The 144,179-nt window shown below is 31.4% G+C and overlaps 1 protein-coding gene across 1 annotated transcript; it reads left to right on the top strand.

Annotated features, from left to right (window-relative positions):
* The first annotated feature begins 26,957 nt into the window (after nucleotides 1-26,957).
* On the top strand, nucleotides 26,958-135,635 carry LOC148284542 (protein CFDP2-like). The gene is made up of 2 exons (XM_088238746.1): nucleotides 26,958-27,655; nucleotides 135,473-135,635. The coding sequence occupies exons 1-2, from the start codon at nucleotides 26,958-26,960 to the stop codon at nucleotides 135,633-135,635; spliced, it is 861 nt and encodes a 286-aa protein (XP_088094872.1).
* The last annotated feature ends 8,544 nt before the right edge of the window (nucleotides 135,636-144,179 follow it).

Raw genomic sequence — 144,179 nt, 5'->3', positions numbered from 1 at the left:
AATCTTAATTCTATGCTTGAAAGTTTTCACTTTCGCTTTAATTCACAACTTAACACAGGGCTTTTGCCAACATGGAGTTAGGCAAACGTTACTATTTTATTTAATATATGTACGTACTGTTGTAATGAATATATAGAAAAATTTAATAAATTATCTTATCCAAATTCTCAAATATGGGTATTTTTTCATTTATTTTTTTATTTATCAATCATATGATGCAAAGCATATTATTTATAAATTACATTTCTATGAGTTACAACTTAATTATATTCAGAAAAAACAAAGAAACAAACCATCACGACGTTTCCCTGTAAGAGTAGGCAGAGAGGATAGAATGCCACATCACTCTATCTTTAAAAACAGATCTCGCTTCCTCTACATTCATACATCTTCTCATGCACGCGCGCTGATTATTCCGACTTTTGACATTTCCATCTTCAAGTATTTGTTGGATTTGGTCATGCCGTGTCTCTCTCGGCCTTCCTTTATTTCTGCATCCATCAACATTCGTATTGTAAACATTTTTAGCCATTCTTTTGCTGTCCATTCGCTCTTCATGTCCAAACCAGCGCAGAGCTCTTGTCTTGATTTTGTCGATAATGCTTATCTATGCCTTACATTATGTACGGATCTCTACATTTGTGCATCTATCGTACATAGTTTTGTCAGACATTTGTCTAAGATATCGCATTTCGACAGCATTCAGCCTACTTTCATCCCGGTTTTTCCAAGTCCATACTTCGCTCCCATACATCAGAGCCGGGACCACGACTCCATTGTGAACTGCTTTTTTTGCCTCTTGCGACAAACATTTATTTGCCAAGGATATACTTAAAACCCTGTTGAATTAAGTAATTGGTAAAATAAGAAGAACGCAAATTAGGAATTGGTTTTCAGGCGTTGCCTAGAGGGTGAATTGGTTCAGCCGGTTGAACCTCAACCACAATATAAAGGTTTCAGAGCCTTGATTACAATGGGAAGTTATAAGAGTTATCTTTGACTGTCTATAAAGAAAAATGGATATATGCGTACTAAAATGAGTATATTTGCATAAACATTTTATTTATAAATTTTTATTGATTTATTTTATTTATTTAAACGCCTTTTAGGCTTTTGCATGTTTTACATTCAAACAAACAAATAAAGACAGACATGTATTTTACACAGAAGTAGCAAAAAAATATATAAATGATTTTTAGAAGAAAAATAAAAATATTAAATATATTATCTTTACATATTAGTATAAAAGTGAAAAGAAAAAAAGTGCATTATAAATATGATAACAGAAATGTATTTTACACAAAAAAGGAACAAAAAATAAAAATGAATTAAGAAGAGAAAGAAAAATAAAAATCATTACGTAATAGTTGAAAATATATGCGGATATATAATAATACATACATATATTGCGGTAAGTACAGTACAGTTTTTTTTACATATATATATATATATTTTTTTTTTCTTACAATAAACATAATATTAAAACAGAGTATTAAAAAAATAAAGCATAATTACATTTCAACGAAATACATATTAATAGAAAAATAGTAAAGAAAAAAATTCCACAAAGGCATAGCCTGTTCGTGGGTATACAAGAAAATGTTAATGAATTTTTGCTCCTATAATAAACAATGGACAGTTATAATATTTTTGTAAAACATCAGAAAGAAAAAATAAAATATTCTGTAGAAGATAATATGTTTTTTTTATAGTAATTAAAAAAGGAAATAAAAAATACTTTTAAAAAACACAAAAATATTCCTTATTATTAAAGGGCAACAAAATAAATTATAGAAAAAAAGAGTTCATATCTTTAGTTTGAATCCAGGATAGTGCATGTTTTTTAAACGAAGGAAAATTTTGTTAATATCTTCACCAACCTATAATTGAACGTGTTCAGAAGAAAAAAATGTAGTGATACATATTCTGCTTTTATTACAGAAAACGTCATTTTACTTTGTAGATAATATTGATGATAAAAGTAAACTTTCCATTGTTATCAAGACCCAGATCCCATACTACACAAAAGTTAGCACATGGAAGAGTTGAAGAAATGAGAATGTTTAAACATAGGTAGAATAGTAAATGCTACACAGTGTGTAAAGTGTCCACTTAAACCAGCCAATGACATGTCATAACTCCTGTATATGCCTACACTTCCATATTCCCTTCTCAAAAAGATTTTCGCTCTCCGTTGCAACAAATGTAGAACTTTAACTTATTAACTCTAAAGGAATAACCAAAATATAAATATGAAGGATCTTAGAACTCACAAGAACAGTCACGAGCCATAAGATGTAACCGAGTACACCGAGTACGAACGAACTCCGCCACATTTCGGCCGAAGGCTTCGGCTGAGCCGAAGTTTCTGCCAGTTTTTGCCCGAAACCGAAACTTCGGTCGGTCACTAACAAAGATATTTTCAACACATCCACTTCCGGTCCTTTTTCGCTCCGGCGATTTGGTTGAATCGGAATAATGTGACGTGGAACGAAAGCTGAGTGTTGTCAAAAGTTTATTTATTGGCTGGCGATAGGTACTGTAGATTGGAGAGGTTTGCCGAAGGCGGAGATTAAGTAGATGTTCCTCGTGTGAATCTTGATAATGAAACGCTGTATTTCGCTCTTGTTGGACTTAATCGGACCATCAACAATAAGCCGAGTAAAGCCTTCAGTGAGTAGGATGTCAAAACTCAAATAACGCCGTCAATTAAAATCTTACAAAAACATTTACATATTTTCCTTATCATCATCATTTTGCCAAGACGCTGTATTGATACACCAGTTAAGTGAGATTTATTTTTATTTTATTTATTATGTTTTTTTTTTCATTTATTCCATGTATTCAATTTATTTCACCAGTTCATAATTTTTATTTGTATTTTTTATACTCGATTTATTTTTTGTTCATTTAATTTTGTTAATATTTTCTCTATTCAAAAAAACAACAGCAATACAAAAGAATATACACAATATTATAAAAAAACATAAAATAAAGCCGAATCAGTTTTCCACATAAATACAATTATAAAAATCCAGTTCAGTTAGATATTAATTCATAGAAGTGCATGTGTGCGAGTTTTTTTGTGTGAGGATGCGTGTGTAAAAAAGTGGAGTGTGGTTTTGGTAGGTATGTGAAAATGTATGTGAGTGTATATGGGTGTGAGGGTGGGTTTATGGACAGGATGAGTGTGTGTTTATGGACAGGGTGAGTGAATAGAAACAACTTAAATTTATAATAAAAAAATATATTTTTTTTATAAAGAAACATAATTTTTTATATATAATAGTTTTTTAATTTTTGTTTTAAAAGTGAGTTTACTGCAGTTAAATATTTCTATGTTATTGAAAAATACATTATATACAAGCATACACAAGCAAATCAGAGGAGAGTTCTGTGCATAGTTGGTGCGAACTGTAGGTACATGGAAAAGAGATAGATTCGTGTGACGGGTGCGGTAGCCAGGTACATTAAGGGCCAACTCAGAAACCAGAACAGGACTATCAAGACGTCCATTATGAATATTATGTAAAATCCCCATATCTAATACCAAACGACGATTCTCAAGACTAAGTATTTTATGTTTATGACAAGAAGTTTTATAGTTAGGGTCCGTTAATCTAGATCTCCAATTATTTTTATTTGCATAACTTATTTTTAACTTAATTAATTTATTATTTTTGTTTTATTCACTTAATTTTTTTCGGGATTGGGTATTATAAGATGCTAGTTAAAAAAAAATCCACAACCATGGTGCATAGTACACAATTTATACATCAAATACCACGTATGTTGATAATCTGTCACATAAAGATGAGGTGATCAAACTTACGCTTCGGTTGCCAGTCTAGAGACAGGAAAATAGCATTGTAAGGAATAATGTTTGCTTTTACGTAAAAATGGAAATCAAAGTACCTTTTTAAAAGATGTAAATAATGAATACAAATATTTATGTATGTATATCTTTAAATATACAAATATTTAAAACTGAGTCCACAACACTATCGCAGGGTTACTACCCAGTTAAAAATAAATAATTTATTTTTAATGTATGTAATACCTGTATTACTATGGGTTAAACCGTTAAAATAAGCGATTATGCACCACTTATCATTATATTTGACTTTCTGTTTTATAGTAAATATGTTAATAAATTTAATAGGTAAAATAATTGTTATTTTCACCACCGTTTACATTTTCTTACAAAAAAATAACTATGAAGTACGCCTAGCCCGCACAATAAGTTTTTCTGGGTTATTATGCCGTGTGTCGTTCGTACTCTCTACCGACGTTTCGGATCGCGTTACAGTGTCCATCATCAACCCTGATGATGGACGCTGTAACGCGATGAAAAACTTATTGTGCATCTTAACGGCCGTGAAAATCTAAGAAGTTTAATTACGCCTAGCCCGTTCTTAGTGAACGATGAAACTAGCAAATTACGTAAGCTTATTTTTTCATACAAAAAGTTCAATATATTTGACATCTTTAACCCATGGCAGCTTTTTTAGTACTAAAACAAGCTTGCAGATTACACATATTGTTTGAAGATTCTCTATTTGCAAACTATTATTTCGAACATTATTTCCTAAGGACTATTTTTCTTTGATGTGATCCCTTTGACATATTATGTGTCACATGGGATATGTGGCGTTTGCAGTGATTATTTTTGTCATTATTCATTTTTCAAATAATCGGCCAGTGCTCTATATTGACAGTTACTGCTGAATGTCATTGTGATATTTGTTATTAAACTTTTGTACATGTTTTGTATTAAAACACTGAAGAATAAAGCTACGTATTTCGCGTGATTAGAATTAATTATTGTTCAAGTAGATTTTCTCAGAACCACAGAAAAAATTGACATTTATAATTATATTACTAACATATTTTCTACTTATATGTAGGTAGAAATTAAAGACCTTTTTTTTGTAGATTACCTATAAAATAAATCACGGCTCGCCACTGCTAACGCGATGGTATTACGGTCTTCTAGAATATTCTGGTTTCTAAAACCGCGTGTCGGATTGCTAATACGTTTGACTGATTCACCATTATCATATCTATAACTATGAATTTAGGAATAATTATTAAATACTTTTCTTTTTAGACGTCCTAATTGACAGTTTTTAGATTCATCTGGATAGGATAGTAAAGAACTTTATAAAAAAAGATCCACAAAAATATAAATTCATTAAACTAACATTATTTGAACTTTTGTAATAAACCCGTAACACTTTGGGAAAAGGTCCTTTAGACAAAAGTGATTGCATTTAATAATGGTAATACAATTTGAAATTTTCTATTCTTACGGTTTTCGTTTAAGATTTGTGTTTATACCAGTGGTAAAAAATGTTGCAAAAGCGATGACAACAGTAATTGGTTATTTTAAAATCTGTTGATTTAAGTATAACTCGTCTTTTATTTTAATGATTACTTCAATTACATTAATTACGCCTTTGCGAGTTGATACGTACTTTGTGTTTCTTCGTTTTAGTACCCTTTCTAATAAAAACATTAAAATTGTTAGTAAAAGTGTGCAAAAATGCCACGAAAAGATCCAAATCGTTATTCCGATGTTTTAAGTGATTTTGCGTCGCAATACGTTATTTTTAGGTTTTTCTTGTAATATTTTTTCGCGTTTGAATTATTCTTTGTTAAGCTTTTGAGAAACAAGTTTGAACGTGATTTATATAAAAATTCTAAGTAAGATTTTTAGAGAAAACCACCTAAAGAAAATCGTGTTCTCGACAATCGATTGAAAAATTTCGATGGAGACTTCTCGGATCTTGTCATTTTGTTCTTCCGCTCCACTTTCTCAACTTTGGCTGTGTCTCACGAAGATATTTTTTCCTTTGCATCACGACTGTCGCTTCATTCCATCCTATAACTGGATCAATAACATTCTAAGATAATCGGAGTATTGCTGATCGTAAAATAACAACTGTCAACCAAAGAAAATGAAAGTGACACTTAAATAGTTATAGCGCTGGTTCTACTTAATACAAAAATACGCTTTTTATAGTTTAATAAGAATTTATGGTTTCTTATTTGAACTAATGTTTAAAAAAAACTTTTCTTCCAAACATAGTCTTCCTCACAGTCTCATTCCTGGAGATTGGCTTGAAGCAAAGTCCTGCATCTTGCCCTCCACTGCGCTATATTCTTTGCAGCCATCTTCGATCTATTGAGCTTGCCTTACTGTGATTATTAATAATAAAAAAAACAAGATTGAGCATAAAAATAAATATTTTTTAATCATATTTTCAACTGAACAAAAAATAGCTGCTGAAAATGTTTCAAATTAAAAAATAAAAAAACCTCATTTTTTTACATATGTTATGTCAAATATTGCGTTAATTCTGAAATTTGTAATATGTTTTACAATAACAACAAAAGAAACTTTGATGTCTTCATCCTTAAAGAGGATAATGTGTTTTTTATTAACAAAAATCAAAAATTCTGTAGAAATGGTTAAATTAAATAATTATGACTCTTTTGTACCATAGATTTATGTTAGGTAATTAGAATATTAATTTTTATTTTAAAATAATAAAGTTACGTAAATACTAAGATTTTGTAAATTTGAAAAAATTACGTTAAGCGTACCATTATAAATTGAGTGAATTTTGACGTGTAGATACATACCGTTATTTTTTTTATTAACTTTTTGATTACAATCACAATCTGTGAAATCCAATAAAATTTTATAGTGTAACCAATTAATTTATAGTCAATTTCTTAGTTAAAATAATATTTAATTGACTTTTTATAGTAAACAATAAACAAAAGCACTATTTCTTTATACATTTGTATAAACCACATTTACTTTTAAATTGTGTGTCAAATTATAAAGTTTGCATAATACTTAAGTAAATTATTTGCATTTTGAGTCCATAAAAGAAAATGTTAATGTTTTGAGATTTAAAGTTTCATTAAAAATCTGGATGTGTGATTGTTTGACTTTGTAAAGAACGTAAAAATAAGTCAATGAGCCCAACAATCTTTGCTGACTACTGTCTTCAAGCAGAGGTGATTCGTTTGCCCCGACCGAACACTTCAGTAGCCTTAGGTTTCGAAGTTCTTAAAGGCCACTGTGGACAGTTAGTTTCCAATTAATGCTCAAATAATATAACGTGTACGTGAGTTAAAAGGATCCAAAGAAGTAAGTAGCCGATACAGTTGTGTGTGCTTGTGGAAGTTACAATATGTATGTTCCAACAGGACAGCGGACTTTGAAGAAAAAAGAGTTATTAAAAAAAAGAAAAAAGTTTTGGACAAGGAAGACTTTTTGACAAGAAGATGTAATGTAACGGAAAATGGCAGCTTTCAAAAGAGCTGGAAGTATGACTAGGATTATTACAAACGCCATATATAACGGTTGGAATGTTGCCTGGAAATCAGATGTTTGCTAAATAAAAAAATAAATGCAGCCTAGACAACACCAGCATAGCACTTATTTTCTTCTGTCAATGCAAATCTTGAACTCATTAAGGCCTAAAATTGCAAACTATTCGGTTTGGGGAAAAGGTATTTCAGATTAAGATAAAACATAAATCCTTAGAAAAATTATATAAAATGATTAAACAAATACTTACTTCCACAAAAAAACCGTCTATAAAGAAACGATCGTAATAATGAATAAAAATTCTTTGTTTACATAACTTAATTACCAAAAAGTTTGTCAACTTGTTTCAGATCAATAGAGCCATTTTAACGTTTAACATACTGGGTGAAAAAACTCTCTTGAGTCACTGTGTGGTAACCTGAGGATAGGAAATAATTGCCTTTTAATTACTATTCATACTTTTAAAAATATATGCATCTTGCTTAGTGATCCAATTAGATGACATCTCTTTCTCTCAAATTAATGTTTTATATATTTGTCTCAGGATACTCGATATTTTGTCATTTCCCGAGATTCTAGTGATAAAAATATTTAAATTAATATTATCTAATAATCTAAATATGTGATATATATTTTTTATTATCTTTATGGGTTTATGTGAATACTATGAAAAAACCGTAGTAATATTCATTGAGTTGCCGAGATACGAATTAATTAAGTCCAATTTGATACACCGCGCCTGTTACATTACAGGAACTGGCAGGTTAAGAAAGTTCATGCAATAGTAAAGTATTTTAGAAATGGATAATAACGTTATACCACAGTGATTGTTAACAGTCCTTAATATTATACATATACAAAATGAATTTGTCGTAATTTAATACTCAGAAGTTAAGTAACAATAAACTCGTAATCTTTCGTAGTTGTATCCCAGAGCTTATCTTGAATGATTGTATTTATCAAACAATTACATCGCATCTTTTGATAATCCCTTCCATTGAACCGTTCAGTCAATTATTAATATTATTTATTACGACAGTTGACATGTTGTTATGGTCCATGTTCCTGAGTGCTTAATTGATTCTGTGACTTGTTTAACCCTTTAAATCCTATGAGGTCCATCATCAACCTCCACCGGTGTGTGCAAAAAATCCAACAAAGCCAACGAAGCCAATTGTCAGCTTTAAAGATTTTAGAAAAACAAGCGGATTTATTTTCATAAAGAAATATAATAATTCTTTATTTTTTGTCATTGATAACCACCAGAGATAAGAGATAACCGAGAACCTAGATAATGAAGGTAAAGTCTCCTTGGCGGTGTCCAATACAAGGAACATTTGCACGTTGCTGAACGAGAAAAGCTGCCTAAAAGAGCTCTCTGTAATCTGGTAGCCCTACGGCATGAGACCACAGGATGTTTTCAAAATATGGATAAGGATATCCGCAGCAGAGCAAAGGGGAATCAGCAACATCAAAAAAATAAATTTATTATGACTTGATAAAAACTAGGTAGTCCAATGATTAGGGATAATCCAAAAATACTTATACCCGTATGCCGAGACAAAAGTTAAGGTGAGGAAAGTACATTCTAATTTCAAATGCAGAGAATAACCCGAAGGTGAAGACAATAGAATGTACTTTCCTCACCTAAAGGTTTGTCTCTGCATACGGGTATTAAAGTGCTGACCGATTGAGAGAAAAAAAAATGTTTGTGAAACGTCTTCCCAAAGGGGAAGATTTCAATCATAAATTTTTACCTTCATACATTGAAGTATATAATAAGACTAAACACGAGCGTTCAAAATATGTTTCCTCAACCTGCGGCCAATTGGCATATGTTTGATAAAACGGACTAGTAGCCTGTAAACGCTTTCAACGGATGAGTCTGTTGCGAGCATTCACAGGCTACTTTTCTCCTCGCAATTACTAAAATACCCATATGTACGCAAAGATACTGCACGAATCTATCTGGAAAAGCGATGGTATAACCGTTCGCCGGTAAGTAATGTGGTTGTCTTAATCAATGCTTGTTTAAAATAGCTATTTTAATGTTAAAAAATGTTTCATTAATATGTTATCAGCTACCTGTTGTCTCTGTCCTGCTAAGTTAGACGGGCGTATAGTGAAACAATAAACAAAGGTGACGCGTATGTGGAAAGGAGCCACATACTGAATAGAACTTACAGTAGATCGATGTAAACAGTCAGTGTTTTTTACTGTACTACTTGTTTTGCTAGTTAAAGTCGACATGCTATGACGTGACTATACGTACTCCCTCCGCTATTCATTCCATTCTTTTGACGACGACTTTTTAGCTCGGATTTGTATGAAGTGTTATCTCTATGTATTATATCTCAATGCCTTTGTATAACTTTTTCAATATCAAATATAAAATAAAGTCAATGTTGCATTTTTTGCACATCTGTTATTGTTCTAGGACTCCGACGACTTGTTCTAAATAATCCCATCGGTGGAGCCCAACTGTGATTTGTCCCCTCAGCCATTCCCTTTATTACTTCACGCAAGAGACCCGCATGGCGCGTAATGGGGCCGATCCATTGGGCTCGCGGATTGAGAGGTAAAAAGAAAGATTTGTGAAAGGCATCCCTGAAGGAAAAGATTTTCACTAAATTTTTTTTGCTGGAAAACTTTTTTAAATTTATGCACATATAAATAAAAAGGTTGGGAATAAAAGGGTTAAAATTGATAGGTAATATTTTCTGTATCTTAGTAGGTTGTAACAAAACAGGAGCATCGATAAAACAATTATATTTTAAGTTATTTAGTTTTTTTAATATTTTTGTATACGCCTCCACTTGTATTGAGCGGACACTCAAAAGAGGGGGTAGTGCAATATAAGCTTCTGACGTAGATAATATTTTAAAAATAAGTTAAATATAATTATGTTGTTCATTCGACTACTTTTTTGAAACGTAGTTACTTGGGTTTGATTTTGGTGAAGATCAATATGAAATATTTATTAAAAAGTGCATTTACAGTTAATAAACAATTTTATTTTTTTTAAATAAGGAATGGACTGTTTATTTTAGGTTTCGAAACATAATTTAGCTGGCGGCAGTTTAATACAAAAATCAGATTTACAATTTCGTGTCATAATTTCACTTTATTTATTCCATATGTTTATGTATATAACAAAAAATATATTTCAAGGTATACCAACCAGATTAAAATACGTTTGAATATAAAAAAAAGTTAAATAAAAAAGGGACAATAATTACATTAAAAGGAAGCTATCCTCTGTTTACCTTTTTTCAGTAACATAAGATTTCGATTTCTGAAGATATACGGTTGAGAAGATATTGCTATTCCCCGTGGCATTACCATTGGTAGGCCGGTTCTGCGAGCAGTAAGATAAAACAGCGTAAGCTTCCGATGTCTAAGGTAATTATTATTGGGAACATAAAAACACTCTCCATTACACTTTAGTTGATCGTAATAACTTAAAGATTAACATATTACAACAGACATAAAGAACATGTTACAGAAGGTAATATACCTGTCATCGGCTGGTTTAAGTGGCCACTTTACACACTGTGTAACATTCACCATTCTGCCTCTATTTTAACATCTATATTCCTTCGACTCTTCCATCTTTTGACGTTTTTGAAGTTAAAGAGCATAGAATCGACTTTACTGCATCCGATAACATCAATATCTCATTGTGGACTTTCTGCATAACTACGTTCAATTCTCCATTGAGTTAGTGAAATATAATAATTAGAAATCTCACAATTTAAAAAAAAAAGTTTTTCGCAAATATCTCAGTAACTCTTTCAATGGAGATTTCTTAGTTCGCTTCTAATACTCTCAATTGTCGATCATCTTGTATAAACAATTTTTTCTCAGGATAATTTCAAGTCCTGATGGTGTGGAAGTGACCTCTAAACCGTCTACTAAAACAAAAACAAAAACTAACAAACTTAAATTGAAACTGGTTGAAACAAATAGTGTAAAATGATTATAAATTTAAATAATGTTACAAAATAGTTAATGATGTTTTATTATTCAGGCGGTGTAGTTGGATTCCAGACGTGCGAGTAGTGCGGCCCCGCCCAGAGCGCACGCGCCGCCGCGCCGCCCGGTGGCAGGTCACGACTGCGACTGCCGCAACTCAAAATATGTTTTATGGACAGATCTCCGAACGGTGAAATACAGCGGCGGCCGCGCACAGATGGGCCGGTTGGGTAACGGCTGTGCGCCGCAGATTATTTATTGCCTATTACCAATAATCTAGGCCTATTCTAGATTAAATTTTAATTCCAGATCACCGCCAGAGGTGGGAGATAGACCTCCGAGATAATGGAGGAACTATTTCTGAACAAATAGAATAACTTCAGCAGAAAACAGTATGTTTGCCCCTTGATGATCCTTCATTTTTATTGCAGATCATTGCCAGACGCGGAAGACGCGGAAGACATCTAAGACACAAAATGGAGGTATTATTTCTGAATAAATACAGGGTGTCGCAGTAGGAGGTGTACGATTTGAATTGATCGACATTTTTGTTCTGTCAAATTTAGAAACATCATATTTGACAAACGACATCAAGAGACATTTATTTATATATACGCCCAGTGGGCATTTTTATGGATACATTTACACATAGAAAATTATTATTAAAAAAACTAGAAATATCTCCTTTCTCTTCCTTAATCTCTCCTCCTTTCCTTTTTCCTCTTTCCTCTTTCCTCTTTTTTCCTTTTTCCCATTGAGTAATAGTTTCGATTTAAGGTAATTTATAAACAAATACGTTTATTTCTATTTTTATATATCTTTAAATTTTTAATCTTTTTTTTCTATTGAATATGTTCTGTAACTTGAATTATAAAAATAAAACTTTTATTTTATTGGTTGGTTGGAAGAAATTGCCATTTGGCAATAAGCCCGCCAATGTACAAATAATCATTATGTACAAAAAGTTAAATAAATAAATATTAATTAAAGTACAAAAAAGAGAAGGAAAATAAACATAAGTAGAAGTTAACAAATTACAACAGGGATGGAGAATACCTTGAATAGGGGAATATGGAAGTCTAGGCATTTACTGGGCTTATGACCTGTCATTGGCAGGTTTAAGTGGCCACTTTACACACTGTGTAACATTCACCATTTTGCCTATGTTTGAAAATCCATATTTTTTCAATTCTTCCATTTGTTGAAGAAGAAGTTTGAAAATTGAAAAATTGTTTTCAGGCGTTGCCTAGTATGTGAAATAATTCAGTCAGATGAATCTCTTCACAACAATAAAGGTTTCAGCTCTTTAACTTCACTAAAATTTAATTGTTATCTTGAAAAACAATTAAAATAAAACAAAACACCTGAACACAGTATAAAAAATATAGATACATTAAATAAAATCAGCAGAAAATAAGGAAATAATAAAGAAAAGTTAAATAAGAAATTATAACTTAGGTATGCAGCAAATTAACAATAAATAAAGGGTTTAAATATATAAAGATATTAAATATATAAAGAAAGAATGGTTTATAGTAGATTATTATTTATATCACTACAGAGATGGGTAGAATTTTTGTTTCAAGATTATGATTATCTCAATATCAAATACATAGATGGCGCTCCAAACGCGCTAGCGAAAGCTTTCCCTGTTTCATGACATATATACTAAAACCAAAAATGTCACCGATATGGATATTCGCTAATAAGCGGAATGGGGAATGTTGTAGAATTCTACATAAAAGTGGCCACTTGAACCCAACCTATGACAGGTCATAAGCCCTGTAAACGCTCGAATATCCATAATCTTGAAACAAAAATTCTACCCATCTCTGTAGTGATATAAATAATAATATACCTATTCCCCTTTGGGATAAAAAAACCCAGAATTGTGTGTGTATAAATATGTAAATATATATACATACCAAAATAATATTGTTTATGGTAGACTTTGTGGGAGTGGAAGCGGGAGAGAGGTGTTTATAATTGAATTCGATTCAGTGATTGTTTGAAAGAAGACAACTTGTTATCAAAGAAATCAAGACTGGTATGTTTGTTGACAGACCTTTTAGACAAAATTCTTTGCATAGGAAAATGAAAACCATAGTTAGTTCTATGGTTATCGGTATGAAAGAGTAAGTTTTGTCTGAGGTTTCTAGTTGGGATATTTAATTTTATTGAGGTCAGTAGTTCAGGCGCATCAAAGAGTGAGTTGAGAATTTTAAATAGGACTATAAGGTCGGATTTATTTCGACGGTTTTAAAGAAACGATTTATTTAGGGTAGTTTCTAACTCATTATACGTATATAGGTCTCTGGATAAGCCCGACCTTCAGCCTATCTTTCTCAAAAATCAATGTTGAACTGATTCAATATTCTTGATGTGAACATCATAATATGGAGACCAGATAACAGAGAAATACTCTAGGTGCGGGCGAACTAGGGAACAGAATAGAGTTTAAGGGTATTGATATTTTTGAAGTCAGCTGTGCTTCTGTTAATAAATCCAAGCAGTTTTAAGGATTTATTGATAACATGTTCAATATGAATTGTAAAAGAAAGTTTAGTGTCAAATATAATACTTAAATCTCGTATACTAAACACAGATGATAATATTTTATCGTTCAGTGAGTAGTTGTTTATGATTAGATTTTTCAGACGAAAACATCTCATAACCTTGCACTTAATTAAGTTGAGATGTAGATTATTGGATGAGCACCAGGTGCTAACTGACTGTAATTTAACATGAAAAATTGATAATACAGCGCCATATATTCACCCATTGGATGCAGGAATATGTGAAAGATCAGCAATGGGCATACTTTTACCTGGATGGATACGTTGATAAGCAGAACTGCCGCATTTTGGCAGCAACCTGGAAGAGATTGTCGATTAACCTATGTATCCACCAAATGTTTGGTGCGGTTTTTGGGCTGGCGGAGATGGTGAATAGTGAACGTTATCATGACATGTTCAAAAACTTTTTAGAACCCAAATTACATTTTATAGATGCTAACAATATGTGGTTTAAAAAAAACGGTGTCATCTGTAACACGGCAATTGAAACAATGACTCCATTGAGGTTTTAGTTCAGTAGTAGGATTATCTCTTTAATTGGAAACATTGAAATAGGGATTTTTGAAATCATGACTGTTTTAATAAGCCAGCAATAATTAAGATCAAAAGAAAGAAATTTTCCGGCATATTAGCGAGATAGAACCCCGATTATGTCAAAATGTCATAGATAAAAAAATAACAAAAGAATGATGTCATGCCAGAGAAGCCGAGGAGGGAATTTTAGCGATATTGAGTTCCATTCGTAATTTCCGTATCTGCACTTTATATTAATAAATTTGGGAATTGTAACTAAAATTTTATTGAAAAAACAAGTCCTACAACTCTAATTGTTGTAGCTTTTGGGATATCTTCTGCAAAAAAACATATTTTATTGCTTAGTCGTCCGTTGATTTGTTTCCTGGGAGATTATGTCTGAAATGATGAAGGCAGATACTATTTTCATACAAATATATTGACATCTGCAGACAAAAGTACGTTTATCCCTTGATGATTTTTGTTTTCAATGCACATCATTGTTAGAGGTGTGAGACAGTTGATACGAAATGGAGGATCTGTTTCCAGATGCAATGGCTTCTGCAGACAATCGTGTTTTTTTTGCTTAGTTATCCGTGAATTGTATTCCTCTAGATTGCCGCTAGAGCAGGAAGAAAGCCAACATCCGAGGTGATGTAGGTACTATTTCTAAACAAATAAAATGACGTCTGCCAAAAACAGTATGTTTGTCCCACGATTTGTTCTTATTTTCATTACAGGTCAATGCCAGAATAAAAATAGCCGAGATCCAAAATTGATAATAAAGGTATTTCGGGTGAATAAGTACACAATGACTTCTATAGAAAATAGTATGTATGTTATTAAATTATCATTTTATTTATTCTCACCCGATAGATGGCACACATCTGAGATCCGAGGTGATATCACACCCTTCATAGTCATTACGCTCCCATACACCTCTTGATATATTCCAACGCTCGTCAGTATGAACTGACGTAACTGGTGTACCCCATTGTTCTTATTCTCAAAGCGCCGTCTTAACTCTCACCCACAATTTTTTCTCCTTCTTGTTCAACTCACATAGTGTCCGTGCGGCTCGACTGTGGAATCATCTCCCACCCACTATTAAAGATGTTTATACAGTTGGTCTGTTAAAATCACACTTGAAGAAATGTCCCTTTTCTGATCTTTAATCTCCTTTTTTCCTCTTTCTTTATTTTCTTTTCCCATTTAAGACAAGTAAGAATCAATAATAATGAATATTTATGTATATTGCTAATTTTGTTTAAGTCTATACTTTTTCACATGTTCGTTTAAAAACTAAAATTAAATAAATAATTTAATTTAGTTTAGTATATTTGTTACATAGAATTCATTTAATCACTTATAAACGTCGAAAAAATATTACTTTATAATACAATTCAACAATTACTTAATTAAACCTTATAAACGAATAAATTTAAACCGACAACACAATTTAAATCAACAAATTTAAATCAATAACCACGAATCTAATGGCAATCTAATGTCTTGCAAATATTCTTCGACTCCATAATAGCTTTTTCCAAACAGCCTGTGCTTGACAAAATCTTTAATTTTTTTTGTTGGCAAAGCCTGAATTTCAAGCCCTTATTTATTTATTTATTTATTTATTCACACTCTTTATCAAAATAAAATTCCATGTTTACTTTGCCCAGCTAAAAAGGGTACATACTCCGTTCCAAGCTAGGCAATTACATTTTAATATATTATAATAGAGCACAGACAAACAAAATATAAACTTATTCGGATACACATTTTGATTCATACACATACAGACATACACATATATACACACATATGTATAAACATACACATATATACACATGTACATACATACACACGTACATACACCCATGCGCATACACATACATACATTCATAAAAACATAGACAATTTATTTATGCGAAACTTCATGGTTGTCATCTATAAATATATATTTTTTAAATTATTCCTTATTTTTTTATTTTATTTTTGACATCCAGTAAGGTTCTCCAATCCGTGGCATGCATCAACTTTTCTGACTCACTACGACCAATGTCATGAAAGAGCGAGGTCAACACCTTCCGTAACTTGACAACACTCCCGTCTTTCCACGATACTGGCAAAAGGTTATGGACCTTTTTGCCTACGTAATAGTGTTGTCTCGATGCCAGAACAGTGTTGACCCCTTCACTTAGTATCAGATCCCTATTAGAATATCTTGTATTATGGTTGTGGTTGACTTATGATCTACGACTTTCTCTTGGGCTTAATAGTTTTGAATTTTTTATAGATGTTTGAATCAGAGTGACTTTAAAATGGCAAGATGCCGTAAAAAATTAGCTCTGCATAAACTGTTTTATAAACGAACTTAAATGGGCCGTAAGGTTTACAAAAATTCACCATAGGGAAAGTTTGGGTAGCTCTAAATGGTAGGGCGCGGCGTGTTGACGTTTGAATTTATAACAAACCAAGAATGTTTCACAGATAAAAATGAGCCGGATGTGTCAGTTGCAACTTAAGCGTCGAGTAATTTAGACGAATTAATAGACTACAAAGATTTTTCATACAATATTTCAATAATGAAATGTTTAAAAAACTAGTTATATTTATTATAGTTTCTACTTACCGAAAGCCTTGTGGTTATATTGTTTTATTCAAGATTGCTAAAGCAGGATAATAAACAGTCCCACTTATAGAATACAAATTGGATGAATACACGCGAGCAAAATATTTTGTATTGTTTATTAGCCTCTTCCGTATACAATCGAACATTAATTCATACATTCATATACCATCGATGTTTTGCCGGCAATCGAAAATTTACAAGTAGACCAGAAATATTGAGTGATACATGCCTTAATTTACCAAAGTTATTTTTGCAATAGTTATTAACAAAATAGCTGACAATATTTAACGAACGGATCACAAGTAAACAATTTATAGAACAGGGCTGAACAATAAAATATTTCATTTTAATAAATACGCATAATTTTATTTTCGTAAATAATTTAGTTTATAAGAATATACACTTTGTGTCGCAAACATGTTTTCTATATTTTTTCTAATGTTTGACTATCACAATCTTAGCCATAGGGCAGCTTAGGGAAATAAAATGCAGAACACTAAGTGGAAAAGATAGACCCAAAAAGCAAATGTCTATCAAAAATTAGTCATTATGTAACAATCTGCATTTTAATAGGATGTGATCTGCAGTCTCACTTTTTTCTTGACGTTGACATAAAACAGAAGTCACAACTTGAAATCTTTAAAGGTTTGATTCCAAGACTGGATCGCTAATTCTCAATCTACATATAAGATGCACACTTATATACTTTGAGGTTACTGAACCAGGATATTTTTGGGACTACTGGTTGGATAGATTTGTAGCATGAGCCGATCAGCGACTCTTTCATCTCATTTGTCACCCATATCAATTTTAAATACATTAACGTAATCGGATATAGGCAGAGAGAATAAACAAGGAATAACACCACAGTTACGGGCCTCATTGGTAATTGAGTCCACCAACTCGTCACAATTGATTCCTATATAGGATGGGATCCAAGCAATCGAAACTCCATTTTTTTAATGTTAGCCATATTTAACATATTTTTAATATCATACAGATTTTTTTTTTAAATAAGGGCAGAGTGGTTATGATTTGATATAAAGCTATTTGCAACATTGAAAAAATCAGTAAAAATAATCGCCGGTGATAAACGCAGTTGGATAATCACTCTCGGGGCCTCTCTTAGAGTACTACACATTCTGCTGTCAATATCGATGTTTCTGTAGGTAATTGAAATTGTACGTCTATCTTAAAAGAAGGGATACAACAGAAAGGCGCGCCACACGCTTCAACACCTTTAGAGCCATCGGTAAATACGGCAATGTTTTTGGGCCAACGTTCTTCAAATATTTGGGAAAATAAACGGGTAATATCAGAGCTATTCAGAGAAAAAAAATATTTATCTATTCCAATAGATAGCAAAACGTCGGGTTTGTGAATAACGGTTTCGAATCGAATATTGAATATGGGTAAAATTAACTCCAGAGGGTATGAAAGAAATTTAATAATGAAATTCCCCGATCTACAGAGAATCCGGAGTGTATTTTTGAGTGTAATTTTGGAGTGTACTTTTGTTTGAATATTGAAAAAAAAGGTATGAAGTAGGTGAAGTCTAAAAAAATGGGTGATTCCATTCATTGATCTTATTAAGGATGAATTTGTGAGACCACAGTTTTTACATCAAGTAATAGGGCATATCAACACACTCTGCCTACGGAGAGACCACAGGTGAGGATTTCATAGCCCCTAAAATTAGTTTAAGACTATTAGATAGTATTCTATCTAATTTTAATTGCAGGTATTTAAAAAGTGGTTCGGTAACGAAGCATGCATAGTCTTTATGGCTTCAGATAAGACCACATTTAAAGCATCCACCTCATACCCGAATCACTTATACAAAAATTGTTTTCAGGCGTTGCCTAGTTGGTGAATTTGTACATCTGAATGAATTTTACCCACGTGATAAAGGTTTTAACTATTTTACTTTACAAAAGTCAACCGATGAAAGAGTTGAGGGAATATGGATTTTTAGACATAGGCAGAATGGTAAATGTTACACAGTGTCTAAAGTGGCCACATAAATCAACCCATGCCAGATCATAAGCCAATCTAGGCTTCCATATTACCTTTTCAAAAATGTTTACCTCGCTATTGCAATAAACTCAGATATAATTAAATTACCATTAATTCACCGAGGCCGCCAATACTTTAAAAAACTACAAAAAAAAATGGCTGAGCCAAAATACACAACGGGTTATTTGGGAATACTTAGTTACCATTGAGGTATTCTATATTTCTCTAGAACTCCCTCAATGTGGAAACTATACTATATTTACGCCGGTGGTAGCCTATTTGATCGAAACAAAATATAAAAGGCCCACGCGGATCAGAAAATATGACTACCTCATTGCGATCGCATTATATTGACGATTAATTGAAATATTCTTATCGCATTTAAGTCCTTGAGATATATCGTCCAATCAAATATTATGCCAGGTCTCCGTAGTGAATATAAAATACAGGGTGGTAGGTAACTGAAAGTACCAGTGATTAAAAACTTTAAAAAAAAAAATAATATTTATGTAGATCACTAGTAGAAAAAAAACAGTAGCCTTAAAAAATAAAATATTCAAGTGGACACATTTCCATTATTTTTGCACCATAACAGGCCAGAATTAAGGTAAATCATGGTGCATAGGGCATTGCATTACTATACCAGATGCAATGTATTTCGATCATTATAAGAAGGTAAGATGATCATTCTTATGCTTTGGGTGCTAGTCCAGAAACAAAGAATATAGAAATATAATTGCAGTTTTAATTTATGTTCTAATTGGAATACAACTGAACTAACATTTTGAAACGTAAAAATTATAATCCTTATTTCTTGTTTTTTTTGCACCTCAACTGGCCAGGAGGCCCAATTACAGTAGCAAATTACAGTATGGGCCTTATTTATAAGATTATCTTATACCAGGTTTATATTAAGAAATAACTACACCCGGTTTAATTATATGTAACCGATGTAAAAAAACTTTACTTATAAAAATATTTATTACCTAGAATAATAATTCACAGGTTATTTTATGCTTAATTTCAACACTGAAATATGCGCGTGCGCAGTAACTTTTATAACAACACTAACAAACGTCAAAGTCAAATCAAGACTTCTGTTAGTGTAATCGAGAACATGGAGAAAACCGTTTGAAAAAGAAATCAAAATAGGAAGAAGAGAAGTTAAAAACGAATTCTATCGTTTATTCGCGTTTCGTTTTTATCATAATTACTTAGAGCACATATAAACATATAACATTTCAGATATTAATTAAATAATTAAAAACCACTTGAATCGCATTGAAAAGGTCGCAGGACTTATGAAAAATGTGACCTTTGACAGATCTTAGCAGCGTGCTTATTCCAGCGTTATACCACATAATGTGGAGGTATATTTTTCTATGGTCACTATCCCAGATTTAAACCGAGTTTTACTCTATGCGAGGTTTATAAGTAATTCTTTTTGCTATACCATCTTTATTCTACGACTATTCTTAAGCTTATCTTTATACCCGATTTATAAGCAAGGCACTATATATTTTTTTGTTCAGCCATCTAGTCAAAAACACCCGTAGAAGTAAAATAAAAGTAAAGTAAATATAAGTATCCATATTTTTTTGTACATATTGTTACAGCTACACTACAATTTAAATTAAATTTGTTTTTGAGAAAACGAAAAAAAAGGTTTTAATTATTATGTGACAGGCAATACATATTGGTAGCATTTTACAAATTGGTAGAAGATAATGATCGTTTATTAGTGTCATATAATTTTTGACCGGGACAAAACAACATTACTTTTTGCTAGTATTTTATTTATTAATAGATTGTACCTATTTAGCGCGTCAGAACCTCCGTATTTCCCTATTTTTTGTAACGACATCGTATTACTGATTTAAAATTATCCAAGGCAATTTGCGGTTGATTTGAGCGCCTATCTAAGATGTGATCAGTACTGACAAAACAAATTATGAATTGTTTTAACACCTTCCTACCTCACCCGTTGCATAGGATAAAAAAAAAATATAAAAAAAATATAGTAAAAAAAAATAAAAAATCTGCGTACGCATTTTTTTTGTTTGTTTGTTATTTTTGTGCCTTGATGTGATCAGTACTGACAAAACAAATTATGAATTGTTTTAACACCTTCCTACCTCACACGTTGCATAGGATAAAAAAATATATATATATCGTAAAAAAAAATAAAAAATCTGCGTACTTATTTTTTTTGTTTGTTTGTTATTTTTGTGCCTTGTTTCGATTTTTCATTTATTTTAACAAAACCGTATTTTATTTTATCCATTTGTCGTCATAATACATACAGAGGGTATAATTTTGCAAATCCGGCAAAATCCAAAATCTTAAAATAGTGAGATACGAATTGAAACTTATTCAGAATACAATTGTTTTATGTTTGTTTTTATTTTTAGATAGTTGTACCAAAAAAATTTAAAACCTAGTTTTACCTTAATGAATCAACAAATATTTATATACATATATTTTTTTTAAATTTGGACGCTTCCCAATGACACTCTATTCACCTTTATGAATGTTTTAAACATAAACCATCGCCATCCCACGAAACGATGCGATGGACCCTACATCCCCAATCTATTTTGGTAAGGCATTTAAATTTATTTTTTCTTGCACCTCAACAGGTCAGGAGGCCCAACTACAGTGGTGAATTACACTACAGAACACCTTCCCGGTGAGAACACAAAAAAAAAACACATTTTATTTTTGTGTTCTCACCGGGAATCGAACCCGGAACCTTCCGCCTGTGAGTCAGTGTCTTGACCACTACACCATGGAGGCCACCGAAGTCTTTTATGATACAGATTGTTCTAAGTTGCCTGGATTCTTTTTTAGGCGAGTCTGAAACCATTACCTCCCCTTTATTATTACATTTGTCGGATTTATTTGTGAAAAGCTGAGTTTCAAATTATTGGTTTGTTGCAAAAACGGCAACCTCCACTTGAGTATTGCAAAGTTGGCCATCTCCAAAATTATATTAATTATATCACTATTGTTTAGGACATAATCATGATTATTTAATCACTAGTTACATATAAAATGTGAACTGTTTATAATGATAAATCAGTTTTTTGTAAATTGCTCAAAATAAATAAAAATTGATTTTCCGGGCTTGTAAATAGAACCTCATTATGCACGAGTACCCACCGTATTGACGAATATGTTTACTGTTTTTATCTGAAATCATGTTTTGATGGCTCGTAGGAATTAAATGTATATAAATTATTACATTAATATATAAAGTTAGAAATAATATTTCATAAAAATAAATTCTTACACTTATTAACAATAAATACACAATTCTAGAAATAAAATCCGAATTAAGGCGATTTTTCCACAAATATATTTTTCTTTTGTGGCCTCCAAAACAAAAGTTATTTTCAAAAGAAATGTTTGGAATTTGATACGGGATATTACGTAATTAGTACGGCAAAGTATTTCAAAAATGCGTGAAAAAAATAATAAAAAACGAACTTTTTTGAACTACGTCACAAGTTTTTTTCGAATCAACCAATGATAAAGTGTTGTTCCAGATTTCTGGTTTTCAGGAAGCCAACTTGAATTCGAATCGGGTTGTGGTCCTGTGGCTAGTGTCTCGAATTCATGGACCAATGGTCCGTGGTTCGAATTTTTTCGAAGTTCGGTTTTTTTCGAATTTTCTAATAGTGAGTTATTTACAACTCGTTGAAAATAACCCTCAACATTTAATATTTGGGTACCTCATAAGAACGCAAATATTTCTTTAAAAAAAAAAAAAAACTTGTGACATCACTAGCAGTGTAATTTCAAAATAACGTAACTTTATTAAATCATAGCGCTGATAAAACAATACGTAATTTTTTTGTTTTTTAAACTTTAGTTCAGTTTGAGTCTATTAATAAATAAATAATTACTAACTCATTGGATTTAATCATGAGAAACAGGCTATTGCAGAGGACTGCAGCGAGACATTGCATTTTTTTATTGTTAACTATTTTATGGTAAAAACAAAGTGCTTCGCGTTGATCAGATAGTCTCATGGAGTTCGGGATACGTTAGTATTTAATGTAATATATTTAATATTTTGGGAAAAATAACAGTTCATCCAATGTGTTTGGACCAACTTTCAACGATATCTATATCTACACACTCGTCCTTTCCGTTTCCTATCCCAATCCACGTGACAACAATTTTACATATGAGTGCCGGAAAAAAACTTATTTATATTCAGTACAATTTTTTTTGTCGTTCGAAATTTATTAATAAACACTTAAGAATTACATTCACTTAACAGAATTATTTTTTTGATGGTGATAATATTTTTAATATCTTTTGTAAAGGTTGTCCCAGTCGATGGTTGGGTTTTATTTTGCTATCTTTGTAGTGTGTTTATCTCATCTTGGTTTCCTTTTCCCCATAGTAGTTGCATAAAACGTATTTTATTTTTAACATGGGCTTCATCATTATTTTTTTTTTGTTTTTGGAACGAAATTTTTAATTAAAAAAAATACTTTAATGTCATCACTTTGCTTATTAAATTGGTGACATGAATTACTCATGACAATTGTCTGTCTATTGTTAGTCCTAAGTGTTCAACATGTTCAATTTCAGATAGCCGTTCATCATTTCTGTTAGCAACTTTTTTTGTCATTTTTTTAAAGATTAAAAATGGATAAAATTGCAGATTTTCATTTTCAAATGGATAATATTGCAACCTAGTTGTTTGCGTCTACTCAGATCGCCATTTCCATACAAGCTGTGCCAGCGTCGCGAGATCGCCAGCTTCTCAACTGGTTCCAGCATCACGTCACGTCTCATCATCAGCAGGTTAGTGGAGTTGCGTTACCTTTCTTTTCCAACAATACAGTCCACTATCTAAATAATTCTCCTAGGGACGAGGTATTTCTTCACATCTCGTCCACTCCTCAACGTAATACATTTTGCTCCCAACATTTGTTGGTGTAAGTTGTGTCCGTTTTTTTTTCAAAAGGAACAGGATACAACAAAAAAAATACAACGTATTAGTCAATAAGGTATTTTACTACATTAGTTTATAATAAATTGGTAAATAATTTAAAGCATTTTCATGGAACACTGCGCAAATATCGCTAGCTGCTTTGGCAGATTTATTCCTCGATTAAATCCAAATTGAATGGGGTTTCAAAAATGCTCACTTATATCTACTTGACATTCAATTTGAGAGGGTTTTAATAAAATAAAATGATAAAAAGCAAATGCAAGATTTTTTAAGTTAAAAATTATTCTTTCAAAAGACGTAAAATTTGTATCATGTTTTTAAACTTTTGGTGCTCATTTTTTTATTTGAAAAAAAAAACTGAGAAAACTAATGTTGACACCCAATACACAACATGTGGTTGCATACTTGCTGATTTTATACGAAAATATTGCATAACGGATGTAATATTTTCGATCTTTGGTAATATTTTGTACCTTTGTTCCACAAACACGTGGGCGGACATTAATAATTAAAACAAGTTGTAATTCAAACCATTTCAGTGCTTCGCGGAAGCGTGACTGTGTGTGGTTCTCAGCAGGGTCCCGGGTTCGAAGCTTTTCGGTACCATAAATTTGTACCTACAAACTATTCTAACGCCGTGGTTTTAAAACAAACGGAAAAATATTAGAAAACTGTAGATTCGCTTATCCGCGCCCCATGGTGCATAAGGCATTAGATATTAGATATAAGATAGTAAAATATTATTAATTAATAAACATACGTTTTACAAAAAAAGGAAAAAATATGTCTACAATGATTTCAATATCAATTCCTATTCACGCCCAATAGATTAGTTTTCCAATAGAGTATTTTTATGAGTCGGAAATAATGTTAACATAATTCCGTTTTAATTGAATGCAAAATAGAAGTAATGTGACTTTGTCACAACATAACTATTATTCCTACCACATCTCGTTTCATAACGTTCAACAATTTTTTCCGAATTTTTTCATTATTAGGAATGGCCAAAAAAGCTTTATTTGGTGTCTTCACTGTAATGTTTGTGCACTTCAAAACTAAACAGTACTTGTATCTTATAACTAAAGACATTTTATGCCCGTCAATCAGTTAAAACAGTGTAAAACAATCGATTACAACAATAACAACAAACCGGCTATTCGAATTCGGTTGAAATAGTAACGCGTGATGTCAGAAGCCCATTGGGCATCCAAATGGTCGTTTTGGCGCCGTTTCAAAATATACGTTTTTAAATCGCTTTGAAAAATTAACGCGTGGACATAATAAAAATCATTATACGGTCACCATCGTTATTTTTTCTCTATCTTTTTGCACTTTAAAAATAGTGATACCCTATTGTTTAAATAAAATTATAAGAACATATATTAGAGACTGTCTATCCTCGTAAGGTATGGTAAATACTTTTTTGAGGTAGGCAGCATTTAGTTATTTTTAAATAATACAGCATATTTAGTCTTAGTTATGTGAAGGGATGATTTAAATAGAGAAACCTTACATAAAATGAAAAAATATAAAAAGTATGAAAATCTTACAAAAAATATGGAACTAAAAAAATCCAACTGTCAAAGTGTATGAAACTGAAAAAAATATAAAGAAAAATGACAAAATATAGGTATCTATCATGTACCATAACAGAAAAATCGGTTTTTTAAAGTGTAATTACGTATCATTGTTAATTACTGCCCGCATATAGCACGAAAAAATAAAAACGTGTATTTAGATACCGACAAACCATATAATATTACTGAAAAAAACCTAATTGGTTCAAGGATAAGCTGTTTTATTAAAATAATTTTTGTGTGAACTGAAAACAATTCTCATTTAAATAATATACTATCTTATCAAACAGTTTTTCAGCACCACTTTCGGAATATAATACCTCGAGGACGCTTTACAAAGTGCTTAAATTTAATTGAAGCTTTTAAATTTGTAATTAAATTAAAACAATTTATTTTGTTATCACATGCTACGGATTTATTCAAATGATCTAGAAAACAAGTGAGTTTTTAAGTTCTTCCCGGAACATCGCTTCGCTCTCGCAGCCTCGCACCTCTGCTGGGAGAGCATTTCATGTCATAGGGTCTGCGACCGTAAATGCGCGTTCACTGAATTTAGTGCGCTGTTTGCATAGAGGTATAATAACTTTTTTCCCGTCTTAGACGTAGCTGATCTAACCACAAGACGCCTGTCAGCTAGTTCATCTGGAATGCATATATACCCTCGATATTCCGGAGCAGCGTTGTGCAGGGATTTATACATAAGCCATCAGAGTTTGTATTCCACCCTAGGAGATAAAACGTTGCCAGTGTAATTTGAATGAGTTTATATTTATATTTTTGAGGCAATAATGTGTGGATTAGCAATAAACAATAAACAATAAGTGGAAAGGGGGCTACTTAGTTGGGGTATTGTTTGACACCTGCAAAAGTGCGATTCCCAAACCGCGGACCGAGGCGAGGTAAGGCGCGGGAAGTTTTAGCTTCCTTGAAAGCCTATGCAGACGGGTGCTGTACTGAGCGACAATCAACAGCTGGAACATCTGGGACTCACGTGGCACCGGCGCGCGGCGACTCGAGCTTCCAGCAGAAATGTACACGCTCGGTACACAATAGAGACACCATTAGTTTTAAATGACTGCTATTGTTGTGTAAATGACGTTATTTTGTGGATTTTAGTGTTAGATACTTCTGTGAATACTTATACTGTAAGTCTTAGAAATAATCTATTTTGGTCATTGTTTTCATTTATTATAGTTGAGCATTTAGGTAGCATAGTATGAGGGGGTATAATAATTAATATTAAATAGTACAATATAATGTCGATAATTAATTAAGTGTATATTTTTAGTATTATGTGGGAAGAATGTTAAGTTATAAGTTAGTTTTAATGTCATGGTAGAATGGGAGAATGCCGCTAGCTGACCGCGATGAGGCTCGCAACCCATCAGGTCGCTTCTCTCGGGGGGGCGCAAAGAGGAGGAATTCTCAGGAATGTAGAATTGCCACTTGGAATGTAAGAGGACGTATGACTGATAAGATGAATGAACTGTGTGATATAATGAAGAATAAATGTATAGATTTATTGTGTGTCTCTGAGACTTGGAAGAAAGGGAGTGGTTCGATGGAGCACGGTGATACTCTGGTTCTCTGGTCCGGTCTCCCTGAGACGGACAGAGCTTGCCGGGGTGTTGCTGCGTTTCTATCGCCAAGAATGATAGAGGGCATGAATGAATATGAATTTGTAAGTGAGAGACTCATGTTTGTCAGATTTAAGGTCGGACTGACAAGATTGCTTGTTATCATAGGATACGCTCCTGTCAACTCCGACTGTGAATCTGAGAAGGACGAGTTTTGGACGAGTCTAATGAATGTGATGAATGGGAAAAAAGATAGCGAAAGGATAGTTTTGGCTGGAGATCTTAATGGTTGGGTGGGAACAAGGAGAGATGGGCTGGAGTCAGCTCTAGGTATGTTTGGGGATGCAAGAGTGAATGACAATGGGAAAAGACTGCTAGAGGTATGCCTGGAATGGAACCTTTTTGTATCAAATACATTTTTCGAACATAAAGGAATCCACCAATACACATGGGAGAGAGGAAATGAAAGGTCGATTATCGATTATGTCATCATTGACTCTAGATTGAAGCCTGTAACTGTCGACACACGTGTGTACAGAGGGGCCGAGATGGAATCAGACCATTTTTTAGTGGTCTCAAGGGTGATTCTGTTTAAGGGATGGCGGTCCCAAACAAACAAAGTTCAGGCTCCTTCTAGAGTCAAAGTTGAAAAACTGCAAAATGCTGACATAAAAAATAATTTTGAAAGATCTGTGAGTCACAGACTGAACGAAAAAGATGTAGAATGTATGGGTATAAACGATATGTGGGAGTGTTTGAAAATAAGTATGTGCGAGGCGGCGAAAGAAGTGTGCGGTGTGACAACGCTAGGGAGAAAGAAAGGTGATGCGTGGTGGGACGACGAAGTCAAAAAACTCGTTAAAGAAAAGAAGGATGCGTGGATAAATTTGCTTGCTGTAAAAAAGAATACAATTGAATATGAATCGGCTAAACGCGTGTATGGTGAAAGTAAGAAAAAGGTTAAGCAGGGTGTATGTGAACGGAAGAAAAAATTGAAGGATGAAGAAGGAATGAAAATGACACACAATTTCCATGAAAACATTAAAGTTTTCTGGAAAGCTGTGAAAAACTCCAGGAGTAGCAGTGAAAGCGGAGGCATGACAGTTGTTAAAAATAAGGATGGAAAAATGGTGACTAGTGAGAGTGGAATAAAAGAGAGATGGAAGGAATACTTTGAGGAAGTTTATGAATCGCACACTGGTAACTCGGGCGGTGCCGATGTATCGACATTATCCGAGGTGTGTCTGAACGCAAATGATGAGGTAAGTCAGATTAGTATGAAAGAAATTATCAGCGTTGTCAAATGTATGCGGAATGGTAAAGCGCAAGGGTATGACTGTATTGCAGCAGAGTTTATTAAGTCGGGTGGCAAATTAATTCTCACATGGCTACATAAACTTTTTAACTTGTGTCTCAAGGAGGAAAGGACTCCACCTGATTGGAGGAGGGCAGTTGTTATGCCGTTATACAAGGGAAAGGGTTCTAAGGTGGAGTGTGGGAATTACAGAGCTATCAGTCTTCTGAGCGCTGTCGGCAAAATGTATGGAAGAATACTGATAGAAAGAGTAAGAAACGTGACCAAGGAGAAAGTATGGGATGTACAGAGTGGATTTATGAATGGTAGAGGATGTATGGATCAAATATTTGCATTACGCAATATGACAGAAAAGTTTTTGGCGAAAAACCAGAAGCTTTTTTGCGCTTTTGTTGATTTGCAAAAAGCATTTGATCGAGTTGATAGGAAAAAATTATGGATGGTTCTATCGGAGTATGGAGTGAGTGACAACCTTGTCCGCGCTATTGCTTCCTTGTACAAAGATAGTGTAGCGTGTGTAAGGGTAAATGGGTCATTAACTTCCTGGTTTGACATCCCTAAAGGAGTCAAACAGGGATGTGTAATGTCACCGTGGTTATTCAACATATACATGGATAAATGTATGAGAGAATTGAAAAGTATGGATGTGGGAGCGAAAATGAGTAATCTTACTGTCAGTTGCCTTCTGTACGCCGATGACGCAGTCCTCCTAGCTGACAGCGAAGAGGAACTGCAATCCTTGGTTACAAAGGTTTACGAAGTGTGCAAGGAGAGTGATTTGCTAATGAATGTGCAAAAGTCGAACGTCATGGTCTTTGAAAGAAATGTAACTATGACTGAATGTAAGATTGTAGTAAATGGAGATAGTTTGAAACAGGTCGAAGAATTTGTATATCTGGGTAGTATGTTTACTAGAGATGGAAATATGGACAAGGATATTGAAAGGAGGGTTAGTGCCGGTAACAGAGTTAATGGTGCCTTAAAGTCTGTCGTAGCAAATAAGTGTCTATCGCAAGAGGCTAAATTAGCAGTTCATAATGGAGTTCTGGTACCAACCCTAATGTATGGAAGCGAAGCATGGAGTTGGAAAAAAAGGGACGAAAGTAGACTGAATGCTGTTGAAATGCGATCCCTCAGGCGAATGTGCGGAAAAAACAATGTATGATAGGTGCCCTAATGTCGAAATTAGAGCAGAATGCAAGGCTGAGTTAAGCATTATCGACAAAATTAAGAAAGGTCTTTTGCGATGGTTCGGTCATGTGGAGCGAATGAATGATGAAAGAACGGCTAAAAAGATTTATGATGCGAATGTGTCTGGTTGTAGAAGTCGAGGAAGGCCGAGAAAGACATGGCATGATCAAGTACAACAAATTCTTGAAAGTGGTCATGTGAAAAGTCGGAATAATCGACGTGCGTGCATGAGAAGATGTATGAATGTGAAGGAAGCAAAGGAAGTGTGCCAGGACAGAGTGGTGTGGCGTTCTATCCTCTCTGCCTACCCCTCTGGGGAAATGGCGTGATGGTTAGTTAGTTAGTTAGTTAGTATCAAACAGTTTTTTGAAGTACTATAATTATTATATAAGATAAATAATACACTGTGATAATAATGCTGAAACTATAATACATTAATGTAAAACAAATGCGAGTCAATAAAAAAAAGCGCTAACTAGCCCCTTATCAGGAAAAAATATAAAACAATCATTAGGGGATAACCCCTTCTCTTAATCTTTTTCTCCCTACACGGGTTTTTTTTTGTTTTAGCTAAATTTTCTCAGCATTACATTTTTTTTATTGGCATGTTTGATATGATTATTTTTCCGATAATTGTTATATCGGTCAAACGCTTTGATTGGGTAAAAAGAAAACAACACCGTTACAAAATATTTAAAACATTAGCTTTAAATAAAACGGATAAATTAAGTGTTCCATAAATATATAAATATTCCACTTCAGTATATTTTTTTATTTATTGAATTTTATTTTAAAAACGAAACATACAAATTAAACATAATAAAATAATAAGAAATAAAATCCCATATAGACATAGTATTTGAAACCCAAAACTTGAAGGTGGGGGGTCGGTAGTGTATCTTCGTAATCGCTAGAGATAATTTATTTTCAACTTTACCGTCAAGGTGAAGGTATGACGTCTCTATCTTCCCATCATAATCGAGGCCCAGTCTTACGTTATAGTACACACACAATAAAAATTACACAGTATACGATTAGTACATATTTTTGTATAAATAACAAAAAATAAAAAAAATGAAAAACTTAACAAATCCCGGCTCTAAGAAGTTTTTGTAATTAAATAAAAATATTTAAGATAGAGACGGTGATCGATAAATTCTGAGTTTGGTCATGGTTTTCGGCATTCTTTTAACATTCGCATCTTCCTTTTTTTCCGTATAAGTGACTTATTAAAAACACTTAGTACACTTTCACTTATTTGTTCGATCAATTACTCCTTTACCCTCTAATGAACATTCTCAGACCGGTAAATATTATACAGTTAAAGGATAATTGAGGATTTTAGAAGCGAACCTAGAAATCTCCATCGAAGGAGCTACTGAGATATTTGCGAAAAACTTTGGAAAAAGAATTGTGAGATTTCTAATTATGCTTCACCAATTCAATGGAGAATGCTGAAAGTTTGAGGTGTTAAGTATAATTGAAATCTTTTTTTGCAAAATTTAAAGACGGTTTTAAATTACGCTATTATTTAGGTTGGCGTGTTTTTATGTATAGTTTATTTTGGCATCAACAACAATTTTTTTGTAGTTGGTGGAGATTTTTTAGTTCGCTTCTAATACCCTCAATTTATATAAAAATAAATATAATTAATTGTTGAAAATTACAAAAAATTAAGTTAAAAGAGATACAATATTGGCTTATTGGTTAAACAAATAAAAGAAAGTGTACTAAGTATTTTTAATTATTAACTTATATGTAAATATAAGTTATTACATCATTACAATAAAATTCAATCAATAATTGCCAATAAATAATTTTAATTACATTACGTTTTTTCGTCGTTTTGCTTTTTATTTAAAGATCTCACCATTTGTGCACCTAAAACTACGTTAGTTTAAATGCACGTTTGCTTATGATTGCATTTCGACAAAATTTATCCTACTTTTATCCTAGTGTTTTCGTTTCTAATCCTACTATATTTTTTCGAATAAAGTTAATTAAACCGATAGATTCAGATCTAAATCAATTAATATTAGCCTTGTTTATTGTTTAATTAAAATACACAATGTCTAATCAATGCGGCCGCGTTTTGTTTAGCGTTGCATCACCTTTATTGGGTCCAGCACAATGAATTGCCTTTTGTGATTGCGAAGTATCGCTTCCATTTTGTTTTGTGGCAAAATCAAAATGGAGGATGGCGTATCAATCAATAAAGTTATTATTGTCGTGATTAAACGTCATGAATGATCACGATAGCGGTCTTACTTCATTTTTGACAATATCTTCTGGGACCTTATGCTGTACTCATTTGTCATTAAAACAGTGCGCGACTTTCGTAAATTGTCGTGTTACAGCTTTCTTGAATCCTGCATGCGACTGAAGTCGATTTAAAAACTGTCAAATTTATTTCAAGGGCTTCAAATTGATAAAGAATCTCATGATATATGTATGTGCCTCAAATTGTCGAACATTTTGAAGGTTAAACCGGAAAAAGAAATGAGTGTGTTTTTATTTCATTAGAAAAAGGTTTATAGACTGAATTTGTTGCAACAGAGAGGGAAATTATTTTTGAGAATGGTATATAGAAGTCCAGGCATTAACAGGGCTAATGACCTGTCATTGGCTGGTTTAAGTGTTGAATGTAACAATGTGTAAAGTGGTAATTTAAACCAACCAATGACAGGTCATAAACCTTCTAAATGACTAGACTTCCACGTTCCCTTCTAATTTAGATACAAATAACTCCCTAAGGAGGGAATTCAGCCTGTCTAGAAGCATTTAGATACTATCGAAACATTGTAAAGTTTTTTGTGTTTAATATTATGATAGTAGGAAATAATGTACAAGGATGAAAGTAGACTGAATGCTGTTGATATGCAAAGTGTAGGGTAGGAAAATGTATGTTAAAACTACGTATAATAAGCGGCACAAATACCGAAATCCGTGCATGAATCTATGGGTTCGATAAGCATAATCGACAAAATCATGAAACGGGGTGCTGCGTTGGTTGGGCATGTAGAGCAAGTGGACAGTGAAATAACAAATGTTGATTGATACAGAAAACGCGGAAAACAGATAAAGACATGTCATGACCAAATTCAACAAATGCTTGAATATGGACGTGTCAAAAGTCCGAATATATTAACGAATGTAGAGAAAGCGAGATCTGTTTGACAGAATAAAGTGGCGTTTTATCTTCTCTGTCTACTCTCACGGTGAAATGGCATGATGATCTGTTTGTTTGCGTTGGTAGAAATATGATTTTTCATTTGTTTTATAGATCATTGATGCAAAATATGGATACTAGAAATCAGCTATATAAAAAACATTGTATATATTAACATATTACAAAAGAAATAAAGAAATTTTAATTTAACGGAGTATGGAAATCTAAGTAATTTACAGGATATATGACCTGATGTTGGCTGATTTAAGTGGCCACTTTATACACGGTGTAAAATTCACCATTTTGCCTCTGTTTGAAAATCCATATTTCTTCAATGTTTCCATCTGTTGATTTTAGTGAAGCAAAAGAACTGAAACATTTATTTTTGTAAAGAGATTCGTTTGATCGAACTATTTCACATACTAGGCAACGCCAAAAAGTAATTTTCAATTCCTGGACCGGTTGGTTTTATAATAATATTTTGAGTTTTTACAAATGTTTGTGGAAGAAATGAAGAAACATAGATATTCAAACATAGGCAAAATAGTAAATGCTTAGACTTCCATATTCCCTTCTCTAAAATGTTCTTCATCTCTGTTGTAATTTGTTAACCTTAATGACTTCCTAGGGGGCGAAATCCAAATTTTTGTCTACAAACATTGGACAAACTCAAAATATTGCATTGTATTAATACTCGAACTTTTTAGTAAAGCCAAATAATACTTGGTACCCAATCATCAACAATAATTTTTAAAAACGTTGTCGTACTCAGTTAAACAGTATATTTTGTTGCAAAAGTATAACTTATACCAAAACTACAGAAACAACTAAGTTTGCCAAAAAGCAAGAGATGGTAGAATGAAACATATTTATTCATTTATTTTACAGAAACAAACAGTCGATAATGACATAATTACATGAAAAAGATACGGTCAAAAGACAGACCAGCGAAGTTTCTTAATAAAAATCATACATATTAACTTGTGGTACAACGAAAAGGTGTGTTTATGTGTATTTAAATGAGAGTAAGTGTAGAGGTGTCTTTGTGTGTATTTGTGTAGAAGTATGTTTTCAAGTGTGTGTAAGTGTGAGCATCATTGCATCATTGCATCAAACAAGTGCGATCGTATGTGACAAAAGAGCCGTAAATAAAAGTTTATGATTTTTATATATAATTGCTTCTAAAAGTTTTTTTATGCATGCCATTTTGTACATTTTAACGAAAATGGATAATTTTTTAACCTTTATTTTTTTACCCCAATTTTAGGTGTACCCGACCTTTAGTGTTACTACTTTTCCATTCATCTCATTATAATTAAATTATTGAAGGGTTTTTATCGAAGCGATCGACATGACAATGTCGAATGGGTGACAAAATCCAACATCTTTTCTGCATAAGTCCCCGGGCTGTTTTGTTGTGTCGTGAGCTGATGTCGTCTATCCGGACATAGTTTTCGTGGCTTTGAAAAATAAAAGTGCAAGTAGACAAGTGAATAGCTCTTCGAAACATGCAAACATCTACCAGTTTCAATTTCATTTATCAATAAAGATTATTGAAATTCAAATGACTTTTTTGTAAGTCTAACTTTCTAATTGAAAAGAAAAATTTGAAATTCCAAGTAATAACAATACACGCGTATCGCGATGGTAAGTGCAAAAAATGCCTTCACAAACCTGCGATCCTCCCTTCACAAAACCAGCCGCCACCGGCTAGGTCAGAACGTTAGAGCATGAGGAGGGTAGGAAGGCTCGAAGTTTAACATACAGAACACAGAAATATATTGGAGACAATATATCTGAAATAAAAAACTTGCTTTGCAGTATGTGAATTTAATACATAATCACAAAGTTTATATGTTTAATATTAGTACCATATTCTTAAATTTCTTTAAATATCTTGAATAAACTACTCTTTTTCACAAATTTCTAAGATTTTCAATGTGAACTCTCTAAACTGGGAAATAAACTATTACTCGTGATAAAAATTCTAAGTTCTAAAATTACTTCATCTAAAATAAATAAACTTCAAATTAATTTTAATATAATAAAAAAATAATTACGTAAACCTTGACAAAGAAGCTTGTTTGCTTTGAAACCGGTCAGTGAAAAATAAAAATTAGTGGTTAAAAAAAAAGTTGTTTTATTTATTTTATTATAATGAATAACCACAAAGTTAGTACTTCAAATAAAAATAACTTTATGCAATTTTAATATGTTTAAAATATTATAATTTGCGGATTTAACGAAAACAGGTGACAATTAAAACAACAGACGACGCGTCGAAGGTGAAATTTTGAAAAATGTTATCTGGGCCCGTTTCTTCAACGATTTTGAGTTTCCCCATTGAAGTCCTCGATCATCTGGTTGGAGTCTGTATGAGGTCCATCAATGGACGCATCAGCACCAAGCCATAGCCTCAACGTCAGCAGCTTCTCGGATGACATCAGAAGATTTGGACGGTTCCATGTGATTTAAGTTTTGGAAAAAGATTTCCAGTCATGATCTCTTTAAAATGAATCCATCGGACTATCACACCAACGTGGTTCGTGTAACGATTTTACATTAACATGACAGTCTAAATATATATTCGAGTGTGAAAATATGTATTTGTGAAAAAGTTTATAAAATAAAATAATAAAAATACAATAAAACGGGCTCTGTAAATTTCAACCAAAGGTTAATGGAAAATTAGAGACAGTGGATCTTGCTACATAAAAGAAATAAAAGTCACTTACGTCAAAAGGCAGTCCATGCTTTAAAAATTACACCAGCAAGCAGGCCGTTTTGTCTACATCCTGTCAATGACAGAAAAGCTTAGATTTGCTGACTCGTAGATAGGTATTCGGCATAGAAAACAAAATCCGAAGATTGTTCGCCTGATTACATATTGTCTGTGGCGGTAATAATGTGATCGTTTCAACATGTCTGGATATTAACTGGTGGGGTGTTAAATTATCTCGATATTTAAAATAAACGATGTTTTTAGTTTGTCCAAATCTTTATAGACAAGGACTGGATTCAACCTAGTTACAACAGATATGAAAGACATTTTAGAGAAGGGAATGTACAAGAATGTAGTGTATGCCAAAACTTCGTCTCTGATGCAATATGTTAATTAAATAATTGATAAATATAATGGTAAAATATTTCATGTTTAATTTTTGTGAAGCAAAACGCTGAAACCATTATTGACGTAAGTGAGATTTATTTTATTTTACCTACCAAGCAAAGCCTAAAAATTGAAACTTATTTTTTTTATAATTTGTTTTGGACCAATTGATGCATCAATAATATTTTTAGTGCGTACAAAAAAAAATACAAGCACTGGATTTTAATTCTAGTGAGTTGATTATTATTTGATGAATATAGTTTACAAACTTTCGAGTGATTAAATTCAGTGCATACACCGTACCAGTGGCCAGCCGTGATTTATTTTATCGGTAATCTAGAAAAAATGTTTATCAATTCGTTCCTTCATATAAGTTAATAATGTGTTGGTAATGAAATTCTAAATGACTATTTTTTTGTGGTTCTGGGTAAATCAACACAAACGAGAACTCTTATTAACCAAGCGATGTACGTAGCTTTATTTTACAGTATTTTATTACAATAATTGTACAAAAGTTTATTAACAAATGTTACAATGGCTTTCAGCAGTAACTGTCAACACTGAGCACTGGTTGACTCCTTTTAAAATTAATAATGCCAAAAACCACCACTGCGAACGCCATATGTCCTATGTGATACATAGTATGTCAAATTCTAACAAAGAAAAATTGTCCTTCTGAAATAATGTTCGAAATACTAGTTTCCAAATAGAGAAGTAATATTTGTAATATGCAAGCTTGTTTTACTATTAAAAAAGCTGACTTGAGTTAAAGATAAAAAATATAGTAACCTTTTTTTGTATGGAAGTGTAAGCTGAGATAATCGGCTAGTTTCATCGTTCACTAAGAACGGGCTGGGCGTTGGGCGCACTTCATAATTTTTTTTATAAGAAGATATTAAAGGTGGTGGTGATTTAAAATAAATAACGGTTATTTATTTACTTTCGCATAAACATGTTTACTATAAAATAATTTTATACATTAACAGAGGTAATGGTAAGCTGTGCATAATCGCTTGTTCTGACGATTCGCCTTTCAATTTGGACATACAATATTGTTAATTGAAAACTTAGGAAATACTTTTACCTCGCGGATTTTACATGTAAATAAAACCTTTCCCTACGGCCGCGAGAGCGTTTGAAATACCACCCTAGTATGTGTAAGTGTGTGCATCATTAAAAAGCGAGTGGCAGTGTATCGCAGCCTAATAGAATGAGTAGTAGTTTATTTTAAAATTAATTAAAGGGCATGTTAAATATATATAAATAGATAAACAAACAAACCATCACGCCGTTTCTTCGTAAGGGAAGATAGAACGCCACAACACTCGATCTTTGCATACATATCTTGCTTCTTCTACATTCATACATCTTCTCATGCACGCGCGCCGATTATTCCGACTTTTGACATGTCCATCTTCAAGTATTTGTTGGATTTGGTCATGCCATGTCTTTCTCGGTCTTCCTCTATTTCTGCATCCATCGACATTTGCATTGTAAATATTACTAGCCATTCTTCCGCTGTCTATTTGTTCTACATGTCCAAACCAGCGCAGAGCTCCTTTCTTGATTTTGTCGATAATGCTTGTCTCAGCCTTACATAATGTACGGATCTCAACATTTGTGCATCTATCGTACATGGTTTTACCACACATTTGCTTGAGAGATCGCATTTCGACAGGATTCAGCCTATTTTCATCCCTGTTTTTCCAAATCCATACTTCGCTCCCATACATCAGGGACGGGACCAGGACTCCGTTGTGAACTGCCAATTTCGGAGGCGAACAAGAGGTTGCAACAAACATTTATTTGCCAAGGTTGATTTAAGTGCACCGTTCACTCTGTTCCCGGCACTCACCCTCCTTTCAACATCTTTCTCAGTCATTCTATCCCTAGTAAACATACTTCCCAGATACACAAATTCCTTTACTTGAAAACAAATAATTACGATTTGAAAAAGAACGATAAAGGAAATAGTGTTGCGTATAATCCTACAGACTGGCAGATAGAATAAATATTAACCCTGTCGGAAATCGAACCCTAGACTATTTTCATGGTGGGCAAATGCGTCATCCTCGTGGTGTAATGGTCAGCGCGTAATGCATCAATATAAAACTGAACACTAAAAACTTAATAAAATATATGCCGCTTTTATCGAAAATGTACCTTTTATTTTACAAAAAAATATTTGAATTCAACTGACCTGATTTACATTCGGATGTCCAAATGCAAGAACATACACCGAGAGAAATGCAATATCATTAATTTTAGCAATGATATTCCTTGCGAAAAAAGAAGTTGAAAATGTCGTCATCATTAAGAAATGTTCGGAAGGCTCTTGTAAAACAACCTGAACAAATAAATGGATCGATCGAAAGCGCAAGATTAATCGTTTTATAAAAGAGATATGACAATATACACAACACCTCGAGAATAAATAAATCACTGATATAAGTAGGGGAGAGGTGGCAGAAAAGACCGCTTTTTAATACGTTCACATTATATTTTTTGTTTTAAAATGTTGTACATAACGCATAGTACCGCATTTTATAAACACAGTCAACAGATTAATCAATTACAAGAAATGAAGTGTTTTTTTTCATGTAACAAGATTTCATGATTTGGATCTAAAAGAGCCAATGTCGGAAATTACAATACTATAGTAATTTTTTGGTCATTTTCTGGCATTATAAAGAACTGATTCGTAGCATTAAACATTATCCCGACATTAAACATTATATGATACACTTATCCGAAGCTTACTAGAATACTGTTCCGTTATTTAAGGCCATTCTCAATCAAACCACATCCTTGAAATAGAGAAGGTTGAAAAGCGATTTTTGCGATATTTATACCTTAGAGAAAATAATAATTTTCCATTCTTGTATCAATCATTATTTCTAGCAGGGATGTCGGATTACAACACTCTCGAATCTTGTCATCAAATTTATCTTGGGAAACATTTCTACAAGCTGATTTCTGGAAGTATATATAATCCAAATATGCTGAAAGAAATCGGTTTGTATGTTTCCGATCATTATTCAGGCTTCTGCATTTATCATTAATTATATCATTAATACATTAATACACTAAATTTATTCATCAATTTTAAAAATGTGTAAATGGGGGCTAAATTTCTAACTGTCTATGCGCTCTGTAGCTACAAGACGTCCTGTAATCTAGCTCCTATCTGTTATAATTTTTAATTGATCTTAATTGAAAACGAGGAACTAGAATCCCAACCGTCCATGCGCTCTGTAGCTGCAAGACGTACTGGGATATTTATTCATTGTCCAGCGCCCTTGAGGTGATTTTCACAAAAATGGCGCTATATAAATTATCCAACTATATATATATGTATATATATATATATATACAAAAACCAAAAATGTTACCTGGTGTGGATATTCGCTAAAAATAAGCGTAATGGGGAATGTTGTAGTACCTACATAAAGTGGCCACTTAACCCAGCCAATGACAGGTCATAAGCCCTGTAAACGCTCGAATATCCATAATCCTGAATCTTGAATTGGAAAAAAATTCTACCTCATCTCTGTAGGGATGTAAATAAAAAAAAATATAAAGAACTGTTTCATTTGTTTAAAACGAATATTTATAAAAAAACATTACAACATATGCAAGTATACGAGTATATAAAATGACATCGACTCTCTACAAAATGTTGTCAAGAAAAACAAAATACATTAGCCCTTTTAGATCCTCAACACCCGTAGTGTGCCAATAACATCATCGCGTTCCAGTGCTGTGTAGTTGTTACACATGCGAAATTAAGAGATTGTATATACAAAAAATGAAATAATCATAAGCCATTGCTTTAATTATTTAAAGGTGAAGTCCAGGGTGAAAATATTTTTAATCTAATACCTAAAATATGAAAAACAAAAACCTTAGCGCAAGCGAAAGGACCACTTTAAACGAAGCTCGGAGAACTAATGGCGCCTGGCAGTGTAGTGTCCTGGCTCTTCATTATTGGCCTCCATGATGCGCACAATCACTTCTCTCGCTCGTGAACATACATGTTGCGTAGAGAATGAGACATAAAGAATGGGTGAGAAAATCGTAATCGTAGTTGCGATACTTTATTTGTAAAGTTGATTTATCTCTGATTTCTGATATCAAATGCCTTTTCTGTGCCCAATAAATTTGTATTGTTTAACAATCAATTGTTTTAACGTACACGTAAATGTTTAACGGAGGAATGCCGAAAATTTGGATCCAGAATTTTTTTTATATTTTAAGAGATATTTAGCTACTCATCACAAGAAAGAGAGGGTTAGTGAGAAGAAAATGTATATCGCCGACACCACCTCGTTTGTTTGGAGTTTTCGTTTCTTTAAAAACCCGGCTCCTCTATACAATATCTCTGCAACGTTGGACATGTAAATCGAAGGGTGTTTAAATCAGTACAACAATATACTTAAATAACAAATACTTTCCGGTGAAGCCTGAATGCAAGTCGATTTAACATCCAAAACATGTTTCTTCGATGTGCTTAAATTTTATTTTTTCACTATAAATAAAATATCAGAACATTGCTACATATAAGGTCTTATTTAATATAAACATTTGAGTGAAACTTTTGAATCCAAAAAATAACAGGATAAATAAGATGCAACCAAATGCAATAAGGAAGAAAATATTCAAATGGTCAAAATGCTTTGATCAAAAATGTTTTTTTCTTTTGAATTGTCCTTAAGTTTAACAAAAATAATTATTCGTATTTGTAATTTTAGTTTTTAACAATTTATACCTGTTTGTACCCAGGATAATGTTAAGAATGATAAAGTTCTATGTGTGAAATAGAACCAGAATCCTAGACTTGTGTTTCCGGATCGATAGTTACTCTCAGATAAAAATCTCGTTAAGGAAAGCCTATTAGTGATTTGTAAGATCGCCTCGTTAATTGGTTAACGTATTCGCTTACCATGCCATGGGTCTCGGGAAGGATTCATGGAAAAGCCGAAATGAAGCATCGGTTTTAAATATGTTTTTTGTATACCCAGTGGTTTAATGATCAATGCGTTTGCCTACTATGCAAAATATCTCGGATTTATTTCGCATCACAGTTAACGAGAAATGTATGTATTCAAAGTTTTTTTATACAGCAATGTTTTATACATTTTGAACTGGCTGAACGTGCGACGTAAAATGACAACCGTTTTCGATTAGAGAAGTCACGTATACCTTGCTCCCAAAATTATCAATATCATACCCTCTCCCTCTACATATACACCCTCTCCCTCATTCATTCACACATACGAAGATGCACACTTTACCTCATTCATTCACACACACACACATTCACATACACACAGATGAATACAAACGTCACACACAGACAATTACGTAAACTCTTTCTCTTATACTCGTATATTAAGTATTAGTATTAGTTTTACAATGGTTTTTTTATTGGCTCAAATATTGTTAATATAATTCTACTTGTTGTCTTATGTAATAGCTGTAAAAATCCCAAATGAAATAAAATAAATAAATAAATACCACCTTTGAAAAATCAAATGAATATAAAACATCTATTCAATGAATATCCTAAACGCTTAAACGTAAAATGTGCAGGAGAGCACTTTTTTTTTTAATATCACAAACGGATCGTTTTAGAGTATTGTTTACGTCATGGTACTGTAAAATTGTTAAAAGCGAGAAAATTCTGCAAATAATTCAAAATATAACCAGCCAATGACAGGTCATAAGCCTTGTAAATGCCTTGACATCCATATTCCCTTATTTAAGGTATTCTCCATCCCTGTTGTAATTTGTTAATCTTAATGACTTTCGAGGGGGTGAAATCCAGTCTTTTGTCTACGAACATTTGGACAAACTCAAATATTGTAATGAAACCAACTGGTCCAAGAAGAAGTGTAAAAATTGAAAATTTGTTTTCAGGCGTTGCCTAGTATGTGAAATAATTCAGTCAGATGAATCTCTTCACAACAATAAAGGTTTCAGCTCTTTAACTTCACTAAAATCAACAAATGGAACAATTGAAGAAATATGGATGTTCAAACATAGACAAAATGGCGAATGTGTAAAGTGGCCACTTAAACCAGCCATTGACAGGTCATAAGCCCTGTAAATGCCTTGACATCCATATTCCCTTATTTAAGGTATTTTCCATCCCTGTTGTAATTTGTTAAATAAAAAAAATAATTAGTAAAATATAAATTTATTCTTGAATAGGACTTTGTTTTCGTAAAAGAATAAAATAATAACAAAGTTCTATTTTTAAAATGAAGTAAAACAAAGTGAATTCAATTAATGATAAATTATTTGTTATTTAAGATAAACGAAAATTATTGAATAACATAAACAATATTACACATAATGGCTTTTAAAAATAGAACAGAAAGGATGTAAATTTCACAGAGAATCATTTTATGTAAAAAAAAAATATGCCGGAATTTGGCGTTTGTTCAAAATTGAATATACGAAACGACAATTCAAATTATTGGCGAAAAAATTGCTGCATGATTGCTTCCCGAGAACTGCCTTAAGATAGTCACCCCAACAAAGCAGTTGTCTTGTGAATATGGAAGTATTGTTGAGAGACATTGATTTTTAAATTTGTTTTGTTTGAATTTTTGTATTGCATTTTGGTTGCTGTATTTTTTTGGGAACGCGACAATTACAGTAGTGAATTACAGCACAGAACGCAGAAGCTTCAGAAAAATAACATTGTGATTTTTTTGTGTTCTCACCGGGAATCGAATCCGGAATCTTACGTGCTCGAGTCAAGTGTTTTAGTCATAACACTACAGAGGTTGTCTTGGTATTATTTTTTTCTCTTCAATTTTTATTTGTTATTGTTTCTCCTTTTCAAAAAAAGGAATAAACAGTAAATCGCGCTAGTGACAAATCGCAACTCGATTCCCTTTTACCTTTACCTAAAAACACTTATCCGAGGTTCTGTTCTATTTCACACAAATAATTGATAGTGTATTACAAGCGTTGGTATAATTACTACTGAAACACATCCCAGATGACCCCAGCTCCGCTGGAGAGACGGTATTGTGAACCATGGGGGAACAGCGTGGATGCAAAAACCCCAAGACCGTTTGGCATGGAGAATGATGGAGGACCAAGTTTAAGAGTCGACGGCTTTAGGCGGAAGAAAAATAAGAAACGTAAATTTTCAATCTTACACAAATCAGGAAGCATTATGCTTACCAATAAAATTCCGCGATTTTCCCATTAAAAACATGAACGATTTTTAAACCAATAACATGACGGGAGAATTTTTATTTCTTGGATAAATAATTCATAAGACAGCAGTTAAAAACATTTTATGGTAAACGTTATATCGAAAGGCCGGTCGTTTTCTTAGACAACTATTTCAGACCGCAGAATAAAAAATTCTAATATTTTTCGCATTGTCGTTACGGCTAACCGCAATGTTTGTCAAAGTAATGCGAGTTACGGTATTTACCTGCGTTTGTGGCAGTCCACGGGGAAAAAGTCGCAACATATCAATAAATTAAAATAATTTAACATTGTTGAATTACTACCTGGTAAAAGAAGAAGTGTAAAAATTGGAAAATTGTTTTCATGCGTTGCCTAGTAGATGATTTGGTTCAGCCGGATGAATCTCACCCACGTGATAAAGGTTTCAGCTCTTTTACTTCGCAAAAGTCAACAGATGGAAGAGTTGAGGAAATGTGGAGGTTTGAACATAAGCAGAATGGTGTATGTGAACATACACCATTCTGCTTATTTTCAATTTCAGTTCAACTTAAATCAGCCGACGACAGGTCATAAGCCCTGTAAATGCCTATACGTTTATATTCCCTTTTCAATAATGTTTTCTCTCTCTGTAGAAATAAATTCAAAACCTTTTTTTATGGTTTAAGTTTTTGTTAGAAGAATTATAAAGTAAAGTTTATGACATTTAGTTAGTCAATTTATATTAAAGCTAATATAACCAAATGTCTTGCAGCTACAAAGCGCACGGACGAATTAAATACCAGCGACTAAAAATGTTTTTTTTTTATTTTTCAAAAAAATTAAATGATGGTTAAATGGCTATTTATCATTATCTCAATTTTTGTCATTTATCAAATTATCAAATTAGCCAATGACAGATCATAAGCCCTGTAAACGCCTAGACTTCTGTATTCACATAAATGTTTGCCCTCTCTGTTGAAATAAATTAAAAATAGTTCAATCTACACAATTATTTTTTTGCAGACAAACTTCGTTCCCTTTACAAATTATATTATTCTTTATCTTCTCTTACACGCACGCCCGTCTTACATGTAAATCTTTAAGTATTAACTTGAAGATGGACATGTAAAAGAAGTTCTGCAAATGCTTTCTTGCTCGTTTTCTATATCTATCAACATTCGCATCGTTAATCTTTCTTCCGCTGTTGATTCGCTCTACATGTCGACATAAACCAACGTTGCACGTCTCGAAAATGCTTGTCACAGCTTTGCATACTGCGTGAACAGGTGCACAGATCTTTACATAAGTCCATGTAACATGCACATTTACCACTCATTGGGTGAAATATCGCATTTGGATGGCAATAAGCCTACTTTTGTAATTGTTTTTTTTAATACGACACTTCTCCTACATGCATTAGCGTTCGCTACTACTAGTTTCACTTCTTCGCCGACTATTAATTTACAAAGTGAATTTCAGTGCACAAAGTCATGAAATTTTTTAAACTTGTACCGATTACCTTACTTCCGGCACTAAATCTTCTTAAAATATATACTCTGAAAACAAAAAAGTACAGAACTAAAAAAAAAAAAGAAATATTATCGTTCTTATAATTTACTAAAATATTAAAATTTGGTGGCCATTTTAAACGAGTTGTTAATATTTATTAAACATCTGTTGACTTTTGTGAAGTAAAAGAGCTGAAACCTTTATCACGTGGGTGAGATTCATCCGGCTGAACTAAATCACCTACTAGGCAACGCCCGAAAACAATTTTTCAATTTTTATACTTCTTCTTTTACCAGTTAGTAATTTAACAATGTTTGTGTATGTTCAAATGCTTGCAGACTGGCCGGATTTCTCCCTAGGGAGTTGTTCATATTTAAATTTATTTCAATAGACAGGGAAAACTTTTTTTGAAGGGAATATGGAAGTCTAGGCATTTGGACATACTCAAACATTGTTGATTTGTAAATTACTTACTATTAAAAAATTAGAATGAAGTTGAGGTAGAGTGGGGTTCGAACCTCGGACCTTTGATCTGTGAGTCCGCAACACTAGTCATGGGACAACAATTCGTTTAAAAAAATTGAATCGAAAAAGGTAAAATGAAAACGGCGCAAATAACCCTCATTAGAGAGTCAATGCAACTTTGTATACATGGTTAATGTTGTGTATTTAATATGATAATAAAAAAATTAATAATTAAACCAGCTAATGACAGGTTGTAAGCCCTGTAAATGCCTAGACTTCTATATTCCCTTGTCAAAATGTTTTCTCTCTCTCTCAAGTCCACAAGTTCTCAATACAGAAGAAGACAAAGTATGGTAAGTAAGTACTTAAAACATTGTTGATAAATAAATGTTTAAACAAATCTTTTCTAGTGCAGATCCACATGCATTATGTTTTCTTCACCTTCGTTACAGATATGTAAAAACAAGAGTCGTTTAGTACCACTCAGATGTGGTCAAGCTATTCGTAACGTTTTAATTGACAACGTTCACCTGACGTACTTGGTGACTGACGTCATTTGTGATGTTTGTAAATGCAGTTGATATCTATGTAATACTATAATACTCTCCATCAAACCCGCGTCTTGACCCATGAGAAATACAAATAATTTCAAGACGCGTTCAAATTGATTGATTTTTTTATTTAAATCTTCAGGTACCTACAAAGAATTAGTAATTCGGTGGACTTATTGCTAAAAAAAATATGTTCCAACCAGCCAAAAAACAGACTGGTCAATAAAACAGTTGGTTGAAAACTTGTACTTAAAAACCAAAATATATATCAAAAGATACAAACACGAGATCCAGAACTGAAAAACATTATGTCTAAGCACTTACCTGTTATTGACTGGTTTACGTGGTGTAACATTTACAATTGAACAAAGTTAAGCAGAAAGCAGCCAGTCTAAAATTTCGAGTAAAATCAATATTGGTGTAATCAGGTGCAATAAGGTAGATTCTTTGTTCTGTTAAAAACAGCCAGACCGCTTTTACATAAAAAAACTGTAATAATCACCTTCTGCAAAAAGTGTCGATCACAAAAACGGCATTTGTCGATTTGCTGAAAACATCCACAGAATTAGAAATATCTTACGGTACTTCAAAAAATATTTAAACTGGCCCAATACATAATTAGATTCTTGTTTATAATATTTAAAAAAATATATTTATTATTTATTATTTGTCAAAGTCAAAAACATTCCAACTGTTGTGTAGATTTGGTTATTCGCTCTTTTCACAAAGGTGCTATTACCTCAGTTTTCCTTTCTATGGTTGGCTGTTTTCTGCATAACTACGTTCAATTCTGCCTATGTATGAACATCTTTATTCCTTCAGTTCATCCATCTGTTGATCAGTGTTTTGTTAAAGAGCTGAAACTTTTATTAATGCGGGTGACATTTGAACCGAATTATTTCACCCATATCATTTGCAACGCCTGAAAATATAATTTTATTTTTATATTTTTTCATACTGACTATAAAGTAAAACCGATTTTTGAAAACCAAAAACCTAATTATCTGTATAATCTCCTTCGTCAGTATCTTGTAATTTAACATGTTTTAAATTAAAAAACTTTAAAATGTACATATTTTCGAACATTATTTATTTATTTATTTACTTAAGTGATAACTGAAAATAACACAATGTTTCACCCTATTTCTGATTAGCAAGGAGTCTCCTGTCTTAATTCATTTTTTTTATTCATTGTAAATACGCCTTCTTGTTGTGTTTATGTCAAATTTGATATCTGATGGAAATGTTGTGGTGGTCCCATTGCTAGTGTTGCAGACTCACGGATCAGAGAACCGAGGTTCGAACCCCACTCTAACCCAACTTGATTCCCATTTTCTAATAGAGGGTTATTTGCAACTCGTTGAAAATGGCTGCAAAATTTAAATATTAGCATAATTCATAAGAAGGGAAAACTTTCTTTAAAATAATGGATTTTTAAAATGGATATTTTGACAAAAACGAATAATTACCTTATTAATTATTAAATTTTAACTGACATTTTTCAGTGCAACAAACCCTTATTCACCAGGTTTTTAAGCTTTTAGACATATTCACGTCAGGGTCCAATATTAAATATTTTTGTTAAAAGTTAGTATTTTTTTTTATATTAAGTCATTTTCAAGAACGCAAACATATAATTTTAATATGTTTCTACAATATTTTATTTTACTTGAAGATGAGCATAGGATTAAAAAAAAAGTGTTTTTTCTTTATCATTTATAATCAGCACCAAGAGGTGCATAGAAAAATTAAATGGTGCTCCAATTGCAGTGTCTTACTGTTCAGGTGTCAGTTTAAAAGTAAGGAAATATTGCAACATAGAACCACCTTTAAAACCAATATTTTACTTTCAGCCTCTCAGGACTAGAACCTAGGAACTTATGCATGGAATAAATGTATTCTTCATCCACCTGGACACAAGATGTTTTTTATCACTGTAAATTTGATATAAGTGTAAAAGATAAAAATAAACAAATTCATATTATTATATTTTTGCATGTAGGTACACACCTACCGGGAAACAGCATTAATGAAAGATCGATTTCCCGAATAATTATTCAGACTTTCATAACGGTCTGCAACGCCTATAGATTTACGGCACACGACTTCAAATGTCAGCGGACATTCGTTATTACACCTAACTATCCACCTAACCTAACATAAATTTATATAGTGCGAATGTAGTCCGCATGGGAGATTTATTATTGGTCACCCGAGTACCAGGAGAACATGCTACATACCAGAAACGAAGATTTTTCTATTTGATTAAGACCTATTTCTTATTGTTCAGTATAAAGATTTAATCAAGAAATTGAAAAATTATTGTGACCATAATTAATTGTATAGCGTGTAAACATCAATTAATCAATTCAGTATAATCTAATGTGGGTTAAGCAGTCTTTAATTATACAACATACATACCTATGCCAGCTAAAAATATGCCATCAATATAAAGAGCAAGTTTTTTTTTCATCAAGGGAAGACAGAGAAGATAGAACGCCAAACAAACTTAATTTGCATATAGTTTTCACTTCCATATATTATTTTATGCACGCACATTGATTATTCAGACATTCGACTTGTCCATATCTAAGTTTTTTTTTAATTTGATCATTTATTTTATTTGATTTAAAAAAAAAACATTGAGAATATTACAGAGGATCCAATTTATTCTCAATACATTACAAAATATACATTTTAGATTTGTAAAATAGGAATGAGAAAAAAAACATACGTGTACATATTACAATTTGGAAATTGCTTTCCTAAGAGAAATCCCAATGTCATGAAATACGTATATCGACATCCAAGGCGATACAATTGAATATCATCTCCATCTACCGGCATAACCATTGGTAGCTTGGTTATGCATCGTGGAAGGTAGAATAACCTGTGCTACCTTTGTCTAAGATAATTATCAGAGATAAATAGACCGAATTCATTCAGAATATCGGCATTGTGTATCCGACCACAAATGAATTTAAAAAATGGGAACACCCAGATGAATATCCCCTTTTCCCAACAATGATTGGTAGCCCAGCGCTCCTGGTAAGAAATCAGTCAGGAAAATCCATGGGTAATATCCACACTCCCCAAGATACAGATTATGTAGAGCTTTTTTCTGCACCCTCTCCATCATTAAGGAAGATGTGGTTTCATTTCGCGACCAAATGATGGAGCTAAATTATAAACGACTTCTTACCAAGAAATTATACAATGTTTTCAGAACCTGAATATTGGAACAAATCTTGTCATTTCTAAGAACAAATCTAAGCATTTTAAGGGAGCTATTACACAATGATATTATATGTAGATTAAATGATAAGTTAGCGTCAAATAACACCCCGAGATCCCTGGACGTCGACGCTCGTTCAAGCTGTACACCATTCATGATAAAACGGAAACTAATAGTTTTTTGAAGCTCTTGTGAACGATATGACAAAACATTTAGAGACATTGAAAAACAATTTGTTTCGTTTACTTCATAGTATAATAATTTAAATGTCGTACTGAAGTTTCAAACAGTCCAAAGTAGAAGTAGAAGAAGAAAATTTTCAAGTTGTCAGCAAATAAAAAAAAAAGAATTTTCTGTTTCATTGCCAATGTAATTTATGATTATTCTGAACAATATTGGTCCTAAATTAGATCCCTGGGGCACTCCCAAGGAGGTTTGAAAAACTGCAGATTGATAGAGTCTATATGACACATACTGCTTTCGATCTATTAGATTTCAGAAGATGTCACTGAAGCCAATCTTATGAAGTTTCTGAGGCAAAAGTTGGTGATCTACTTTATCAAACGCTTTTGAAAAGTCGTTGTATGAGCAGTCTACCTGGACACCTTTGTCAAGTGACTTTGTGACAAAATTCGGAAATACTATCAAATGTGTGATGGTTGGGCGCCCTGACCGGAATTTCATACTGTTCATTTGTTATGAATGGCTTTATTTTGGGATTGATAAAATGGTGTATTAACCACTTCAATACCTTTGCAGATAAAATAAGATAGGTCTATAATGCATGTTTTATTGTCTTTTTAAATACGGGAGAAATTTTGAAAGTCTTTCATATCTCATGCCATGTTTAGATCTAAATTTGTTGCAACATAGAGGAAAAACATTTTTAACAAATGATTATGGAAGTAGAGTTATTTACAGGGCCTATGACCCGTCATCGGCATTTCCTTCTCTGAAATCTTCTTCTTCTCTGTTTTGACTTGTGAAATATATGTATCAACAATGTTTTGGGCTTTTCTAAATTTTTGTAGACACGGATTGGATTCAACCCCGTAGGGAGCTGTTAAAAATAACGTTATTCAACAGAGAAAGAAGGGAATGTAGAAGTCTTGGCATCCACAGGGCTTATGACATGTCATTGGCTGGTTTAAGTAGCCATTTTACACACTGTGTAAAATTCATCATTCTGCCTATATCAGAACATCTATTCCTTCGATTCTTCCATCTGTTGACGTTTGTGAAGTTTGTAAACAAAAATTTGGACAAGCTCTAAAAATTGTTGATAAATCCACCTGATCCAAGAAAAAGTATGTTAATTGAAAATTATTTTCAGGCGTTGCCTAGTTTGTAGGTGAAATAGTTCAATCATATAAATATATATAATAACTTCACATCAGCTTGCCCACCACAAACCGCACACCGCATCTGAGGACATAAGTCTCCTTGGCGGTGTCCACATACTCGGAAAATTTGCCCGTTGTCAAACGAGAAAAGCTGCCTAAAGGAGCTTTCTGAAATCTGGTAGCCTTAGCATCTATGTGCTGAAAGAAAGTAATCCAGAAGTACATAATATGTACTTCATTAAATTGAGAAAAGAGGGAAGCAAATAACATAGAAATAAAGACAGGCTCCTGTGGCGCAGTTGGTTAGATGGCCAACTGTGAAACTGGCTGCGCGAGTTCGATTCCCGCCAGTTGCAAGAAAAAAATCCAAGAAAGATTTTTTTCTCAATTGGTCTGGGTGTTGTGGTGTATTTTCCATCACATCCTTCCATATCCCCTCTATCCCACCTGCTGACCAGCCTCAAAATAGAGGCTTAGCGGGTTATTCCTTTAAAGAAAATAAAATAACTTCACAACAGTTGGAAGAATCTAAAAAATATAGATGTTTGAATATAGACAAAATGGTGAATTTTAAACAGTGTGTAATGTGGCCATTTTTAAATGAGAAGTCTACTAACCAATGACATGTCATAAGCCCTGTGGATGACAAGACTTTTACATTCCCTTCTGTTAAATTTTCTTCATTTTTGTTGTATTATGTAAATATATGTATCTTAAAAAAAACGGAAACTTAAGTGCGCAGTATTTTCAAAGTATTATGAACAAAACGCCATGTTTTCCGTTATGGCCCCCGGTGACACCAGCCTTCTGTAAAGGCAGTCGTGATCTATCGATGGAGATTTTAATCACCGCAGATCAGACTGACGGCATTACAATAATTAGCGTTCCGACGCAGGAAAGTGATCCCCGATCGCCGATCGCCGATCACTGATCGCCTATCATATTGCAGATTATGAATGAAATGCCTACAAGCGGCAAAAACTTAACTCGAACACCGTACAAAATTTGTACTTTATTCGCTGAGGCGAGTTCACGAGACCTTCTCGTAGAGAAATTGATAATACATTTAAATTTGTTGCAACAGAGAGGGAAAACATTTTCGAGAAGAGGATATTGAAGTCTAGGTATTTATATAAATGTTTGAGCTGTACTAATAATATAATGTTGTTTTCTTTTTCTTCCCTTTTTATTTTTTTTTCTCTCTTACTTTTATAAATGTTTATATATCTGTGTGGATTTAAATGTGAATATGTAATATTTTTTTAGTATTTTATATATATTTTTTAGACACTGTAAGTATCATATATTAAATCATGTAAATGAATGCCTCGACACGGGTTGTGCCCAATGAGGTATTCATATTTAAAAAAAATTAATAATAATGTTAAAAGTGAAAAAATATTCGCTGGTTCAACCCTCTCAGTACCAAAGTAAAAAACATATTTTTTTTCATTTATAAATTTAAATTGACAAATTACAACAGGGGTGAAAATTACCTTAAATAGGAGAATATGAAAGTCTAGGCATTTTTAGCTCTTATGACCTGTTTTTGGATGGTTTAAGTGGCCACTTTACACACTGTGTAACATTCACCATTTTGCCTATGTTTGAACATCCACATTTGTTCAATCCTTCCATTTGTTGATTTAAGTGAAATTTAAGAGCTGAAACTTTTATTGTTGTGAAGAGGTTCATCTGACTGAACTATTTCACATACTAGGCAGCGCCTGAAAACAGTTTTTTAATTTTTAAACTTCTTCTTGGACTAGTTGATTTCATTATAATATTTGAGTTTGTCCAAATGTTTGTATTCAAAAGACTGGATTTCACCCAATTTCACCCACTCTGTCTTGAATACAGACCTCACTTCCTCTACATTCATACATCTTCTCATGCACGCACGCCGATTATTTCTACTCTTGACATGTCCACTTTCAAGTATTTGATGGAATTTACCGTGCTATGTCTTTCATTCATATTTTATACATAATTTTGCAAAAAAAAATTTTAAGCTTGCATGGTTAACAAAAAAACATGTACTTCAGGAATGAAATTGGGGGTAAAATAAAGGTACCGAGTAAAAAAGGCATTAAGCGAACATATATATTTGCCAAATTCTTCAAATTAATGTGTATACATATTTTAATAAAATTATAAATTTTTAAATATACTAATATTATAATTTTTTACTGTTTTATATGAAAAAATGCTAAAGAAACATATTTAATAAATAAAAACATAGGAATTCTTTTAAAAGTGTATGTATTTATAAGTGAAGTTTTATTGTGAGTTTTATTGTGAGTTTTATTGTGAAGATTATTGTGAAATTTTTTAATTGATAAAATAATTAAGAACAAGCTTGAGCTACAAACATAAAAATTACACTGTTTTGTAAACAATATATTTTTATAAAATATATTTTTGGCTAGATGCATGCAAACAATGGGCCAGATTAAATAAGAAAATAACGAGATATGATTATTTTTCATCGTGTACCTGAGGAATGATGCCTGTACTGAGAGGGTTAAGTAGTCACCATATTCCCTTCTCAAAAACGTTTTCTCTCTCTGTTATATCAAATTAACTTGCTAATTTATTTGTTGATAGTGCTTGTCTCACCATTGTAGTAAAATCCACTTTAAATTTTATTAACCCTTTTAAATTAAAATATTACTCCATTGTTTTTAACTTAAAAATGTTTTTTTTTTAAATTATACCCCTTTAAGAAAGGATATAAAAGGTCCAAAATCGGTCAGTAATTCAATAAATAATACGTGTTTTAAAACAGATTGCTCTTGTTCGAAATATTCAATGAATAAATAAAATATTGGTAAAAACAGAAAGGTGGTGTAGGAAGAAGAATAAAAATTGGAAAATTGTTTTCAGGCGTTGCTTAGTAGGTATATTGGTTCAACCGGATGAATCTACCCATATGATTAAGGTTCCAGCTCTTTTACTTTTTAAAATTATTGATACTATGATTAACAAGTCACTAAAACTCTTGAGTTTTGTTAGCAGGACATCTAGTGACTTTACTAATATGTTCACGATTAAAACACTATATTGCGCACTTTTTCGTCCTTTTTAAGAACATGCATCCGTGATCTGGTCTTCCTTCTTTGTAGGCCAGATAAATTATATCGAATCTGTGCAACATCGTTTGCTAAGAAAAGTAGCATATATGATTTGACTCGAGAAAGGAGACTACATTCATGAAGAAATGGAGTCAATGTTAAAAATCTCAAGTCTTCAAAAACGTAGAAATAACATTGACTCCATATTTATGTTTAATTTATTGAATGGCTTAATTGATGTACTATCATCACTGGAACAAGTGGCATTCAATATTCCAATCCGCCGGTTGCGAAATAATAATGTGCTGTTCCTCGATCCCGATTGTGTCGTATTGTAAACTCGAGACAAGATCTGGACTTTTTAAGTGAAAGTCTTTATAGATTTTAAAATTCACTAAGATAGATCAGATCTTGTCTTGAGGTGGTATTTTTTTTTTGTCCTAGCTTTAATTTTATTTAGTTGTATTTTATTTCATTAGTGCCTGTATTTATTATAAAAAAATGTTTTTACCATCGTTAGAATGGACTAAATAATGATGATGGAAAAGTTGAAGATTCAACTGTTTTTGTGGGATGCTGATTCAGTTGGTGTAGTGCTTCCTTCCAAGCGGAACGCACACGTTCTTTTAATTTGTCCTCCCCTTACGGGGGTGGTATTCAAATCTTCTGAATCTGACCACCTAGGCTGTCCTTTTTATTCAAGGCCGTTCTCTCGTCCATGTTTTTAATTTTTGTTTGTAGTATTAGTTATGTTTACTGTGTTACTATAGTCGTAAGTCATTGTTTTTGCATATGTGCATACGTTTATTTATGTAAATTGTTTGTACAAATACAATTTTTTGAATTTAAAAAAAATCAGAGAGAATATCTTAACGGGGGCGGACGACGTGCTGGCCTCTGTTCATACATCCTCTTCCCCCCTCCTTAATTTACATATGATTTGTAATCCTTATGAATATTTATAATTACTTTACTCTATGCGCAGCTGACAGAAAGTCCTTCAGGACTCGGTGGACATTGCGGATGGATGGTGGGCTTAAGAACCTCCCTTCAAGATGGAAGAGTTGAGGAAATGTGAAAATTGAAACATTGGCAGAAGAGTGAATATTACACAGTGTGTAAAGTGGACACTCAAACCAGCCAATGACAGGTCAAAAGCTCTGTGAATGCCAAGACTTACATATTACCCTCTAAAAAATGATTTCCCTCTCTGTTGAAATAAATTAAAAGAATGTTGGTGCTTCAAATATAAAAAAAACGATTACGTTTTTTACTTCAATCAAACCCGGGACCTCGTGAATGATAGTCAAATGAACTAACCAGTTGAAAATGTGTTTGTTTATTCAGTAAAAACAAAAATTTGTTAAATTATTTATAGACTATTTTAACAACAATGGTATCTTAATTTAACAAATTACAACAGGGATGGAGAATACCTTTAAGAAGGGAATGTGGAAGTCTAGGCAGACCTGTAGATGGCTGGTTTAAGTGGCCAATTTACACACTGTGTGAGATTCACCATTTCGACTATACGACTCCCGAGGGGGTGAAATCCAGTTTTTTGTCTACAAACATTTGGAGAAACTCAAATACTGTATTTTATTTAAGTTATTAAAAAGTAATATTTGATTTTCTTCTAATTAAAAAGTTTTTGTCTGCATAAAGCGTTTCGTTAATACATTTTACGAAAAAGTAAACTCTTTTATTGATCGTTTTATTGTCAATAAAACGCATTATCTATCAATCTCTTATCAGTATGGCTTTTAGTAACACAGCATTGCTTTCTATTTTTACAGTTTTGGTATCATGAAATGAGAAAGTGAAACAAATAAATGCCCGGCCTGCTCCAGTTTACCCCGTCCCAATCCTCGTTACACCGCGGATCGAGTTACGTCAGAGGCAAAACTCGCTCAGGGTAAGTCCGTCATCCTATCCGTGCGAGATCGCTGATTACGGAATCTGTACATAAAACAAAAACCATAACACGAGATGCATACGAAAGTAAAAATTATCTTCTGGGATACATGAAAAGGACAAATATTTAGAACAAGATCCACCAAAACCATAAAATTCTAACACCAAACGCTCAAAAAGGAAAATAAATATAAAACAATATTTGTTACAAGGAAAAAATCTACCCCAGGAAAAGATTTCGAGTTTTATTCTCAGCAACATCACCATAACTTACGTATTTTTTTTAGTCGGAGAATTTTGACGAACAGTTAATAAAGATTAATGTGTTTTGATATTTCAAATATTAGATTCATCATCATCATTCCATGTCCGCTCCCTAGTTGGAGCGTATTGTGTTCACGAAGAACCTCCAGGCTGTCGGCTGCCAGCTTTTGTGCATCTTCCTAAGTCAGATTCGCGTCTCGCGACAAACAGTCAGCAGTTAACGTCCAGGACGTCGAGAACCTGATCTTTTGTAAAGTAAGCAAGCGTGATTAAGGCTCTCAGGAGGCATCCGCAGAAAATGGCCAAGCCAATCTTTTTGCCTTATCTTTGTGACAGTTGTCACCGGAGTTTGCTGCGTCCGTTTTTTTTTTTTACTTCATTCCGCACTAAGTCAAACCAACGCACACCCGAGACACTTATTCTCAAAACTCAGTATTTTGCTGTTTTGGGCCCTAATTAGGTGCCACGATTTGCATCCATAAAAGGAGAATAGATACAAAATATTAGATTATGTATGGTAAATAAGTTTGGAAATTGAATAATATTTAACCACTGGGAGCGTAATAAATTTAAAAACTTTATTTAAACGGACTATTCGAAAACTGTTAAATCTGAAAAAAATAATAAATAAAACTCAATTAAAATTTGGGAAAGCGTCTTCCTTAGGACGGGTTTTCCTAGTAAGGAATACATTGTTAATTAAATTATATAATGAATTCTTTAAAGTATTAAATTCATAACAAAAAAAGTATGAGTTTGAAAAATACAATATGTACCTTAATATAAAGACATACGTACATTATGGAACATTGCTCAGTCTCTCCGAAACTGTTTATTTTCTCTTTATTTGTCACTGGTCTTATAATTTTTTTTTTCGATTGTTTTATTTTTATACACAAGTGTTTTATATTTTGGTGTCATGATGTGTTTTTGTATTTTATAAAATGCATTAACCGTTGAATGAATAAATATGTACCTATGTAATATTATTACATAAAAAAACACTAACGAAAAATTTAATTAGAAGTTTTAGTAAACGATACTAGTCTTTCTCTCAAAATTGTAATCTTTTAATGTGCTCTATTGACATTTAGAATACAAAAAAGTTTAGAAATTCTTCTAACATAAAAATATGACACTAAGCTCAAAGAGGGTAGGTACATAAAAGTTCAGTGGGCGTTACGAATTTTATATAATATTAAATTTTAAAAAAACTTATTAGAAATTACTGTTAATTATATTGTTCGCAAAAATCATTTCATAGATGTAGCAGGACCGAACAAAATACTATTGATACATTTGTTACAGTGCGTAACATTGAAAATAAGAATTCAAGTTACGTTACTTTCATAACTCATTCGCCTGTGTCAAAAAAACCCATTTAAATTATTGGCTAAGCGTGCAATTACAGGAGAAAAAAACAAATAGTCTGTAATTTTGACATCTGCGGCGGTCTTCTTGCGGAGAACGTGAATACTGCCCTCGGGTATGGGCGTAGTCTGAAGTGATGCAACATTCACTTCGCGAAGGTGAGCAAAATAGAAGCCAACTCCGGACCTCACCTCTGCTCTGCTAGAAATCGATTGACGCAAAATCATTATTTATTATTCTCCAAGTTACTTCAAGTATTTTATCTTAGAGCCAATTGCATCGCAAACAGCAAGGCTTATTTATTTATATCTAAATTTGTTGCGACAGAGAGGAAAAACATTTTTGTGAAGGGAATATTAACATCTAGGCATTTACAGTCTTTATGACCTGTCATTAGCTGGTGTAAGTGGCCACTTTGACCGACCAGAGACACGTCATAAGACTTCTATTTTCCTTCTCAAAAATGTTTTCCCTCACTGTTGCAAAAAAATTTGTTAAAAATAACTTCCTATTATTTTTTTATTTATTTACTCACAACATTGTTTATTTATATATTTTGTGAAACAAAGTAGTAAAAAATACCTGTAAAAATAATATAATAAAGACAACAATAGTACCAATCCCTTCATGTAATGGCTCTAAGATATCTATCGGACCTGTGGATTAGGGAAAATATATGTAAAAAAAAATGTGTTTTTTAATCAGCATATGATTCAGGCAAAGGAAAACTAATCGAACTGCAGCGCTTCGGAGATCGTGTTTTTGCCGTTACTGGCCCCTCTGCCTGAGCTGCGATTATGAAGGCTATCCTCATCGGTACTTACCGAAATGGCATACTCAACTCCTGTACTATCTCTATCTACCTCGGTAAGTTCTACCGACTTATCATCTCTACATCATGTGAATGAATCTAACCAATGAATGAACTCGCTTGAACATTATTTATATATGACTTTTGACTTTTACCAAGACGGTATGCTTAACGATTGTTTATATTTATCTACCAAACGATTAAAAAACCGGCTCCTTTGACGTTTTGATACGTAAACTCAGGAAGATAGTAAAACAGATGGAAAAAATGTAATGACAAATTTTTGTTTTATAGCGGCAACTTTTTTACACCTAGGTTCTTTTATATGTAAAGAGGGCAGAATCTAGTCACATTATCTGTGCATCTAGGCAATCGTTTTCAAAACTAAAAGTTATGTAGGACTTTACTTTGACTTCAAAATTTACTTATTTCTCTCGCATATTTTTAATATGCTTTTAAGAAAAAAAGTGCCAACCTCAGAACGATTAAAAATTTATATGATTAATGATTTTTTTTTGTTACTTTTAATGCGCAGATATGCGTATCGAGGAGTACTAGACCCATCGGTACAAGCTGATGTACTGATGTGTTAATTTATTATTAGTGTATTAATTTAACAGAAGCATTCTGTTCATTAAAAGATTGACAAAATGCTAACTATTTTTTTATCTAAGTCATGCAAGAATAACGGTGTTAGAGCAATTAATATCAAAATTAGCAAACTATTAATAATATAACGGGAACATTTTAATGTTAATTTTATAATTAAATTACTACTTCGGTCTTATTTACGAAATTAAATGTTTATTATCGTAATAATGTTGATTTAATTTGCAATGAAACAAATAGCGTATAAATATTTCACTAAATTCATTATAATGTGTTTACTGCTTTCTAATAATTTTATATCTGAATACAATGTGATAATTATTTATGGATATGCTTAGGACAAATTGAATGTAAACCTCAATACAAATAATATCCATCTATTTACGATAAATTTTATGAAAACTTGTAGAATCAAAAATCAAATACATACTTTTGACACAATTTAACGCCTTTTTTTACAAAATAATTATACTTTTTTTATGCCCCACGTTATTACAGCTCTACGTGTAAAATAGAATCAAAAGCTCGACGAGTTTTTTTGACTCGATGGCTACGCTCAGGTAAAAGTCCTGAACAAGGAAATCATGACACGTAGTTGACACGTTTGCCTACCATTCTTAAGGTTCTGGGTTCGATTCTCGGCAGAGAAATATATGTAAAGGTTGTTTTAATTTTAATGTTCAATTGTTCGTAGACTGGCACTTGAAGTGAAGGAATGAATACCATTTACTATATTTATTTATTTATTTTAAAGAAACAAACAGTCGATAATGATATAATAACATTTAAAAAAAAAGTATGTTTGAAATACGTTGCATTTGGTTTACCAATGTACCAATCCCTGTGCATCAATGAATACGGAAAGGGGAAAGATGTTGATAATTCAGATATAAATTTTTGTTATTGAAAATTCCCATTTTTAATATTTTATTTATGTAAGTGCGTTAATTATTTTTCTGACAAACTTAGTGTGTAAATAAGCAATTCGGAAATAAAAAAGTTTTTCCAAAGAATTGTTATTGAACTATCAAACAAACAAAAAAATATGTGTTTTTTGTATCGTATTTTCGAGGGCTAAGAAGTTTCATAATTTTGAGATTACTCCGCTTGTGACGTCACTAGTTCTCTTCGGTGAATTCTGATGATTTGTTATTGTTGGTTGGCTTTCTGTAAACCGGAAATCTATCATAAAACTATCATCGGTTGATTCGGAAGAACTAGTTACGTAGTTCAAAGTAGCTCGTTAATACTGAAATACTGTATATTAAAAAAAAAATATATTTTCGGCAAACTTCGCTGCAGAGTGTAAGATTATATTTTTTAGTGCGCGTAAAAAAAAAAATCCAATTACCTTCTCATCACGCGTACAGTTATGCATAGATATAGGAAAAGTAGTAAAATTAGGTTTACATGATGCGTAAAATTAAGGTCTCTTTTTCCGCTCTTTTTTTAGTTTGTTTTTATTGTTATCGGTTATTAGTTTTGATTGCGCCACTGTGTTGACACAAGTAACTATTGTAACACACAACGCTATCAAAGCCTTGCGTAGTTACGAAATCTTCTACCAAGACGTGTCCAGCGTCCGGCCGCTGTGCAGGGGAGTAGTCTAGCAGATAAGCAGATAAGACGTTTGTCAGTTCGATAGAGTGAATATAAATGGCGTGCGCGGCAGAATCGTGAAACACGGTATAACACTTTGGCGACTAAAATACACTTATAATGCATTTGAATATTTTTTGAACGAGGAAGTTCTGTGGGTTTTTAAACTTTTTTGTTTTTTTTTTTGGAAATTTATTTTTATGTATCGTATTATGAGCGCCATGATATTTTAAAGTTATGTTATTTTAAAATAACTCCACCTGTGACACCACTGGTTCTGGTCGGTGAGTTCTGCTAATTAGCGAGTTGGCTTCCCCGAAACCAGAAATCTATCACAACACTCTTATCATTGGTTGATTCCTAAGAATTTACGAAGTAGTTCAAAATAGTTTTTTTTATGTTTTCGTGAAAGTTCGCCGTACAACTAAATGTTCAATTTTTTGACTACACGTTAAAAAACATTTTTTATTCGGATTTCTCGTGACACTGAACTTCCTTATTGATATAAAAAAGTACTCAGAATGTTAACCAGGCTATAAAAACTTATGGGGTTGGCTGGCTTGTAATCACTTTACATTCCGTATAATAATCGATATTTTGCTTATGTTATTGTAATTATGTTAGGGAATGCTCCTTTTTTTTTTTTTTTTTAATGTTTACTTTTTGTGTCGATGTATATTTACAATTGCCAAACTTATTACTTTGCTAGAGGTATTGAATTTTTTGAAAAATTGAAAAAAAACTTTTAACTCTCTAGTATTTAATTCGTCCGTGCGCTTTGTAGCTGCAAGACATTTGGTTATATTAGCTTTGATATAAATTGACTTACTAAATGTCATAAACTTTACTTTATCATTCTTCTAACAAAAACTTAAACCATAAAAAAGGTTTTGAATTTATTTCAACAGAGAGGGAAAACATTATTGAAAAGGGAATATAAACGTCTAGGCATTTACAGGGCTTATGACCTGTCATTGGCTAGTTTAAGTGGCCACATACGCCATTTTGCTCATGTTTAAACCTCCACATTTCCTCAAATCTTCCATCTGTTGACTTTTATGAAGTAAAGGAGCTGGAACCTTTATTATGTGAGTGAGATTCATCTGGTTAAACCAAATCACCTACTAGGCAACGCCTGAAAACAATTTTCCAATTTTGATACTTCTTTTTTTACCAGGTAGTTAATTCAACAATGTTTGAGTATGTCCAAATGCTTGCAGACTGGCTGGATTTCCTCCCTAGGGAGGTACTCATATTTTAATTTATTTCAACAGAAAGGGAAAACATTATTGAGAAGGGAATATGGACGTCTGCAAGCATTTAGACATACTCAAACATTGTACAAAAAAAGACCTAGATATCTAACTATCCATGTGCTCTATAGCTGCAGAATATGTCGTAATTTAGAATATATCTGTAATTTTGTTAAAAATAAACCAGTCACGTTATTTGTGAATGATAAATGAGGCCTAACCTAACCTACCATGCGCTCTGTAGCTGCAAGACGTGTTACAATCTAGCTTCTGTGTGTGACTAAAATTAGGTATAATTGGAAACGGGGAACTGAATCCCAATCGTCCATAGGCTCTGTAGCTGTAAGACGTGTTGAGATGTTTTTTGTACAGCACCCTCGAGGTTCTTTTCACAAAAATGGCGTAATAGTACATATTCAGAATAAAAAATAAATGTTTGAATATAGATATTTCTTATATTCTTTCATTTGTTGAATTTAATGAAGTTAACAAAAAATTGTTAACTTCGTAAAATAATGTTTTTTTTAACTTACACCCCTACGCACCCTCACAAACTCATCCTTACACGCACACACATATGAACACAAATGTCGCACACTTATAATTATGTACAGTTTCTGCTTATATATTACGTATTATTCATTTAACAGTGTTTTTTATCATTGGCTCCAGTATTTAAAACATATTTGTAATTATTGTTATGTAATAGCTGTAAAAATACCAAATGAAATAAAATAAATTAATGAATGTTTAAAAGTTAAACAAGCGAAAAATATATACAACCGCAAAACTGTGCGTATTCTTTTAGTTGTTTTATCACAATAAAACTTGTCAAATATTTTTAATGTCATTGCTATTACATTTATTACAAAATAAGTTTTCTCAGTTATTTAAACGTGTCACAATAAGGCAAATTATAAACATATTCCACATCTGCCCTAGCAAGGGAAAAGATTCTTTGAAAACTGTGTTGCTTCTATTGATCTGGACATCAAAGTGTTAACTCACCACTATTACGCCAGGCACATTAAAGAAAAAATGCTCTAGATTACGTAATTAGGTAATAATACTTGATACATTATTGGGATCAAGTTCATTTTTTAATAAAGTACATCACCAAAATGTGATAAATAAATTTATTTTTAAAATAAAATATATAAAACAACTTTGTTTTAAATCACAATTTTTTTTCCACCGACCGGTTTCAAAGCAAACAAGCTTGTTCGTCAAGGTTTACGTAACTAATGAATTCTTTCCTATTTTATTTTTCCATGTTTACTAAATACTACACTTGGAGCCAATAAATCAAGTCTTTTTTTCCCTAAAAGGGAAGTAATTTGATAGGAATATTTTCGAAGCTAGACAGAAGTGGACTAAAATAAATATTGTTTATTTGGTTATTAATTATTTTTTCCTTATTATAAATCGATTTTTGAATTTCTAAGTTATGTTATTTTAAGGTTAAAAACAAAGCTGTTTTTATTTATTTTACTATAATGAATAACCACAAAGTTGGTGCTTCAAATATAAAATTTAAGTTTATTTTTTATTGAAATATTAGTGCCATTGTTCCAAATTGACATGATGTCAACTGGCCAAATATTAAACATAATATATGCTATGCACAGGATCCAACAGGGAGTATTCCTTTTTATTTAATTTTGATAGTTGAAATCAGAAAAACTTATTTATATTTCATTTAATTTAATTGTTTATATTTAAAGCATTAATGGGTACGAAATATTTGCCACTTACCGACTGTTCTGTGTCTTCCGGTTTCGAGATTTAAGCGTTATTATTATAGTTAATACACGTTGGTGTTAGCTTTAAGTAGCATGCAACCTATCAGCACGTTAGTTTAATATATTTGTGTGACTACTTTGGTGAAGCTGTATAGAAGAATTATCATATTAGTATCCTGACAATCAGTCGGGTTAGACTGAAGAAAAAAAAAAATTATCAATAAAACATATATACAATATAATGGTTTTTTTTTGCACCACTACAGGCCAGAAGGCCCAATTACAAAGCATCTAGGCTTGAGATTTTTTTTTTTTGTGTTCTCATCTGGAATCGAATCCAAAATTTTTCGTGAGAGAATCAAGCGTTTTAATGGAGGGGGAGTAACAATTTTTGGAAGAACCTCAATAGTTCGTAATTTTCCCGGCAAACATTTTTTTTCAGATATAAGAAGAGATAATCACAAGGTGACAAAAATCAATATTCAGTGGTACTTTTTAGTCTAATTTCGATACACGGAGATGATCATATAATATGATGATCCACAATGATGGACATCATCAAAGGCATCCATTAGGATCTACCGGTATACAACACACTATCCTCTTACTATATTGACTAACCATTCCTTATTTTTACTATATTTAGTTGGTAAAACCTGTTAATACGGTGTCTTATGAACCATGCTTGGTTTGTTTAGTAGTATATTATATAATGATAAACAAAAGCATTTATTTAAAGGAAATGTCTTACAATCATTACCGATTTGGCAATGAAAATCCAAATTAAACAAACTAATAATTTATTCACACTAAAGTTGCCATTTATCTCAATATATTTGACAATTATTACTTTTTAATTAAAGTTCAGACTTGTAATTATTATTAAATCCTGAATTATCTCGTTAGCGTAAATTTAAATGACATTTATTCGTCGTTTTTTTTATAATTTGTACTTTTTACGATCAGTTAACGCAATAATTATAAATTACCACATACTGATTTTACGGTAAATATTTATCATATTTTTTACGTTGCAAATGTATTGGAAATAAGTTATCACAACTTTATAAATTATAATGGTTTTTTTTTTGTATCAAACTCTCTTATCGTCTTTATTATTAGAAATTATTTTAACCTATTTATAATCTTATCTAACTAAACGAATATAAACTTAATAAAAATATTGAATTTTTCGACCTTGCAACATCGCCGGACTTGTTGAAAGTTTAAAAGTTTATACAAGCTATGAAATTTAATACGCAGCGGGGAGATATTTTAGCCCTAAAAACTCAGAAGGAAAACAGCCCTTAACTTATTAATTAGATTATAATGAATTTTAGCCAACAAATTTGAATGTTTTTTACTATCAGAATATTCATTTTAAAAACTTTTATGGAACACGTAAGTAAATAGTGTAAAAAAATATTTGTATTCATTGAAAGTTTGCCGACAGAAGTTATTTTACTTTATTATTTGTTTATTTATTTTTGGACGTATTAAGTCCATTAAGCAATAGTAAATACATTTTTTATAGTATTAACAGGAACAATTCAAATAAAATACGACTAAAGAAAATGAAAGCTAGGACAAAAATTAAATAAAAAATTTTACCTGAAGACAAGATCTGGTCTAGCTTAATGATTGTTTAAATCTAGAAAGACATGCATAAAAAAAGTCTAGATCTTGCCTCGAGTTCACAATGCGACGCGACGCAATCGGGACATTGGTGCATGCAAGCCATATATAGTTTGTGCTGTGCAGATCAAGGACCAGCACATTTTTATTTTGCAACCGGCGAATCGGAACATTGAATGCCACATGTTCCAGTAACGATGGTACCATCAATTAAGCCATTTAGTGAATAAAATAAAATAAAAAAGTAAAAGAGGAGCGTTATTTAAATACACATCTCTAACATGTTTCACATTATTAATAAATTTTGTAACCAAAAATGTCGATAAATTTTCAGCTGCGTAATTCAGTACCCGCAATTATTGCGTAATATCCTGTTTTTTCATTTCAAATATTATTTGTTAATTGAAATTGACTAGATGAGTGGATATAATATACAAAACCACAATTATTGAATTAAGATATAAATATGTAGGATGTAGTTTTAGGTGGGTACAGATTTTCAAAAAAGAACCACCCAGGACAGAGAGGCTTGTCAGCAGATGAGAAAGAAATGATACGAAAATAAGTTATTAAACATACCACTTCAAAGCATCCTGACCGATTGAAAAATAATATTTCAATTTTTTTTCTTCATACAAATGGCGGGAATCAAATCCGCGATCACAGTTTCACAGCCGACCTTCTAATCAACTGCGCCACGGCAGTGCAAAAAGGAAAAAAATATTTTTGAAAAAGAGTAACTCGTTTATTGACAAAAAACATTGTTTTTTTACACAAGTGAAACTGGTAGGAAGACCCACGGTCTTTAAAACGGTTTCGGGAATATTAAGGAAGTGCTTTCACCGAAGAGTTTATGGAAAAAAGAAAACGGTTTTTTGTAAAACTGCGTTATCAATATCGTCTAGAATTCAATAAGGTTAACACGCGTCGGGTTTTGGGTGATATCGCCAGTAGCCAACTGATCCATTGCATAACATTATCAGGATCTGGACGTGTTTTAAGTAATAAGGTTTTTTTCTTAACAAAGTAACATTTTAATATAATAAATTACATATAACAACTGTGTGATGTAATGCAATAGTTCTAGTTTGTAAAACAAGAGCATACACTTCGTGCGGCTTAAGTTAACAATCTAGAAAAGACAAGACCGTAAACCCACTCGCTAACAACGCGGGAAAAGCGCCCTTTCTACGCAATAAATAATTCATCTTGTACATCAAACAATGGGCCGTCTGCCAGCATCTAGAATCTTCCATATACAGATGTCATCTGAGATGAGACACGAACGCCGTTGACCACCTAAACATCTGTATTAGCGAGGATGGATGGGCTCATTATTTACGCGAACAGAATATTGTATCCTGTGACGGAAAGGCATCAGTTATGCTATAACTAAATACTTACAGTGTTGCACGTTGTCTTCTAATCATCTCTAAATCATTTAAACACATATACTAAAGAAAGGATTTTCCGAATCGTTATCACTTGGCTTTAATATTAAAAACAACCTCTTGATTGCATTGTCATAGATGACGATTTCATTCTGCACAATTCTTACGTAATAGGGTATTTTTTCTCGAGAGGAATGTTGAATTTAGCATTCTGTAATTATAAAGGAGTTTTTAAAGACTTCTTTAGTGTTTATACAAAGACTAAAAATTAAAAATTACATTCATAAATGTCATTTGCAAAATTTACTATCTCAAAAACGATAGTTTCATAAGTTGGTAATTTTTTTAAATTCAATTGTCAACTTTCTATTTGATTGGCCAGAAATTGTAAACCTAATAAGGTTTCATGTATCACAAAGATGCACAAGATAACAAATGTCAATTACAACAACGTTATTTTTAGCGTGGTAATTATTGGTAATACATTTGGGAATATTGTTAGTATTTTTAACACGAGTGATTCAATAATCAAAAAATGTCTTGAATCTTACTTTTTACTTTAAATTAACGTAAATGGTAAAAAGTTTTCTCCTCACATACAAGTATATTGTGTGCGTTGAAGTACTCTCTTATGATGGAGAGGGTTCAGAAGAGGTTAGAAGGAATGTGTATTTAACAACGCACTTCTTTCGATTTTTGCGCGGTATTATTGACAACCCTGAAATTATGCGGAGCATTAGCTTTTATGTTCTGGATAATCACCTTAGACAGCGTCAGCATAGACTGTTTCACATTCCAATATACAGGACCAACCTGCCAATGGTTATGGCTGTTGGAAGGGTTATCTCTAAGTTGAACAATATCACTGTGGACATTGACATTTTTCACGTCTCTAAGGGAGTTTTTCGTGACAAGATTCTCTTACTTTTTGAACATATTATTCTCTATGTATACTAATGTGTTTTTTTTATATATACCTAATTCTCACTTATTATTTCTATTTGTATGAATTAAGATATTTCATTTTGTAATGTACGTTATATATGAATAAATAAATAAATAAAATTTAAAATTGAAATTAAAAATATTTTATATCTTATCTTTATTTTTTGTGAGCCCTGGCCTACTCCAGAATCTGTTTCTATTCCTCCCTGCTCTCTGCGACTCTTCTCCAGCTCATCAGGCCAATTTCTGTAATGTCACTTTCCATATTGTCCAGCCATCGTAATTTTGGTCTGCTTCTGCTTCGTCCGCTTTTGGGGTGGTAAAAATAATTTAATTAGGGTACGATAAATAATCATTCATTCTGAGCACATGGCTCTACTATTGAAGTCTTTTCATTTTTATGAATTGTGCAATGCTGTGTTCGCCTTTTAAATTTATATTTAAATCTTCTCCTTTTCACTTTATTTTGGTAAAAACCTCATAGGTAATGTTAATTATTAAATCAATTTTATATGGATATTTAGCATTCATTCAACGTTTTAGTTGAAAAGTTTATTTTGATATCCTTTCATTCTTTACTGGGTTCGAGTGACTGATAACAAGAAACTTGAAATTAAAAAATAAAAGCTAATACTAGAAGAATTTTTTAAATTTATTTATTTACACTCTTTATCAAAATAAAATTTTACGTTCACTTTGCCCAGATAACAAGGGTACATACCCAAGGTAGGCAATTACATTTAAATATATTATATTAGTTAACAAATTAATAGAGAGCACAGAGAAATAAAATATAAGCTTATTCGCATACACATTTTGATACATATACATACACACATACACATATACACAAATATATACACACACATACATACACCCATGCGCATACACATACATACATTCATAAAAACATAGTCATTTCATTTATGTGAAATTTTATGTTTGCCAACTATAAATATATTTTTTAAAATTATTCCTTATTTTCATATTTTATTTTCGACATCCAGTAAGAATCTCCAATTCGTGGCATGCATCAACTTTTCTGACTCCCTACGACCAATGTCTTGAATTAAAATTTTTAATTTACCTTTTGCATTATTTAAGTAAAACACTAACATCAGATGGTCCTCCGTTTCTCGCATTTTAGAACAATAATTGTATTGATTAATGTATCTGAGTGGGAATTATTAACTGTAAGTAGTAAGAGTTTAAGTAACTTTAATGTTCCTTAATATTATGTACATAAGTAATAGTTGGTAAGAATGTAGGTACAAGGGGAAAGATTCGAACAGAGTAAGAAGCTGACAGTAGAACACTTTACATACAAAGCGAGATAAATCTTAGTCAAGGGCCGAAGCAGGATTGACTGAGACCGCCTGAAAGGAGAGAACAAACGGACCTGAAGAAAATGAGTGGACTTAAAAGACACGCTTTGGGAAGCTGCAAATAACAGTTTTACGACAGTTAACACTAACTTAAGGAGCTTCAAGACTTTTAACAGATATTCGCAAGATTCGAATTGAAATCGAATAAAATAAATTACTTTCGTAATTTGATCAAAATGTTTATGAGTTAAATAAAGAAAAACAAACCCAGCTAGTAAAAGCGAAAACATGATGAATACAAAACCGAAATATTATTTAGAGATATTCATCATCATCATCATTCCCTTTCCGGTGTATAGGGTACTGCATTAGTACACCAATCGCAGCGCATCTTGATTATTTTTTGTTACAAGAACATAAGATGGTCAGTCTAACGCTTCAGGTACCAGTCCAGCGACTATAAAATCTTCGGGTGTGAAAACGCGCTTTTAAATAAATATTTTATTTCAACCACGTCGGAAATCGAACCCGAGACCTCTTGCTTGTTAGGTAAACGCGTTGACCATTACACCACGAGGCCGACAAATGTAAATATTACTGCCCTAAATTCTGAAATCTGTATTTCGTATCAACAGTTATTAATTATTCTATATCTTTATTTGTTTACTTATAAGAATCGCTCTAATGGATCTCTGTACGACATTAAAGGTTTCAGCTCTTTAACTTCACTTAAATTAACAGATGGAAAAATCGAAGAAATGAAGATGTTTTAAGATAGGGAAAATGGTGACTGTTACACAGTGTGTAAAGTGGCCAATTCCACCAGCCAACGACATATCATAAGCCCTGTAAATGCCCTGCCTATACTTCAATATTCCCTTATCTAAAATTTTCTCTATCTATGCTCTAATTTGTTTATCTTAATGACTTCCTAGTAGAAAAAATCCAGTCTTTTGTCTAAAAACATTTGGAAAATCTCAAATTATTGTAATAAAAGCAACTGGTCCAAGAAGAAGATTAAAAATTTGAAAATTGTTTTCAGGCGTTGCCTAATATAAGAAATAATTCGATCAAATGAATCTCTTTACAAAAATAAAGGTTTCAGCTCTTTAACTTACACTTAACAAATCAACAGATGAAAGAATTGAAGAAATATGGATGTTCAAACATATACAAAATGGTGAATGTTACACAGTCTGTAAAAATGCCACTTAAACAAGCCGACGACAGGTTAAAAGCCCTGTAAATGCCTAGACTTCCGTAGTTCCTTCCCCAAAATAGTCTCCATCTCTGTTGTTGTAATTTGTTGTTACTTATAAGTAGTTGATTACACATTTTTGAGACATAAGTCCCCACTCCATGGGACTAAAAGTCCTGTGTTGAGTTGGGACGAGTAATTAGTTGACACAGACATACGTGTAAATCACAACAAATATTATATTGGGTCAGAACCATACTAATTTTTTTTTAAAATAAATATATGGTATATCTATATGGTAAACAGCAAAACATTAACATTCGGAAAATCATCAAGAAGTTTCCTACTCAAATCCCTCCCGCCAAGGAAAATTCAGTCCTTAACTCCTCTCTTGAAAATAGTGTTGGTTCTTGAGAGCTTAATATGCTCTTCCAAAAAATTAATGCGTACGAATAAGAATCAGTTGGTTTTCCTTCTTGACATTTTATTTTATTTATTGAAACCAACGCGACTGCGTTTTTTGCAGACTTGTAAAGGTTTGCCTATTGATTGGATGAAACCAATGCCGCCTTAAAGATTCAAAACAATCAGTAACTAAAAATCAGCTATGATATAACTAATCTTTTTAGTAACTACAACAAATATTGTTGAATTACTTTGTTGTTAATCGTAGCAATCTGAAATGGGTTTGATGTTTATTAATTAATAACTCCCAAAAAAATGCCCACACACCACCTGCACAGTTATAGGCTAATTGAAGTAAATTTCAATGCGCTCCGTCTAATTCCGGAATAATGAACTGTTTAGTAAATAAAATAAAATTTGTCGAAATTACTCCTGGCCAATTACCATTTTTTTCCAATTCTCCCCTTGACCTATCCTTATAGTACCTACCTGACATCAATTTAGAAGAAATTCAAAATTAAAAGTTTTGTATTTGAAACAAAACACACAACTTTTTTGACACAGCATCACATTGCATAAAAGTTCTGGAATTGTCGCGCGTCGTTCTATAGTTATCATAAATATTTACATAAATCATAGTGCATTTCATCATCCAGTCCCCGAAATTGAAGAACATTCTCATCATATCAATAGGTAGGTGTCCATTCCATGTTCCTATCTTTTATTCAAATACTCCCAACCTCTTACAAAACTAAATGAAAATAGTTTTTCCATTACAGTCCGCCTTTTTGTTAACATGAACTGCATAAGGCAGTTGGTTCTTATGAGGCGGTCGTTTAGTAATAAATTTACTAGTTTGCGCATGCACAAATTGAGAACCTACAAGCTCTGTGGAAGCAGTCCTAACAAACCAATCCAGGTTTATTTTTTAAATATTGTGACTATTTTATAACAACTTGAGCACTTAAATCGGTTAACACGGTAGTATCATAATGTTAATCAATGAAATGCAACTTTTTAATGCTGAAGTTATAGCATAAAATTGCATTTAAAAAGTAAATTTAAAACTCAAATTACTCTGATGGTAGTAAATAAACATATCTGTACCTAAAAAAATCATATCGTAACTTTTGAACCAAATGATATAATTTCAATCTACAAAAAACTTTCAATATAAATTTGATTATTTTAATAATGTGATTTGATTATTTTAATGATGATTATCGATGAAAGCAATACATATTAAAATAGCACATATGGGACAACTGATGTTTTGTGTACTAAAATAGAGTGGACTTTAGATTTTTGTTTCAACTCAAAAAAGCATTTTTGTGACTTGGGTTTTTTTTTCAGGTATTAAATAGCTTATTGCGATAATTCCTGCATTTTAAAATTCAAAACGGCAAAAAGTGGACTTCCGTGTTTTATCCTCGTTGGTCCAGTTATATTTTACCTATGTACCTATTACCTAATACCTCACCGCACGCCCCTGTAACACAGTAATACAAAATTAAACAAAACATTTACAGTTTCAAAAAGTAACTTTACTAATTACGGATTTCGCACAGGGAGAATACTATTTTAAAAAACATATCATACAGTTTACCAGGATATAAAAGGATTGGATTTTGTAAAATAGGATGGAAAAATATCGAAGGAAAGAAGAATAGAAAAGTAATTAGAGGAAGTAAAAAAAAGTACACAAAAAAAAATCTCGTGTAAATCAGGACTGCATTTTGCCCTTGTTTATAAAAATAGCGTTTAGGTTCACTGGAAAGGTCAATTGTTGTTCAAATGACGGTTTTGGTCAAAATCGAAATTATTATTGAATTTTCAAATGTTTTTTTTTCGAGCATGGCGCATGTTTTTTAAAATACCCGCTACATTTCAAAAATTTATTGACAAAAATACTAATTCAGTAGTGTTCATAATTTCATTTTAAAAATGCCATTTTTTTGTGGTATACCACAAAAAACACTAAAAAAATGTTTTTTAATATTTATTTTAATATTCGTTTTTCTATCGATCTACCAATAAAAATATCAAGTTATTCAAAAACAATAAAATTGAAATTAGTACAAAAACTAAGCATAATTTCGTCTCCCAGAAACAATTTAACCAAAGTGAATTAAACTTAATTATTGAATTTTCAATTCATCGTTTAGCTTAAATGTTCGTTTTAATTTGTAAGATATTTTTAAAACTAAATTGGTACGTATCATAAAACCAGTTAGTTAATATTTTTATTTTAAAAAAATGCACTGCACAACTTATAAATATTTGAACATTGTTTTTTAACGACGGATACGATATCTGGCGTCTTTGTTTTTATCATAATTGGTATAAAGTTATGCTATGTAAATGAAATAAACTCGAACGTTTAATCATTGCTTAACTCGCATTTAAATTTTCAATTAAAATATGAATAACACAATTTTATCAATTGAAGCATGCTTATTATGAATTTATGTCGAATTAATGTATGCAAGAATTAATTTGTCATTAATAACACTATTAGTGGAACTTTTAACATTCAAAATAAACCAAAGATTGCCGCTTATAAACAAAATTTTCAACCATATGTTGTATGTAAATAGGTATAAAATAAAGGCAAATGACATCTTTTTAGAAAGGAAATGGCTTTAAATAAGCAAAGCCCAACAGTCAATACACTTAAATAGTTTAACAATTTGAGAATCCATTTTTTAAAAAAATATAATATTATTTGAATTCACAGATATTTTAACAGAGACGATAATCTTTTTAGATTTTAATTTATTAAAGTCTCAGGTCTCACGGCCGGCCCTTTTTATTTATTTTAGTTTTAAATAGATTCTTTAACTAAGCCAAAAAAATAGTATTAACATCGCAATGATTTTTTATATGGAAATTGCTTTTCCGGGAAAATCATAACACACGACGACAGTATAATTTAGTAGTTGATTCCAAAAACTTGTGACGTATTTCAAAATAGTTTATTTTCATTACTACATTTTTTTTGTTTTTTACATACATTTTTTAGAAACTTTATCCTCAGTACAATAGTACTCAATTTTACTCCGAGTTTTTACGACGTATAAGAAAAAAAAAAAAATTCCAATTTTCCGTAGCATTGAACTTCTTCATTGGTCGGTGTATGATATGTGTACCTTTATATAAATGACTAAAATAGCATATATAACTCTTGATAAACTCCCTAAACGGTATATACCAATACTTGAATTTTATTAAAATATTATTTTTTTAAAGCCAGGTATTAGGGTTGAAATTCGTTATTGACAAACAAGATCATATAAATGGTAATCCGTTGACATTTTCTTTTATAAATAATCTCCTGGTATCACTATTTAGATAAAATAAGATTTTAAGGGTCTGGATCTACTGTGTTTACAACAATAATGAAGAATTTTGTTAAAAATACGACATAAACAAGACTTTTCAATTATCTTCTCTAAAATCTTTACATTTTTGTTGTAGTGTCAAATCTAAGACTCTGTTACAATGCAAGTAGGGAAGAGGCAAGTATTGGTAAAAGAGTCCTTGACAAATATCTGGTAATACATCAATATACAAGAGGAGATCTCGGCAAAATGTTAGCACAAGATGTTCCAGTTATTTAAATTGCGTAATACTGAAAATACGAAAATACGAATTTTGCACATACGAATTTTTCTATTGTGGCCTAAAGAGTGTCATAAGAACTGTCTCCAAACACCCGGAAAACCGTTGTCACTATAGAAATTGTTTTTTCTTTATTTCCTTATCGATTTACATATATAATAAAACAGGGATTGAAATGTTACTACTGCGTATAGTTGCGCGGGATTTGAAATGCGTAGTTGATAAATAAGATGTTAGCTGGGAAGTTGGCCATGTAGAAGGCATCGTGATCCGCTGACATCTCCTCGCATTACTGATCTCTTGGTGTCACTATTCGGACAGAAGAACCATCTTTACTGCATGAGGAAAATATATCAACTATGCCATAGGAATGCAACATCGTTCAATGTATACTTAATTAATTACTGAATAGACCAAGAAATATGACCAAGAACATGAATTATTTAAATAAATAAAGGCAAACTGTTTTAATAAATATATTACAAAGGAGATGAAAAACATTTTAAAGAAGGTTATATGGAAGTCTAGGCATCTACAGGGCTTATGACCTGTTGTTGGCTTATTTAAGTGGTCACTTATACACTGTGTAACATTCACCATTTTGACCATATTATAAAAAAATAATATATATATATATATATATATTAAAAATAATGTACAAAAGTAAACAAATTCTAAATCGCGCCAAACTCATAATAAAAAAAGTCTATTAGCGCGTTTTTAAAAAAAATAAATTAAATGGTAATTAATATATAGATGAACACAACTTCACACCTTTAAGTTTTGATTCTTGATGAGGAAATCCCTGAATCGTTTCCTTCTTTGCTGCAAACTGGTAAAGTTCTTAACCTTGGCAGGAAGCTTATTAAATGGCTTTGGTACAATATATTCTGTCGTCCTGCTTCCATAGACGTTTTGTGCTCTAGACTCTACCAGTTTCATGGCTGTTATTGATCTTGTTCCATGCATCTATTTATCTTCAACATCTATATTCCTCCAATTCTTTCATCTGTTGATGTGTGTGAAGTTAAAGAGCTGAAAAATTTATTGATGCGTTTCAGATTAATCTCATAGAGTTATTTCACCTGCATACTAGGCAACAACTGATTTAAAAAAAAAAAAAAATTACTATACCTCTGTATGGACCAGGTGGATTTACCAACAATGTTAGTATGAGATGAATCTCAACCGCATAAATAAAGGTTTCAGCTCTTTAACTTCACAAACACCAACAGATAAAATAATTGAAGAAATAAAGATGTTAAAATATGGGCAGAATGGTGAATGTGTGTTAAGTGGCCACTTAAACCAGCCAGTTACAGGTCATAAGCCCTGTAGATGCTCAGACTTCTAAATTATCTTATCTATAATGTTCTTCACCTCTGTTGTGATATGTTAATTTTAACAGCTCCCCAAGGAGTTGAATCCAGTTCTTGTTTACAAAAATTTGGACAAACTCAAAATAATGTTGGCCAACGGTTTATATTAAAAATATCATTTTTAGTATGTCCAATTATTTGTTATGATAATTCTAGTTCTCATAGAACAGAAATAAATTTAATGTAATATTGCAATATGGAAATATGATTTTTTTAACATTTTTAAAGTAAAAAGGTCTATAAATTATAGCCGAGTAAAAATTATATTTTTTTAGTTACTTATTAGTAGCATAAAAAATATGTTTAAATTTGTAACCTTTAATTTCCCCAAAAACGGTCTTTGCATTGGCCACGCCCCTAATACGCCACGAATCATGTTAATTTTGAACTTTGTTCCTAACCTTTCAAATGTTTATAGAACATCGTCACGAATTATCAATGCCAAACATGCCGCGTTTTTGTAAAGACAGATTTGTAACAATTTTATTTTTAAATAACTGAAGGTACGGACATTAGACATTTAAAAAAAAAAGAGTCATTGAGACATTTCTGGCCATGCGGCTACAAGAATAGATCCCAGCAGAATGCTTGTATGAGGTTTTTCTTTAGTTTGAACGATTTAATTCCAAAAACTCGTACCACGTTTGCTTGAAAAAATTGATCTTTTATGTCTTCAAGAGTATTCAAGAGTGTGTCCTGGATACAAATATTAAGTTCGAGTGTCCAAGTCTTGATTTTGTCTAAGGGAAGAGACCATTGCACGAGACTGCTGCGAAATATTGCATCGATTTATATACTATTAAGTGTGTTGCCCAGATGTTAATTGAAATATATGTATGTTAAAGTTGAAATATTTAATTTTAATTTTTGCTATTATTAAATTCTGTACATGCTTCCACTTTCTATTATGTTGTATCCCAACTCAACACATGGCTCTTGGCTTCATAGAGTTTGGGATACTTTTTTTTTGTTGTATATGTAAATGTACATGTATTTGTACGAATAAATTTTTAAAATAAATAAAAATATACATACACACATGAAAACATTTCTCCACAATACCCACATTGATTTAAAAAATAAAATAAATTATTCTAAATGCATTTCATATACTTTATCGGTATTTGTAGCAAGTGATATTTCCCTATTGTTGTTATTCCTATAAATATCTACAAAGTAGAGTTAAATAAGATAAAAAATGAACTTAATAAGCAATAAATAAATTTAAAAACCATATACAAGAACTAAAGTGTGAGTTTTGAATTGTATTAATAGCTACCTGACGATACAAAAGATAGCCATGTTTATTAATGTTCAAAATCAAACGGAAAAAAATGTTGATAATAGTATGTAGGTAGGAATGTATCCAATATGCATTAAACGTTTAGTTAGTATATGTTCTCAAGATAAAATGAAATAACTTAGCTAAAATACAAAATATTTATAGTATAAAAGATGTACTAGGCATGTAGTAAATAAATGATAGACAAGTACTAGACAAGTGCTAGACAAGTGCTAGACAAGTACTAGACAAGTGCTAGACAAGTGCTAGACAAGTGCTAGACAAGTGCTAGACAAGTGTTAGACAAGTGCTAGACAAGTACTAGACAAATGCTAGACAAGTACTAGACAAGTGCTAGACAAGTACTAGACAAGTACTAGACAAGTACTAGACAAGTACTAGACAAGTACTAGACAAGTGCTAGACAAGTACTAGACACATGCTAGATAAGTGCTAGACAAGTACTGGACAAGTACTAGACAAGTGCTAGACAAGTATGAGACAAGACCTAGACAAGTACAAGACAAGTGCTAAACAAGTACGAGACCTAGACATTTTCTAGACAAGTAATAAACAAAAACTGGACAATTATTAAACGAGTACTAGAAATAGAACAGATGCAGATGTGTTTAGTGCGGCTCTCAATGTCTCTTGGTAAAAATAATGTTTAGGATTTAGCTAAATTGGTATAAATAAACTAATTATCTCCTTTCCATTTTTAATAAATACGTTTTCAACAATTATTTTGTAGAAAATGTATACGGACATGTTTTAGAAATATTTTTCTATTTTATATGCATATCATCTAAAGTTTGTTATTTCTCTAATATAATTTAAAACAATTATGTACAACAAATCTAAGACCAGTGGTTTAAATTACATTAATTATTTGTGAGCCGAATAACTTCTTCGCCAAGTAAAACTATTTCTTAAGGACAAGAAAAGTTCTGAAATAAAAATTAAGTAAGTCGTAAACATATGGACATCTTATCTTAATGCAATGAAAATTAGTCTGGTTGGCTGTAATATTTTAACTCTCATTGGTTTTTATTAAAATTTATTTTAATTGGATTACTGATAAAAGTTAAGTGAAAGATTATTTGAATTTATTATTATATTATTAAATTCACTTATTTAAATTAGTCCAAAGAAAAACAATATTCAGTAATGTAACAATGACAGTTCGCATTTATTTATTTGATAAAACGCAATAATATATAAAGGGAACATTCAAAAGTTACAGATTATTATCTTTTTGAATTGAGGTTATTTTAGTGAAATTAAGCTTCAAACAGACAACGAAAAAACCATCACGCCGTTTCTCCGTAAGGGTAGGCAAAGAAGATCGAACACCATATCACTTTGTCTTTGCACGAGATCTCCTTTCTTCTAAATTCATACATCTCATGCACACCAGCCAATTATTCCAACTTTTGACATGTCCATCTTCATGTATTTGTTAAAGTACATGAAGATGGTCTTGAAAAGTGAAGATAATGATGTCTGTTGTATTTTTTTTTTATACTTTACAGTTTTACATTTATTTTATTTTTTTAATGTATTTTATTTAGTTCTATGATAAACATAGTCTTATTTATATTAACAACATAAAATTAGCATTTATACTTATTCTTACATTGATTATTACTATTGTACACTTACAATCCTAATTTTAAATATTCAAACTGTTCAATATGTACAATTATATTAACCTGTGTATTCACTATTAACAAAACCTATATAGTATAACCTAGTATTTTTAACACATATACTCTTTACATTTAATTTTAAATATACGAGCATGTACATTTTTTATGCTTTCTGGCATTTCCTCAAATAACTGTATTCCCTTGCAGTTCTAGAACATCGCTTTTGATTTCTTTTCCATTCTTATATTTTTATGTACACAAAATATAATATTTATTAGTTTACTAATGCCCAGAAGGCTTTTACATATACAGAGGTTATAAAAAATTACAAATATAAATACACAGTTTAAAATGAAAAAAAAAACCAATGAAAATACTAGAAACTTAATTATTTTTAAAATTTAAGAATAATTGGGTCTTGAAGTTTGATAAAGTTATTGCAAATACATATATTTTTTGGTTTTCAGTGTTTTATGTGACACAATCAATTTTTATTTGCATGTCCTGACTTGCAAGATAAATTCATGTCATGTCGAAACTAAATACACAATCATTTTAGTATGCATAAAATCATTTCAACAATATTACACAGACATAAAATAAAGTACAACTAATTAATATGATTTCGGAAAAATCTGACTCGACTAAAAATTTACAAATCATTAATTAAGCAGAACCTTAAATAAGAATTCAACTGTATCGTTTAGGCATATGCCATTATTATAGCACCTAATTAATTTACAATATGCTCTGTACACACCCGCCTCGTAAATTAATATCAATAAAGGTTTGTTTATGTAAACGGTTATTGGATTACGACTCGTAAGTGTGATAAATTCACACTTACAAGCGAGGCAAGACTTTTTAACGGTGCAAATTAATTTGAATAATCTAATAAATACACGGGTGGATTGATCTGGTGTGAAAACAAAATGGAGACTAAATTTGAAATGTGTCAACACCGTTGTAAATAATTTACCTTTGAGGCGTAAATAAGTTTTATAATTTAATGGGTAATATAAGAAGCTTTGAATACTGGTTTCAAAATGAACTAGTAGTGTTAAAATAATATTTTATTTTCATTAACATCACTTTAAGACAATAATTGCCTAAGTATTTTATATTTATGGCTACTTACTACGCTGTTGATAAACTTTTAGATAAAATAGCTAATATTGCGAAACAAAATGCGACAGCTTACCCACCACATACAATAAAAACCTACCCGAAAGGGTTATTTGTAACCTCGTAGCTTTAGCAAGGTAAATCCATGGTAACTCACGTTACATTTGACTTCATAATTGAGTCTATTTTAAAAGTAAAAAAACATTTATTCTCAATATAACTGTACATTAAACATCGATTAAGAAAGTTTTTTCAGAAAAACAGTAATTCAATTAAGGTAAAAAAATATTTTTTAAATAATTATAAAAATATTGATTATAAAATCAAACACAAATATACACATATGTATACATTAAGGTTTTTATAGAAATTAAGATTGACTAAATGAAGAGTGGAAGGGGAATGAGATGGAAAGAAGGAAAAGAAAAACAACTCAAATGTTTAGTTAGTAACATTTCAATCTTGATTTAAATGTAAATAAAGAAGAGGCATCTCTGACATTAGTGTGTAGATTATTTCACAATCAAGAAGCTACTACAGTGATTGAGGAGGCAAATGTGATTGGGTATTCAAACGGTTCTCTCGTCACTTTAACGAAAAGATAGCCCATGTTATGATAAAAGTTGAAATACCTCTCTCAAATAAACACGCGAAGTGGGGTTATTCAAAATATTGTGAAGAAGTGATAGAATGTGAGTGTTTCTTCTATGTCTGATACTGAGCGTTTTGATAGTTTCATGATGATTTTAAACCATCTATATGATTTATAGAATAAAATATAATGGAAAATATTGAGATGTCGCAACAAAAGTAAAAGTACAATCAATTTTCATATCGGTTTCATTTAAAGTTACGACAGGATCTGTAACAATCTTAATTCGCTACGAGAAACCGCTTTACGCTCGGCACGTCGTCGCTGGCAAAGATTTGGGTGATTTTTTCTCAGCAGAGTAGACCGGTAGTCAAATGGGAAATCTTTCTTTTGTTAGGTGAATACGCAACTTGGTACGCGAGCACGTTTCCAATCAAATGGAGATATACGTGAAGCAATCTCAACCCAGAAACTATTGCTAACTGAGGCGACAAAACCCGTAAGTGCGCGTTCACATTGCGTGCGAAAGACGAAATGGGAAAATAAATGTGGCGCTACACATGAGAAAATATTCAGGCATATTGCCTTAAGGCAATTTTTTCCTTCCTACCCAAAACGCGCAATTTGAGAAAATTGGTGGTATATCAACATATCATTGGTATATTATAATATTTTTATTCTAATACAAAATATTGAAAAATATGTTTTTTTTTTAAGGAATAAAAATTGACTAAATATCTACACTAAACGAGAAGAGAGCTTATATTCGAGAAGAGAGTTTATTTACTAGAACGAAGAGTTAATAAAATGTTATTTAAATTTAAAAAACCAAACTTTATTGAAAATTTTGAGCTAGATACAGAAGTGAGACGTATGCTCAAATTATGGCTAACAGAAAAAAGTTTTTTTTATTAATGATAGTTTTTAATCTTAAATAATATAAAAAAAATATGGTTTAATAATGTATGGTATTATAATAATGTTTTTCAATTAAAATAATGATAAATCTAAGTTAAATATGAATAATCGAAGCAATATATAAGAACCTGCAGACGAGTTGTATGCTTACAATTCAGCAGAACTATAATTTTAAGACCATTGTGTAAATATTTCTGAAAGAAAAATTAAAAATGAAACATTATTTGCAGTACTAGAATCTTAGAAACCATTTTAAAGTACAGTAGGCATGGTCATGGAAAAATTTAGGGAGATATGGAAAGTATGTAGTCTTTAACCCAAGAGTGATGACACCGCTTGCTTCTTGAATACTCGCCTTTCCTTAGGAACACATCTACAGTACCTTTTGGTAAGATTTTGTTAACTGTTCTGAGGATACTTGGCAGAAGTGAGAACAATCCAAGGTTGGTTTTTAAATTTTCTTTCAGTGAAGACAGCATTGTTAGTAAATGGTCAGTTTATGAAATTTTTTGTTCGAGATGCAAAAATATCATTACAAGTGTTTTTACTATTTTATATGTTTTACTCTCTTTCGATTATATTTGAAAAACGAATTAATATTGAAAAATAAGTATGTATGGTATCTTAGGGTAGAAATTTAGTGGGATGGTCATGACAATGGCTATTGACGGTTCAGATTTGGTAAGTTAGAGATTTATATCTGTCACAGCGGTCAAGAAACAAAATTACGGAAAAGAAATAACGATACCTCACTGGAAATCGAATCCGAAGTCAACGAATGAGAACACAATGTAGTTTCGATAAGATTATGATGGCCGCCTAATTATACTATGATATACTTAAATTTAGTTTTTTTCTATTCAACATGTATCCGCGTTTTTACGATTATTAAAAAAAAAAAAAAACTCAAAAGGCTCTAACGTGCATAAGATATACATAAAACACGAGTTTATAAAACAACACAAAATTTCAAAAACACAGAAAAAAAAAGAAAAAAAATGTAGAGTGTTTGGAAATAAAGTTGGTATAGAAAATTATAAAGAAGCGGTAAAAAAAAATTGTACGAGATATTCAAAATAAAAAGTAAGAAAAAATGAATAAAATTCAATCATCTATCTAACACGAAGAAATTAATTAAAAAAGTTTAATGCAGATAAGTACATAATATTAAAGTACACTTAAAACACAAAATTTATTTCTTGAAATGGAAAAATTGTTTTTTTAAATTTACTAGGCTCGCGTTAGACATCGATGTTTCATGTTACTGGTGAATTCAAGCTGTAATTAGTCGTATAAAAATATTTAAAATTAAATGGCCACATTCAGATGGCCGTGCTAAAAATGGAATGAGAATTGAGTTATGATGGAGCGGTGGCGAACCTCGAATCTCTGAATCAGGATCGTGTAAATATAATTCACCCTTTGCGTTTGAAATAAATTTGCGATAGCGGGCGATAAATTAATTTCTCCAAACTGACAATATGAGCTAGTGGATGCAGCCAGCGATTCATTAGATATGTACTCGGACCCCTGGTTTTGAGTCCTTTTTCTTGTCGGTAATCAGCTCGCGCTATCAGGGAAATTGCTCTTCAGGAACACTGCAAGCATAATTTCATCTGGAAGTAATGGATGATAATATATGTTTGCGGCGTTGTGCGAGTTAAGGCGTAGCTATAACAACTTACACGGCAAATAACGGACAATATTTTATCAATTGAAAAAACGTGCATACATAAGCCGTCGAAAAAACGAAGCTGAGCGCTCTGGAGTAAAGTGCCGCCAAAACCAAAAAATGTCTCGTCAGGCGTAAAAACCTCACAAAATCAAAATAAGCCAGTATTTACTTCAACATGGCTTTTCTGGCCAAAACACATCGGAACAATTATTGGCTCAAAAAGGTATCTAAAGCAAATTATAACGTAATAACGGCACAAAGCTCACCGTTTTAAGCTCTCAGTAATAGCTGTTTATGTGATGATGAGACACTCTAAGGTGTCCCTCATTTGTTAATGCATTGTCCCATTTTCAACTTAGAGAGAATACAGCTAAAAGCGCTTCGTAAAATTCTGGCTAAGGACTTAGAATATATCTTAACAGTAATAAATCATAAGGGCTTGTCGCGTGAGATAATATCAAAAACGAGAATACTCAAGGTAATTGTTGAAATAAATGAAAATATGACACAAAATGCCGAACACTCTTAAAGTGGAACGGAAGATCTGTTGATGCCTGTCAATAGTCCGGCTTCTCTTGAATGAATTTTCTGTGATTTCCTGTTTTTGAAACAAATGCAAAGAAGTTACTTGACAAGGCCACAGCCTATTATCCCACCAGATCCTGACACTTTAGTTGGAGTAATTAGAAGGAGCATATCTTATGCAGTTAGTAATACAAGCCTTGTACATAATAAGCAAGGTTAAAAAACAAACCACTCCCATATTGCTTAAAAAAAAACAACACAAATCCAAAATAAGTTTTACGTACTCGAACATTATATAATATTGTTTTGTAGCGTTATTCGTGCGCCGCACCGTGCACAATGAAAACACGCCTTAATCAATATATTTTTTAGATGTGTTGACCCAGTGAAAGTTGCGCGGCGCGTGCTAAACGCTGGTGCTGGCGTTGGGTGGACTTAATACAATATAACACAAGTCTTAACAAAGGGGATTGTTAAGTGTTTGTAGGTTTTCCTAGAGCGAGTGCTTGTGAGATTGTCGGTAAATGAGCGCGGCGGGCTGGTGTGTCTTTGGTCACGCGCAGAATCAGCTACCGTGAAGTAATCATAGCTGTTATCATTGGAGCTCAAGTTGTATGAGCATAATCATCGCACATTCACTCTAATTTAGGGTTTACTAAATAGTTGTTTCAATTAGACAATTGAAATTCGTATACTTAGATAGTCAGCTGAAGACATTATAAAAAATGAACAAACTCGTGGATGCTCGGGTGTCTTGAATAGGAAAGCTAATAAAAAACTTCAGTGATAAAAAAAATCTTTATTAAATTATCAATTATATAAGTATGATTAATCGGGTTGTGGTCCCGTGGCTAGTGTCTCAGACTCACAGACCAAAGGTCCGTGGTTCGAATCCCACTCTACCCCAACTTGATTACTTTTTTTAATAGTGAGTTATTTACAACTCGTTGAAAATGGCCCTCAAAATTTAATATTTGGGTAAATCATAAGAACCCAAATATTTCTTTATTAAAAAAAAAGAAAAAAATATTCGTGTTTTACTTTGGTACATTCTTAAATGAGTGCGTGAATATATTCATATACATGTATATATCATCATCATTCTCTTTCCGCACATGGTGCATAGGGTACTGCATTGGTATACCAATCGCAGCGTATCTTACTCATTTTCGTTACATGAAGGTAAAATGATCAGTTTAACGGTTCAGGTGCCAGGACGATAAAATATTCTAGATGTTAAATAAAACACCTTTTTATATAACGATGTCAACCAAATCAGAAATCGAACCCGAAACCTCTTGCATGGTAGGCGAACGCACTGACCACTCAACCACAAAGCCGACTCTATACATATAAATGTATATATTTTACATTTTTTTTATTGAATTATATAATTACATAATTAAAACATTTTTTTTCTACACAAACTATTTTTATAATTTTTTTAATGTTATGGCTATTACTTTAAAAAAAAATATATGTGGCTACTTAAACCACCCAGTGACAGGTCATAAGCCCTGTAAATGCTTTTACTTCCGTATTCTTTTCTCTAAAGTTGTATTAATTCCTGTTGTTTTTTAGGTATATCTTATACCATAGGGATTACGTGAAAAATGAGTACAATTTGTTAGACATGTCGATCGACAAAATATTTTTCTTCGTGGTCAAACATTTAAACTTATATTGGTAAATATGAGTATAGAACCATTTACCGACTTTTTATGTCTACCGGTTTCGAGACGTACCCGTATCTTCGCTAGGACACTCACTACTCCAACATGCAAATTCTAAAATGCACTTTTTCTATATTTCAATAGGTACAATTATACACTTTCCCAAACCCCCACCCACTCGGTCTCCAACATACTACTTTATATTACTAACCTAATTAGTAGTGCATGTTCAAACATGGCGGTGATTGCATTCCCTGTAATGCTGTATGTAATTTACGTATTTTTTTCGTGAATACTATGTTTATTAAAGTTATTATGAAGGTAAAAGTGAATTTTAGTATTTGCATGTTGGTGCAGTGAGTGTTCTGACGAAGACGCAAGTACGTCTTGAAACCGGTAGGCATAACAAATCGCTAAGTGGTTATATACTAATATTTACTAACGTTAGCAAGTTAATGCCTTGAATCCGCAGCCTATATTATGCTGTTTATGTGCAGTTCTGTATGTAGGCACATAATAATTTCACTGTATGGTCAAGTTTATGGGTAGTTGTAATATATATTACAATGTGCAACTGTGTGACAAATATTTAAAAGTAGATTTATTTTTAATAACATGTATGACATTTACATTTTTAGTAGTATTATAGGATGTGTATGATTAGTTATTTTATGTTATTTATAATTTTTATGTGACAACATTTACAATAACAATATCATGTTTTTTTATTTAATTTTACTTCAATGAAGGTATAATTTACACGTTTATTAAAAGTCAATAAACATACGAATAAATATGTTAAAGCCGCTAATTGGACTTCATGATATGTATTTAAAATATAAATAATAATTATTGTATCTAATACATTTATAATATAATTGCATCTTATACATTTATAAATTTCTCTTGGCTTTCCAATGAAATAAAATAAAATAAAATAAAATAAAATAAAATAAAATAAAATAAAATAAAATAAAACAAAATAAAACAAAATATAATAAAAATAAATAAAAAAATAGAATAAAATAGAATAAAATAGAATAAAATAGAATAAAATAGAATAAAATTGAATGAAATAGAATAAAATAGAATAAAATAGAATAAAATAGAATAAAATAGAATAAAATAGAATAAAATAGAATAAAATAGAATAAAATAGAATAAAATAGAATAAAATAGAATAAAATAGAATAAAATAGAATAAAATAGAATAAAATAGAATAAAATAGAATAAAATAGAATAAAATAGAATAAAATAGAATAAAATAGAAAAAAATAGAAAAAAATTGAATAAAATAGAATAAAATAGAATAAAATAGAATAAAATAGAATAAAATAGAATAAAATATAATAAAATAGAATAAAATAGAATAAAATATAATAAAATATAATAAAATAGAATAAAATAGGATAAAATAAAATAAAATATAATAAAATTGAATAAAATAAAAAAAAAAAAAATAAAACAAAATAAAACAAAATATAATAAAAATAAATAAAAAAATAGAATAAAATAGAATAAAATAGAATAAAATAGAATAAAATAGAATAAAATTGAATGAAATATAATAAAATAGAATAAAATAGAATAAAATAGAATAAAATAGAATAAAATAGAATAAAATAGAATAAAATAGAATAAAATAGAATAAAATAGAATAAAATAGAATAAAATAGAATAAAATAGAATAAAATAGAATAAAATAGAATAAAATAGAATAAAATAGAAAAAAATAGAAAAAAATAGAATAAAATAGAATAAAATAGAATAAAATATAATAAAATAGAATAAAATAGAATAAAATATAATAAAATAGAATAAAATAGAATAAAATAGGATAAAATAAAATAAAATATAATAAAATTGAATAAAATAAAAAAAAATAAAAAATGATATAAAATTAAATAAAATTTAATATTTAAAGAAAAAAAATATAAAAATAAAAATAAAATAAAAGAAAATTGAAGAAAAGAAAAAAAAATATCACTATATATTTATACGTAAATTATGAAATGACTTCGCAGCGTTAGTAATTTACACTTATCTTATTAAATTTATGCAGCATATGATCCCCTTAGTGCAAAACATGGCAAAGTAATAGTTATTGAGTACTGAGGTGAAATAGCCAAGCCATTTGAACTATTTGTGACATGTTTTATTCAAATTTTCTTAGCATGATCACATTACAATTTCAAATGTTAAGCCGTTGATTTGTGAGCTCATTGTTTAGCGGGCACAAGCGATGTAAAGGGATTTCAATGAAAAACTATGTATGAGTAACTCGTGAAGCTTTTACCAATATTATTCCCAGTTTTTGCACGTGCAACTTCTGGTACATGTTTCAATACACGACAAATGTGTTGATAAATATCACGCCAGTATATCCACCAAATTTTTCTATTCTTTCTACAAAGTAAAGTGAAGAAAAATGATCAATTCACTACTATTTAAATTAAAACATGTCCTCATTATTACAAAGAAAATACTGTCAAAAACTCTGTTCCAATTCAGAAGCTATTGAGTCCACATGGACATTGTGGTAGATTGTTGTATGAACGTATCACCGCCCAGGTGGATGAAGAATACATTTCTGTGTGTGAAATATAACCAGAACCCGGGACGAGTGTTTTCGACGGGGCGGCTGTTCTCGGGTAGAAATCTTAAATATAAAAAATCAAGTGGAAAAAAGTCCGCGTCGTTGTATAGAGGTTAGCGCATTCACCTACCATTCTTGAGGTCCGGGGAACTTAAAATATTTAATAAAATAAAATAAATAATACAACTTTGTTGTTAACCACTAATTTTTCAAATTTAGTTTCCACCGACCGGTTTCAATTTGGTTAAAAAATAACTGGTTAAAAACAAAGTTGTTTTATTTATTTTATTATAATTAATAACCACAAAGTGAGTGCTTCAAATGTAAATTTTATGTCGAAATATTTATTTTAAAGTTTGTTTAAACTGCGATATTCCATTTTTGCTATACTGGTATTTCTTGAAGATTTTGCTTGCGTACATTCTCCTTTACGAATGCGAATCGCGGCACCTTACTACGGCCTAAAACAGCAAAATAATGAGTTTTGAGAATAGAATCTTAGGTGTGCGGTGGTTTGACATTGTGTAGAATGAAGTAATAAAAAAACGGACGCAGCAAACTCCGGTGAGAACTGTCATCAAGCGGAGTCGATACGGTTGGCTTGACCATGTACTGCCGATGCCTCCTGAGAGTCTTAACCACGCTTGCCTATTTTACAAGGCATTAGGCTCTCTACGTCCTGGACATCCACTGCTGACTGTTCGTCGGCAGTTTATGTCAGAACTTCGGGACAGAACATGACTCAGGAGGACGGAAAAGAATTGGCAGCCGATAGAGATGCATGGAGGCTCTTTGCGGATACAATATGCGCCAACTAGGGAGCGAACATGGAATGATGATGATGGTGACACACTTGTGTAGAACTGATCACCTTACCTTGATGTAACAAGATGAGATGCTCAAAATCAGTTGCTTCTGGTTTACAAGCGCAGTGTTCGAACACTGGGTGTAGAAAAAAAAATGATGATGTTGATGATGGTTAGCGTAAAAAGCATTAATATGTAAATATAGTATAAGGTTAAAAAAAAGGTCTCCAGACTGTTCGTCCTGTAAAGGGAATTTCCAGGTGTGCTTTCATCTTTTCGGAGGTGTTCCACGAGGACGAGTTCTATGACGCTGATACTGCAGTGAAACATAATGAAGTCTGTTGGTGTCCATTATTTGGACATGCCCGTACCAGTTCCTTCTTCGCCGTCTACTCCATCTTACGATGTCCTCAGCTCACGTATCTCTCGTATTCTGGTTTTTGACATTCCAATAATTAAAATTCACAACAATATTTTAAAAATCATAAACTTTTCTGCTTATACATATTTAAATGACTCATTTAATCATAATACTCACATTCACAATACACGAAACTCGAAGAATCTTCAAGTCTATTATTTAAATTTTGTTCAGCGAAGATCGGCAAATAATCTCTTGAAAATATTGTCCGTTCCTAATTTGGCCGGCCAACTATAAAACTGGCAACGCGGGTTCGACTCCCGCTAGTTGTCTTGTCTCCAAAAAAATTACATACTCAAAGTATTGTTAATTTGTTTTACGTATGTTTACAATCGTAATATTATAATTTCGACTTGTAAACGGCATGAATAAATAATTGCTATTTACTGCTAATCACATTACAAAATAATATTTTTGTTCAAAATTGTACAGCAAAAATATGTAAATGGATTAAATTTGTTTTTATTTTTTTTTATTTAATGTGCATGTAAATAAATTTTAGTTTATTTTATTAGTTTCCATATATTTTTATTTTATCATTTTTTTTCTTTAGAAAAATAATAGTTTCTTATCTTTAAATCAATTTTATTTATTTAACTCAATTTTTGTTAGATAAGAATCTTTCACTTAATCTTAATTATGTACTAATCGGTTAAAGTGTACAATCATCCATTATCCATAAGGACAATTATTAAGTTCTCAAAGTATAAAATTGCTATTAAGAAATGGATAGTGGAGGTGGGTTGCGCACCGATCAAGCCAAATATGTAAAATGTATGCGCAGTTTATGATTTTTTTAATTAGTCTATATAAATTGGTTATATTTTTTATGAATATTTTTGTTTTTAATTGTTTATTATGTTAATTATAATTAGGTTAATTGGTTTAATGACGTTTTTTTTATTTTGTTAATTTTGTTAAATAACTAATCTTAGGCATGTTTCAATTTTGTAAAATGTTTCTCTCGACACGGGACACCCCAGTGAGGGAACATTATTCTGTATAAAAAAAAGAATACAAACAATGTAAAAGTATAAATAAATAAATAAAAAATGTCTTAATTTGAATAAATTAAGCAATACACTTATTTTATATAATTTATGAAAGATGATGGAGTTCTATAATTGATGATATGTATTAAAAATGTAAGCAATGCTTTCTTACACATTGTCCGTGTTTTATGTATACTTGTTGAACTTCCAAATAAAAAAATATTAGTTTAATTCTTTTAGCACCTAATCATCATCATCATTCCATTTCCGCTCCTTAATTGAAGCATATGGTTTTCACGAAGATCCTTCAAGCATCTTGGACGATTGCCAGCTCCTGTGCATCCTCCCAAATCAAATTTTTGTTTCGCAGTTCTGACATGAACTGCTGACAAACAGTCAGCAGTAAACGTTCAGGACGTCGAGAACCTGATGCTTTCTAAAATAGACAAGCGTGGTTTAGGTTCTCAAGAGGCATCCGCAGTAGATGGTCATTCCAACCGTATTGCCTCCGCTTTATGGCAGTTGTCACCGGACTTTGTTCCGTTCGTTCTCTTATTACTGTAAGATTAGGTTGCTGAGGGCTGGAGCTCCTACCCCAGTTAGAGATTGACCGAGAAGCCACGAGGTTGCTGTTTGATGTTTATTTATTACATGGCAAATTAAAAATGAATTACGTCGGGCGGGTGTTACGGTGATTAGGAGTTAAAATACATGTTGGAACTGAGTATCTGCATTGAGCTTAGTCTTTGGAATGGCTGGGCTGGCTGATGGTGAACTGAACTGGGTGATGAGTGCGCCACGTGGTCTCTTTATCGGCCACGTTCTTTTGTTTTTAATTTCTCCATGGTAGGGGTGGTGTAAATGTACTGCAGAACGATGCTCAATACTGTTAGAGTTGCATAATATGTTGTATTGGATTCTATGGAAAATGGTGACATTGTTTCATTGGTAATCGCACTATTTCCGGTAAAAGGTTTTACCGCGTGTGTGTCATCGATTATACATTATGAACCTCACCTTACTTAATTCCTTACAAAGTTATTTTAGCACATAAACAGTAATTATTTAAACAATAATCAGTATATAGTTATAGAGGATTCAAAAAAGCGGCAAATATTAAAGTGATTCATGATTTCATCAAATAAAAAACTGTAGTTATAATCACATCGATTTTAAATTAATACATATATTCGCACAAGATAGTAAATATAATTATATTTCCCGTGGATCGGACCACTCCTTTGACACCATAAATTCAATTGTTAAAAAAAATAAATTGATATCAATATATGAAAGCATTTAGATAAATCATGTCTGCAAAACAGTAATATCACATGTAATCACATTGAAAATGTATTATTTCTAGGTCATTACCGAAATGATATTACAAGATATAATACATTGTAAGTATAAATGTACATATATCGCATAGGTTTTTATACCGTTTGAACGTTAATCTATGCACGAATTTAATTAAAAGGATAATTAAAACTATTTATTAATATCTACCCCGCCCTCCATGCTAATATTCTTAGATATTTAGTGTAAGTACAAAAACATGTAAAGTTGTTGGTAAAAAATAACATTTAAATGTAAGAAAAACTGCGAAATAGATTTTTTTCAAATTTGGTTGCAATAATTCATGTGTTGTTGTTGATTTTTTATTTAATGAGGCTTCTTAGCTTGTTTTTTGGGAAAATCGCTTGGATATTGAATAATATATAATATAGGGTAGTAAACATTATTCAATTGATCATTTCAAATATTTAATGACATTATTAATTGAATCAGCATTCACTCCGTAACATTTTATTATGAATTATTATGAAAATAAAGCTTTTTTTTTACAGTTACACACTTTTACAAGAAGACAATTACAGTTTTTGGAAAGAACTCCTCCCATCGACGGGTGATATAAAACTTATTTACTTATACATATTTTATTTCCCCCATTGATGACAGGAGTGCACTTCCAAAACTCAAGTTGAGTTCTTGTAAAATAATAAAATTGTGTTACACTAATAATAAAGTTTATTTTCACAATAAATTATTGTTTGATGATCTATGAGTTTCTAGTTCAATAGTTTTTGTGCATTCATATAGAATTTATTTTTTAATACACTTTGATGCCTCTATTGCTAAAAGTAATATCTTTTAGAAAAAGAGTGGCGAAATTTTTTTAAAAATTGTAATTTTCAATTTTTTGACACAATGAAAAAGTTAATCTTTTGAAATGCTGTGATTCGTTTCTTTGACATTATATTTTGTTTGTTTTAATTTCAATAATATCTCGATTTATTTAATGTTTACTTTTAAATGTTATCATCATCATTTCTTTTCCAAAACTAATGGTACATAAAGCACTGCATTAGTACACCAATCATGAAGTTAAGATAATCAGTCTTAGAGGTGCCAGTTTTGGGACTATGAAATATTTTATGTGTAAAAACATCATTTTAAATAAATATTTCATATCAATCCTGTCAGGAATCAAATCCGAGATTTCTTGCATGGTAGGCATACGCAATAACTACAACACCACGAGGCCGATATCAAAATTTATATTCATCGTGTTTTCAATTTATGTTTTATAAAAAAAATATCAAAATCAAATTTTAATATTATTAGTATTTATTTTTGTTGGCTTTGATTAACATTTGGTAGTGGGATAAAACATATTAACCTTTTCAAATATTAAGTATGCATAGCTAAATATATAGCTATTAAGCCATTTGATCATTTAATGAGTGGAATCCGGATTCTGAAATAAAGACCAGAACTAAAATTGCCAGATCAACCTTCTTTAAAATGCAGAAACTCTTGTGCAACCGAAGTCTGACACTAAGCACAAGATGGAGAGCAATAAAAGTTTTTGTATTGCCAGTGTTGCTATATAAAGTGAGGGATTGGACTTTTAAAGTTTTAAAATTAAACAAAATTAAGGTTTTTAAACTTTAGTTGTACAAAAGAATGCTTTGAATCTTATGGACTGATCGTGTCTCCAATGAAGCCGTTTAAAGCATTATGAACAAAGAGAGGAAGTTACTGACCACTGTCAAAAAAAAAGCCTCATGTTTTGGTCACATATTCAGCAATGAGAAAAATACTCTTTTTCAACTTTTTATGAAAGGAAAGATAGTGGGCAGGCGGGGTATGGGACGGAAAAGAGCATCATGGCTCAGAAATTTCAGACAGTAGTTGGGTGTGCCAGTCGTGCCGGATGCAGCAGGGATGATGAGACTGGCCCAGGTTCAGGATGAATTTAGAATGATGGTCGCCAACCTCCGGTAAGAGCGGCAAACGAAGAAGATGAAGAAAGCATCATTAAATAAAAAAACACATGTAACGAAAAGGACCTGCCCAAACACAGGAAATTTGTAGTAAGCCGGAAATAAAGAACATTATTTTGTATTAACAATCTTTTGAGTTTGTCCAAATTTTTGTAGAAAAATACTGGATTCAATTCCTTGGGAAGCGGTAAATATTAACATATTACAACGGAGATGAAGGACATTTTAGAGAAGGTAATATAGAAGTCTAGGCACCTACAGATAAATCGACCTGGTCCATGAAGAATAATAGAAATTGAAAAATCGTAAATGTATGTAATAAAAATTTCAGCTCTTTAACTTTACAAACATCAACAGATGAAAGAATTGAAGAAATTAGATGTTCAAATATGGGTGGATATTGAATGTTTCACAGTGTGTAAAGTGACCACTTAAACCAGCCAATGACAGGTCATTAGTCCTGTAGATGCCTGGACTTATATATTGCCTTCTTTCAAATGTCCTTTATCTCTGTTGTAATAAGTAAATTAATTTGTATATTGTAAAAACATTGAAAAGAAAATAAAAAGAAGAAAAATAATCGCTCTTCTGGTAACTTCTTTACAATTTTTATGGTTTTTTATCTTTCTGGTTCCATATACGGTTTGTGATTATTCCGCAAAGAAAATTTACCATGCCTCCTATTATTACTAATTTACGAGTAATAAATCTCTCAAACCAAATAAGGATCTAACTTCACAGTCCAAGGATAAAGGGTCCCGCCTGTTTGGCCTTGGGTACATTATTTGGCACTTATTTGTTTTTCTATTAATTTAAAGACAAGACTAAACAAATATTTTATTAATGAACTGTATCGAATAAAAACAGGATGTCCTAAAATTATGTAGTTTAATTTAAGCCAATACTAGATTTTCAATGTTAGTCCTGTTGTTTGGTTTGATTTTGTGAGGAATGAAGTAATAAGATGACAAACGCAGTTTTATGCCTTGTATAAGAATAAATCATTACTGAATTAAATAAGGCATAGTTTCCGTGTAGTATTAATATAAGTATTTTTATTGCGAGCGGCATATATATTTTTACTTTAAAACATTTTATGAGACGAAAAGGACAGCGACGCGTTTTATGCCCAAAACTTTGGTCAAAATATGATCCGCTGATCCATATAAGATGCTTAATGAGAAATACATTTTTTTTAGATTTAGGACTTAACTCCCTTGGTATTTTACATTCAGTTTTTAAAAAGATACGCGTTTATTTTATTGTTAATTCATTGTTTTTTAAAAAATAATTCCGATGAAAACTGTCTCAAAGCGGAGACGATACAGGTGGCTGGGCAATAAACCGAGGATGCCTTCTGAGAGCCTTAACCACGCTTGCCTTCTTTACAAGGCATCAGGTTCTCAAGGTCCTGAACGTCCACTGCTTACTGTTTGTTGGCAGTTTATGTCAGAACTTGTGAAAAATAACTTGACTTGGGAGAACACACAGAAGATGACAGTGGATAACGATGCATGAAGGCTCTTTGTAAACACCATATGGTCCAACTAGGGAGCAGACATGGAAGTAATCACAAACTAGCCAATGTCAGGTCATAAGCCTTTTTAATGTCTAGGCTTCCATACTTCCTTGTCTAACAATTTCGCCATATAAGATCGCCAATAATAAGAACCGCCAAAAATAAGGACGAAAACTTAAAAAACGTCTTTATTATGGTTGATGCAAACATAAGAAAGGAACTGTTGGCAATCGCAAGAGTTAATATTGGCTACATGAGAATACATGTGGAAGACTCTTCAGCACTTCTCCAGTGCTATAAATGCATGAATTTTGGGCATTCAACATATAAGTGTCTCGAAAAGAAGGACAGATGCCTACACTGCGCAGGTGACGCAAGTTAAGACTCATTCTTTCTGGCTGAGATACGATCCCACTTGTTATTTAATGATGCTCACACTTACACACACCTAAACACTTACTCTCACACAATTACACACAAACACACCTCTACATTTACTCTCATGGAAATACACATAAACACACCCTTTTGTTGTACCACAATTTAATATGTGTGATTTTTATTTAGAAACTTCGCTGGTCTGCCTTTAAACCGTATCTTTTTTATATAATTATGTCATTGTCGACAGTTTGTTTCTGTAAAATAAATAAATATTGTTGGATCATGCATTAACTACCAAAAATTGAAGGAAACTTATTTTTCGCATTTTAAAAAGTTTGTATTTGAATGTTAACAATCAATATCTGGTTTTGGTAGATTCCAATCAGATTCATTTCTTATAATTTTGACTCATTTATTTCTTTTCACAGGTTTTTAGGGAATGTAAAAATAATATTTAATAAGGTTTTTATTTAAAATACGTAATCTTATCGGTTCACTCCTATAACTAAGAAGCGCTTCGCAATTGCACCGCAAGGCATAGTTTGACGTGTACAAAAAATAATATTAAAGTTGGAATAATTATCATTTTAAGCTTTGTTTATCACTCATGAACAAATATTTACCAATTTTACAATTATTTTTACAATGTTATTCCGAATAATTTTTACACGCTAATACGATACAAGCAGGCATTTTGGTTTCAAATCTAAACACGACGCCTGGCTGGCGGTTAAATAACGACTCAATTCGCGTTGGACATGACTGAGCGTTTGGGCATGAGTTAAGTGTTTTAATTTTTGAAGGCTCAGGGCACGTCTATGTGTGTCGATATGTCAATGGGAGGGCCCTTGATTTTAAAAGTAAAATACATGTTATAAATCTTTAACTAAATGTGGGTAGCTAGGATTGCAGCGTGATAAATATGTATTAATAAATATTCATTTTAGTTTTCAACAGAAAACGCGGAATGATAGGATGGGAAAACAGAGTAATTTGACGAAATGATAGGAATATTTCTTAAGATTTTATTTCAACGATTTTTTATATTATTTTATATTTCTTAGTCTCCATTCAGATGTCCATGAAACTAAAATAACTATAGGATTAAAAATCTATGTCACAATATTTAAAGATAAAGATATATGAAAAAAAAACAATCAATTCGTTAGGTTATGGCCAACACTCTGTATCTTTCACATTTACAAATGCTTAGTTGAAAATTAAATTAAATCGCTTTTGCGTACGTACTAGTAATCTTAATACGAGTTGACGGGCATGTAATTAATTATAAGGTATACTTAATCTTTAACACGTGTGCAATTTTGTGTTAATAATTGATTTAATTTTTAATAATAATTTAATGTTAATTGTACTTTAAGATAGTTTTTTTTTTCTCAGCGTTTGGTTAGATCAAAAAAAAATATTAATCAATTTTGAAACATTTAAGTTCAAGTGAAAGTTCTTGATAGAAGTTATTATTTTTATTGTTACATATTTACATATTTATTACCGCAATTTACGTTTGATTATTTATATAATAGATTGATTGAGTAGTAGGCGGTAAAAAAAATAATTTATTGTTATTTTTGTCATAAATATCATTTACTTAAATAAAACATCAAACTTAAAGTTTGAAAACCTATCTATATGGACAAAATACATATAAAATTAATAAATGGGATAAATGTATATACAGACATTACATTACTAGAGCACACATAATAATAATATATGTCCATGTGTGCCCTAATTCCAGATTGAAAGTTAATTAACAAATGTATACAAATACAGAATAAATATACCACAAATCTCTAAATCCAATTCATTAACATTACAACAAGAAATCAATTTATCTTTTTATTTACATACATCCTTTTAAAATAAATAAATCAATAACAAAATAAAACATTCTTAAGTGTAAAACTGCCTGTTTTCCTGGTTTAGAGGGGTAATTTTTTTATTATTTTAAATAAACATGATATAAAAAATTATTACAATTTTATTATTGTTATTAGAGCACACATTATAATATGCCCATTTGTGTCCTATTTCCAGATTTAAAAGTAAATAGTTTAACAAATTAAATTATAGAGATGCTAAATCAAAAAAGTTGAAATGCCCAGTGAACGGTTTCCTACACTTATAAAAGAAAAAATAAAATAAAAATTCATATGGGTATCTTCACTAACACTTCTGATAGTCTCCAGAAAAAAATCCAAATACCTAACTTTGAATTGGTACATTTAAATTATTCATTTTTGTTGATATTGTATAAATTGATTTAGGCATTTAAAAAATAGCTACATAAATAAAGTAATTTGTTTTAATACTTAACCTCAATATCAAATACATAGATGGCGCTCCAAACGCGCTAGCGAAAGCTTTCCTTGTTTCATGACATATATACAAAAACCAAAAATGTCACCGATATGGATATTCGCTAATAAGCGGAATGGGGAATGTTGTAGTATCTACATAAAAGTGGCCACTTGAACCCAACCTATGACAGGTCATAAGCCCTGTAAACGCTCGAATATCCATAATCTTGAAACAAAAATTCTACCCATCTCTGTAGTGATATAAATAATAATTTAAAAAATAAATAAGTTTATGATGATATTGCGAAATCTAACTCTTTCGCCCTATTTTTCACACATCAAAAACAGGAGTTTAAAAAATAATTAAAACTAATTTTTTTATTTTATTGTTTGTATCATTATAACAAACGGTTTTGTAACTCTTTTTCTATTTCTTACTGTAAATAAATTTCTTACTGTTTTTATATTTCTTAAATATTATTTTTATTTATGGGAAACATATTCGATAATAATATTAACCGCAACAAATCGGTTTCTTAGAACAGGCATTTGCCCATATAGGAACCGATTGCAACATTAGGCATACTAATATTTCTGGCTTGCCAACCCTTCATATATTGAGCCTACTCCTAGTACAATCAAAGTTTGCCAGTGTTTATTGTGTCATTTTGTAAAATATGAAATGTATTTATAAATTAAGAAATAAATATCCCAATTCTTTCCGTATTCTAAGAGTCGCATTATTGTTTAAATTGCGGCCTATCTTTTCTTAATTACAACAGAGACGGAGAGCATTTTAGAGAAGAGAATATGGAAATCTAGGCATTTTCAGGGCTTATGACCTCTCTAAAATCAACAAATTGAAGAATTGAAGAAATGTGGATTTTTAAACATAAGAAAAATAGTCAATATTACAGTGTGTAAAGTGGCCACTTAAACCAGCCAACGACAGACAAGTATAGACTTCCTTACTCTCTTCTCTAAAATGTTCTCCATACCTGTTGTAATTTGTTCACCTTTATGACTTCTTAAGGGGTGAAATCCAGTCTTTGTATACATAAAAACGTTTGGATGAACTCAAAATATTGTAATATCTCTACTATGATTTTAGAAAAAAATATTTAAAAAAAAAAAAGTATTTTTATCTGAAGAAAGCAATCTAGTCGAAAAAACTAAAATACTTATTGAGCAACATGTCTTAATAAAGCATCTATTTTTTTTGTTTACTTATTAAAATCTTACAAAAATTGACATATAAATTATCAATTCCTACATAAAATGCAGTTTGTCAGCAGGTGCTTGTAGTTAAATTCTAATATGTATACATAATCTTATCTCTTTAATTCTATTAACATATGAAAACTCTTATTACTATGGAAAAAAGAAACATATGTAAATCGAAAATAAAAAATTGTCCAAATACTACAGAAGTAAAATTTTTGATTGTCGGCCTCGTGGTGTGTGTGTTTGCCTACTATGCAAGAGGTCTCGTGTTCGATTCCCGACATGGTAGATACGAACTATTTATTTTAAAAGATTTTCACACTAGAATTTTTCATTGTCCCTGGACTGGTATCTGAAGCGCAAGACTGATCATCTTACCTTTATTTATCAAAAATAATCAAGAATTATTGCAATTGGTGCACAAATGCAGTACCCTATGCACCATTATATGCGGAGAGGGAAAAATGATGATGAAATATTTTTTGTGTATTTTAAAATATGTTTTACGTAATTGAAAATTAGTTTTATTAATTTTATCTGATAATTAATAATTTGGCAAGAACGGAATTCTAGAAAATAAAATAAAAAGTTCTTATATTTATCACAATTGTGTATGGAAGACATCGGGTTGTACATTTCAGCTATCACAATAAGTAATTGATTTGTATACAATATTATTAATGCTTGACAATTTAATTTCGAGTGGATCAAAGGCGAGATTCCGAAATCAAAAGGTGTGTTTATATCACTTTCAATCTTAATGCAATTATTTATTATGATTGAATATTGAAATAACACAATGCAGTAAAGTGCATTTGCAATCGAGGCAAAGCAAAACCAAAACCACAAAGAGTAACCATAAAGTGTAAATCGCAAAGCAGCAAAAAACATGATAAAATTAGTAAACACTAATGCAAAAAAAAAATGGTTATGCTGACCAAAATTATTGTGGACATACTAGATATAATATAATAAATAGTATGGGAAATCGGGCGCATGAATTGAATTGCATAACGAGCAGATTGCTTTGTCGACAAAGCGGTCACTTTGGTCAATTTATGACTATTACATAGCAAACATTGTAATATTTTAATAGTTTATTGGTTCTATATCACCATCATTGTCGGCCTTGTGGTGTAATGGTTAGCGCGTTTGCCTACCATGCGAGAGGACTCGGATTCGATTCCTGACCTGGTTGATATAAAATATTTATTTGAAAGGTTGTTTTCACACCAAAATATTTCATAGTCCCCAGACTGGTACCCGAAGCATGGGACTGATCATTTTACTTACATGTAACAAAAAAATATCAAGATACGTTGCGATTGGTGGCACACTGCCAATGCAGTTCATTATGCACCAATGGGTGCGGAAAGGGAATGATAACAATGATATCACCAACAAATGAATTTTACGGAAAAAAATTACTTCTATGCATTTCTTTTTTTATTGATATTTTATAATAATCATATAAGTATTGAAATTTTGTCAAAAGTTTTTTAAGTGAAGTAGCTTACACCTTTTTCTTCTTTTTAATGGTGGGAGTCAGCGCTAAGCAAGCTCCTGGCGTCACTGCGACCGGTAAAAAACTATTGTGACGGGTTCCAGTAAATAGTTCTCGCCCTCCAAGCCCAGCTCTACAAAGAGCCCGGCTATTGCGTAGAAAGGGAGAGCTTAGATTTTACTCAATCTCTTTCTCCAATCCCAGAAAATAAAATTATAAACTCTAGTAAAAAAACAGAATTTTGGAAAAAAATTGATCGGAACCAGCATGAACACGATCATAATACTAGAGAAAAGAACAAAATTAGACTTCCATTTAGGAAAAAGGCAAAGTCACAAAATTCAATTTTATTTAAAGCAAATTAAAAGTATTACGAAACGGAAAAAAATATTAATGAAGAAAAAAACATATCAAAATTTAAAATAATGGTCAAGACATATGTGATAAACAATTTATAAATGAAATATATTTGCAATGTTATTATTAGAACACACATAACAATATGTATGATATGTGTGCCCTACTTTAAGATTTAAATAAAATAAATTAGATCCGTAAAGTATCGGGCACTTAGGTATGGGGCAAGCTTTTTTACATCATCAGGATTAACCAGTAGTCCACCGAGAATGAGGATCCTTTTATGATGTAAATCATCACATTCTCATAAAATGTGTAAAGGTGTTTCCTCATCTGCTCTGCAGAACCTACATCTATAAGTTTTGGATAGGTGTTTAGTTTATCTAGCAAGGTGTTTGTTCAATCTGCAGAGCCCTGGGCGGGCTCTAGTGAAAACCCTTACTTGATTTCGGCTGAGTTTTATTAGGTTAAAAGCAAAATTTTGCCAGTACCTTTGTTTCAGTTCTTTTGCATGGTTATCTTACACTTACTTCTAAAAACTAATAATTTTAAAGAATATATTGGGTGTTAACACGAGTTGTAACCGTTTTTTTCCAAATTAAGGGAACAAGATGACATATTGAATAAGTTAATAATGTATCCTCTTTATTATATACATAAATGATATTGTCGAAACATTAAAATATTCAAAAATAAGACTCTTTGCAGACGATGCCTTAATATATGTATCGGGAGAAAATTATAAAACAATTATGGACAGACTAAATCATAATCTTAATAATGTAACACTGTGGCTAAAAATTAATAAATTAAAATTAAATGTTAACAAAACTAAATATATGAATAAAGGAAACAAAATAATAGAAATTACACCATCAACTGTAATAGAAAATGAAAAACTTAATGAAGTCACTGAAATTAAATATTTAGGTGTAATGTTGGATTCAAAACTTACATTTCACCAAAACGATAAGATGGTAATAAATAAGATTGCAAAAAAATATAAATTTTGGGAAGGATCAGAAGATTTATTGATAAGGACTCTTGCAAAACTATTGAAAAAGCAATTATTGAACCACACGTTAACTACTGAAGTAGCATTTTATTTTTATCAAACAAAGAAAACATAGATAAACTAACTGTATTACAAAATATAGCCTTTAGAATCATTTTGAAAAAAAACAGATACACAAGGGTAAAGTCGATGGTAAATTAAATGAAATTATTAACATATAAACAAAGAATATTTTACAATACAATGATATTTGTTCATAAAATTATAAACTCTAATAAAAAACAGAATTTTGGAAAAAAATTGATCGGAACCAGCATGAACACGATCACAATACTAGAGAAAAGAACAAATTAGACTTCCATTTAGGAAAAAGGCAAAGTCACAAAATTCATTTTTATTTAAAACAATTAAAAAGTATTACGAAATGGAAAAAAATATTTATGAAGAAAAAAACATATAAAAATTTAAAATAATGGTCAAGACATATGTGATAAACAATTTATAAATGAAATATATTTGCAATGTTATTATTAGAACACACATAACAATATGTATGATATGTGTGCCCTACTTTAAGATTTAAATAAAAAAAAATAAAAAAATTGTACTACTAATTTAATAAAATAAAAAGCTTCTTTATCCTACACCGCAAATATCGTGAGCAGCTTAAACAGGTTTATTCTCTCGATTGAACGCGAACTGAAGGAAGTGTCAAAAATACCTACTTTCGTCTATTTGACATTCCATTTTGAAGATTAATAATCAAATAAAATTATATTTATAAGGTGAAAGTAATTAACAACTCCGTATTAAGCGAACAACCATCTATCGAATGACGCACAGATTTTACCAGTTTTTTATACTTTTAGTGTTAATTTTTTAACTTGAATAAAAACAGACATAACGAATGTTGAAAACCTTAATATTTTATTTTTTTTGTATCCACTGTAGGATTTCTGAACTCTATAATATACGCTATAATAATAATGAGAAAATACATTAAAATCTGGTTAATTACGATTAAAATTATTAGCTACAAAACAGGTCTCTTAAAATATTAAAAAGACAATTTTTATTCTGAATACTCTTAAAATAAATTATTTAACAAATTACATTATTGCTATTACTGATTTTGCATGTAAACTTATTTATTTTATTTGAATTATTTGTTGTATGTTGATTTAGGGAAACAAACTGTTCTTTGTGATAAATGTCTAATGCGTTTTTTTAATCTGGCGAAAGAAAAATCAAATATAGTTTCGCAGTTAGACTACACGAATATAATCACTTTTCAACTGATTATATAATATGATTAATTTTCATAAGTGTTAAAGTTTCATACACATAATAATATTTTCTTTGAAATTTTTCTTAAATTCTTAATCACGTTAAAACTCATTTGAATTGTTAATGCATGTCTGCCTCAAAAATATATTTATTTGTGAATTGTTATGATCCAAGACTTGCACATACAATACTTGTATTCAGATGCACTTTCATAAAATGCTTACAAAAATACTAGCACCCATTAATAAATTAAACACACAACGTCATGTTACTTAAATACAAAAAAATATATATGATGCACTAACTTTGTGGTCATTCATTATAGTTCAATAGGAAAAAAAACTTGGTTTTTAACTGTTTATTTCTTATATTTTTATCATGAAAAAATTATATTTTATTACTGACAGGTTTCGAAGATACACAAATTTCCTTATCAAAGTATAATTAAGTAGTTAATATAATTCTATTTTTAATTTCAAAAGTGTTCGTTGTCTAGTTTTAAAAATACAAATAACCGCATTCTAACCCCTCTCATCCCTCACCCATCACCATCACGAAAACAAAATACTGCATTACACAAAGACTTGATTTATTATCTCCACGTGTTTAGATTTAACATTAAGAAGAAACTATAAAAATTAGAAAAAAGGATAATATTCATTACTAAATTATACTTTGATAAGAAAGTTTGTGTAACTTCAAAATTAATCGAAGCGGTAATAAAAGTTATAAATTTTACTCACTTAAAATAAAGGACTTTTAAATATAAAACCATGTGAAGTAGATCATTTGAGGGCCTTGATAAGAAAATATTTTTTCAAATAACATAACCTTATCATTTGAAAAATATCTAAAGAACTTGTCTTTATTAATTACACACCGTAAACAAATTGAACATTAACCTTGATAAAAGCAAGATACATCCTTAAACGAAACAAGATTGATAGAAATTAGATTGACAGGGAATTTAAAAATATGTATTCAAAAGTATCGCTAAATCGTACACGACAAACGCATTATTTAACTCTGGTGACCGTGGAAAGGTGATAATGTCGACATTATTAAACCTAAATATATTTCATTCCTATTTCTGACCACCATAGATCTTGGAAATACCTCCATCTATCACCCCGAGCCACACAAGAGCGTATTTCGTAATTCGTGGTCGGTTTCTTTATGCTGTCTTCAATCAAGAACTTACTAAAACTACGTTCAACGAGACATGACTAAATAACCAATAACAGGGTTAAATAAATAATGTTACAGAAAATATTTCATTGAATAAAGGAAAATTGTATTATACAGGTATAAGAGGCGGGTTCTTAGTATGTGAATAAGTGTCGTGAACTGCCAAAAAAATAAACGTAAATACATAATTAATAGTAAAAATACTTCCCACAAAGAAGCAGGAACTTGAATTGCAATAGAACATTTTTTTATTAAAGACTAGCGCCACAAGCACATAATTAAGAATAGTCCAGAAACCGCATACGCACATCAAACAGAAGGCGACTCAACTACTCATAAGTAAGTAGGTTTACGTTCTGACCCATTAGTTTCTTTGTAGACGTCGCTCAGTACGCAACTCCTGATTTGAATTCAACTATGCCGTGTTGTGTCCTTTTAAAGTGTATAAATACTGCTAGGATCTTAAAGAAACATGATGCAATCACATTTCATGTGTTATTAGCAAATGAATGTGTATATAACAAATGCATTACTTAAAAAGTGATTTATTTTTCATTTGTCAGATTTTCGAAGAAACAAAATATAAATTTCGTTAGTGTTGCCAGGGTAGTAAATTTTTTTACCCTACTTTGCTCATCTAATGAGAGAATTAATGAAAATTGGATCTCGGATTGAACAACTCTGTGGTGGACATTTGACCGACATTATCTTTAAAACATCAAATATTATTTAACATGATATAAAAATATCAGTTTTATGTAAAATAAAATTTGTTTTTTATTTTTAATTTAAAGTTCATTAATTCAATTACTCTTATTAACTGACCCTTTATCTACTCTCTTATTAAATGACCCCCCTTATCTACTTTGTTGTATCAATCAAATTGTATTATTATATGATTGTTTTATTTAATTATATTTATTATATTATTATTTATTTATTATACTCTGTTGTTTCAATCAAATTGTATTATTATATAATTATTATATAATTGTATTATTTTATTTTCTTTTATTTAGGAAACATACAGTACAGTTACATAGTTTTATATTTTACACAGTTAGATTTAACTCTAATGGACCAGTGAAGTTTCCATATTATAAAGTAATTATATGTTAGGCACAAAAAAGTACAAAAAAATTCAAGTATAAAAAAGAGAAGGAAAAAAAAACATAAAAAGAAGTTGTGGTAAAATTAAAAATAAAGTAAAAAAATGGAGAAAATTTGTAAAAGTAATTAAAATTTAAGAATTTAAATAAAAAATGAAAAACTTTCTCAGATGTAAAAATAAAATAAAATAAAAATAACATTTTTTTAAAAAGGAAAAACATATTTTAAGGGATTCAAAGAAACGACGAAAAGAATCTTTAAATAGGAAAATAAATTTAAGTCAATTTAAAAACATTTCCAAAATTCATGACACATTATAATAAGAGCAGCAATATATTGACTTTATATACATATACAATATATATAATTTAAAAAAAATTATTATAAAGTATAAAAACATGTCAATACAGCAGAGAAAAAAAAAGAATAACAGGTATGGCAAGTAATATTTAAAATTTGAAAAAGCAATATAAGGAGAAGATTTTAAACCAAAGATAGTTGATAAAATTTTAGTACAGGGATTTTTATATTTTCAAGCATAATGTGCGTATAAAACCGTATGCAAACGAAAACAATGATCGATTTAGTGTTCCTAGGGTGGTATTTTGAATCTTTTCTATTCCCTAGACAGTGGTTAATTTGGGGATTAATATTTTTTGAATGCACCTAAACTTCTCTTCATTTATGGCCGCATCGATGATTCAACGTTAAACAAATACAAACACGAAAAATAAAACATGAAAATTTTCATTTGGACCATTATTACGACTTTAGGCATTACCCCAAACATTTAATTAGGGTCATTTGACCAAACCGTGTTGGTTTTTTCCGTTTTTTTTAACAGTGTTATCCATTATTTAACGTTTAATCATCAGTGTGGCCATTTTATGAAGTAAAGTGTCGTCGCATTTAAAAAATAAAAATCCGCAAATAAACCCTTCTCAAGGAGGTGGCGATGATTCTAATACCATTTCAGGTTCCGATGCGCGGGCTGCAATGGCGTTATAATTAATCTGGTATTATTGCTCGTTTACCATGTCAGACTAATATATTAATACATTCCATTGTAATACTGTTGAACTTAAAATACAAGTTGAAAAACTTTAAACAAATGCACTGCAAAGGTTATCGGCCAGGAGCCGACTGTGAAATACATTGCACATTTATACTATAAGAACAGACTATATTTTATATTTTGTAAAAACATTCAAATGTGAAATATATGAAATAGTTGTTTTTTAATAAACAATCTCTCAAATTTGTAATTGTTTTCTGATAAACAAGCTCTTAAATATGTAAAACAATTTAAACCAATTTTTTTAATGAAGTAATTGTGAATTAATGGTTGTTAGTAGGAAATGGTTGGAACAAATCAAAATTTGTCATTTTTGTTATTTTAAGTATAGTACACTCTACGTTCAGACAGATTAATAGTGCCTAGTTCTATAGTTATGTGTGTAAAATAGAAACAGAACCCTGGACGAGTGTTTTTTAATCAATGGCTACGATACTTTAAAAATCCAGACCGAGGAAATTGCGCGAAGAAAAATCCACCTAGTTTGTTAGTGGTTGATGGGTTCACCTACCATGTTTGATTTCTAGGGAAACTGGTACCTGAAGTGTAAGGCTGCTCACGTGATCACCTTACCTTCATGTAATAGATGATCGACATACGCGGCATTGAGTGTACCAATTAGAGGTGGTTAAAAAAATGAAATAGGTTTTTTTAACACATGTATTCTTTCGAAACAGCTGAAATAGTTCATAAAAATAAAATAAACTGTTCATGTAACAAAAAACTTAAAAAATAAGTACATATTTTGTACTTCTGGGTTACTTTCTTTCAGCACAAAGATACTAAGGCTACCAGATTTCAGGGAGCTCCTTCGGGCAGCTTTTCTCGTTTGACAACGAGCGAATTTTCCATGTATGTTGGCACCGCCAAGGGGACTTATGTCCTCAGATGTGGTGTGTGGTATGTGGTGGGCAAGCTGTAATAAAAAACTAGTCAAGATATTATTAATTTACAAATCAAACTGCTTAACGAAACCGTTTATCTGAAATAAGAGTTGAGAGCAGTGTGGGCAAAACCGTGGCCATAGCCGAGGAATGGTCACACTTTTGCTAAACAAATTCAGAAAGCAGTATTATTTGTAAATTGATAACATCAAAACTAATATTTTGCTATAGAAACAATTTTTTAAACCGTTAAACTGTTTCCGCAGCTGCTTGTATTAGAATTTTCGCTCACGCAGTTATTTTTCAACTGGATTTACGAAACAGTTTCATTTGTAAAACAGTAGCTCTTACTGCTCTCCTTTGAAAATACAAAAAAGCCCATTTCTAGTATCAATGAAGTGCCCTAGACACTATTACGTGTAAACAGGGGTATGTTGATGACGAAAGTTTAGTGAATGTGTAAATAAATAAAATAATGAACTTCACGTGAACGATTTTGTATCTACTCTCATTGAACAGATTTTAGTGATAAGTGTACGGCTCGTCTCGCGGAGTTGAACGTTGATTGAGTTATGTGGGAGTCATTGGTTCGAATCAGTTTCTTCGCAAGAATTTACGAGTGTACCTGTAGCGATGGAAAATAGGATCACATTAACCGTTGGTGCATTGAAAAATGACCCATCTGCTCTTGTTCGGACAGCTTATTATGCATCAACAGATAACTGCTGTTCAATAAATGTATGAAATTTATCTTTTTCTGATTCTTTTCTTTATTTTTTCATTTTCAATTATTATTTTATGCATGATTTTTTTGACACTTTTCACACATCCAATTCAATAACTTTAATAAAAAAAAATATTAAAAAAAACATATTTAACATCAATGTTAATGTACACAAGTTTTATTGGTTACGGTTGAATGAACCATTTTATAAAACATAACAATTAAAACGAAAAACAACACAATAAAAATTAAAAAAATTTTTTTTTTGAAAAATACAAATATTTACCCTCATAATAAAAAGTTTTGTTTTTTTTATCAATAAATTTCATGGTCCATGTTTAAAAAAATCTAAACATCTATTTTATACATCTAGTAAAAAAAGAGACTAACTCTTGTGCTTGGAGAGTGACTTACACTGTTGTAGTTGTTTATTTATTAGAGTTTATATAATTTTAAATATACGAATCCATGAGAAACAAAATAAAAACATGAGATATATAAAGAAAAACGTAAAAAAATAACACATTCATACTAATTAAAATTTAATGTAGTTTTTACAAGTGTTCGAAAAATTAATTTAGATTTACTTTAAATTTATTTATGGACACATTATTTTTAATAGTTTTTAGCTCATTAGGAAGATTATTATAATTTTTTACACCTTTCGTGTATTGTATTTCCAGGCGAATGAAAAATACAATTATGTGTGAAATTGAACCAAAACCCGGTATGAGTGTAAAAATCCTGGATAACGAAATCAAGTGAAGATAAGTCATTCTAGTTGTAAAGTGGTTGGCGCATTTGCCTACCATTCTTAAGGTCCTGGATTCGATTCCCGGCTGGCTAGACCATACATTATTGTTCCTGGACTGGTATCTGGAACTTAAGAAAATTAAACAGAGATAATTTTCCTTCGTGTCGTAGTTGGAGGATTTGCCCAGCATTTTTGAGGTTCTGGGTTTAATTCCTGGCAGGGTAGACGTGAAATATTAAGTTTACACGTTAATTTGACTGTAATATGTCATCGTTCCGCTATGGGCACCTATAGTGTAGGACTGAAGATATTAGCTCCATGTAACAGATAACTAAAGCTTATCAACATTCCATGTCCCCCTCTAGTTGGAGCAAATGTTGTTCACAAAGAGCATCCATACTTTTTCAGCTGACAACTTCGTGCGTCCTCTCAAGTCAGGTTTGCGTCATGTAGTTCTGACTTAAACTGCTGACGAGCAGTCAGCAGCGGACGTCCAGGACGTTAATAACCGGATGTCTTGGAAAGCAAGCAAGCACGGTTAAGGCTCTCAGGTCTCAGGAGGCATCTACAGTATATGGCCCAGCCAACCGTATCGACTCCGCTTGATGGCAGTTGTCACCGGATTTTGCTGCGTGCGTTTTCGTATTATTTCATTCCTCACAAAGTTACACAGCATTTAATTTACCAATGCGGTGTCCTATGCACCAATGGGTGTGGCAATAGGGATGATGATGATGATGATTAGTTGATGATACCTTTATACCGTATAATATTATATGTAATATTATGTATTGAATATTACAAATGATTGCTGATTTGCCATGCCAATGCAGTGTCCCACAGGGGCAAGCCTTGATTTATTTTTAAGGTTATCTACTAAAAAGTTCCATAAATTTGTACCTACTTATTAGTACATAAGATAATTATAAATGACTATCAAATCAACTCAATCAACGAAAATCAACTAAAAAAACAATTATTATTAAAAACACGAAATACGTACATAACTTTATTCTACACTATTTTAATACAATACTTGTGCAAAAGTTAATTAACAAATACCACAATAACATTCAGCAGTAACTATCAACACTGAGCACTGGCCGATTTATTTTGAAATGGATTATGCCAAAAACGATCACTACGAACGCCACATGTCCTATGTGATACATAATATGTCAACGGTATCCTATCAAAGAAAAATAGTCTTTCGGAAAAAATGTTCGAAATACTAGTTTCCAAATAGAGAATCATCAAATAATATTTTTAATCTGCAAGCTCGTTTAGTACTAAAAAAGCTGACTTAGTTTAAAGATGTTTATTTTGTACATTTTTTTATATGGAGGAATAAGCTGAGTTAATCGGGTAGTTTCGTCGTTCACTGAAGACGGGCTAGGCGCTGGGCGCACTTCATAGATATTTTTTTGTACAAAGAAATAAACGGCGGTAGTGATTTATAATAAATAACAATTATTTTATTTATTTTTCCATAAACGTATTTGCTATAAAACATTATTATCGAAAGTCGAATTTAACGGTAAGCTTTGCATAATAGCTTATTTTGACGATACGCCCCCGGTGTCCTATGCATTGTTTAGTGCGAATAAGGAAATCATGACAATAATTTATTGATTTTTGATGTTTGAAGCACTTACTTTGTGGAACATTATTATTAAATATATTAAAATAAAATAAAATCACTTTGTTTTTATGTACCATTTATATTTTTTTAAATTTGACAACCAACTAGTTTCGGCAATACTATGCATTCTTCAGGATTTATTACAAACTAACATGACATATATAAATTTTTCACAGTGAAGGTAGAGTGGGCGTGGCTACGGGGGTAGAGAAGAGAGGGGGTTTGTGTGTGGATTTAGGGATAGTGAACATATTTAAAATGGGACCATTACGAAGATTTATTTGATTATTAATAATATTAAAAATTTTATTTGCAGCCTTTCTAATTTCCAATATTTAAAAAAAATCCAGCGTATTTCCTTTTTTTTGTATGTAGAATTTCGATGCCATCTTCAAAGTTGAATTAGTGAGTATTTGTTAGGATATGGTCAGCAAACTCAGAAAAAATATTGTTTTTAAGACATCTCTATGTTCTTTAACTCTTGTTTTAAAAGAACGTGATGTTTTTCCTATATAAAATGACTTGCAGTAATAGTATTGCCGAAACTAGTCGGTTGTCAAATTATTAAAAAATATAAGTGCTACATAAAAACAAAGTGATTTTATTTTATTTTGTTAAATAATTTATTTACATCTATATGAATTACATTTACTCAATCGTATTACGACGGCTTTTTAAGCTGTTTATTAAGTTGTTATGATGATTCTCAGAAGTCGTTATTAAAGCTATTTTACTATTTAATTGTTTTTGGTTTGCGTTTGTAGGCGTCCAGCGTCCGCGGAGTGCTGAACCATAAATCAAACAGTTTCAAAGTGAGTAAAAGTGAGTTCTGAACGCGGATAGGAAGATGTTTATCAGAATTAAACTGTCAATCGTTTGTTTTATTGTTCCGTTAATTCGGAACTGGTTTGTAAAATAACGTTATCAATGTGGAGCAGATTGAAGTACCAAAAGAGAATGGTGAACAGTAAAGGCAACAGATAAACAAAAATTGATTTTCACCATCGTTCCCTTTCCACACCTAATGGTTCATTAAGCACTGCATTAAAAAAAAAAACTTTTATTGAGGAAACATACAGTACAATTACATAGTTTGATAGAACATACAGTTGGACTCAATTCTAATGGGCCAGTGATAAAGTTAATAAAGGAGTTGCCTATTTTTTGCCTTGTTTATTATGTATAAAACAAAACAAACAAACAAACCATCACGCCGTTTCCCCGTAGGAGTAGGCAGAGTGGATAGAACGCCATATCACTATATATTTGCATACAGACCTCGCTTCCTAATTCATACATCTTCTCATGCACCCACGCTTATTATTCCTACTTTTGACGTGTTAATCTTCAAGTACTTAATGGACTTAATTGCGCCAAGTCTTTCTCGGCCTTTCTTGTTTTCCGCATCCATCAACATTCGCATCGTAGATCATTTTAGCCGTTCTTTCGTTGTCTATTCGCTCTACATGTCCAAACCAACGCAGTACCCCTTTCTTGATTCTGTCGATAATGCATATCTCAGCCTTACACAGTTCACGGATCTCGACATTTGTGCACCTATCATACATCGTTTTACCACACATTCGCCTGAGGGATCACATTTAGACAGCATTTAACCTACTTTTATCATTATTTTTCAGATTCCATACTTCGCTCCCATATATTAGAGTTGGCACTAGAACTCCATTGTGAACTGCTAGTTTAGCCTCCTGCGATAAACATTTGATGCCAAAGTAGATTTCAGTGCACCGTTCACCCAGTTCCCGGCACTCACCTTTCTTTTAAAATCTTTCTTGGTCTTTCCATCCCTAGTAAACATACTTCCCAGATACACAAATTCTTTTTCCTGATTCAGAATACCTTCGTTCACACTGATCTCACATTTATGTTTTCATTCCTTTCAAAAACCATCACTTTCGATTTATCAACGTTCATAAGCAAATCGCTTTTCTTGCATACATGGTAGACTTTTGTTACCAAGAATTGCAGGTCTTCTTTGCTGCTAGCAAAAAGCACGGCATCATCCGCATACAGAAGACAGTTAACAGTTATACCACTCATTTTTGCTCCCATTCTTAAATCTTTCAGTTCTTTCATACAGTTTTCGATGTATATGTTGAACAACCATGGTGACATTACACATCCCTGTTTGACTCCTTTAGGAATGTTAAACCCCGATGTGAATGACCCATTCACCTTCACACATGCTGTGCTGTACAAAGCTGCATTAGCTAATTTATTAACTGCAAAATGTATGTTCCTTCAAATTACTCCGACTATAGTGTGAGGATCTGGTGGTGAAAACTCATACATGAGAAGTCGGACTATTGACAGGCATCAACAGACCTTCCGTTCCACTTTGAGAGCGTTCGGCATTTTGTCTCCTATTTTTATTTATTTCAACAATCACCTTTACTATTTTCACCATGTATGATATTACCTCATGTGATAAGTCCTCATGACTTATTACTGTTACGATATCTTCTAGGTCCTCATCCAGACTTCTGCTTTGCGCCTCCAGCTGCATTCCCTCTAAGCTAAAAAAGGGAAAATGCATCAACAAATGAGGGACAGCTTGGGGTGTCTCGTCATCACATGGACAGCTATTGATTTCTGAGAGCTTAAAACGGTGGAAATTTCCATATTAGGTTTATTATTATTATATCTAATCTTAATTCTATGATCTAAAGTTATCAATTAACTATTTTTAGTTAAAAAAAAAGGAAAAAAAACATAATTGAAAGTAATTAACATATTACAACAGAGATAAAGAACATTTAACTGAAGGTCTAGGCATCTACAGGGCTTACGACTTTTCATTGGCTGGTTTAAGTGACCACTTTACACACTGGGTAACATTCACCATTACATTCATATTTAAACATATATTCCTTAAATTCTTTCATCTGTTGATGTTTGTGAAGCTAAAGAGCTGAAACCTTTGTTTATGCGGGTGAGATTCATCTAATGAAATTATTTCACCTACGTACTAGGCAACGCCAGAAAATGTTAATTTTTCAATTTCTATACTTCTTCATGGACCAGGTGGATTTATCAACAATATTTTGAGTTTGTCAAAATTTTTGTAGACAAGAACTGGATTCAACTCCTTGGAAAGCTGTTAACATTAACATATTACAACAGAGATGAAGAACATTTAAGAGAAGGTAATATAGAAGTCTAGGCATCTACAGGACTTATGACCTGTCATTGGCTGGTTTAAGTGACCACTTTACACACTGTGTAACATTCACCATTATGCCCATATTCGAACATCTATATTCCTTAATTTTTTTCATATGTTGATGTTTGTGAAGTTCAAAGTCCTTGTCTACAAAAATTTGGACAAAATCAAAATATATTTGATGAATGAAAGTGGTTAAAAAATTCAAATCAAAGTTAAAAGGTTTTTTTTAAGTTTGTACATCTACTACTAACGTATTTACATAAATAGAAATAATATAAAAGTAATTAAAAAGTAAGAATTAAAATAAATAAGAATAAAAAAAACATGCTCAAATACAAAAAAAAAACATATTCAAAAAGGAAAAACATAAATGTTATATGTACATATACATATTTTAATGGATTCAAAGCTGAAACAATGAGAAGAAACTTTAATAGATATGAAAGACAATAAATTTTAATTAATTAAAAAAATATCTTAAAAATACATTGGTACACCAATCGTAGGGCATCTTGATCATTTTTGTTACATTATGATAAGATGATCAGTCTTACGCTTCAGGTACCAATCCAGGGACTATAAAATATTTTGGTATGAAAACACCCATTAAAACAAATATTCCTTATCAACCATGCCGGAAATCGAACCCGAGACCTCTTGCTTGGTAGACAAATACGCTGACTCTTACAATACGAATACAATACCTAATACCACGCGAGCAAAGCCGCGGGTAAAAACTGGGTTGTAAATTAAATTATGGAACCGTAAAAAGTAGTCAATTTCCTTTTTAATTTTATTAAAGTCTCCTAATGATTTAGATACAAGGATCCACTATTATTCTTTTTCAGTTTGTTTTTTTTTTTTAACATAGTACTGCATTTAACAAATCTCCTGTAAAAATAGTTTTCGGTTTACAAACATTTTTCGTAAGTACTTTTGCGATTGCATTTTATGATGTTCTTAAATCTATTGGCAGAAGCTGAAAGTAAATAATATTTAGTAAATAAATAGTTTTTCTACTGACATTTCTTGGTGGAACTACATTTTAATTATAATAATAAAAAAACTTATAAAGTTTTATTCCACTTTTATTTATAAATTTTGACACCGGGTTTCGTCGCCGGGTTTCGTCGTCTGACGATGTCGGTCACGACGAAACCCGGTCACTGGTAAAAAATTATAAATAAAAGTGAAATAAAACTATATACCAATTTTTATTATTATAATGTAAATAATATTGTTCATATACTGTACTGTAAAAATCACTCAAAACAATATGATCGCATTTAAATTTAAACGTTAATGTATAAACTGTAAATTTATTATCAAAGACATTTTTTAATTACAAAATACATTCTTTTCGCCGACTGGTCCACGCATGAAATCATTTGGAAAGTAAACAGCGAAATGAAATAATATTTATCATCTGTGTTACATTGATTGCGATCGATCTACTTAAAATTATAACTAACTGGTTTCCACTTTTGTTTTCTACAGTAATTATGTAAATATTCGTCATCGGTAAACATTTTAATTATCCAACAATGTTTTGAGTAGGTCCAAATGTTTGCAGACTGGTTGGATTTCCTTCCTAGGGAGTTATTAAAAAAAAATACCCTCTCTATTGCAACATACAAAGATTTAATTTATCACTCGTTCAATTTTATTTCACTACTTACGATATTACAAACGTTTTAAAGTTTAAAAAATAATAAAGAAAATTATTGTTATTTTTTTTACGAATTCTTTATTAAAATAGGGAAAGAGGTTTGCGAAAGGGATGCTCTTCCGAGAAATTAAATATTTACTCCATTTTGAGATATTAAAAATTAAATTTCAAAACTGAGTTTTTGGAAAATAAAAATAAGGATTTTTCAAAAGCTAACAACGAGGAATGTTCCTCCGAAATTTCATGGTCTGGCCCTAAAAAACCGTGTTTTTAGCAACGATAAAAAAATATTTTAAAATTTATCACATATTCCTTTTTTTCATATTATAAACAATAATAACTAACGAAAATAATGTGACCTCATTGGGGTTACCCATACCGAAAACCCTTAAAAATTCCTTTTTTTTAATTTTGTAAAAACATATTTTGATAATTCAAAAACAACATATAATAAATAGCGTTGACAAAAAAAAATTAAGACAAAAAAATGTGATATTCCAAATGAACTTAAACTAATAAGTATTACTTGTTTCGACAAGTTACAATGCATTTTAAAAATTAGGTTATAATTGCTGACAAAACATTTGGTGATTAAAAATGATGTATTTACTATAGTACATGGTACACAAGTAATCTCATAATTATTGTACATTTTAGCAATAAAACAATCGAGGTAAGGAAGATTTTGATCTAAAAATATGCGTTTCCATACAATATATTGTATATACTATAATAATTGATTTTGACAGTTTAACAAGAAAAGAAGTAATTTGGTTAAAAACACATTTTCTAAAAATACATAATGTGCTAGTTATACCGCTATACATAATGATAATATCCCATAGTTAAACTGTGTAAACAGGTCATTAGTTAAAAAAAATAATTTGGGCAGTTTAAACACAGAAACATCAGTTTCAAGTCAATAAATAAATTTAAAAAGTTTGGTAAAAGTAAAATCTAGGGTATTTTTTATGGAAAAAAACCCTGTACTTACCAATTTTTATCCCGGAGCCGTGTAAACACGTGATTATATAACCACGCGTTGTGTCCCGGTCCCGTGTTTTTACGTGGTTTACCAGCTGTCTAAAAAAGTGCACTTTATTGACATTTAGAGACTTTTATAAATACTTTTTCGCTGCTGGTAAACCACGTAAAAAAAAACACGGGACCAGGACACAATGCGTCGTTATTATAATCACGTTTTTACTCGGCTCTGGGATACAAAGCACAAAAAAGGGAGTGAGACCCTGTATATGTGCGAACATTGCAATGTGACTCTCTATAAAGGCCAATGTTGGCTAAAAAAATGACTTAATTAATAGTTTTAAATAAATAGAGAAGTTTCAATTGATTCAAATCAGTGTTTTTATAATTATGACACTTTTAAGAAACCCTTCACAAAGCATGAAATTCCACAAAAATGGGCCGGGCACACGGTAAATTCTATGTGTATTCGGCCGGTACACAAAGTGTTAAATATAATTGTTTAAAAACTATAACAAAGTAACATTATGACCGTTTTAATGAATACTTAATGAGGGCAATATTCGAATGTTTAGTTATAAAGTAATACTCGTCATTAAGGTAGCAATAAATTGCGCTGGCAAACACGAAAACATATCATATTAATATGTCGCGTTAACTGTACTAGTCAAGTACATTGATGCAGTTTTAAATTTGCAAGAAACGTAGTATCGTGACAATAACAATTTGGTTTTAGAAACAATTTTTTTGAAACGGCTATTTAAGTAATTTATTTGAATTAAAAATGAAACAAACTGCCGAAAAGAAATACTACAACAAGTAATAAATAAACAAAGAAACGTAATTTTAATACTTTGTCTTAATCCTGATCGTGAAAATAGAGCTTTAAAAAACATATACGGCATACCAATGGAAACGCATATCAAAGACATTTACAGACTTACTGACATTCTCCCATTTTTGGTCATACCGTATTATGCGATTGCAAAAACGGTGCTTCAAGGAGTAAATAAAGACTCTCTCACTAATATTGGCTATACCTTCAATCGTCCACCAGTATAATACGCGACAGAGTCAAAATATTCACGTACCTGGATCACGCACGACAAGGTATGGTCTAAGGTCTCTGCTGTACCTTGCTTGTACTGAGTACAACAGGCTACCGGGGTCCTGTAGAACGTCAAAAAATGACTGTATTCATGAAAAAAAAACTACTTGAGGAGGTACGTGGAAGGTGAGATTTAGTTTTAAGTTTTTCTTTTTCCTCGGATATTTCTTTCTTACAATATGTAAATATTTAATATTAATTTTTATAATGAATTGTTTTAATTTCTTTGTCTTGCTTGCTATCTTATTTCAGTTTTATGTACATATCATTACTTGTTACCATATTATTATTATTACCATACCTTTATGTAAATATTAGTCTGTCCCAAAATGAGTTTTTTGTAATTCCTGGGAGTACAAAAAAAATAATTGTATGATTTAACAAAAAAAAAGTAATGAAAAAATAAAAAAGTGATAAAAATGTGATAGGCGGTGAGGTTTCGTTTTTTTTAATTTGGCAATCACAGATCCAACGGCATTTGTAACTTTTGCTTTTCGTAGTTCGCCTACAGTTTTAATAAAAATGTTCATTTATTGGTAAGGTAATCATTGAATAAAATCTGTTTTTTTTTCACATGGAAAGTCGATATATTTTGTGGTAAGTCCTTTTTTAAATTTCAGTTTACTCCGCAGTTAACCCTTAAACTGCTCCGAGTAAATTTTACGATAATTGAGCTAATTCAAATTCGAATATCTGGTAGGCGCACTAGAAGTAAGGAATTATTTTTTTGCAACATTTCATGGACTAACTTCGAAATGCACTCACCAGGATAATCAGGATACATAGGTATGGAAATGAATTAGAAAAAATATTCGATACTTTCAATACAAATTCTGTTCATAAATTAAAACGTATTCTCACTCATTATTTTTTAGACAAGTAATGGATTTATTTTAAAACATATTATTGAATTTACCTTTGTTTCCTGGAAAACGTGATTTTTCACTATTTAAAATTTTAATTTTTCTATTTTAACATGTTAGACATAATTTAAATTGTACATTGGTGGATTTATTGCCAAATAGCAACTTTATCCAACTAACTGATCATGATGATTTTACTAAATAAAGGTATTTTATTAATTTAAGTTTTTTATTTTATTGCTCAAAAAACTTATAATTTTTTACGTACTAATGCTGTGTTAATATTTATTATTATTATAATTTTCTCGTTATTCTCAATTTGACTGTGTTACATTTATCTTTAGAACATAATATTTTTTCATAGTTATTGTTATCTTTGATTTAGAGATGTTATGTTTCTTTTTTCCTTTTTTGTCTTTTGTATTATATGTTCACTAAATTGTTTAGTTTTGATTATTCTATTATTTTATACATGATTATTGTGCACTGCTGTGATTATTTCTGTAAATTATTATTTTTTTGTAAAAGGTTTTTTGAACCGTTGATCTATAAATAAATAATATTTTTGGGGTTAGTTGAGTGGTTTATTGTTTTAACACTATGAATAAAATCGGTGTCGTTACGTTGAATTTCTAAGCCAACTGATTTAACTATATTAAGTATAGAATATATATTGAGAGGAGATTTCCTTTGTTTCTTTCTGGTACTCCAACGATTTAAGTATTGTTAATCATCTCCTACAGCTTCCTCCCCTGGTAGTTGCATTCCAAAATAAAAAATACATATTTAATATTTTTTACCTCCTGTTCCATTTCGAGAATTTTTCCCTTGTGTAGTAATACTATTTTACATCCCAGCTACTCCCTAGCTCAAGAAATTTAATGATTTCTTGAATTTCATCAATTCTTTTAGGAATTCTCTTATTTCTTCGATTTGTTAACCTATTATATTTACAATCTCAGTGCATCGTAACATTTTGTAATGGTAGATTTAGTTTGAGTTAAAGGTGTTGTTCGGGCGAGTGAAAAAATGGTGCTTGCAACCATTTATCAACGATATGTATTATTCATAATATTAATGTGTTATTAATTAAGAATATTTGTAATGGGAAAGTGCTTTAATTACAAAATAAATAACAATCACTGAATGCGATGTTAAATCGCCACGCCCAATACGAACAAATCTTGTCCACATTTGTACATAAATTTATAATAGAAACCAAGGTAATAAATTGATTAGTACAAATTAAACATATCTTAGTATAACACCACTGAATACGAAAATAGTGAAATATGTGCGTTGAAATAACACGACAAATTTAACCCCTTTACCCTTTATTGTTTCTGTGTGCAAAAAGAGCTAACAAATATTAACAATTATTTAATATTCTATATTTTATTCAATTATTTTTTTTATGGTAAAAAATCTGAAAGGGTAATCGAATAGCGATAAATTTGCCACGCAGTTTTTGTAGTTGGCGTATTCACCTACCATTTTTGAGGTCCCGCGTTTGATTACTAGAAAGGTCGACGAGAAAAATTAGTTTTAATGGTCGTTTAATATAACAGTGTCTTGTTGTCCCTGGAATGGTGCCCAAATCATAAGACTGATCACCTTACCTTCCATGTAATCAAAATGATTTAAAAAAAAAAATTGAATCACTAACTTTATGATTGTGAAACTAAATATTTTAAGACTAACCAGTACTTTTTATTTGTTAGTTTATTTTTAAGCCTCGTCAAGGGAAGTCCAGTAAAATTTATATACTGATTTCACAAAAATTATGATGAAGAAGAATTTTAATTATTTACAAAATACTCGTATTGTACAAATATATATTCCTCAATTTGTATAACTCGTAGAAAGTGATCTTTTAAGACGTTACCCATTTTTTTCTCAAATACTAAAAAAACACAGAATTCGCATTATTAATCTTATGTATAGATATTAATACAAAGCATTATTTTTGTATAAACCGCCTTAAGAGCGCTAATAATTTACATAGTTTTTATTGACTATTTATTTAATAGGCTCGTAAGTTTTCACGGTTACTGTTATAAATATAAAAATCTTTTTTGGGTGATCCAGTGCATGTTGGATTCGTTGCGACGTTTCGGCGACCATTGCACCGTGTCGCAGTCGGCCGCAGGCACATTCCGTGTCTATTTTGTAGTGTGTAGTGCCGGGAACCATGTTGATTTTAATTTCAGCCCATCGTCTTTGTTTATGTTTTTTGCGTATTTGAGTATTTCGATTGCCTCTTTTATTATTCTTGCACTGTAATTTTTAGGTTAATGCAAAATCTTTGGTTTGAAGGCGAAAATATGTCCTGTGTCTATAAAGTGTTTTGCTATTGCAGATTTTTCAGGGTCCCCCGGTTTATACGGTATTTTATGTTTTTTATGTGTCATGTCAGGTCCCCCTGACGTTGACTATTAATTGAGAGGATTTGTCCCTGTCTTAAACAGGGCCTCGATTGTTCTAAACCCCGTCCAGTCTCGTATCTTTTGGAACCAGGAGATCTGCTTTCTGCCCTCACATTGTCGACCCTCTATATTGCCTTCTCTTCTCTAAAGTACATAGGAGACCGGCCGGACTTTGATGCCAGTCAGCAACTGTCTATCTACTCTTGCCCTTTGAAGTACATTTTTGTTGCTGACCATATCGGTCCATGGAAGGCGTAGCATTCTACGATGCATCCATATATAACAACAAAAAAAAACATTTATGCGAAGATTACGAAATGTTATAGATATAAAAAGTAGTATTCTTAAATTTAAAATAATAATACGTCCACACATAAATTACCTTTCTTCCATTTTTTTTTATTTAATGAAGGAGAAATAGGAAATATACAAATTCTTCAAAATAAGGCGATGAGGATTATACTCAAAATAAATATCTATTCTAATATAGAAATAATGCACAAAGAAATTGGCTTGCTCACAGTAAAGCAATAAATTAAATATACTGTAGTAATTTTAAAATATGAAATAATTGAGGGGATGAATAAAATAAAAACAATAATAAAATTTAACCAACAATGTCATACATATGGAACAAGGGATAAAAAAAAGATAAGATTACCAATGAGGAGAAAAACAGAATCTCAAAACTCATTGTACAAGGGATTGAGGCTGCACAATAATGAGTTAGCTGAAGAAATTAAGGATATCCAAAAACCGAAATATTTAAAATTAATTTGAAAAAATATGTTATTGAGAAATTTTGATTAAAAAAATGTCACATTATTAAAAGTTTAAATTAGTTTTTAAGATTTTATAAACTAACTGAATAAAGCATAAATAAATATTTTGAATGACTTTAACTGGTTCATAGTACTGATTTAGAGGGTCTACGATTCAACTCCGTACAAAAGCACTGACTGAACATGGCACTGACTGAACCATTATTTGCCCAAGTTCTAGATTAAGGCTATCATCACAGAAAATAATAATAAATGTCAATTAAAATTAAATAATTAAATATGAATAGCCGTCAAATTGATTTCTGGATTCATTTAGATATGACCGTAGGTGGTAATAAATTTATAAAATCGTGACTAGTTTTCTAGAGCACACGGTTCAAAGGGTTAAGTACTCGGCTAATGATTGACTGATTTAATTAACATTTATACATGCAAGATCATTTACTCATTCCTAAACCCACTGATAACAGCTTCCGTTATTTACGTGCAGATAAGCGTAACGTTTGTGGATACATAATGCTAAAATACTAATATTGTAGGTAGATACTTGATCTATGAACAACAAATTGTAAATTGGCAAGTCCGTGACATTTAACATAACTGTACACTGACCTGAAAATATTCGATATGCATATTGCAATAGAGAGGGAGAACATTTAAGAGAACGGAAAATAGAGTGGCATTTATATGATCACTTTGATTAGTATTCTGCCCATATTTAAACAAGTGCGTTTCTTCAAAATTTTCATCCCTTCACTTTTGCCTAGTGAAAGAGCCGAAACGTTTATAAATGTGAGTGAGATTTATTCGTTCCACTTTCATTTTAGTCAATTTTTGTGAGCTTTCGCTCATTTGAATCGGGTTTTATGATTTTTAGTAATTACTTATCCAAACCCAATTGAAAACATGTATAGAATACTTGGGTTAAATACAAAGATTGAATTCCCAGACAGCGAAAGGTCTGAAGAAAGTACTAGAAAAATGGTGGAATGGAGAGATTTTGAAAAAATAATTTAATCGATGCCGTCTCGCGTTGCTCAGTTATTAAATCAAATTAAGAGGAGACAAAAATTAAAAATAATATTATTTGGTAGTTTATGATAATGTTGACAAGGAAATTTACAAAAAAAAATTAATGTGCTCAAAACCGTTTGTTCCATTTTTAAAAAATCAATTATTCCATTTTTTAAATATTTACTCTTTTCAAATCAAACGGGAAAAAGCAATCCAATGTTAAGTAATCTGATTTTAATAGGTATATCTGAAATGATTTTAATTTTATTTTTAAAACATTTAAGTAAAATTTACACTTGATGCAATCTCAGAAATACCTTTTAATATTAGGTGATGCTATTTCTGTGACCGCTACTACATATGCATTTTATTTTTTACATGTTTTTATTGTATTTTAAATAATATGAAAACGGTGTAGTTTTATTAAAATTTACTATTCCAATATAAAACACATTTTTCTTCTAAATGTGGTAAAATTTTTAGCTTCGTTTACTTTTTGTGGCAACTCATTTAAATTTATTAAAGAAAATAAAAGACGAGTGATACTTTAATAAAAAATTTAGAAAATAAAGTAACCCGTTTTATCGCTTTCGCGACATCTTCGAGACTGGTTTTATTTTTATTTTCTATAATAAATTACAATGAACTTCCATCAAGAATTTTCACTTATAAACTTAATAATTTTAATTTACTGTGCAAAATTCCTGGATATTATGGACTACTTGGTCCGGAAAGGAGAACAATGATACTGATGACCAAAACTATTTACGTTTTGAAAATCTTTATCAGTGTTTCAAAATTGATAATTAATATTTATTTATAATTTACAAAAACATTTACTAAAAATCAGGAATCAATCAATCAATCAATCAATCTCGAATCAGATTAAAAATCCCAAAATATAAAAGGCGGGAACCATTTCCCATCCACTCTCACAGATGTTACTACAGTATCTCAACATTAATCACGGCCGAAGAATCATCTCTTTTTTCTTCCTTTATCTCTCCTACTTTTCTTTTTCCTCTTTATTCCCTTTTCCAATTGAGTCATAGTACTATTTTAGGTAATTGATTTACAAAAACAGTTATTTATTTTTATTTCAGTCTATTTTTGTATATCTTTAGCTTTTTTATTTTTATTTTCTATTGAATAGGTTTTGTAACATGAATTATATAAATAATACAATATTTTGAGTTTGTCCAAATGTTTGAAGACAAAATATTGGATTTCGCCCCCTAAGAAGTCATAAAGATGAACAAATAACAACACGGATGGAGAACGTTTTAGGTAAGGGAATATGGTTTCAGCTCTTTTACTTCATTAAAATCAACAAATGGAAGAATTGAAGAAATATGGATGGCAAAATGGTGAAGTGGCCACTAAAACTAGCCAACGTAAATTTAGAAGCCACGTTAATGCCTAGACTTCCATATTCCCTTCTTAAAAATGTTTCCTATCTCCGCTGTAATTTGTTAAGACTTTTATTTTTTATTTGGTTGAAGGAATTCCGCCAATGCACAATTTATATTATCTACAAAAAGTTAAATAAAAAGAAAATTGCAGTTAAATGTGCTCAGAATTATTTTATTGAGTAATAAAATGATAAACATTAAGATTAAATACTCTTTTCCATTTAAATTCAATAAATCGCCTAAGGAATTTATATGGTTTTTGTTTAACGATAACTTTTGAAATCAATTAAACACTATACAGCTCGTGAATTCATTCGATACAACTCGAAAGTACTATAAATGCCGGAAAGCAGTGCACTCGAAAGGTGTATCTTACTTAACGAAGTAACAACGCCATTTACTTAGAATCGGTTTCATTGGATGAAATTACTGAAAAAAATTCAACTATTATCATTTTTCCAGCACTTTGCTTTATTTGTGTTAATGAATGTCTAAAAAATCAAAGAAAATATACCAGAGAAAAGATTTTCTCTTTTCCATTTTCTGAAAAACATGGGTTAGTTTTATTAATGTCCCTGACTTGACTGCAACTTGACTCCAAGTTTAGGCTTTTAAAGAATCTGACAACTCTTCTGCTTTTATAAGCAAAAAGGCAGTTATTTTTATAAAATCACAAAATTAGTTAAATATGAGGCAATGTTTTAGAAGAAATTTCGAACCATATGATATATGGCAATGAGTAGTAAAAATACAATCTCAGTACCAAAAATGAAATAATAGTTTTTAAGTTGTTTAAACAATAACATAAGCAAAAAATAATATAGATATGAACACACACAGGTTTTATGCTTTAGGGACAATTGCCATACTATATTTTTACTTATGATTGTTTAAACATTATTTTAATATGCATAAAGTCAAGTACGTAAATCAAAATATGATTTTAAAAATAACTGCTTTTTTGCGTACGACGAGTGTTGAAATAAATTTCAATGATAATAACACCCTCCGTAATCATTTTGACAAACTCAAAATATTGTTAATTAAACTTACTTAAATCGAAAGTAGTTTCAAGCGTTGCTTCATCGACGAAAAAATAAGCCAGATTAATCTCAATCAGCAAATTCAAAAATTCAGCCCTCTTACTTTACAAAACTCAACAAATGGAAAAGTTGAGGAAATATGAATGAACCCAGAGAGAACGAAGAAGTTTTTAAACAATTTTATTTTCGAGGCTTGTCAGCAGGTGGGGAAGAGAGGATATGGAAGGAATTTATGAGAAATATATCACAACCCCAAAACCAATTGAGAAAAAAGAACTTTCTTGGCTTTTATTTATTTATTAACGGACATTGTCCATGTATACAATTTATAGGATTTAATTATAACAATAAAAAAATAGTTTGAAACACTAAAAAAAGGAAAATAAGCATTGACAAACATAAAGGACATCAAGACAAGATCTGGACTATTTATTTAGTGCTCGTTAAAATCGCTGTAAACTTAAACAAAAAAAAACAGATAATGTCTTGAGTTAACAATACGACAAAGACGGGTCATTGGAGAATTAAGGCCAAAATTTGTTCTATGCTGATCGATGAACAGTATTTCATTGTTTCTCAACCTACGAGTCGGAATATTGAAATTTACTTTTCCCAGTAATGATGGAACATCGATTCAAACATTTAGTGTGCCGGACATATATATGGAGTCAATATTAGTTCTACGGTTCTACGGCTTGCAGCTTGCTACAATTTTACATATTGTGTAAATTGGCCAGTAAAACCAGCCAGTGACAAAACACAAGCACTGTAAATAGAGTTACATATTCCATTCTCAAAATAGTTTTTTAGTATAATATTTTCAGTTTTCTCAAATTTTTACTAGTATAAAAAAAGTATTATATCTTAGAGTATGCTTGGAGTGTGGAGCAGAATCTAAGTAAATAAATTGTGTGCAATGTGTCGTAAATTAGTTAATCGTTCATTGTTCAGTCTTATATTGGTTTAGTTTATTCTGCATCTCGCGATATACCCATCCCTTATAAGGAAGGATGCTATAAGTGCAGTGCAGTTTGGATCAGAGGATCTAATTACACGAACTAACACCGCCATTATGCGAAACGTGTATCTATAAAATGCATACATACTTGTACATGCATAAATACAACTCTCATAGCCACGAACACAGACAGATAATTCGCGCACCTTACAGAGAAATTGTATCGGCATCCAAACATTATTCGTAGTTTTTAATCAAAGTAAAGTCAGAAATTGATTGGAGATAAATTAACCATGTTGTGTAGTGATATGCGCGTTCGGCTACCATGCTTGGGTTCCAGATTCGATTCTTGGTAAATTCAAAAATAATATTGAATTATTTTTTATAATTGTTGTGGAATAATATTTCATTTCAGTGCTGCAGGACAGCGTTTATGAATTATATTTAAAGTTACGTGTACAGCACCAAATCTAAAACTGAGGCAAAAAAAAAGTTCCGTTGATAAAAACTTCTTTTACCCAAATGCATTCAATTTTCATAGGCCCTCGTGTATACAATACCCAGATAGCAGTGAAACTTGGTACAAACTTGATTTAAGATTGATGGAAGGTTGAAAAGGAAAATTTGACGCGACAAGTTAAAAGTTGCTGGAATATTGTTTTGTCAAATTTGAAGAGACAAGTTTTGACAAAATTTGCTGGAATGTTGTTATGTCAAGAATCGTATTTCAGAATTAGAAAATCATATAGTGAAGATCAACACATTGCCAGATTCATAAAAATATTGAGAGAATTCCTTTTTTATTTATTTTTATTTAAACTGTTATATTTAATCCCAGGACTTATCTACAAGATCGATTTTTATTTAGCACCACAACAGGCCGTGAGGCCCAATTACAGTGGTGAATTAAAGCACGGTACACCCAGCCTTAAGAAACATCACATTGAGGGGAGACCCTTAAGCCCACCATCCACCCGCAGCTGTTATTGAGTCCTGGGGGACTCTCTGTCAGCTGCGCATAGAGGAAAGATATTATACATATTCCTATGGAATACAAACTCTATGCAGATTAAGGAAGGGGGAGGAGGACGTATGGACAGAGGCCAACTCGTTGTTCCCACCCCTCAGGATCCCCTCAATGCTTCTGTTTTTTTATTCAAGAAAAAAATATGTTAACAAACAATTTACATAAATAAACGTATCCAAATATACAAAAACATTTTCTTAAAACTATAGTAACATAACAAACATAACTTACACAAAACATAAGTAAAAACACGGATATTTAAAATAAGATAACGACTTTGGATAAAGAAGAACTCCCTGGGTGGTCAGAACCAGAGGATCCGAAAACCACCCCCGTAAGGGGAGGACAAAACAAAAGAACTTGTGCGTTCCGCTCGGAAGGAAGCACAGTCCCAACTGAATGAGCATCCCACAAGAACAGTTGCCTGTCCCACCATATTTTACCCACCTAGGCGTCCGCGCATCTGAGGAGCTCCCAACGCGATACCAACTGACGGAAGAGTGCAAAATTTGTACTGTTGGCCATCAGATCCACATTCCACGCTGGTCGCATGACCCCTGTCAGACCATTCAGCATCTCGTCTCTAGCATCATCTAATAGCACACAGTGCCACAGGATGTGTTCGGCCGATTGATGGTTATCTCCGCAAGCACAGCTCGAGACAGGGGCAAGTCCAAGTTTATGAAGCTTGTCTCTAAACTCCCCATGTCCCGAAACCATTTGTGCAGTATGATAGTCAAACACCAAGAACTTACTACACATCGTGTGTCTGGTGGAAGGTAAAAAAGACCACGTCCATTTCCCCGTACATGCCATGTCCCATCTATTCTGCCATTGGTTGAGAGTTACGCCTCGCATAATATCACATAGTACGCTAAATCTTGTCTCGGAAGGGCGCAACTCAACACCAAAGTATTCTATATTCTCTCCTCTCACAGAGCGTTTTACTACTGCCTCTCTTGTCTCAAAATCTAATAGGAGAACTCCTGCAAGCACAGGACGTCTCAGAATTTTTTTCTATTTTATTGTAGATTGCTTAAAATAGTTTGTTGACGCGTTTTCAGTGTGAAACAAAAGATTTTGTCTTGTCGGTCTAGATGGCACATGGAATGGAAATCTTTCTAGTAGGTTTGAAAAATCAATTTTATTATTTATTAATTTGAATAAAAATAACTGGTCCAACATTATTCTTCGATTTTTAAGAGAGTTTATTCCATGATACTGCATACTTTCAGCATGATTAGAAAAGTTAATGTTTAAACAACCTACCCTACCTGACCTCAACGACTGAACTGTACAAAAAAACACACCAGTTTGACATAAACTACTTGACTAAAATTGAGACCTTAAAAATTGTGCACAAAATAACACTGGGAAACATACAAGACGACGACATAATATTAGTCAAAAATGCTGACATACACAAATATAACACCAGACAACAACAACACTATCATATTGAAAAAGCAAAGACAAACACAGGACAGTCAAAAATACTACATAATGGACTTAAACACTACAACGACCTACCTTACTACTTGAAAACTTTTACTGGAGACAAATTTAAAATCAATCTGAAAAAGCACATGATGACTGAACTAACTAGACTAGACGAGACATAAAATGACTAGACAATATTAAATTTCTAATGTTACCATTACGGGTTTTTTAAAATTGTAAATAAATGAAATAAAAAAAAAGTAAAATAAAAAACCGGTAGTCGACCTGCTTAAAAAAAAATATTGGACCCTTTCTAGTCTATTTTTACTTACATTACACATATTATTTAAAAACAAATAGCCATACTCATATTAGACTTTACTTTATTTAATACAAAAATATTAGGAGCTTTTTTTTATATTGCATAAATGTACTAAATTTTTTTAAAATTTTGTTTTTAAAACATTTAGTTTGTTTTTTAAAAATGTCTACTGAAATAGAAATGTAACCGACACACTATGTTCCAATTATTATTATTCCTGAAAAACGACCAAATTGTATTATTCACTACTCGAAAGCGACTTAGGCATTAATATGATTTACCCGAGGCAAAATACTTCAGCATATTATCTATAATTACAATAATTTTAAGGGCGCTAATGACTAGAAATGACAGCTGAATTAATTTAAATAATACGTTGTTCGACATTCAGCTTAAAAAAACCGTGTAATGAAACAAATTAGCAAAATAAATCATAATAGTTCGAATATTTAATGCAGGTTATATAAGCAGATGGATAAAAAAATATCAGAAAAACATTTTCAAATCGACATTCTTAATAAATTATTTTTCAAATATGAACAGTTGTACATTTATTGTTATTTATATTTATAAAACTAAATATGCTAAATTTATAAATGCCTAAAAAACAGTCTGCGTCCCACGTAAAGTAAAAAATGATATTATTATTAAATAACATCCCGAGCATTTGACATTTTGCATTTTCTAATAAGTGTTCTAGTTATTTTAATGAATGTGCCCACTTCTTTTTGACTTGCGAATTCCTCGAATAGTTATGGTTTTATATCTTCACATTAAACTGATATTTGACAGAGTTATTCATTTACATGTGCACACGAAAAAAAATATCGCGGAAGTTAATCAGAACGAAATTAATTTATATCGTTTATAAATGCTAATTATTTAAGTGATATACGGTTAAAAAAATCTATCTACTTTACTAGTGTTATGAATTATTATGATCAACGAGAGCAATTTATAGCGGACCAATGTTTTTAACGGATAATTGACGCTGTATGAATTGATTTGTAGGTATCAGCGTTTTTCGGTTTATACCTTAGAAACGCAAGATATTATTATTTAATTTAAATACACTTTTAAGAAAACTCAAAATATTTGTACATTAATTCCATTGTAGAATTAGCAATAAACTAATACATGGTATACCAAAATAGTAGATTCATTTTTACTCAAATAATATTCCCTGTCTGGGGTGACGTGTACCAAGGGATATCACCGATAGATATTGATACTTTTAAGGAGAACTTTACAAAGGAAAATACTGTAATTTTTGGCTGCTGTTTGAATGTTTTAAATATGTCCAAATGCTAGCAGACTGGCTGGATTTCCTCCTTAAGAAGTTATTTACATTTAAATTTGTTGCAACAGAGATGGAAAACATTTTAAAGAATGAAATATGGAAGTCTTGGCATTTACAGGGCTTATAACCTGTCAGTGGCTGGTTTAAGTGGCCACTTTACACACTGTGTAATATTCACCGTTCTGTCGATGTTTGAATATCCACTTTTCCTCAACTGTTCCATCTGTTGACTTTTGTGAAGTTAAAGAGCTGAAATCTTTATCACGTGGGTGAGATTCATCCGGCTGAACCAACTCACCTACTGGGCAACGCCTGAAAACCATTGTTACATTTTTTATGCTTCTTCTTTTACCAGTTAAATAACTCAACAATGTTTTAAATATGTCCGAATGTCTGCAGAATGACTGCATAAAGAAAATTATTCATATTGAAATTTAAAGCAACAGAGGGGAAACATTTTTGAGAAGTGAGTATGAAAATCTAGGCATTTACAGGGCTTATGACCATTCATTGGCTGGTTTAAGTGGCATTTACAGGGCTGACGACATGTCATATTTCCTTCCATATTCCCCTCTTAAAAAATGTTTTCCCCCTCTGTTGCAACAATATTAAATATATTAGGCTTTATTTATTATTTTTTGGGAACATGCTATACATCTAGACAGATCCCTTAGTAAATAATAATAAATACTCAAAAATAACAAACGTTAGATAATGATTGATTGCTTTTTAAAAAATCATTCTTGAATAATATTACTCGTACATACCGACATTTCATAAACAAAAAAGGAATAGTTTTTTTTTACAATTCAGTCCAGAAAGCTATTAAATAGGTGAATTGAAGTTTAAGGGGAACAGGTTTCATTTAGACCACTAGGATTCGTAGTAAGAGCTAGTTTACCATTTAAGCTAAATAGGCTGAAATCTGGGGGTGTAAGGACCTGGAGGCCACGATACAAATGGTTGAACGGCCCGTGCGGCAGTAGAAAACATATTTTAAAATTGGTGCGTTTTGACGTCATGGCTGCGTTTTGTGTGCGCCTATGTGAATTTCTTGAACACCGTTTTTTGCGCATCCCCTGTCTCTAATATCTTTTATTTTAGTAAATTGCATTTTACGATGTGAAGTTAGGAATGAGTACAGCTAAAACTTGCAGCGCTTCTGTATAGAACTCTAAGAGGGATTTCTTAATGAAAAAAAAAAGATTTGTTCGCTTAGAAAACGATGCTTAATATTATTTGAATGCAATATTTCTGAAATGTTAATTAATCAAAATGATAAAATATTATTAAGTATTGTCCTTTTATTTTCTGAACGAAACAAGAAAGAATAGAGGTGCCAAGCTTATGAGCTTTGCCCACGGGCGCGCGGGCGCGCGGACGGCTCAAACCTTAAACAGGGTTTTTCATTTAGTACAATGATTTTATTTTTGGATTGACATACTCTTTTCAGTATAGTAAACTTGAATAAGTTTACTGCAAAAATTTGAATATTTATACTAATTTTCTTAGTTACATAAATGGTGGGGCAGTGGTCAGCACGTTTGCCTACCATGCAAGAGGTCTCGGGTTCGATTCCCGACATGATTGTCATGAAATAGTTATTTCAAAAAGTGTTTTTACCCTGGAATGATTCATAGTCCCTAGGCTGGCACCTGAAGCGTAAGACTGATCATCTTACCTTCATGAAACGAAAATGATCGAGATACGAGTAGAAAAGGAATGATGATGAAAAATATGTGATTTTACTTACAAAAATTACAGTTTTGGTATTGAAAACTTGAAATTACGATAAAAATACTTGTTTTTAAACTTACAGCTATGAATCACCATTTCATTTTTCTCTGGATCCACAAAAAGGTAAGAATTTTATTATTAAAATAATTAGGAATATGAAACAAATTAATACAGGAATATCAATCATAACCAGTTTTGGAATTAATGTTTGGATTAATTATTCTTATTAAGAAAATTCACAATGACTATGTAGGTAATTAGTTCTACCTTTCGGGATTTCGAGATATATTTTTGTAATTGTGAACGGAAATACGGATTAATTTACGAGTTTTTAATTTTCGAAGCACATACGCAGCAATTACTTAACGCCATTTAAGACATGTTAGGTCATGTTGTCAAAAAGATTTTTAAATGCAATAAATTAAAATGACATGTGTAAAACGACTGAAACTGGTTTGCATCTTGGTTTCAAGATCTAGATTACATCTGAAGAACGTAATATTTCAAGTGTCTGTAAAATGGCATAAATTTATTTTAAATGCACTGCCCTAAAAATAATTTTAATTAATAATAATAATAATAATAATAATCAAGTTTATTAACAAAATAACAATTAATTTATCTACTACATATACACTTAGGTAATCAATTTCTCTGGATCATGTCTAGTCTGCCTAACTAGGTACAACCTGTTTTAAGGCAGACATTTTTATGCAAAATAAACAATAACATTACTACCTACTAGTTAATTTATTCTAAAGTTAAACAATATTAATTTATACCATTTATTATTTAAGAGTGTATTTTGAGTAAATTTTTCTCGACCTAAACCCAGAAACCAATTTTTTAAAATTGAATCCGGGTCATGGTTTAACAATGTTTGGGTAACTTATTAAATATTTTGGGGCCCTAAAACCTGAAATTTCTTTGCCCGAATTCAGAGTTTGTGATAAACCCCATGACCCATCCTCTAGTTTGACTTCTGGTAGTGTGGGAGTGTTTCTTTTGGGATTTGGTAGAATAATTTGCTTTCACAAACATTACTTTTCTAAAAATAGATAGTTGCCTTATATCTAAAATAACAAATACCTCAAAAAGCTTGATGCTGGGGTACCTGAAGGGCTTTTTAAAAATTATTTTAACTATTGATTTTTGAGCAGATTCAAGAGGTTTTAATATTGATTTATTAGTGCCTCCCCGTCCTATTATGCCATTATTTATAATTAAAATACATAAAATAAAATATGGTTGTTTAAATTAAATAAAGGATAAGATGTTACGTATCGACTTGTAGATAAGGGAAAGTAAATTATTTAATAACTTTGATAACGCCAACGAATGGCAGCAGTTTTTCTTCCCAAATGCAATTATCTAATTTTTAGGCAATGTTTTTGACTAAACGGTATTTTGTTATACACCCTAATTGGTTGGTTAGGTAGGATGTGGGTAAAACTTGGATTGGTAGGTTTTTGGTCATTTCATTAAAAGTAAAGTAAAATGGGCGAAGAGCTTCAAAATTTAAACGGTAAAAACCCCAAATTTTTAACATACATAAAAAAATTTTTTTTTCGTATACTCAGTATGTTTTTAAGCATGTTTGTTTTTTCTTCCATCAGGCAACTAAAATAAAGAAAAAAATAAATATAAAACAGCATTGTTTTCAACCACTTGTTTTTATTTTTTCTACCGGCCACGATCGGTTTCAAAGCAACACAAGCTTCTTTATCAAGGTACACTTACCTATACCTTGATCAAGAAGTATACTTATCTAATCATTAGTTGAGTTTACCATCATAAAAAAAACTTGCTTAGCTTTGAAACCGGTAGACAGAAAAAATAAAAGTGTTTAGGTAAAAACAGAGTTGTTTTACCTATATTTATTTTACCATAATGATTAACCAAAATGTTAGTACTTCCAATATAAATTTAATAAAATGAAGTATTTCGGTATTATGGTAAGTAAAAAAAAAATACCATATATTTTAAGAGATGATTACAATTCGGCGTTTTATGTCATTTTTCGCAAACTTTGCGCTACAAACGATCAGTGCGGGATATTTTTTAAATTTTTTTGTGTGAAGGCATGCTAATATGGTGTTTTTTGCCAATTCTAATGTTTTGTTATTATTTTGGATAACTTATATAGTGCCATTTCTGTAAAAAAATTCCTCAAGGACGCTTTGCAAAATGATTATATGAATATTAATTTAATTTTAACTTAAAATATATATTTAATGTAATTTACTTTGTTACCACATGCCACAAATTTATTCAAATGGAAAGTGGGTTTTGAGTTTTTTTCCGAAACATCACTTTACTATCACAATTTCAAAATTTTGGTGCGAGAGCATTCTATGCCACAGGGCCCGCGACCGCAAATGCTCGTTTACCGAATTTGATGCGCTGGTTTTGTAAAGTATTCATAATTTTTCCTCTCGCAGTAGATGTAGAGCGTGAGACGTCTGTCAGATAGTTTTAAATCCACAAATGTAACTACCACTACTGCTGTCATAAATCTGAAACTTGCTAAAGGGTGAATCAACCCTTGTTTCGCTGGCTCTCCACTTTGGAAAAGAAATAAAGTAACGTAAACAAGAGTGTAAATATGTCATTCAATAGATATTGTAATATCTGTCACAAAAAAATCCTAGAGGAAAATGTATATATTTTTTTAAAGTATATTTTTAAATAAATGAAAATAAATGAAATGAGCATAAAAAAGTTTTTTTCTCAATATTTAAATGTAAAATGCGATCATTGATAACACAAGTATTTGGTGGGAAAATTTGTTCTGCAGGTATATTATTTATTTGAAATTGAACATGTTAAATACTTAGGACTAACAATAGACAGACAATTGAAATGGACAATTCATATCAACAATTAGTTAACAAAGTGGCGACATTATCGAGTGTTTTTAAATCAAAAACTTTGTTCCAAAAATGGAAAAAATTTAATGCACGAAGCCTATGTAAAAACTAAAATATGTTATATGCAACTACCATGGGGGACAGGAAATCAAAACGACATAAACAGACTACGAAGACAGCAAAATAAAATATTAAAGTTAGTATATGACCTACCCTATCAAACAGCAACTAAAGAGCTTTTTAAACAAACTAAACAATTAAATGTTACTGAAATTTTTAAAAAAGAATGCTTAAAATTTATTCATAAAATTAGCTACTCATGTAATTGTAGACGAACAATGAAAACTTGAAAAAAACAGTAGTAAACATGAACACAATACAAGAATATCAGAAAAATATCAAATACAACCTTCTAAAACGAGAAAAGGACAATCGAGACTAATAAACCATTGACTGATATTATACAATAAACTAACAGACAAAACTAAACAAAAGACTCAGACAACCTTTACAAAAGATGTTAAAAATATTATTATTAACAGTTGAATATGAATTTTAAGAGTAAAAATATTTTCTTAAATGTATGTAACCCGTAAGGGTTTATCAATAAAAACAATAAATAAAAAAAAAAAAAAAAAAATCTAGTATTGTTGTATAGAATTTAGCAACTACGTTTTAAGTACCTACTTTCCTTAAGATAATCCAAGCTACATTCTGTTTTTTTTTGTATTACAAATTCTATAGGTTAAACGATAATAAAACTCTCAGAGATATTTTCGTTCAATTTGCATTGTTTCTGAAAAAATATAGTTCACCTAAATATCTGCTTAAACGAAGGTTTCAAAAGAAAATTTCAAAAGAAAGTTTCTCTACACTGTGAATAAAGTAAACAAAGACGCTCAAAGTTTATTGGTAGAAGTGAATTTATGTAAAATTTTAAAGTAAAAGCAAAAAAATGAACTAGGTAGGTTGTCTTTTGGGTTGAGCTATTACTTAAGTGTAAAATAAATATTATGTCAGACCCCAGTATAAAAATTGAAATCAGGTTTTTTTGGTTGTTTAAATGATTTACATTTTATTAATGTGATGAATATATATATATATATAAATATATAAAATTCTTAAATAAAGGCATAAAAGTTTTTTGTTTCGTGAACTACAAATAATTAAACACCGTCCCTTAGTTATAACAGAACTAACTCATAGCTATCAGATACCTAAATTCGGAATAATCCGACTTGTAAATTGAAATCAAAACCTGGTTTATTTTGGCGTAGAATTGGGTTAGGTTAAAAAATTAATAAAATTTAATTTTTTTAATCGTTTGTACATAATTACCGTTTTATAAATTTGTTTATTTACCATTGTTATCTATAACCTAGATTAATAAAATACAGGCAAACATTTAAGGACTCAATTATTAACAAATTATAAAAAGGACGGAGAATACCTTAAATGAGATAATATGGGAAACTAGGCATTTACAGGGCTTATGACCTGTCTTTGGCTGGTTTACGTGGCCACTTAACACACAGAGTAACATTCATTTAGTGGCAACTTAAACCAACCAATGACAGCTCATAAGCCCTATAAATGCCTAGACTTCCATATTCCCTTATTTAAGGTGTTCTCCATCCCTGTTGTAATTGGTGAAATCCCAGTGAAATCCAGTATTTTTTCTAAGAACATTTGAACAAACTCAAATAATGTAATAAAGACTCAATGTCATGAGATATGTTAATAAATAAACAAGATACATTGGAGGTCTTGAGCATTATTTAAATTACTTTAATTCAAAAACTTTATTTTTGGTCAATTTTTTTAATAAAAAAAATAATTTGGAAATTCATTGTTAATTTCAATGTTGATTTTATAAACCGGTCTCTAAACAATCAGACTTGTATATTTTTTTAAACAAGCCCAAAAAAACAAAGCTGTTTCTCGACACAATGGGAAAGGGAATTGGCACTGCTTTTCGAGTTAATTGTTTTATTTTTTAGCGATACTCTCCGCGTGTGTCACCTGCCCTCAGTTCTGGCAGCAGCAGACCATGTCAACAGTCGAGGAATGGACGTTTCCTTCAGACTAAAACTCGATCAGCAATTTGTTAGCTCCCAAAAGAAAGCTGTGTTCCTTTTCACGTTGTCAGATATCGAGCCATGATCACCAAAACATTGTAACTGACAAAATCAATACTTTACGCGAGAATATTTTATAGATATCAATAATATGAATACTGGATATAAAATTCAAATATCAAAGTACATTCCTTAAAAATCAAATTTAAACCACCCCATGACAGATCATAAGCCTTGTAACTCACTAGGTTTCCATATTTCCTTTTTTAAAACGTTCTCCATCTCTGTTCTAATTTGTTTATCTTAATTACATACTTTATGGGGAGTGACACCCAGTTTTTTGTCTACAAACATTTAGAAAAATAAAAAATATTGTAAATTAAAACGACCGGTCCGAAAAAAGCATAAAAATAGGAAAATTGTTTTCAGGCGTTACCCAGTTCGTGAAATAATTTGATCAGAATCTCTTTCCAACAATAAAGGTTTCAGCTCTATTACTTTATTAAAATCAACAGATAGACGAATTAAAGAAACGCGTATTTACATATGGGCAAAATGGTGAATGGAATACAGCGTACAAAATGGCCACTTAACTTAGCCATGACAGGTCATAAGCCCTGTAAATGCCCGGACTTCTATATTTCCTTCTCTAAGATGTTCTCCATCTCTGTTGTAATTTGTAAGTTAACATTTTTTCCCCTTAACATACTATTTTTGTCGGTTGCGATGTTTTAGCGATCATGGCTGGATATGTAAAAAGAACGAATGAAGCTTTAAGCCCAACCGACGTAGAACAAAGACAAAGTATCTACCCTCCATCACGCATTCGCATTTCCTGACGTAAAGATTACCTACTGTATTATTTTCTGAATAAAGATATTAGTTTAAGAGTTGCAGTATTATTGACATTGTTTGAAAAACATATTTTTTATTTTATTAATATATATGATAACTATCAGAGTTCAAAATCACTCGCAAACGAGTGGAGGCGTATAAAAGAAAAAAAAAAAAAAAACTATCAGCGTCATAATTAAGAAAAAAAACAATTACAATACATATTATTATAAAAAATTAAAAAAACGTTACCTAATAGCTGATGGCTGAGAGATCCACTACTATAACAGAAAGACCGACTACTGTAACATGATGAGATGATCTTTTATTCTATAATTATTTAAATTAAAATATATATTTATGTTATTTTGTGTTTTAGTAAAATGATTTTTAAAAAGAACTGAGCCAGCTTTACGTTTCTTCTACTCAATATAACGTTTTGTCTTTTCATTTTTAATTTAATTTCCATCCAGTCAATAATCTTTATTTATTTCTAACTGAAAAATCATTTCCTATAACTGTCCGTTGATAATTCATGACTTATGAAAGTGTTATATTATGTTTAATTGTCCCAAAAGGTTTCCAAGATAAAATGTTCAGTATACATTTTGTTTATATTAAACTGTAGATGGTTATGTTTAAATTGAAATTAATTGTAATTGTCCGAGAACGAATTCGCAAACTCATAGAAATACTAAAACTAAGAATACTCCTAATCAAGACCTATGTATGGAGTATCTTGATGTATGGCTGCGAGACATGGTGCCTATCCGAAAGAGATAAACGGAGACTAGAGGCTTTTGAGATGTGGTCCTATAGAAGACTACTAGGACTTTCCTGGGGAGACTATATTACAAATGAAGAGGTTCTCCAAAGAATCGAAGGTGGAAGGCACCTGCTCAGGACCTTGTCCGAAAGGCGAGCGAGATGGATCGGCCATGTAATACGTCAAGAAGGCCTCCTGCATGTCATAATGGAGGGGATGACCGAGGGGACAAATTCTAGGGGACGCCCACGCCGAGAGTACCTGGAGGACCTATTAGAGGACGTGCGCTGCTTATCATATGTTGACTTTAAAAGAGCCGCACAAGACAGGGAGGAGTGGAGGAGAAGAATGAATGTAATTGCTGCCAGCCAATCCCAGGATTAAAACCAGAGAAGAAGAAGAAATACTAATTACAATAACAAAAATACGTTTTTAGTTTTGTTTAACTCGAATTTTTAAATTTTAAAGTGACCGGGTTTATTTATTTAAGACTAATTGAAAAAAAAGTACTCGGGCTGATTAAATACTCAAAGCAATATCTTTCAGCCAACTAAATAACAGACTGGTCAAAGGAAGAGATTGGTCAAAATTTTGTAATAAAAAACCATAAATGAAAATCAAAATATGCCAAAATAAAAATAATAATAAAACATAATAATTAAAAATAAAAGCTGTTTTTAATTGGGAAATAATAGATTGAGACAGATTTTTTTGGGTTGTGGTTCAAAAAAAAATCTGCTTTTTTTCGGTGAAAAGTTCATTTTTTTATGTTTCGTCGTGACCGACATCGTCAGACTGGTGTCAGTCACGACGAAACTGGGTCACCGGTAAAAATTATAAATAAAACTGGAACAAAACTGTAAACGTATTTTAATTATTATAAATAAAATGCAATTCCGCCAAGAAATGTCAGTAAAAAACTCAATCCATCAGAGAAATACAATTATTACGTGTGAGTTTTAATAAAATAAAATAAAAAAATCAAGACAAAAACATTAATACACAAATATTTATTATGTGTCTTTTGTTAAGATTGTTATAACCAATATTATTGAATATTGTTAGATCTAATTCTCGGGGCGCTATAATGCAAGTTTGAAGTGGGAATCAATAGACAGTAATATGATATACGAGTGGAAGATACAGACTCCAAATCGCAATGGAGGTGGATATTTTCAATGCAATATTTCATAATATTGTTCAAGTGGGCTTGTTGTATCGCGCGCTGCATAATGTATGTAACATAGTTCCCTGTATCGACACGGTTCAGTCAGAGGATGACAATATTATTTTCATACGTATTTTCTGAATTCTATTTTTAAAGAAATATATCCGTTTTCATCATATTTGTACAAATTAATATTTTAAGATTTTTTACTTAGCCGTAAATCTATTGTTGTGCATTATGAAAATTATGAAAAAAAATGTTAATCAAGGAAAAAAATTAACTACTGGAAGCTTATCAAAAAGGCTTATAAAATATCGACAACGATTCTTTATTATTAATCAAATAACATTATAGCCGAAAACGTTTTCATAATATCACCGGTGAAAAAAAATATCCCGAAGAAAAAAGTATTAGCATCAAAGAATATGTTTGTTTGACATCAAATATTTTTTTGTCGATGGCTTAATTAAAAATACAATTGTATTTTTTTAGAAAATAGATGCGTATTTTAAGATTTCATTTTATTTATTGAGAGACGGGTTGTGGTCCCGTGGGTAGTGTCGCGGACTCTAGATCAGGAGGTTCATGGTTCAAATCCCGTTGTAAACTCACAAAGAAAGACAGTTGATTATATTATTTTCAAAACCTTTTTTTTACAAGTTATGAGTATGAATAATTTTGAATACATGAATACATAAATAATTTTTATAATGGTTTACGCAAAAACATATTTTTTTTAATGTTTATACTGAAAAATCGGCTCTCCACCATTACGCGTGTATACTGGAATATTTCAATCCTACAAAAAATACTAACATTTATGTACACACATATCTACATGCATATTGTGATCAAAAACGTCAATAAATTTTGGACTCATTGACGTTTTTGACTGATTCAATTAAAATAATAGTATTTATATTTATTTATGTCATGTTTTGGTCTTTTTGCTTAAATATACATTCGTAATTGGGCAACTAGCGTGTTGTCGTTTAAAAGCGAAAAAAACCTTTATTCCTTGGAATTGTTTAATGTGGAGTACCCCTGGAGCTGGTTCAAGCAATCCTGCGATGGTTGAGCCAAGCGAGTGTCATGCATGATAAAAATAATATTCATGCTTTTGTTTATTATCTGGTGGGGTAATGGTTTAGTTCCTGGTTTCAGTTCGCGCATAACTTCACCAAGTCTTGGTCCGGAGCCTTATTGCCACAGGATCGCCTACAGATGACAGCTAGACGAGGTGCCGCGTGATTTATTGCAGGCGATCACGAATTACCGCAGAAAATATTCAGACAAACAAATTTGTTAGGAAACATTACTTAGACACCTACCATTATTTTATTTTTATATGTTTTTTACTAAACAAAATTAACAATACTCGTATGAGATATTTTTAGTTCCTTTTTTGGGAACTCATTTGGAGCCACTAACGCCTTGTTTTTTTGTGATTTTTGCATAAGTATCGAGTAACATGTATCCTTATTCTACAGTTCATTTGGCACCACTAACACTTCCTATTTGTTTTATAAATTCGGAAAATATTTATGCTGTTTTATTTTATTTTGTGCTGGTCAATCATTTTACATTTATATCATTAGTACTCAATTTCGGTGATTTGATGTGTCAAATGTATTTTTGTAGGTTCTTTTTTAGTTCTTCATATCATTCCATTAAATTTGTGTGTCTTTCGGAAACTCATCAGGCAGGGTTGGCTTTTTAAAACAAATAAAACAGAACAAGTATCGTGCGTCTATACTAACGTAAATCCTTACTGCGCGTGAAGCTAAAGATCACACATGTTTTCACAATTAAGTAAACCTTAAATTAGAGACTTTTCAAGACAATGTGAATCGCTTTTGAAAATCAACGAATCCAAAATAGTTCGGCCAAAATATTAATTTATTACTACCGCCACGCCATGTACTCATAAGGGTAGGCAGAGAAGATAGAAAGCCACACACGTGTATTCTAACATCTAGGTTTTTCCGTATTCATACATTTAGTCATATATGCCCTTCGGTTGTGTCTGCTTTCGACATGACGAAGCTTTAGTTTATCTGATCACGGCATGTATTCCTTGGCGTTAAAAGATTGTTGGATGTTTTAATAGAAGCAAAATGGTGAATATTACAAAGTGTGTAAAGTGTCCACTTAAAACTAGCCAATTACAGGTCATACGCCCTATAAATGCCTAGAATTTCTATCACCTCCTCAAAAATGTTTTTCCTCTCGGTTTCAACAAATTAAGATCTAAATAACTCCCTGGAGAGGAAATCCAGCCTGTCTAAAAATATTTGGACATGCTCAAAACATTGTCGCAATGTATTAATGGTAAGTTGTTCGAGTGAAAATAAAATAAAACATATCTTTGTAAAAATGTACAAAGTATGTTATTGTTGCCAAAACATGTTATTTAATTTAACTAACTCTTATGTAGTATTAGGATTCTTCGGGAAAACTGCGCATTATAAATTTTATCTTATTGCTAAGCAATTTTTTCTTTTGCTCAAGTTTAGTTTTAAGTTTTCACGAGTAATTTTAAAAGAATCGGTCATAAATGTGAGTTCATGTGGGTTGGAAGCAGTTATTACGGTACTGAAACTGCGTGGATTGTTCTGAGAACCCAGGTCACAAGTCACAACCCCCAGTCGATAGCTCACAGCAGTTCAACATCTCCACTCCATACTTTACTGACATCACCAGCTCCCATATCTTGATGCATAGTAATGGACTGACTGTCATATTGGGAGGTAGAAACCTCGTGTAGTTCTTGCTCTGGAGGTGGTTGAATGTTTGATTTATATCCAACGGTGACATTGTTTGAATGGGTCAACGATCAAGAGAACAATGGGGCAGATATTATATTATTCAGTACAATTTAATCTAATATAACATGAAATCCACCGTTGATTTTCGGAAATTAAATTTAAAAAAGCGATCCTTAATTTATTGCAGGAAGAACAAAAGTATTCGAAATTGTATAGATTTGGCGTTTTCACATACTCAGCATTGAAAAAAAAACAATCTACCTAATGTTACCCTTTGAATATAAGTATTAGGTAACGTCTTTTTATTTATTTTTAAAATATATACACAATAATCTTAAAATTAAAGTCCTTCTAGATTGAAAGCTCACAACTTTTATTAGCGGCAGGAAGTGATTTTTTTCATATGTATCTGTAAAAAAATATCATTAATTTGTATCTACATATAGGTACATTCATACAAATATAAAAAATGTGAAAGTGTGTTTGTTTGTTTGTGTTTTTTCCACGTCTCAACGGAGGGACCAAATGACATATTTTTTGTATAGGGATAGCCGGAAAGGTGAGAAGTAAAACAAAATACTTATTTTTCATCCCGAATTAAAAAAAAATACAAGGCAAAAAGTAAATAATATCACAGCAATGAGCACTATCATTTAAAAATGAGTATTATTATTATTATTATGGATAACATATAGCGCCATTTCAGTAATATAATACCTCAAGGGCGCTTTACATAGTGATTCTTAAATAAATTTAATTGAAGATTTTTAATTTTTAATTTAATTAAAGCAATTTCTTTTGTTGTCACATGCTACGGATTCATTCAAATGATTTAGAAAACAAGTGGGTTTTAAGTTTTTTCCTAAACATCACTTCACTTTCACAGCCTCGCACCTCTGCTGGGAGAGCATTTCATGCCATAGGGCCTGCGACCGCAAATGCGCGTTCACTAAATTTTGTGCCCTGTTTGCATAGAGGTATAATAACTTTTCCTCTCGCCGTAGATGTAGCTGATCTAAGCGTTAGACGCCTGTCAGCTAGTTCATCTGGAATGCAAAGTTCTTTAAGATATTCCGGAGCAGAGCTGTAAGGTGGGGTGTCAGAATAAATGAATTTGAAATTATTTTTTAATAATTCTTTGATTGACTTGTTTTATCTGTGGTTAGTTTGGTTTGCTTTTCGTTTTGCTTTTGTAGTGCGATATTGGATTTGTGAACAGAATAACAATTCTACGCACCATAGGCGAATGGACTATGGTATTTCTTTTATAGTGATAAATGGAATGGAAGACCAAACTACTTTCAATCCCGATAAAAGATATCATTACATCGGGAAAATTCTTATAAAGGACACAACTACTTAATTACCTTAATAATTTCTCCCTAATACTTCGTGATCGAAGCTGCGGGTAGAAGCTAGTATATATATATATATATGTATAGTAATATGTGAATAACTATTTTTTTGTGGTCATATGCACATCATTTTTCTGTTTCAGCTGTTGATATCAGGAAATAATTACCAATAATCCATCAAATCAACTCAAATAGCATTATTAGCACCGCAAAGTACCGCGCCAATTTCTTCTACGAATGAATAATGCCAAAAAGGACCACGTTGAGCGCTACATGTCCTATGTCATAAGTTAACTGTATAATATTAAAGAAAAAGAAATAGGCCTTGGGAAATTATGTTTGGAATACTATTTTTCATACACACAATCTTCAATTAATATCTGTAATCAGCAAGTTTACTTAAAAAGGAAAAAACCGGAGCTGGGTTTTAAGAATTTAAATAAAGTATGCATATTTGGATGCAGAAATAAGCTGATCTAATCTGCTAGTTTCTTCGTTTGCTGGGAACGGGTTGGATGCGGAGCGCTACAATAGTTATGCATATTGAAATTGGATATAAAAAGTGTTTTCTTACATGAGGTAAAAATAAGGGTATTAAATTTTACGACAAAGTTGTAAATGATAATGTAAAAAAAAAATACAAAAAACATTTTGTTAAAAACAAACTACTTTGAACGACATAACTTGTTCATATGAATCAACCAACGATAAGAGATTTGTATAGGGTTTTCGGTTTACGGTACGTTAACGGACCAATTGTCGGAACTGACTAAAAAGAAGAGAAAGCGAACGTGAGACGTCACACGCGGAGTATTTTGAAAAATATAAAATTCTAAAATCATAGCGCTAAAAAATAAAAATTGGCTTAGTTTATTTAATATTGGTCTATCAATAAATATCATAAAACTAAATTTCCTCATTGGAATTAAAACCGACTTAAAAAATTCCAGCAAAGTTAATTGTTGTGAAGAAAAAAATCGTTAACATGTTTTTATTTGGTGTTATAATATAACATATCTTTTTTTTATTTCCTGTAACATTCAGGATATTTGACAAACCTAATAACAGGAGTTTGGATAAACGGAGTTATCCTACAATTAAAGCATTTATATTAGTATATAGTATGGTTATACGGAGGACGACAAGAAAGCAAATTTTAGCCGATGAAAGAAATATATGGGTAGAAGCCAAATATACGTTTACTGCTCGCCAAATAAGAATGCCTTTGCTCACTTATACCCGTATTCAGAGACAAACCTTAAAGTGAGGTAAGTACATTCTATTGTCATTATTTTCGGGTTATTTTCTGCATATGAGATTAGAATGTACTTTCCTCACCTTAAGTTTTGTTTCTGCATAAGGTGAGGTAAGTACATTCTATTGTCATCATCTTCGGGTTATTCTCTGCATATAAGATTAGAATGTACTTTCCTCACCTTAAGGTTTGTCTCTGCATACGGGTATGAGTGACCGCAGCGAAGCACGTGTGTTAGCTAGGCATTCTTTTTTGGGGTGCTATTCTGAATCTTCTCTACCCCAGATGGTTGATCAGCAAATTTTTATTTTTTTACGTGCGACTACTTTTTGCTTCACATATGGTCACACTGATGATTAAACGTTAAAAAAATCCAAACACATGAAAATAAACATGATGATTTTCAATTTATTTCAACAGAGAGGGAATTTTTTTTTGAGAAGGGATTATGGAAGTCAAGGCATTTACAGGGCTCTGTTGAAA

Source organism: Micrasema longulum, unplaced genomic scaffold (assembly GCF_059751315.1).
Source record: "Micrasema longulum isolate JH-2025_06_02 unplaced genomic scaffold, ASM5975131v1 h1tg000112l, whole genome shotgun sequence".
NCBI lineage: Eukaryota > Metazoa > Arthropoda > Insecta > Trichoptera > Brachycentridae > Micrasema > Micrasema longulum.
This window is presented reverse-complemented; position numbering and strand designations above follow the sequence as displayed.

Bases quoted from the DNA above. Each gene is read 5' to 3' on its own strand.
- LOC148284542 (XM_088238746.1), top strand. From the start codon at position 26,958: ATGCCGCTAGCTGACCGCGATGAGGCTCGCAACCCATCAGGTCGCTTC. The intron at 27,656-135,472 runs GTCGATTATCGA...TTTATTTTTTAG, and splicing joins TGGGAGAGAGGAAATGAAAG to CGATACTCTCCGCGTGTGTC.